This window comes from Rhinolophus sinicus, chromosome 3, assembly GCF_057876585.1.
Source record: "Rhinolophus sinicus isolate RSI-liver-muscle chromosome 3, RSI-T2T, whole genome shotgun sequence".
In the NCBI taxonomy this organism is placed as follows: Eukaryota; Metazoa; Chordata; class Mammalia; order Chiroptera; family Rhinolophidae; genus Rhinolophus; species Rhinolophus sinicus.
Window position 1 is genome coordinate 94014200 of NC_142503.1, and position 121896 is coordinate 94136095.

Consider the following 121896-nt stretch of genomic DNA (forward strand, 5'->3'; position numbering starts at 1 on the left):
CAAAAATCACCAGATCACTTGCTATTTAAAAGCAGTCAACAAGGCTGTAAGCTCAGTCTGTGTGAAGATGCATTTGATTTGGTGGAAGAGCTCGCACTTGGTTTAAATCCATCACTAGCCTGGCATAGGCCCGTTTGACTTGGTTTCTGTTTCCCAAATATACAATAGAAAGAAGGTATCATATTATATGGACACTCGTCTGCAGGATTGTATACGCTAGGTTAAACATCAACTAGAGAAATATTTGACATATTTGACATAAATAACGTGCAAGATTCTGCCAACTGTTGGCCTCTGCACTTATGTCTTAAGTGACAATGAGTGAAGAGCTGCAAATTTGCTTTTACTGTAATCTCAGTCTTGGTATACATATTATTATGTTGAATGTGATTCTAAGCAAAGTAGATTGAGTGTGATTTAAACAAAGGAGGATTCCATATTATACAATTCCTAAACACAAATCAATGATTTTTTTTCTTTCATCTGTTGCTCAACCCAAAAGACATCAGTTCGATCCTATGTGGGAAAAATAATTGGCTGTGCTGAGAGATGGTTTCCAAAGTGGCTTATAATTATGATCACAATTGACAAACAGCCTGTATCAATGAGGTAACGGAGAAATTGGCTAATGAATACCAACAAGTGCACCAATAATGGCCAAGGTAGTGAGTCAGGCATTAGGGAAGACTGAAAAAGCATGACATTTGTGACTATAGACATAAATTTGAGGGTTACACCCGTTAATAGCAGTACACTGAGAAAAAGGCTTGGCCTCCACATGCGTTCACAACACACACCGTTCCATATTGTCCCAAAAGGGCCAGCTTTCTGTCTAGAGGTAATTCAAAGCCAGCTAAAATTTTAAGAACTGCTTTAGGATTTAACAGTTTTAGGAACTGCTTCAACATCAAAGAAGTTGGAGTTGTTCATGAAGCAGCAAAATTCCACTCTGAAGCGTTAAACAAATTCATGGAAGCAGAGGACTATTGCCCAAATATTTAATGATAACATGGGTAATCTTGACTAAATGAACTTTTGTCTTAAAAACTCACTTTCTAACACACTCTCAATGCTTTGCCCAGCGTCTCCACGCTGTAGACACTCCCGCCCATTAGTCACTTAGTCGCCGTCTCCGTTATCAGATCGACTGTCTGGGTATCACAGTGCTTGTGTTCAAGTCACCCTTTTTTTTTACTTAATAATGGCCCCAAAGCGCAAGAGCAGTGATGCTGGCAATTCAGATATGCCAAAGAGGAGCCGTAAAGTGCTTCCTTTAAGTGAAAAGGTGAAAATTCTTGACTTAATAAGGAAAGAAAAAAAATCCTATGCTGAAGTTGCTAAGATCTACAGTAAGAACGAATCTTCTATCCGTGAAATTGTGAAGAAGGAAAAGGAAATTCGTGCTAGTTTTGCTGTGGCACCTCAAACTGCAAAAGTGACGGCCACAGTGCGTGATCAGTGCTTAGTTAAGATGGAAAAGGCATTAAGTTTGTGGGTGGAAGACATGAACAGAAAACGTGTTCCGGTTGACAGCACGGTGTTGCGCCAGAAAGCACTGAGCCTGTATGAAGACTTCAGTAAGGGATCCTCTGAAAGGACTGACACCAAACCATTTACTGCAAGTAAGGGATGGTTACACAGATTCAGGAATAGGTTTGGACTGAGAAATGTAAAAATTACTGCAGAGGCTGCGTCTGCTGATGAAGAAGCTGCTGTCACATTTCCGGCAGAGTTGAAGTTGATTAAGGAGGAAGGTATGTATGCATAGGAAAAACCAGTGTATATAGTATTTGGTACTATCTGTGATTTTAGATATCCACTGGGGGTCTTGAAACATATTTCCCGCGGATAAGGGGGGACTACTATACATCAAAAGACTGGCTGTTTGGAAAGTTTTCTTGCCAGCAACAAAGGCTAGAAAAGGCGATGTGGTCGCCACCTACCGAGGAGGAGGAGGGGGAGGGGGAGGTTGGCCGCCCTGGCTGTAATCTCCGGTGGGGAGGAAAAAAATCACAAATGCACTCGATCTTGTGCTTTACATAAATATCTAAAAATTCTGGGCAGGAGTTTTTTTTTTTTAACTTTTGAGTTTAACTTAGGTGAACAGTAATGCCTCATCGTTTTCGAAATTCACGAACTAATGAAAGTTGAGAAGCAAAAAATAATGGGGGGGGGATGGGTTTGAGTATAATTGCTTAGCGGTTGTTAGAACAAAACGGGCTACAAATCAGGTTTTCTGCTCCCACTCCATGGTTTTTCCTCCTCAACTTTCTTTCTAAATGTCGAGTGTGAGCAAAACCTCAGGGGGGTAAATAAAAATGAGTCCCCTCCCCTTCCTCGTCCAAAGTTGGGGCAACAGTCTTTACAGGCAAGCTTTCAAAACTAACAGGAGTTCTTTGTGTCCCGGAGGGTGGTGCAGGGCGGAGGAAATCCCTTGGCGGAACACGGAGGCCAGTAGGCCGACCAACCGGCCGGCCTGGGGCTCCCTGGACTTTGTCATGTTCCAGCCTCACATTTGCAAGGAATCTCGGGTGCAAGAGTAAGTGCGAGTCTTGGACCGCGGCTGAGGCCGGCTGGACCGCCACCGGCCTAGATTTTCACCCCTGCACCCCAGGTCCCCTCCCCCACCCGGGCAGCCGCGCAGGCCCCAGGTGCAGCCATGTTCTCGATCCCACCACCCGCGCCTCCATTGACAGTCCTTGCCCGAGAGGGCCGGGCGCCGCGCTCTCCGCGTCCCCCCGGCTTGGGGTTCGCAGGCGCGACGCTTCCTGGGAGTCGTAGTCCGCGGCCCCCGCCATCACGTTGATGGGGACGAATCAGAAACTACAACTCCCGCTGGGCGGCGCTGCCGGTGCGCACGCGCAGCAAGTCTTCGAGGAACAAAAAAAAAAAAAAGAGGAGGAGGAGGGTGAGAGAGAAGCTCGGAGAGCAGAGAAAAGGGGCCACCGATCGCCCCCCCGCTTCCCTGCACACACTCTCTAGCCGTGGCCGCCCGACTGCCTCGGTTACCCCGGCCTCTCTCTCGGTCCCCTGTGATTGGATCTAGGCTCTGAGCGAGGCCCTGCCAGGGCGGCCATGCGGCGGTGACAGGAGCTCGGCCGAGACGCACGGGCCCTCGCCCTCTCACCTCCTACCCGCTAATCGGCTCGCCTCAGCCCGAGGCTGCTTCACCGCGGCCGCAGCTCACGCACGGCCCACACGCGCCTCTCTTCTGCACCCCCGATCCCGGCGCTGCCTGGAGGCGGCTGCACTCGGGTGAGTCCCTGTCGCCTCATCCCCCGTCCCCCGCCCCAGTTGCCATCGCGAGCAGGGCCTTTATTTGAGGACCCCCCCTCCGGGGCCTGCACGGGCAAGAGTTTGGGGACTGTCGGCAGCCGTGTGGGGGTACCCCAGCCCCCCCACCCCGGGCCGCCGGCGTTGGGGGTGGGGCAGGCGCAGATGTGGTCGCGGGGGACGACAGTTGCACGCGCGCGCCTGGGTACGCATGGGGGAGGGGCGCGCGCGCGCCTGCGCCGCGTGGGGGGGGTCTCACGCGTGAGGCCCGCGCGCGAGCGAGCTTGTGGCTGCGCATACCCGGCCGCTGATTGGCCGGCTCGGGTGGTGCGGGTGCGCGCGCGGTGCCAGGCCCGAACGGTGGGGTCGCGCTCAGCCTGGTGTCTCCGGGGCTCGTGCGCCCAGGCAGCAGACGTTCTGGATTGGCCGGCGGGCAACGGGGGCGGTGCCGCGCTGCTTGGTAACTGCGGCTGGCAGGCGGGCGGGCCGGGGAGCGTCGCCCCTCCCCGTCCCCACCCCTGCCCTTCCCAGCCTGCGCCCAGGTGGAGCCCCGAGTGGGCTTTGTCCCGGCCGGCGGGCGCGCCTGCCCCGCTGTGCCTGTTCTTTGGGGGAAATCAACACAATGACCGGAAGGAAAACCTCAGCCTTCGGGCCACGAAAATAAGCCGTCTGGATTGGGCCAGCACCCAGTCGGCGTTTCAGGGGAGGAAGAAGACAAAAAACTGTCCTCGTTCCCCTTCCAACCCCCTCCGCTTTTGCTTGTCCGAGTTTTGCCTTTATTAAAGCGAGGTTTTTTGTTTTTTTTGTTTTTTAGTGTTATGGTTTTGCGCTAATTTGCGGCTGAGAGTGTTCAGATGTCGGGTCCTGTGCAAGTAGTGCTCACTCCTGCGAATGCGGGGTCCCGTGCAGACTTCTCACCCTCTGCATTCAACTTTGCTGCAGACAATGGCTTGATAGGCCATAGTGCCTGAGGGTAGTCTCTGGGTGTTGAGGAAATAAAAAGGGGAAGTTAGTTTGCAGATGAGAATGTGCAGTGGAGTGCCCTGAAGAGGCAGGGTATTTCCCCCAGGAGATGACTGATTTTATTTTCTAGTACAGTAGACCCCCTCCTTATCCGCGGTTTCACTTCCTGCAGTTGCAGTTGAGGTCAGAAAATATTAAATGGAAAATTCCAGAAATAAATTCATAAGTTTTAAATTTCTCGCGCCGTCCTGAGTAGCGTGATGAGGTCCTGCTCTGTCCCGCCCGGGATGTGAATCATCCCTTTGTCCAGCGTATCCACGCTGTGTACGCTACAAGCCGCTCCTCACTTAGTAGCCATCTCGGTTTGGTATTGCAGTGCTTGTGTTCAAGTAACACTTAATTTTCTTTAACAATGACCCCAAAACGCAAGAGCAGTGATGCTGGCAATTCAGATATGCCAAAGAGGAGCCGTAAAGTGCTTCCTTTAAGTGAAAAGGTGAAAATTCTTGACTTAATAAGGAAAGAAAAAAAATCCTATGCTGAAGTTGCTAAGATCTACAGTAAGAACGAATCTTCTATCCGTGAAATTGTGAAGAAGGAAAAAGAAATTCGTGCTAGTTTTGCTGTGGCACCTCAAACTGCAAAAGTGACGGCCACGGTGCGTGATAAGTGCTTAGTTAAGATGGAAAAGGCATTAAGTTTGTGGGTGGAAGACATGACCAGAAAACGTGTTCCGGTTGATGGCAGCATGTTGCGCCAGAAAGCACTGAGCCTGTATGAAGACTTCAGCAAGGGATCCTCTGAAAGGACTGACACCAAGCCATTTACTGCAAGTAAGGGATGGTTACACAGATTCAGGAATAGGTTTGGACTGAGAAATGTAAAAATTACTGCAGAGGCTGCGTCTGCTGATGAAGGAGCTGCTGTCACATTTCCGGCAGAGTTGGAGTTGGTTAAGGAGGAAGGTATGTATGCATAGGAAAAACCAGTGTATGTAGGGTTCAGTACTCTCCAAGGTTTCAGGCATCCACTGAGGGTCTTGGAATGGACCCCCTGCGCATAGGAGGGAACTACTGTACACATTTTAGCTTTGTCCATTCTTAAGCCACTGTGGTTTGCTGCCTTGTGCTTTTCTTTGGCCTGCTTCTTGGTTGGCTTCTTGGCTCACACACCTGTGGGTTAGGATGACTTTCTTTTCAGCCTTATATGCTTATATGTAATCACTCCTTTAAAGCTTTCTCAGAATTTGCTGTTTCTTCTTACATTATCCCCGTCAACTGTTTGCCCCTCCTAGGAGGGCATCTTTTTTTCCTCGAGGAGTGGGTTTGGTTCTGCCTTGTTGTACATGTACCTGGTCTAGTCACTAGGTATTAAACTCCTCTGTGGGTAGGGATTAAGAGCCTTTTCTGCCTTTGTTTCTCATCTGCCAGTCTACAACTGTCAAAGTACTTTGCATATTGTAATAACAGCTAACATTTCAGTATTTGTTATGCGCCTGGCATCGCTCTTAAGCCCTTAACATATGTTTTCTTATTTAATCTTCAGAACAATTCTGTAATTCCATTTTATAGATGAGGAACAAGCCTAGAGAAGCTGGATAATTTACTCTTGAATTACCCAGCAAGTAAACCTTGACTCCAAGATTTGAATCTAGGCAATGTGACTCTTAACCCTTAAGCCAGTGGTTCTCAAACTAGTGAGCATCAGCATCCCCTGGAAAGTTTGTTGAAACGCAGTTGCTAGGCCCCACCCCAGACCTGATGCTGCAGGTCTGGGGTGGGGCCCCATAATTTATATTTCTAACTACTTACCCATGTAAGTAGTTCTGTTGCCAAGTAAGGTTCTGATGCTTGAGAACCATTCACCATGGTGTAAATTAAATTTTAAGTGAGGAAGATTTATTGTAAATGTTTGCTTTTCATCACTTTAAAACTAGATCTTGAAGAACTAAAATTAATTCAAACTGTTTACTGTAGATTGTTTGGGAAACTGAGAGTTGGTTTATTAGCCATGAGTACAAAACTAAAAGTTTAAAAACAAAAAAGTCTCCAGTTTAAAAAAGAGCTGTGAATTTTTAAGAATAAAATTAAGAACCTAATAATCTTGGCCTTTTCCCCCCACTCATTCATTTATTAATTCATGACACAGGCATTTATCTCCTTCCAGAGATGCCTAAAGCATCCCATCCCCACCTCTGAGTATAAAGTCTAGGAACCCGGGACAGGTGAGGTGATAGCGCCTGAGCTTGGCACTGAGATAGGTTGGGCCGGGCGGGGGCTGGCCGAGCAAGCCAGAGTTCCAACCTCCTCCCCTGCTCCCCTTTCCCCAGCCCTTTGCACCTCCAAGAATTTCGCTTTTAAGATGACTACAGCGATTTTGTTATTAAAATGTAGGCTTTTAGGTTCTTTTTCTTGGGGCACAAGTCTTGTTGAGAAAGATTTTTAGTCTTTCTTAATTGTAATGGATTTCTTAATAGTAAATTAGGTAGTAGGAATGGGATTAATTTACGATTCCATTCTATAATTTTTGATGATCCATAGATTGATGTTTTGTTCCAAAACATAAAATATAAAAGACAAGGCCCCTATCTAGGTGGTTGTGATCTATAGGAGCAGTAAATAAAACACTGACAACTTACTAAACACTGAACCTTTATTGTTATTACTGGTGAGTAGCCTATATGCATTGCATCCCCGATTCAGTTCTACCGTGGTTTCATTCTTCATTGAAACTGAGTTTTTAAATATTGCAATCTTCTGAACGGTTGTGGTTATAATTGACCTGAAATTGTCTTAACCTTTGGGTTAAACAAATGATAAGTGATTTTTATGTATGTCTAGGGGAAAGCATTGTTTGAAGAGTAGTTTAAGAAGTAATACTGAGGATGGTATTTCACTTTTCCGAAATGCGTTAGAGGCAATTTACCTGAAAGATAATTGCTAAGAATTTTAGTAGCAGTCTACTAACGCTCATTCATAGAATTTTTCTTCAAAAGCTGTATACATTTATTTGGGTTAAGCTTATTCATTGTTACTAACTGAAAGTAGAAAATGCAATTAATCGGTTCATTGTAATTGTAGAGTTGAGATGTATTGTAATCAATGGGCTTAAAATGGCAGCATAGCAATATGAAGGCTAGTATTCGGTTAACCAAAGTGTAGTTGAGGCTTCCTGCCGGCGGGAATAAAATTAAGAATAAGTATTTTAGAGGATGTATACTTTATGTATACTGGAAAAATTACGGATAAATCAGAAGTGTTGAGGGTATTGTCTTGATAGTCTTCATTTTCCATTTTTTCCTCTTTCTGCCTTTACCGTTTTTCTTTTGTCCTTTACTGGAACTCTCACGACTGCAGTTTCCCTTTTTATGTTTTTGTTTTTCTCTTTTCCTCTTTGTTTCTACAATTCTTGTTTTAGTATTCCTTGCTTGTTTCTGGCAGTACTACTCTGCTGTTTCCCACTTGGGTCTCGTGGGAAAGTAAGAGTTCGATATAGTCATGGATTGTCAGTTGATGGAGGATTTGGTTGTAACTTGGTTAAATGTTATAGAGGATTTTTAAAGAATTAATTTATTTAGAAAGTGTAACAAGTGTCAAAATGAATTTATAATTGAGAGCTGGAGTATCGCTTAGTAGATATAGACAGGTTCTGAAATCAGACTGCTTGGATTCAAATCCTGGCTCTTGCCACTTCCTAGTTGTGTCACCTTGAGCATTCACTTCACATCTTTGTGTCACAGTTTCCCTATTTTAAAACAAAGAAGGATGATGATAATAGAACCTCTTTCTTTTTTACGGTTGTTATGAAGATAGAATGAGTTAAAGTGCTTAGGTTGGTACCTGGTGTACAGTAAGCATTCAATAAATATTAGCCATAAAAAGACTATTTTTAACACTTTTGAGAAATTGATTTTCTAAGGAAATAAAAATTTTACTAGTAATACTGACTACAAGGTTAATCTCCAGAGATTCTGCAGACGAAGTCTGTGAAGGCAAGGACTTGTTCTTCCTGGAAATTCCCTCTTGTGACTGTTAAAGTGTTTTTGTTTTTGTAGTATGGCAAGGGAAATAATGTTTTCCCCCCTTAAAAAGTACTGTGTATGATTGTATTATGGTATAATTGTAGAAGCAGAGAGTAGTGAAGAGTTTGGTCCTATTTAGGGTATCTGGTTAAAATGAGCCCTGGATAGTGGACACAACCTATACATTTATTTTTTATTTTTTATTTTTTATTTTTATTTTTTAAGTGTGTTTTTCCAGGACCCATCGGCTCCAAGTCAAATAGTTGTTTCAATCTAGTTGTGGAGGGCGCAGCTCACAATGGCCCATGTGGGGATCGAACTGGCAACCTTGTTGTGAAGAGCACCGTGCTCTTAACCAACTGAGCTAACCGTCCCCCATATACATTTCTAATATATATGTATAATGTATTATGGAGATTGATGTCTACCTGCAAGTAGTGAATTTATAATTGAAATAGCCTCTGGAACTGGTTACCCAACAGATAAATTAATCTATTTCTATCTTCAACTATTGTAAGTTTTAGAGATAGTGCCTTGCCCCCCCCCCGTCCCCCCCCCCCCCCCCCCCGTCCCCCGCCCCGCCCCGCACTGGGGATGTTGTATATTTGAGATAGAAACTAGTAAAGGAGTTGAAGAGTAGTTGCAATTTCTTTGCTTTTATAGGGCAATTAAAGGCAATAAGAAAAACTTAGCTGTCTTATTTGTGGCCAGCCCCACTCAGATGTTTTTACTAGAAATTCACAGTTCGATTGATGAAAGCTGCTTCTGTATTGTTATAATTTGTTATATTTAGATAAAGCTCTTATTATTGCTACAGTATAAATGTGAATAGACTTTTGTCTAGATTGTATTTTCAGACCAAAATTGGTTTAAAGGAAATGAGGTATTGTAACTGAACTAAAGTTAATAAATGGTCTTGACCTCAGACTTTAAAACACTTAGGTTACATTATTTTAGTTGTGAAATGATAGTTTGACAAAGGAGGATGACAGCATGTATTATGCCTCCTTTATACATGAGGAAAGAACAGAGAAACCGATCCTAGAACCTGACCCAATTAGTTTAAAATTAGCTAAAGGGGTAAAAGGAGATCCATTAGCTCCACTTTCCCCTTTTGTTCTTTTTCTTATTTGCCATTTTAAGCATCTTGAAGCATTTTTAATTCAGTGGCATTACATTCAGTGTTGTTAAAACCATCAGCACTACTACAATCTCATCATTCCAAATAGAAACTCTGTAACTCTGTACCCATTAAGCAATAACTCTCCATTCCTTCCTCCCCCCCATCCCTGGTAACCTCTAGTCTACTTTCTGTCACTATGAATTTGTCTAGTCTAGATATTTTATGTAAGTGAATCATACAATATTTGTCATTTTGTGTCTGCCTTATTTTACTTAGTATATTGTTTTCAAGGTTCATCTGTGTTTTAGCATGTATTGGAACTTCATCCCTTTTTATGGGTGAATAAGTTTTCTTTGTATGCTATACCACATTTTTATTCATCTGTTGATGGACATTTAGGTTGTTTTTATCTTTTGGCTGTTATGAATATTGCAGCTGTGAACATTGGTGTAGGGTATAATTGAATCCTTGTTTTCAGATCTTTTGTGTGTAGTATACTTAGGAGTGGAATTGCTGGGTCGTTTTTTTTTAAACTTTATTTAAAATTTATTTTTTAAGTGTTCTTCCAGGACCCATCAGCTCCAAGTCAAGTAGTTGTTTCAATCTAGTTGTGGAGGGCACAGCTCACGGTGGCCCATGTGGGGATTGAATTAGGTGACCCTGGTGCTATGAGCACTGCGCTGTGACCAACTGAGCTAACCCGCTGCCACATGTTTTTTTCTTTTTCTTTTTCTTTTTTTTTTTTTTAAAGATTTTATTGGGGAAGGGGAACAGGAATTTATTGGGGAACAGTGTGTACTTCAGGACTTTTTTCCAAGTCAAGTTGTTGTCCTTTCAGTCTTAGTTGTGGAGGACGCAGCTCAGCTCCAGGTCCAGTTGCCGTTGCTAGTTGCAGGGGGCAGAGCCCACCATCCCTTGCGGGACTCAAGTAATCGAATCGGCAACCTTGTGGTTGAGAGCCCACTGGCCCATGTGGGAATCGAACCGGCAGCCTTTGGAGTTAGGAGCATGGAGCTCTAACCGCCTGAGCCACCGGGTTGGCCCTGTTTTTTTCTTTTTAATGCTTGCTTGGGGCAGAAGAATTTGGATGGGTCAGAACAAATCTCTCAATAGTATAGAAAATCTGTGTAAAATGAGTTTGTCCTTTTGTGAATATTAAATTTGTGTCTGCCATTTCTACCATGAATACGTACTTCTCTGAAGAGGTTCTTTATAGTGATTTTTAAAAAAATTGTGGCAAAATATACATAACATAAACCTTACTATTTTAATAATTTTAAGTGTACAGTTCAGTGGCATTAAGCACACTCACATTGTTGTACAACCATCACACCACCCATCTGCAAAACTTCTTCTTCCTAAACTGAAACTGCCCATTAAACATTAATCTCCTCTCGCCCCTCCACCTGCTCCCCAGCATCCACCATTTTACTTCCTGTCTATGAATTTGACTATTTTAGGTACTTCATATAAGTGGAATTATACAGTGTTTGTTCTTTTGTGATGTCTCTTTCACTTAGCATAATGTCCTTAAGGTTCATCCATGTTGTAGGATGTGTCAGAATTTCCTTTTTAATCCTCAGAGTGATTTTTTTTGGAAGTTTTTGTTTTTATAGTATGGCAAAGGAAATAATTTTTAAAAAAACTACTGTATAAGATTACATTATAATTGTAGAAGCAGAGAATAGTGAAGAGTTGGTTAAAATGAGCCCCGGTTAGACAGAGCCTGTGAAGATTTCTGATTGTATAGGTCTGGTATTTTGAGAATGACTGTGTTTTGATTGCATTAACATTCATGGTCCTTAGAGATAGTATTTTTTATAGTAAGTTGAAAATTGTTTTGTGATTATGTATTCTTGTCATGTTGATTGCTCCTGTAAAGCTTTTGGAGTAATTTTGTAGGGTATGTTGTAAAACAGCGGGGTAGTCACTTTACCCAACTAGATACTCACTTTTTGAGTTATTTCATATTTTTTCCCTTTTTTGTAGCTTTAAGTGTATGAAAAATAGCAAAACTGAGTGTTTGAGCCGTTGTTCACCTTTTATACTTTAAGCTTTGGAAAAGAACAGCTTTTTTTCTTACGTTTGGAAAAGTACTCATTTATCCCCTTACTTACCCAACATATTGAGGGCCTTTGGTGTGGGGAGATAGGTATTCTCTGAGGCTCCAGAATACAATCTGTTGAAAATAATGCTATGGGCAAATTATATTATTTGTTGAGAGCTTCAGGATAAAGACTCTTTAGTTTGTATATTCAGTCTAATTTACTTTTTTAGATATTTGGAGTAAGGTGACTTTAACTTAAATTTTAAAACAGTCTTTGAGGAGTACATTAAATGTAAGCAAGCTTTCACGCTTGCACATGCATGCTTTAAAAGGTGCACATACTTTATTTCAAAACAGTGATTTATTGTATACCTTAAATTTAATACAATGTTATGTGTCAATTATATCTCAATGAAGTTGGGAAAAATAAGTAAAAATAAATACATAAAAACCCCAGTGATTTATTTTAACATTTTTCTGATTAGTTTTCCTGCCCAACAGAAAATAGGTTATTTTACTTAGCAGTTAGTTGGGAAGTTTTCGTTTTATCAAACTTGGATTTGGAGAGTTTATATGTAAACAAATAAGCACATATGCATGTATTTTTAAAATAACTCATTATTTTAATAACATTTAAATTTCTAAATGCTTACTCAATTTACTGAATGCTTGTGTGAAGCACTCTGTCAGATACTTAATAGATTCTGATAACAACCTTGAGGTAAGTATACATATTATTGTCTTTTTCCAGACTAGTAAATTTAGGATTGAACAATCCCAAGGTCAGCCATATTTAATTGCTGATAGAACTTGAATTCAGAACTTGGACCTAATTCCAAAGTTGGTGATCATAATAGCTTTGCTCTGTTGCCTGCCTTCTGGGAATAGTACATTAAAAAAAAAAATAAAGATGGACTTTTAGATCATAATTACTTGATTTTCATTTCTTCTTCCAATTTATAAAGTTGGAAAGTTAGAAAAAGAACAAGTGATCCAGCTTTTTCCCCAATACCAAGTGATTTTTAAATTTGGAGTAAGGTCAAAGGGACTTGTTCTTTGTGTATTGGCAGGGCAAGCTGCTGCTTAAAAATCTGGACTATCAATTTAAAAATATAACTTATGTATTTGTGAAAATTTTCTCTTGAACTGTAGTGCCAAGAAAAGTTGTGGGTGTTCTTGAATAGCTAATTTTTTTATTGTTTGTTTTTCAAGGACATTGTTTTGGCTACTGTGGAACTCAGAATTGAACTTGTGGTTCACTGATTGGGCAGATCTTCTTTCCCTGGCTTCGTTTTATTGTTCTGTCATTCTTCCCTTCACCAGGCTTAAAAAAAAGAAAATTAGCTAATTTTGTTCGTTCTCTCAACATTTTTACGGAAATGGGGTGGAGAAGGGTATAAAGTTTTAAGTATAAATGTAACACAGTTGAAGATAATGTCGAATCTGAATCCTGCAAATGTATTTTGTTTCTTCTTGAGTGATCACTTGGTTTTTAGTGATGTAATTACCAGCTTTATTTCAGCAGATAGAAATTAAGAATATAGTGTCTTAAAATGTAAGCATAACTTGCTGTAAAGACTTAGAAGCCTTGACCTCAAAATCAATCTTGATTAAAGTTTTGTCTTAGGGATTTCTTATTTTATTTTTAAGCACTTGCCTTTTTATATAGAAAGTTAAATGAATTAAAATGAGCTATCTGACTCTATTTTTCCTGTTTGCTGAAGTGTATATGTGAAATATATATGTTAACATAATTAACATATTAATATAAATTGTGATGCTTTATATTCTGTTATTGAAGATTTATAAAATGGAACATCTGAGTGAAAAGCCAACCTAATTGGATCCCCTTTGGAAAATACTATGATTTACTGGTTAATGTGTAGTCTGTAGAGTTTTACTTGATAATCTCTAGATTGTTTATACTTTTGGTCATATTTACCTTTATGAATTTCCAAGCACTCCCTCCTTACAACGCAAGAAGAAAGAAAAACAGCCCATTTCCAGTTTTATTTAGCTAACAGAGACAAATTGTAATCAGTAATTTACTATTTAATGTCCTTTTCTCTTTTCCTAATTCTGACATTCTGAACACCTGTAACAGCAAAAGCAGCAAGAGAGTTAAACACCTACGAGAAAAGACAAAAGTTGAAGAAATTTTAATTTGCTTTAAAAGTTATTTTGGAATGCTGTTATTTAAATTCACAAAATACACTTGGCTCATGAATAACATGGTGGTTAGGGACGTGCCAACCCTGGCAGTTGAAAATCTGCTTATAACTTTTGACTCTTCACCAAAACTTGACTAATAGCCTGACCAGAAGCCTTACTGACATCATAAGCAGTTGATTAACAGGTATTTTGTATGTTACATATATTATATACTGTATTCTTACAATAAAGTAAGCTAGAGAAAAGGAAATGTTACTAAGAAAATTATAAGGAAGAGAAAATACATTTTTACGGTACTGTATGTATTTATTGAAAAAAATCTGCATGTAAGTGGACCCAAGCCGTTCAAATCTGTGTTGTCAAAGGATCAACTGTAGATTTAAGAACAGTCAGCAAACAAAATATCCCACGTAGAAACCCCATTCAGTTTTGCCAAATGTCACTTTATAGCAGAAGCGTCTAATTCAGGATCATATTTTCACCCAGTTGCCTTGTCTCCAATATACTTCACTGTAGAACAGTTCCTCAGTCTTTGAGTTTCATGTCCTTGATCTTTTTGAAGATTACTGGGCAGTCATTTTATAGAATGTCTCTCAACTCAGATTTGTCCAAGTTGGGCTAGAGTATAACAGTGTTCTCATTGTTCTGTTGTGTTGAACGTGAATGTTGATCACTTGGTTAAGATGGTATATACCGTGTTTTCCGTTGTTAGTGTTTTGTGTGTCAATACTTTGGCATAATGAAAATACCTTTATTTTTTATTTTTAGTTTTTTTTTAGAATTGAGGAACTCTATTTTTTTTCTCTTAAGGCTGGGAATATTTATATTTTTATTTTTTAGAGATGAAGGTTAGTGCACAGACTTAAAAATTCTGTTAGTGTTGTTGTCTAAGTCATTGAAAAGGTAATGTTTTTCTGAGATTTAGATACTGTGAAAAATGTTAAAAATTGGATTAAATTTTTACATTGTATGATGTGGTTTGAAAGAACGGGGAATTAAGAGCAGTCAGCTCTTGATTAGATTCTATTTAATAATTCTGTGATCTTGGGCAGTTTACCTTGTTTTTTACCAAGTTACCAGCTTTTTTTCTTTCTTTTTCTTTTTATTGGGAATATTGGGGAACTGTGTTTTTCCAGGACCCATCAGCTCCAAGTCAAGGCGTTGTTTCAATCTAGTTGTGGAGGGCGCAGTTCACTGGCCCATGTGGGGTTCTAACCGGCGACCTTGGTGTTGTGAGTACTGCGCTCTAACCAGTAGAGCCAACTAGCTGCCTTATCAGCTGTTTTTACGTTTAATAAAGATCTGCTTTGTACAATGTGTCAGGCAGATGTTATCCTTTTATAATAAACACACCAAGATACTAAATTAATTTCATGGTATCATTCAGAAGACAAACTGATAGGGTCAATGAGTAACTGTAAACATTTTCTATAGAAGCTACTAAGTGGACATAATTAGAAAAAATGGCAGTATGTTGAAAAAAATTAAAGACACTTATAAATTCTGTGTTCAAAATCTGAACTGATTGTACTAAATGTATACTGACATTTTAGGGATGAATAAGGTTCCTTTCCTGAAAAACAGATTCATTAGTACTTAGTAATTACAGGTTGAACACGGAGGTATTTAAGTACTATAAAGTTTAGAGGTGGAAAAACTTAGGCACCCTAAAAGATTGCCATAATACAGTATTACATGATAGTTTGAATAATTTTAATGCGACTGAGTCTCGTTCAAAATGAAGTCAGCTGATTCAACTCTTAGATCCTTTCCATTTATTTTAGGTACCATCTTAGGACAAAATGTGTAACATTTTAGATAATGAATTTTAACTGTTTCTTAGTACTCATGATTTTGAAGAAATTTCTTTTATAAATAAGAATTTATGTATTTTAGAAGTTTGAGATCCCATTTTCAATTAGAACTCAGTGATACTTGACGTTATTTTATACTTCTCACTGAAGATTTTTCTGTTAGTGTATATATTTAAGATTATGATGTTTTTAGTCATTAATTTTGTTGAAACTTGGCTTTACTGGCTCTTAATGAATTGGTAAATTTGAGTTTTACCTCATATACAAAAAATAACCTGAGACTAGATCTTAAAGAATGGAGACAACTGGAAGACTGAAAAACCAAGGAGGAGATAGCTTATCTTAAAATCTGGCCTAGAAGCAGAACATCCACAGCACAGGAAAATCACACTGCAGTTTCTGGTATTGCCGTCAAAACTTAAATTCGGGTGGAAGATATTCCTGGTAAAAGTATTCCCAACACCTCCCACCCTCCCTTTCAGCCTGTTTAATAATTATAGAATTGAATACCATTACCTGTCCTTAATACTTCTGTAGCCTTCCATGGATAGTATCTTAGTGGTAGGTATTTTAGCTTATTTTGAAGATTTTGTCAGTTTTAATTGATCCATGTATCTGTGGTGTAGTAATTACAGCACTAATACAAAACCTGAGTTAGGAAAGTTACTGATTTTTGTAATTTTGAATTTTATTTCACTGTACTTAAGTAAATATACAGGGTAGATCTTAATTGCTTATTAGAAGTAACTGAGATAACCTTAATAGTCTGCAGAAAATTGTGAACATAAGTTTTTTTCACAATAAAATAAAATGATTCTGGTGTCTGGATCAATATAAATCCATTTCCTCTTCGTTGAGAGTAGGTCTTGGGTCTTGGATTTTAAGTTTTGCTAATTTAATGATATGTTTAAGTGCCTGTCAGCAGTGTGTTGTGACATACGTGTTCATCTAGACAATTGTTCTGTAACACATTCATGTTTTTCTTTGAACCAAATCCTTTCTTTTCTTTTTAGAATGTGACTGATGTTGATATATAAACTATTCCTTAATGTCAATCATAATCTTTGCTTCATGGACAAAAAAAGATACAGTTTTGTCTTAGTTTATTTATGATGAGTGGCAGTTAATTTACTGCCTCATAAAACTGCCTGGTGTTACAGTTCTGATCACAATATAATTACTTTGGGTTTTTTTTTTAACCTGCTTTTCTTTGATTATTATTGTGATAATAATCACGATAAGCATGAAACAGGTAACTTGGAATTTGGAGATACGGATTCTAGTTCCTTGTTATAAAATTAATTGTATGACTTTAGCAAAATGGCTAATCTTTCTGGGATGGGTTTCTCATTTATAAAATAATAGAACAAAGTGGTTGCACTAAAATATCTTGAGTTTTCTTCTTGATCTAAGTTTGTATGTTGTATGACTGAAATGGAAAGATATTTGTTGAAAATAACATAATAGCACAAGAAAGAAAGTGCATAAATGTAATTAAAAAAACATGATCAGTGTTATGGTACCTCCTCCACTTACCAGTCTGACCTAAAACTTAACTTGAAGTGGAAATATGTTGAAAATTTAGTAATATTTTAGGGATCAGCATAATAAAAAATGTTAAGAACATCAGTTTGTTTGTTTGTTTAATTTCTTTTTATTGAGGAATATTGGGGGAACAGGGCCCATCAGCGCCAAGTCGTTGTCCTTCAGTCTCAAGTCCAGTCGCCGTTTTCAATCTTAGTTGCAGGGGGCGCAGCCCACAATCCCATGCGGGAATTGAACTGGGAACTTTGTTGTTAAAAGCCCCCCCTCTAACCAACCGAGCCATCCATCCCTGCTGAGCATCAGTTTTTATTCTTTGTTAAGAGTGATGATGGTGTGTGTGAAAATCGTCAAGAGCTCTCTGACTCGCTATAATTTTTATTTTGCATTTAACAGCAGGATCAGTAAATTAAAAGCAGAAGTGTGGTCAAATGAAAAAATTTATATGGAATTAATTATTGGCATATTTTGAGGTAGAACAGATCAGAACAGTAAGAACACAGATAAACCTAATCCCTGAAATGGATCTCCAACAAGAAACACAAGAAGATTTTAAAGAATGGCTGGAGTCTGTTTTCAGAGAGATAAAAGAAGACCATCGCATCTATTAAACAATAGCCAACTGACCAGGATTAAAGATAAGGAAATCAAACAGGAGCAGGCCAACTAGTTCATATTTGAAACTCATAAAGGAGAATTAAAATTAAATCAGGAACACAAAAGATAAAAGAAACACACAGCATGGAAGAATTAAATTGAAAAAAATGAGAAAGAAGATATAGCAGCCTCAGGTAGTTGTTAATGTTTTGTGTTGGTGGCATACTTTTTCATTCCATTTTCTCCTGCTGACAGTGTCCTGCTTTGCCTTTTGTTTGAGTAGCTGCTAGCTACACTGCTAATCACAGTGTGTCCCAGGTAATCTTTTTATGACTAGACACAGTAATTGGGCTTGGGATAGGATAAGCTGGTGACACAAACCCCTAGAACTGTTGTGCAAACAGTAGCAGGAAGATGTGATACAGGTAACCCCCGCATAACACGGCACTTCTATAATACAGTTTCGCTCTGACACGGTTTGAGATTTGGGGGAAACCCTCGCACAACACGGCATCCTAGAACACTGTTTCACTCTAACATGGTTTGAGAATTAGAGAAATCCCCTAAAAACATGGAGCATAATAAGAGCTTTTAAGAGCAAAAAATATCTCATTCGAAATTAGGGAAATCCCCGAACAACACGGAACGTAATAAAAGCTTAGTAGTGATGACGAAGAAAACATTTAATACATGTTAATATGTTGTACTTTTGGTGAAAATTGCTTCAGTAAATATATTTCTCAATTATAAAAATGTATTATGTTTTTTAAGTTTTTGGAGCATAATCCCCTTTTTTGTACTAGTTCTTTGTTTCATACAACACGGATTCATGAAACGCGGCATTTTTTAGAAACCTAACAACCGTGTTATACAGGGTTACCTGTAGTCTGTTGCCTCTGGGTTATAGTATACTATAGGTATGTGTAAACTTAAAGATGCATGTGGCTGTCATCTCTGTTTTAGGGAAAAACCAAATCCATCTGCTCAAGAAATGTGGCAGGCCCACAGGGAGAGAATAGAGAGAACTCAAAATACATGTCTTGTGTTCCTGGATCTAGCTGTGTGTGGAGTCGTGCAATCTTTTAGATTGAATAATTAAAAAAAGACAATAAAATTTCCCTTTACTTGAGGTGGCTTGAATTGGGAATTTGTAACCTTGTAATCAAATAGTTCTGGCTAATTCGTAAATTGTTCTTGAAAGTAAAGAATATTGTAAGGTGTGGTTCCTGGAGTTGGTGGAACTAATAAGAATGTTCTAAAATTACAAAGCAAAATATTTATAAAAATATCAAAAAGTTGATAAGATTGAAAGGCATTTTGAAGGGGTAATGTGAAAAGCCTTAATATTAAAAGGAAAATGGAACTCAGATAACAGAAGTCAGAATCACCTTTGTCCTAGGGCATTTGCCAATTTCATCATATGAACTTGAGTTTTGAAAACCTTGTGAGATGAGAGGCTCAGAAATCAAAGTCCACAAGTTGCCCAAAATTCAGAGGTCAAATAGGAGACCCGTCTCCTCAGAAGCTGAGACTGCAAATTGGATTAGGGTGATGGAGAAGTAAAACAGCCTACATCCCTGTTTGTGGTCTGGCTTAACATGTCCTGGGCGATCCAAGGAAACTGAATCCTTGGACGGGGATTGTGGTGACCCCAGGTAGGTAGTATGCCCAGACACCTGGAAAAAGCTGCCTTCATCATAGACCTCGAATTTAAAATAATTTTTTAATATAAAGTTACCAGGGCACAGTAAAAGATAATCAAGCATTCATGGGATCAAGTACCATGAATATGAGCAAGAACCACCAGGAACAACAAAGATAACACCTGCTAAACCTTGAGATTTTTGAATTAACCAGAAACTGTAACACAATTCTATTATGTTTAAAGAAATACGTCAAGCTTGAAAATCTTTAAGAATTAGGAAATTATGAAATGTGACATAGCAATAAATAGGAATTCTAGATACGAAAATGGTAAAATAAAAAATCCATTTATTCTGTGCTTATTAACAGAATAAGCACAGATGAAGACAGAATTAGTGAAATGGAAGATAAGTTAGAATAGACTTTAGTTCAGAGAGAAAAACATGAGAAAAATATACAAGAGGGTAAGAGATTTAAGGACTAACATACATTTAATGGATCTCAGTAGGATAGGAGATGAGAGAGTGAGGTGAGACAGTAGCTGAAGAGATAATAGCTGAGAATTTGCCACAACTGAAGGATGGCAGTCCTAAATCGAGAAGCCCAGTGAATGACACACATGATGGATGAAAAGAAATCTACATCTAGACACACAGTAAAACTGTAGAACACCAAAGACAAAGAAAACATCTTAAAAACAGCAGGGGTGGACTACCGATGACTTCTGAATAGCAACAGTGGAAGCCAAAAGATAATGAAATAGCCTCAGTGTGCTGAAAGAAAGTAATTGTTTTTGATTTCTATTTCAGTGAAAATAGCTTTCAAAAATAAAGGAAATTTATTGAAAAATAAATTTCAAAAGTTTGCCATGAGGAAGACATTCTAAGGGATTAAATTCAAGCAGAACGAAACAGACGTACAAAAGAATGTGGTTAAATCAAAATGAAAATTAAATTGAAACAAAAATAATAGATTTTAAAATACAGAATTAAAAATAAACATACAAAAGCTGAATAATTAAGGACCTACCTCCAAGTAATAATTATCAAGATTAAAAGAACGACTGGGATAAAGGATTATTGACTATTTATGCAAATACGTAGTCATTATCAGACATCATTGTAGTGATGGCGGAGGGCCTAAGTAGGTGAGATGATGAGTCACCCAAGAATACGAAAACCATGAAAAGTATTTCTTTAGTAAGCAAAGAAATTCATCTATTTTAGTGATAAGGAGGCTTTCATGGTAATAGGTCATATCTCTCCAAAATGTTTGTGAGACTGATAAATGTAGTATACCGTGTTTTCCCAAAAAGAAGAGCTAGCCACACCATCAGCTCTAATGCGTCTTTTGGAGCAAAAATTAATATAAAATTATAGTAAAATAAGACCAGGTCCTTAATAATATAATATATATAATATAATAAAATAATATAATACCGAGTCTTACATAAGACCGGGTCTTATATTAATTTTTGCTCCAAAAGATGCATTAGAGCTGATTGTCCAGCTAGGTCTTATTTTCGGGGAAACACGGTATATAAACATTTCTGGTAGCAATGTAAAAAATTTGGCATTATGTATCAAGAGCTATAAAGATGTTCATGCTATTTTTTCAGTATTAAGAATTTTAAAATGGAAATAAAAAGGCAAAAGCTGACTTGACAAAGATGTTAAGAAAAATTGTGTGATTCCATTTCAATGCCAGTTGATCATTGAGGCAAGGTCACTGTACACATAGTGGGTCAGGCTCTTGGGAATTTCATTAATGTATCCTGAGAATCAGTGTCCCAGTGTTTCACATGCGTTTGAACCATAGCATATCATAAGACTGTACGTCTGTGTTCCTTTTCTCGGGGAATACACCTCGCTCTCCTGTCCTGGGAGTGCCCTTGTACAGGTCATCCTTGGAAGTGGGAGATTGAAGAGTGCTCGCATGAGGGTGGGGTGGACCTTTGTACACTGGCTCATGTACCCTACGTTTTCTTTTCCCTTGGTTAACTCATTTTTTTACTATAGCTACCCCCAGGGTGGCTCAAGGCGTCCTGCGAATTTAAATAAGTTGACTCAAATAGTTTAACCTCTGTAGCAGTATAGGCGTGTCTGTGATGATGAAAATGTTTATCTATGATTTTCAGTATAGTAGCCACATGTGGCTGCTGAGCGCAAGAAATGTGCTAGTGCTACTGAGGAACTGAATTTTAAATTTTATTTAATCTTACTTAATTTAGATTTAAATAGCTACATGCGGCTGTTATCTAGAGGGACACCCTTCCTGTTGTTCCCTGACTACTGCTTTTTGGCCTTGGCTGGTTGCCTTCTTCTAAAGAGATCACCTGTTCTCCCCATACCACTGTCCTTTTAGCAAGACAGCATCAGAGACACACTGTGGGGAGGGAGCAAGCGCTTGATGTTACAAACCCAGAAACAAAGTGGTTTTCTTGTCTGACATTTTACCCTATGAATTGTCTCAGTTCAATTTGTCTTCCATTTCTGTATTTTAAATGACTCAAAGGGATCATTTATCCTTTTTGTATTTAATGTTTTATGGAGTACATGACCATTTTGGTCATTTTTCTTTTTGTTCCAAAGAACTCATCAAGTTCAGAAGTACATATTATGCCTATTTGCATTCCTTATGATTACAGAGCTAACTGTCCCGTTTCAGTTGCTTTCACTTTTTTGTTTCATGGCATGGCCTCTCTTATTAGGAGACTTCTGAGTCTTGACATGATACGATTGATCATATCCTGTTCATTTTGTTGTTCATTTCTAATGAGACACACACACACACCATTAAAACTTTAAAAAGACTGCATTGGTCCTGCTCCAGGGCTTAGGGAGCATTATCTGTGTTCCAGGCTCCCTGGATATTTCCGTTTTGCTTTTCTGCTCTTACTCTTTCTCCCTCACATAGTCTTCGTCAGTACTAAAAAGATGGCCAGTAAAGCACTGTAGGTATATTCAAGAGTTGTTTGTTTCTTTTTTGTCTATCCAACTCTTATTTTAAAATGAGGGGGCTCATAAAAGATCAGAGGTAAAAGGAACGTTCATGGCAAGTGATTGATTTGATTTCTCTGAAGTGATATGATTTCTCTGTTCATACCGTGTTTCCCTGAAAACAAGACCGTGTCTTATATTAAGGTTTGCTCCAAAAGATGCATTAGGGCTTATGTTCAGGGGATGTCATCCTAAAAAATCATGCTAGGGCTTATTTTCCGGTTAGGTCTTATTTTCAGGGAAACACGGTAGAAGAGGAGCCTGGCGCAGGCCACTGGGGGCGTGGATTTGGTTAGTGGTCTGTGCAGCTCACACCCTGGCTGTCTGGGCTGCTGTTTCTGTGAGGACCGGGCTGCCAGCTCCACACGCTTGAGTCCTAACCTGGCCTAGTGTGTCCTCTGGTGTTTGTCGTTAACACCACTGCTGTGGAGGCAATTTCTTCCTGGGAAAGGGAGGGAGGAGATAGGCAGCAGTCACTGAATAAGAGGGACTGGAATGTTCCCTGAATAGTTTTGACTAAAGACTGCGCAGGGAAACGACCGCTTGGAACTGGCAAAGAACAGCTCAGCCAATTTCTGTTGTAATCCAGATTCACCCATTTCTAGAGAGCAGAAAGCTCCCAACAAAATACATCCTTCCCCATTAAGTCTGATTGGACTCAGTCACCGCCAAGGTTCTCTCCTTTGAAAAATTCTGTCATGCTTCCTGAAAAGTTCTGGAAATGAAATAGGACCTTTCATTGCCTCTGTGGCAGTGAGAGACCTCTGTGGCATCTCTGTGGGGCTGTTGGTGTGGCATCTGTCTCCTATTTCTTAACATTGAGTGTGAGTGACATCATCAGATTTATGGCAATTTAAGTTGAGAAGTGGAAATAGCAGTAGGCAGAAAAGTGTCCTAGTGTTGTATTCTGGCTCTGAGAGGGGCTCCATGACTTTGACAAATCATTGCATTTGTAAAATGAGAACACATCTCCTTTTCCTTGTGCTGGAGAATTAAAGGAAAAGTGAGATTATTAAGAAATATGAAATATAATGACAGTATATTCTAAGTGAATGTTCTGATTACGGAAAAATAATACACTTTAGTTGTCCATTTTGACTGGGCCACATTTTAATATGTATTTACTTAAACTTATTCATCCAAGAGAAAAAAATTAGGGAACATAATTTCTGTGATTTTAATCATTCTCTTGCTTGATGCCTTTCCTTAGTCTCCATTTAGGATAGAGATCTCGTTTTGGGAAACAAAATTGACGTTATTTGTTCAGAGATATATGGAAATATGTGTCAGTTGTTTTTATTATTGGTTATTATTATCAAGTTTTATTTCCTCAGTATGTGTACTTTATTACTTGCTGATATCTAAATCTAGCCTAGCAGTTAATTCACGTGGTAACAGATGGGAAATAGATCACAGTTTTTAGTGTTAGGGAAATAGATTATCCTCTTTAATAAATAGGAAGAAACTTAGGTACATTTTCAGCCAAAATGATTTTCATGCTAACAGCTCTGTGTTCTCTGGAATATTGGGGCTTCAGTTAAGGGATACCCAGGTATTCAGTAAATTTATTATATATTTAGGTGTGTTTTTAGAATTCCCATTCATGCTTCCAGTCCATAATTTCTTAATCATCCTTTCATATTATGTTCATTTGATTATTTGATCTCTTGCTAAAACTAGAGTTAATTCAACTAAATTGAAAGAGATTACTTTTAACAGGTATCTAATTAGCATACTGTTGATGAAAAAATAATATTTTAGTATTATAATTTCTAAAATTTTGCTTTAGATTTTACATTAGAGTGTTTTTATGTGGTATATGTTTGCTTTTTAATTTTGATAAAATATTCATAATACTTACCATTTTAACCATTTTTAAAAGTGCAGTTCCCTGGCATTAAGTGCATTCTCGCTGTTGTGTGACCATCACCACTAGTGATCTTCAGAACGTTTTCATCAGCGCAAACTAAAACTCTATGTGTATTAAACATAACTCCCTATTATTCCCTCCCCCTAGGCCCTGGCTACTGCCATTCTGCTTTCTGTCTCAATGAATTTAACTAGTATAGGTAACTCGGGAGTGGTGTCCTACAGTATTTGTCCTTTTGTTTCTGGCTTAGTTCGCTTAGATTAATATTTTCAAGGTTCGTATACGTTGTAGCGTGTATTAGAAGTTCATGCCTTGTTAAGGCTGAAATATATATATATATATATATATATATATATATATATATATCACATTTTGCTTATCCGTTCATCTGACAATGGACATTGGGTGTCCCCACCTTTTGGCTATTGTGACTAATGCTGTTGTGAACATGGGTGTGCAGCTATCTGTTCAAGTTCCTGCTTTCAGTTCTTTTGGGAAGTGGGATTGCTGCAGCATGGGAATTCTGTGTAATATATTGAGGAACTGCCAAATGTTTTTCTACAGTAGCGGCACCATTTTACATTCCTAACAGCAATGTGCAGGGTTCCAGTTTTTCCACTTCCTTGCCAACACTTAATATTTAATGTTTATGTGTTGTATTTTTCTAGTGCTTGAAATTCAGCTGAGGCTTTTTGCTGATAGCAAAGTATGAGAACATGTTTTCTAAAGAGAATAATATGCTGTTATAAAGGAATCTTAGATGTTACTTGTCCAGTAACCTGTTTCCTTTTTAGTAAGAAAGGAGACATTCTCTTCACCCAACCTTAGTCTGCTTTACCCACTTTTTTCTATAGTCAATGGGAGAAAGGGAACTTTGCATGTTTCCTATGTTGGATTATGATAAACTGCTAGGTTCTGAAGTGCATCACCTCTTCCTCTCACTTGAGAGAAATTTTAACTGGTTCTGGGTGACATCAGAATTTATTTTGGGATTATGCTGACCTAATTTTATGGGTATAAAATTAGATGGAAAGTGAGGGAATAGATATTCTATCTTAAAAGATAGGTGTTTGGGGCAAATAGTAGTTGGTTTCTGAGCCTTATTTTTGTCTTATGCAAGAAAACTGTAAATTAGGCAGTTTGTGGAGGACCCTCACAGCTATAAGCTTGTGTTTAGCAGGACACTGGGTTTCACTTTCTTCTTTCTTCTCTTGCACAGGGATCATGGCCCAAGTAGCAATGTCTACTCTGCCAGTGGAAGATGAGGAGTCTTCAGAGAGCAGGATGGTGGTGACATTCCTCATGTCTGCTCTCGAGTCCATGGTGAGGCGGGCTACAGTTCTGTAAAACGTCCCCTCGTTGGATGCGATTGGGCTTGTGGATGAGCTGGATTTGTTTTTATAAAACATAGGTTTTTTTGGTCTATTAATAACAATAATTTTTTTGCTTGAATAATAGTTACAGATTTAAGCCTTCCAAATCAAATTTTAATACCATGTTTCAGAATATTCTTAACTTATTTAAAAGTTTAATATTTTAGCATTTCATTTAATTTAACATTTAACATTTAATTTTACATTTAATTTTAACTTTTTCCCTACCAATATTTCGGCAATCCCTTGTTTTGCAAACATTCACTCTGAATTTATGTGTAATATTTGAAGTTTCCCAGAATGAGCTGGGATATTATAGTGTGGTGCTGGTATTTTATTGTATCTGTACAAAGAACAGTACCAGAATTTTGGGCCACAAGAGCATGGTGACTATTTTATATCTATTCTTTGTTTTATTGTGGTATGCATTCACAGTTGTCCTTACTCTGCCACCTATTGCTAAATAGGTAATGTGTTAGCTCTTCATTTTTAAAAGACCTTATATGTAATTACAGCGAAGTATTAAATATTCTTTGGCTGTATTTTTTTGTATTTCTGTGATGGTAGTAATACAATTTGCTTATCATATTTTTATGGACATGTAGCTGGAAATCTAGTATTTGAGTTCATAGATTTAAAAAGCATCAGACTTGGGTATATTTTGACACAATGAAATTATTCTAAGTAGGAGGAGGCTATGTGTTTTCTGTGTTGTGTTGACTAGTATTAGATAGTGTTTAACCTCACAGGTCTCAGTATGACATAGTTTGCAGATTCTTTTTTGTTTTTCCAGTAGGGCAATTCTTTCTTTTTTTCTATTTAAGAATTTAAAAAAAATTATCTCCTTAAATAAATTTTAGAATGGTTAGTGGCTATTTACTGTTTTATTTTCTCAATGTCACTCATTTCTGCATCATGATCATAAAACCAGTCAAAATTTGTGGCTAAAATGTTAAATGATAATTTAGAGATTAAATCCTACTCTGTTGATAATTAAAATATGTTTTTTTACTACTGATCTCTACATAAAATAACATGTGGTCACATAGGACCTGTTCTCTTCCTTAGAATGTCTCTATAGTTTTATCACCTTGGCAGTCACTTTATTATTCTCAGCTTTTATTTGCTCCTCACCAGCAGGAGTAAGAGTAGCTCTCCTCAGGCTCCGAGTTGTATATTACGAAGTATAATTACAAGTGTGTAGGTCGCTTTGTCCTTCCTTTGGCCCAGAGATTTCTTTGATCTAATCCTTGGACAGTCCCTGAATCTTGCTTTGATGTTTCATAGATACTGCCTTTGGTGACAGGGTTGTCCAACTAAGGGGGTGGATGGTGCCCCGAGATTGCACTCTCATTTGTCACAAGGTTAGTAAATGTAATTTTACAGGTGAGCAGCCACTGCATCTCATATAAATGCAGTATAACAAAAGTATATCTCCTACAGCATGATGGCTCACCTCTAGGTCAGAAGTTCTCTATTATGGTTCAAAAGATTTCTAATCATTGCAGTAGGTATAACGTTATTTATTCAAGATAACGTTTAAAACAATGTTATGCAAGTAATTTCCATTTAAGAAATTAAAAAGTGGTTATTGTACAAATAAAAAACAAATGGAGGAAAGCTGTAGTTTTCAACAAATGGTACTGTGAGAAAATAGACTATTATGCAAAAAAAAATTTTTTTTTCAAGTGTTTATCATGTACCAAGTTAAAGTCTAGATGAGTAAAACTAAAAAAGTTATGTTAAGACAAATTTAAAAACTAAAAAAATTATAATTGTATGTTTAATTCCATAAGTAGCTTTCCTATGCCTAAAATCAATGAGGTATTTTTATGCATCAGTGGGGAAACGCAACTAAACATAGTAGAAAAATAAGCAAAGGATATGCTGATTTACAGAAATATTTCTCAGGTACGATATTCTTTCATTTTAATAACAATCAATGGATTATTGAGTATACTAGGCACCCTTTTAAAATGTTTCTGGAAAAGTTGCACAGTAACATTTGTTAGGATATCATGAGATACGTCTTCTAGAAGTGCAGCTGGGAGTGTGAGCTGATAGAGCCTTCTTTAGAAAACAATTTGCAGTAGATTTTGAAAACTTTTAAAGTATTTACTTTCATAGTCAAAATTTTTTTTGACTCTTGTTTCATGTTCCTGACTCTCTTCTGAGAAAGTCATTCAAGATACACAAAAATATTTTGTTTCCAGATTATTTCAGTGTTATTTTTAGGAGTGATAATTGGAATCACCAACATTTTCAATAAGATCAGCGTGAAATGAATTATTATATATCCATAAAATGGAATCTTACATACTCTTTAAGATTTTAAATACTTAATCTCAGAAATATACTTAAAGTCTACTCACCTGAATGTGATTCCTGCTGTGTATGCGCATGAAGATATTTCTGGAGGTAGAATTATATAATGGTTGTTGTGCTGTGGCTTCCAGACCTCACGTTAGGATTGGTGGCACTGATCGTCCCAGCTGCTGTGTGTCATAGAGGCACCCTTGCCCAGGGTCTCCTCTCCCTCTCCTTGGGGAGGGCTGTTCCAGCTCAGAGCTGTCCTTATGCAGGTGCATCAGCTTTCAACTCCCCGGAGCTCTGCTGTTCAGTTCTCTCTTGGCTGAATCCCGCGCCCCTCACACCCCACAGGTGTTATGGAGAGGACTCTCCAGTAAGCGCGTGTGCAAATCTGAGTCTGTTTCTTGGGAATTTGACCTATAACAGATTACAAGGGATTTCTACCTTTTTTTCTTATAAATTCTGTTTCCTTCTGTTTAAAATCAAGGTTAAACACCATTTAGAAAGAGAGGTACCTTAAAAAAAACGGGGGCTTTTTTTGTATATGACAACTTAAATCCGGAAAATAGGAACTTTATCTGTTTCCAGGTTATGTATTAAGACAGTTTAAGTGATAAGATTTTTTTATTCAGCCAGCAAGCAAAAATGGTGCTTTTAAATTACATCTGTATATCACATACGGTTTGCTGTTTGTATTTCAGTGTAAAGAACTGGCTAAGTCCAAGGCAGAAGTGGCCTGCATCGCAGTGTATGAAACAGACGTGTTTGTTGTTGGAACTGAGAGAGGACGCGCTTTTGTCAACACCAGAAAGGATTTTCAGAAAGATTTCGTGAAATACTGTAAGTATTGTATTTTTATCTTTTGTATTTTATAAGTATTAAATCTAAATATTTATGCTTAACATGTATTTTATTCTAAAGCAGAATGAAATTTATACTAAAAAATACTTTCTGAAATGTCCATGGAGACATTCAAAGTGCTCAGAAGAATCACTGACATGGTAATATGTAAGAGTAAATACTGAAGGATTTAAGAAAATTGTAAATGTTTATTGTGCTCTGCTTTGTGCTTGGCATTACTCTGGGTTGGTGAAACACATTAGAGAAGATAGAGAAATTTTGAACTGATTAAAAGTTCTTATTCAGATAAGCAGTTCTTTTCTTGATAGATGTTAGATGTGTTGAAAACAAGCCGTTCTCTGTGCGGTACATTTTTGTAAGCATGATGCAAAATTAAGCAGGTCTCTCCGACTCCCTCAGTGGAGTCAACTTGTCAGAACCTTAGTGAGTTTTGGGGTCCTCCAGTCTATTGTAGGGTGTTAACACTATGGCCTTCCACAGTCTGACAGTTTCGTATCTATGTTTAACCCGACACTGTCAGTAGGTTTCATAGTAACTTGGTGATACAGCATATTCTTAAACATGGACAGAGAACAAAAAAGGGGATAGTGATAGGCATATAATAGAATAGTCTTTAAGATCCAAGCTTAAATTTCCATTATCAAGTTGGATCCAATTCATGATAAATAGAGCAGATCATGGGTAAGTAAAAATAGATTTCTTAATTCATTAATTTCAATTCTTAATTGTATTTTCAGTCCTTTTAAAAAAACATCTCTTCTCCATTGTTTGCCTTCCTTCCCACCTGGCTCTGATCTTTTAAACTTCATGGTAGTAATCTATTAAAATTTTTTCATCATTTCTTATCATTTTGAGAATTTTTAAGGCTTTGAGGATGTTTGTGTTTAAATTTATGCTGATAATGTTGCTTTATATTTTTATCAGCTGCCATCTGTCTGTCTCATGAATACTATAATCTCCCGCTGGCATCTGTGTTTATATTCCTGTTCCTTATACCACCGTGCTATGGTTCTCCAGTGGTTAGAACTAAGCATTAGGGGATTGTCCTCAGTTGCAAATTGTAGTCCCTGCCTATTAATAGTCATACTTTCTTTCTATTGCCAATAATTTGATGTCATGGAAAATAATCTTTCGATAGAATCCTTTTTTTTCTTTTTTTTTTTTTAAGAGAAGTAATCCTTTATTTTCTTGTTTCACAAATTAAGCTGGCTGTGCTGGTTGTTTGGATAGAATTCTTCTTCTTCTTTTTTTTTTTTTTTTTAAGATTTTATTGGGGAAGGAGAACAGGACTTTATTGGGGAACAGTGTGTACTTCCAGGACTTTTTTTTTCCAAGTCAAGTTGTTGTCCTTTCAATCTTAGTTGTGGAGGGTGCCATTCAGCTTCAAGTTATTGTCCTTTCAGTCTTAGTTGTGGAGGGCGCAGCTCAGCTCCAGGTCCAGTTGCCGTTGCTAGTTGCAGGGGGCAGAGCCCACCATCCCTTGCGGGACTCGAGGAGTTGAACCAGCAACCTTGTGGTTGAGAGCCCATTGGCCCATGTGGGAATCGAACCAGCAGCCTTTAGAGTTAGGAGCACGGAGCTCTAACTGCCTGAGCCACCGGGTCAGCCCCTGGATAGAATTCTTAAGTAACTAATATTTGTATAAATTACTTTGTAGATAGGGATCAATAGTGGTCTTCTGAAGCCTAATCAATAGGTTTGTAAGTCAGTTTTAGAAATTTTGGGGGAGAATTATAAGCTCTTTTGCAGGATTTAGAAAAGCACTACCCAATAGAAATAATGTGAATCACTCATATAATTTGAAATTTTCTAATTATGACATTGACAAAAAGTAAGGGGAAAGAAGTAAAATTCATTTTAGTGCTTATATTTTAACTTGATACGTCTAAAATATTCAAGTAATCAATATAAAAAATTATTAATGGGGTTTTTTGCATATTGTTTTGGTACTAAGTCTTCAAAGCCCAGTGTATATTGCAGACTTACAAGACGTCTTAATTTGGACTGTTGCATTTCAAGTGCTCAGTGGCCATAGGTATCTAGTGGCTATCGTGTCAGACTTTGCAAGCCTAGAATATTTTTTGTGGTGATAATCTTCCTATATTTAAGTTTGTAGCTGATAAATTACTCTTAAGGAAATTTTTCTTTTGAAACTACTAGTAGCTAATTTGTAGGCTTTTTAGTTATAGCTACACTTATTTCAGAGGTGATCACCTGCTCTTGTTATTTTCATTCAAGTCATCTATATCTTTTAGGTTTTTCTAGTTAAAATTCCTTGTCTTCCTTTTCCTTTCTATTTTTATATAACACACAATAAATGTTAAAACACAGGGACAAATATTCTTACTAAAAGCCAGATACTAAGCTAATGGATGCAGGCTTTTCATGTCATTAATATGTTATAGGTGTTGAAGAAGAAGAAAAGGCCGCAGAGATGCATAAAATGAAATCTACAACCCAGGCGAATCGGATGAGTGTAGATGCTGTAGAGATTGAAACACTCAGAAAAACAGTTGAGGACTATTTCTGCTTTTGCTATGGTAGGTTATACACTTGAATTTTCCAAAAGATATGAAATTGAGTTTTCTAAAGGGTAGATTTAATATATAACACTCTCACAAATTGAATGCACTAATTTCCAAATATTGGGTTTAACGTTAGGAAAAATCTTACTATTTCCTGTTTGAAGGAACCCAGAAATAGATATAGATATTAGTGCTGTTTTGTTTTGTTGTTGTTTTTTAAAAAGCAGTTTTAGAGTCACAGCAAATTTAAGAGGAAGGTACCGAGGTTTCCCATGGAACACGTATCGCCCTACATGCATAGCCCTTCACTGTCAGTATCCCTCACCACAGGGGGTGGGGGATACACCCCCTATCCATCGCCACATCATAATCACAAAGAAAGGTGTTTATTTTTGACATGTGCGCCAATTCCCCGAAAAACGACATTTCGTGAATCCAATTATGTGGTAAACAAAGGGGGAGGGTACAGGTCATGCTGTGAGGTTGGAGGTGAAATTCACCTCTGGGAAATGAGGTTTATAGCAGGTGCGGGCTCACTGCGTGGGACACACCGACAGGTTGACAGCATACCATCACTTGTGAATGTAGGTTTTGTTTATCTAATAAGTTTTTATGAGACTATTAACCAAAAATTGCCTGATATTTTATGATAACAGTTGGATTTGTCAGGCTTCCATGTTCTGAGGCTGAATAGTATATGAGAAGATCGTGTTATACCAGCTGGGGCCATTGTGAAGAAAGAGAATAGTGCAAGAAATCACCCATTGTTCCTTTCCTTTCTGTAGGTTTTATTTTATATAAATATCTTACATACTTTCCATTTGGGCCCTTTAGATCCATTTCAGGTTTACAACTTCTGCTAACGTGAGAGAAGGGACCTATAGTATTTCAGATTAGTTTTGAAATCACATATTACAGGAAAGCATGAATACCGTTCACTGAGCCATGATAAACTGATGATGGTTTAGTTTTTGAACCTTAACCATTTAGTGATGTTTATCTTCTTTCCACCTCACCCCTGTCCCTCACCCCCAGGGAAAGCTTTAGGCAAATCAACAGTGGTGCCTGTTCCTTACGAGAAGATGTTGCGAGACCAGTCAGCTGTGGTAGTGCAGGGGCTTCCAGAAGGAGTTGCCTTTAAACACCCAGAGAACTATGATCTTACAACTCTGAAATGGATTTTGGAGAACAAAGCAGGGATTTCATTTATCATTAAGAGGTAAAGTACTTTCTCCCTCTCTCATATAAAGTTGAATATTTAGCTTATTTTTAAAATTCATGCTTGTTGTAGAAGTCACTTAAATGTATGCTTTATAGTAATTTTGTTTTGTGTACTCATGTATAGTTTTTTGTTTTGTTTTAATGCAGACCTTTCCTAGAGCCAAAGAAGCACCTAGGTAAGTGATTGCTTTGCTTACGTGATAGTTGGATGGGTTCCTAAACCTGTTTTGCCAAATTTAATACGTTTTAATGATTTCTCTTTTACTTTCTTTGAGAATATGATTTAAGATTCTTTGGAGTGGGGTATTGTGATGTTTATATAAACCAATGAAAATCATTGAGCTGAAAAAGTAGAGACTTCTTTTTTTTAAAAGATTTTTTTTCTTTAATTGGAGAAGGGGAACGGGACTTTATTGGGGAACAGTATGTACTTCCAAGACTTTTTCCCAAGTCAAGTTGTTGTCCTTTCAATCTTAGTTGTGGAGGGTGCAGCTCAGCTCTAGGTCCAGTTGCTGTTGTTAGTTGCAGGGGGCGCAGCCCACCATCCCTTGCGGGAGTCAAACCGGCAACCTTGTGGTAGAGATGACATGCTCTAACCAACTGAGCCATCTGGGAGCTCAGCGGCAGCTCAGCTCAAGGTGCTGTGTTCAATCTTAGTTGCAGGGGGCACTGCCCACCATCCCTTGCAGGAGTTGAGGAATAGAACTGGCAACCTTGTGGTTGAGAGCCCACTGGCGCATGTGGGAATTCAACTGGCAGCCTTCGGCATTAGGAGCACGGAGCTCCAACCGCCTGAGCCACCGGGTCGGCCCGAGACTTGTTTTTTGTTAGCTCTGCTACTTGCTTTATGATGTATTCAAGGTTTTATGTTGGCTGCATGTAAGGTCATTTACTAGATCTGCCCTCATTTCCCAGAATTATGGATGTGATTTAATTTCCCTAATGTTCATTGAACAGGCATGGAATTATTGGTCACAAGATTGGGTGGGAGAGGATACACAACTATGTATAAGCATTAAAGCTTTTAGGTGCTGGTGGTCTAACGGAAGAGATTAAAAGCCCACAAAGTTACTACAGCAAGAGCACGACGTACACAGTGCAGGAATGGTTAGAGAAAGTACTTTGGAAGTTCATTGGAGGAATGATTCTTTTATAGCCCAGGAAGGCTTTCATGAGGAAGAGGGCATTAAGATGGGTCCTTTTGAAGAATGAGGAGGATTTCAACAGGACTTTCTTTTGGAAGTCGAGCCATTCCACTTGAAAGAAAAAGTGACATTTATAAAACTGGTACCCTTGGAACAAGGTTTATTTGAGACTTTTGACAGTAAATAACCATTATCATTGATAACCTCTTAACCAATGTAAGGATGAAAGAACAATACCATATACACATTGAAACATATTTTGTTTTAAATATCCTTTGTTTTGTTCTCACCATGATGAAAAGATTGATTTTTTTAGAAGCTTTATTGAGGTATAATTGATATGCCATAAAATTCACCAGCTTTAAGTATGTAATTCAGTGATTTTTGGTAAATGTACAGTTAAAAAACTAAACAGTTTTACAGCCATTGCCACAATCTATAATTTTGTAATATTTTCATCATCCCCTCTGTTATTGCAGGAATGTTATATAAGTGAAATAATACAGTATATATCCTTTTGAAATTAGCTTTTTTCACTCGGCATAATTCAGTTGAGATTCAACCCAGTTGTTGAGTATATCAATAGTTTTTTCCTTTTAATTACTGAGTAGTAACTACTCGTTATATGAACATAACCATTTATTCATCAGTCAATAGACATTTAGATCATTTCCCCTTGGGTATTAATAATGCCACTATGAACATAGATAGTTTTTTTCTGGCTATATACTTTAATTTCTCTTGGATATATATGCCTTGGAGTGGAATTGCTGGGTCAGAGGGCAATTTTACATTTGACTAAGAAGCTGCCAAACTGTTCTCCAAAGTGGCTGCACCATTATATGATCCTACAAGCGTCACCTGAGGGTTCAAGTTTCTCCACATCCCTGTCAGCATTTGTTAGTAGTATCTTTTTGGTTTCTGCCATCCTAAATGTGTGAAATGGTATTTCCTTGTGGTTTTGATTTGCATATCAGTAATTACTAATGTTGACTGTCTTTTCACGTGCTTATTGGCCATTCATGTATATTCTTTGGAGAAATGTCTATTAAGATATTTCCATGAATTTTAATTGTGTTATTTGTATTTTTATTGAGTTCTTCAGATAATCTTGCTGTAAATATTTTCTCCAGTTTTACAAGTTGTCTTTTCACTTGTTTGATGATGTCTTTTGAGAAACATAAGTTTTTAATTTTTGTGAAGTCCACTTGTGCTTTGGACATCGTTATCTAAGAAACTGTTGCCTAACCCAAGGTCATGTTTTGTCATGTTTTCATTTATAAGTTTTATAGCTTTAGTTCTTACATTTAGATCTACGATCAATTTTGAGTTAATTTTTGTATATGGTACACGGTAAGGGTATAAATTCATCTTCCAGTTGTGCCACAATTTGTTGAAAAAACGATCCTTTCTTCTGGAATTGCTTTGGATCTTTGTTAAAAGTTAGTTGACCCTGACTATTTCTGGGCTTTCTACATGGTGTGAATTATATTTTGTGTGAATCAAGACAGTTTATCTCTTTGCAGTCTGAATGATTCTTATTTCTTAATCCTGTTGGTAAGGCTAGAACATGCAATACAGTATTGAATAGAAGTGGGGAAGGCAGACGTAGCCTTGTTCTCAATATTCCCTTGAAGGCATTCAAGCTTTTTACCATTATGATGTTAGCTGTTGGTTTTTTGTATATGTTCTTTTCAAGACTGAGAAAGAAAAGATTCTTTGTCATGTTTAAGTTAAAATTCGGACTTTTTCATGATCAGTATCTTTTTCCCCTAAAGTTTTCTAGAATAGCTTTTGTCTGCCATTTGTATTTTGTGAAATCTTTTATTCTAGAAACTTATTTTGAAACATTGGGGCCTGATCGTTAATTAATGAATATTTCCATAGGGTATTTATAATGAGTGGTTTGTATGACTCAGTTTCTTTGCCATATTATTGTCAAAGTAATTGAAATGTTCTGATTTTAATGGGATTATTTAAAAATTTTTTAACAGTTTTATTGAGATATAATTTACATACAGTAAAGTATACATATTTAAAATGTACAGTTTGATAAGTTTTGACACATGCATATCCTGAAAACCATTACAATCAAAATAGTGAACACATCTTTCACCCGCAAGTTTCCTTACACCCCTTAGTAATTCTTTCCTCTGTTCTTTTCGGCCTTTGTCCCCAGGTAACTACTGAGCTTGCTGTCACTGTAGATATGTTTATATTTTCTAGATTTTTTTTATATAAATGGAGTCATTTAGTATGTACTTTTTTTGTTTGACTTCTTTGGAGACTTATGTTGTTTCATGTGTCTGTAGTTCATTGTTTTTTTCTTTTCTGAGTAGTATTCCATTGTATAAATATACTACAATTTGTTTACTCATTCACCTGTCTGTGAAAATTTGTGTTTTTGTTTCTTGGCTATTTTAAAGAAAATGGTATGAATATTTGAGTGCAAGTCTTCATGTGGGCATATATTTTCATTTCTCTTCAGTAAATAACCTAAAGTTGGAATGGTTAGATCATATAGTAGTTATATATTTAACTTTTTAAGAAACTGCCAAACTGGTTTTTTACATGACTGTTCCATTCCCACTAGCAGTGTATGATAGTTGTGCTACATCTTTAGCAGCATTTGGTGGGGTCAGTCATTTTCTCTTTTCCATTCTTTTTTTTTTCATACATAAAATTCACAATGTTGACGTGGACAATTCAGTGGGTTTTAGTATATTTACGAGATGTACAACTATCACTACTTCTAATTCCAGAACACTTCCCTCACCCTAAAAAGAAACCTTATACCTATTAGCAGTCACTGCTTTCCAGTTCTTTAGAGCCAGGTCTACTCTAATAGAAATCTTTGTCATCATTTATACATCAGTAAAGTCTTACTCTACATTACTAGAGTAATAGTATATTGTGGTATTTGTTTCACTGATAAAAATAAGAGCTTTTTCATTAAAGGAAGGGTGCTGGTGAGTAAGGGGATGAGAACTATTAGATGATTGTCATCCCTAGTTATCTTCCTTACAAGGGAGAACAAAGGATGCTTTTATAAACTAATGCAATACTCATTCTAGTATGACCCAAGCTGTGAACTCCCTCTCTCCCAATCCATTCTATATTTAGGACCTTTGGGAATATTCGTCATATTTGAAGTGTTGGAAGAGCTAAGTCTAATTTTTTTTTTTGTTCATAGGTGGTCGTGTGGTGGTAACAGATGCTGAAAGGTCAATGCTATCTCCAGGTGGAAGGTAAAACATATTTCATTAGTACTAATAAACTTCCACACCTCACCACATTTAAGTTTTTAGATTATTGAGGTATTAGAATATTAAAAAGGCCAAGTGTCACACATCTTGAAGTTTAATATGCAGTTGAATTGTTTGGGGATCCTGTGAAATTCCAGACTTACTAGTTCTGAATGGTAGTAGTTCCTGGTGAAACTGATGTGATTGTCTGATGGTCACATTGTAGATAGGAAGACTTTGTTGTAAAGTGGAATTAGAAAGTTAATATGCTACTTTTATTATTTTGTTACACTTTCCTTAAAAAAGGTTTGATTGGAATGAAAGTAGTCAATTCAATTGACAAGTCATTTATGCAAGAAATAAATGTGTAAATTTTAAACTTGACTGAGTTTTGCATGCAGCTTGGTCAGGTGGATGGTTTTGTACTGAGGCCCAGTGCGTTTGAATAGCGGCCCTCACCAATGCATCGCCATCATCAGGGTTTCCTTTTTCTTTCAGTTGTGGCCCCGTCAAAGTGAAAACTGAACCCACAGAAGAGTCTGGTACGTACTAGTGCTTTTAGTATTAATTACGAAATTTAAATAACGAGGCCTTTTTCTTAATGTAGGTTATATTTTGACTCATTACTTATTATATTATTTTGATGAGAAGTGGACAGATTTATGCCAGTGGGTGACATTATTTGTTAATGCTATTATATTGTACAAAACCAAAAAAATAATTTGTTTGATAAATGGTAGCTAGAAGTATGTTGATAATTGCACATTTCTAGACAAAATTTAATAGCCTTTTCCCAGTTATACAGGAATAATAGTGTAAAATGTCAGCTAGTTCTACAGTGCTTTTTACAAAAATCAATATAATACCCTCTTAGTCTCTTTCTCCCTTTGCACTCCCATTTTCTACTCTCCAAGAAAACTTTTTAGGTCTAAGCTTTTTTTGCTATATAATTCCTTATTTTTAAATATTAGGTTCATTTTATACAGTTATTTCTTAGAGATTTTTTTGGATAGTTTTATTGAGATATAATTTATATGCTACAGAATTTACCTGTCTTAAGTGTATAACTCAGTGATGCTTTTAGTAAGTATACAGGGTTTTGCAGAGGTCACGTCACCACAGTCTGATTTTAGAACATTTCCATCACCCCAGATAGAAGCCTGGTTCCCCTTTGCACTCACTCCCTGTATCCACCACTGAGTCGGCTTGTATAGACATTTAATACAAGTAGAATCATACAGTACATGATGTTTTGCATTTTCTTCTTTCACTCAGCATCGTGTTTTGAGGTCCATCTTCTAAAAAACTTGCAGCGTGTCTAAGTTCATAGTGGAATGTTTTCCATTGTACAGATATACTACCTTTTCTTTATTCACTGTTTGGTAGGCATCTAAGTTGTTCCCACTTTTTGGTTGTTTTGAATACCACTGCTGTGAGCACTGACATATGTGTCTGTGTGGAAATGTCTTCATTTCTTTTGGGTAGACACCTAGGAGTGAGCTACTGCTTTTATGGTAACGCTGTGCTTACCTTTTAGCTACTGCCATACTGTTTTCCCACGTGGCTGTAACATTTTAATGTTCTTAGCAGCAGTGTATGAGGGTTTCAGTTTCTCCCTGTTTTGGCCAGCACTTGTTATTGTCTGTCTTTTTTGATTACAACTTTTCTAGTGGGTGTTTCTTTCTCTTTTTGCTTTTAAATAGACATTTTATTTTTAGAGCAGTTTTAGTCAGCAAAAGTGGGCAGAAAGTACAGAGTGTTCCCATATACCTTCTATACCCCTGCATATGCACAGCCTCCCCTGCTACGAACATCCGACAGTCTATTCAAACGGATGAGCCAACCTTGACACATGGTCACCCAAAGTCTGTAGATTACATTAGGATTCAGTCTTGTACATTCTGTGGGTTTTGACAAATGTGTAATGACATCTATCCACCATTATAGTATCACACAGAGTAGTTTCACTGTCCTAAAAATTCTCTGTGCGCTGCCTGTTCATATCTCTCCCCCTCACACCTGGCCACCACTGATGTTTTCATTGTCTCCATCGTTTTGTCTTTTCTAGAGTGTCATATAATTGTGGTTTTAATTGCTTTTTTCTAACAATGTCGAACATCGTTTTGTGTGCTCATAAACCCTTCACATATCATCTTTGATGAAATATCTATTTAAATTTTTTGCCCATTTTTTAATTGGGTTGTTTTCTTGCCTTTTTTTGGAGTTGGATGAGTTCTTTATATAGTCTGGGTACAAGTCTTTTATCAGAACTAAGTTTTTGTAAAATATATTTTTCTAGTCTGTGGCATGTTTTTCTCATTTTCTTAATGGTGTCCTTTGAAGCCTAACAAAGTTTTAAATTTTGATGCAATCCAATTTTCCAAGTGTTGTGGTTCCCCCCCCCCTTGTGCTTTTAGTTTACATTAGAAAAACTGCCCACCTAAAGTCATAAAGATTTTACACACATGTTTTCTCCTTGAGTTTAATAGTTTAGCTCTTATGCTTAGGTCTAAGATCCATTTTGAGTTAATTTTTGTGCATGTTGTGAAGTAAGGGACTAAATTCATCATTTTGCAGGTGGATATACTATTGTGCCAGCACCATTTTTTGAAAAGATATCCTTTCTCCTTGGATTGCCTCAGCACCTTTGTCAAAAATCAATTGACCAAGTTTACTTCTGCACTTTCGTTTCTATTCCCTTGAACTCTAATGCCAATTTTAATACCATGCCACACTGTATTCATGTAGTGTTAAGGTTTGGTTTTATTTGTTACCTATTAACATATGGAAAATGAGAATATTATTTTACACTTGCTTTCAGTACGTCTTTCCTTTTCCAACGTTTACTATATAGTTAAATCGATTTTTACTGCTCAACTTCTTTCAGATCTGAGTGTGATCTTGGACATTTTACTTAATGTTTGTTTTCTTGCCATGTTCCATTTCTAGGGCACAAGTGTGTTAGCTTATTTAAGGAGCATACAGCTCTTCCTGACTTAATTACAATTTTGTTATAATTTTTTATTATCCTGATTTCTATGATGCAACTTTATCTTTTAAAAATAACATAATTTTAAAAGATTATTGTATTATTATTAGGAATATCCGGAGAGTACCAAAAAAACGTATACACATTTTAAAAAAGGAAAAAAAAGCTGTATTAAAATTGCAATACTCAATATATATTGATAACAAAAGATGAATGCAAGTCATGTGTATACATTTTTTTGGCACCCCTGATATTTTATAATTAGCCTTAGTGATTGGCAAAGGAAAATGGATATTTACAGTATTTTCTTAGTAAAGGAATATATAAACCACATAACCTGAGCATAGACTATAGGTGGGGTCCAAAAATTTCAGTTGTGTAAAACGCAGCTTCGTACTATAAAATAATGACATCTCCAGTTTGCCCTATTGCAGAGGATGGGGGTCAATTGATAGTTGTGTTCCACCTGAATGCTCGCTGTGGCAGAGCCCGTCATTGTGGGCTTTTACTGTGCTCTCAAAGTAGTTAAAAATTTGTCTTATGCAGTGAATTTGAGATTTAGGATTCATCGAGGAATACAAGGATGATTTTATTAGAAAATCTTTTTAATTTACTTTTGTTTTTTTTAATTGGGGAATATTAGGGAACACTGTGTTTCTCCAGGGCCCATCAGCTCCAAGTCGTTGTCCTTCAATCTAGTTGTGGAGGGCGCAGCTCAGCGCCAAGTCCAGTTTCCGTTTTCAATCTTTAGTTTCAGGGGACACAGCCCACCATCCCATGTGGGAATTGAACCAGCAACCTTGTTGTTGAGAGCTCTCACTCTAACCAACTGAGCCATTCGGCTGCCCCTCTGGAAGCTCAGCTACAGCTCGTTGTCGTCAATCTAGTTGTGGAGGGCGCAGCTCACTGGCCCATGTGGGAATCAAACCAGCAACCCTGCTGTTCAGAGCCCGCGCTCTAACCAACTGAGCCATCTGGCCTCGCTTTAATTCACTTTCTTATGTTATTGACCTAATTAGAAATTATATATCATCTGGGTAGATGATGAAAAAGCAGCAGAAATCCTAACATGATTGGTTGAAATATATAATTGTAAATGCCAACCCATCATTCTGTTTAATTGTGAACTGCTAGAAGCACTCCTCATAAGAAAAAGAAGCACATTTTTACCAGTTTTTACCAGTGTTCTAGATGTACAAACCAGTACAGATATCAGGTATAAGTAATTAGGAAATAGAGGGCACCATTAACTTTTACAGATGATAATGGTTATGTACATAGAACACCAAAGAGAATCAACTACACTGCCACTGAAAACAAAATATAATCTGATTTTGACTTCAAGTGTTAAACATTCCAGATATAATAAAAGTTTAGGTTAAAAGCACTTGAAAAAAATTAATAACCCTTTGCATGCTTTCTAAGCAATAAATTTGACTAAAGAAAAATCTGAAAGTTTAGTATGGCAAAAATCAGCCAAAATGCATCAAGGGCATGTAAGATGGAATGGCTATTGACAAAGTTTTATTTGACTAATAAAGAGCTAATCCAAAATATAATGACCAAAGATTCAAGAAACAACAGAACATGCTGTCTAGTTAAAGATATGAAGATAAAATCCAAGAAAGATAAGTTTTGTACCCAGCAGATGGGCAAACATTAAATTCTGCCCATACCCACGCTCAGTAAAGGGTATGGAGAAACAGCAGCTGTAGAAATTCTTGCTGTGTGTATAAATTGTTATCTTATGGGCGATACTTTGACATTTTTTAAATCATTTTAAGATGTACATGTTCTTTGCACCATTACTGCCTTGCAAAAATGGCAGCTAACATACAACTTCATCAGGGGAATTCTGCGTTGCCAGTAAACATGGTAAGATGAGATAGATTATAATACTATTCGTAAGACAGTTTCCTAGTTAATTGGAGAGCTACATGTGAAAGAGATGAATAGTATTGTAAAATTTTTATTTAAAAATGTTGCATTTTGAAATTATTGCAAGCTACTAAAAACCTGCAGTATAGTGTGAGGCACTTTTTCTATGATAATAAACTCATATGATAATAAGTTGCCAATATGATGCCCTGTCACGTTTTTTTTTTTTTTGTTTGTTTGTTTTTTTGTTTTAAGATTTTGTTGGGGAAGGGGAACAGGACTTTATTAGGGAACAGTGTGTACTTCCAGGACTTTCTTCCAAGTCAAGTTGTTGTCCTTTCAATCTTAGTCGTGGAGGGTGCCGTTCAGCTTCAAGTTGTTGTTCTTTCAGTCTTAGTTGTGGAGGGCGCAGTTCAGCTCAAAGTCCATTCGCTGTTTTCAGTCTTAGTTGTAGGGGGCGCAGCCCACCATCCCATATGAGAATTGAACCGTCAATCTTGTTGTTGAGAGCTCCTGCTCTAATCAACTGAGCCATCAGGCCACCCCATTTTTGTGTTTTTCAAGAATAATAACAATAGGAATTTTTTATACTTTAAAGTAATCATTTATCTTATAAAATGTAACACCTTAACTGTATTTACATTTAAAAATATAAATACTGTAATTATTGTCTGTGGATTTTTGACACATTTTGGAGAACAAACTTGAAATCAACTCAGTGAAAAGGTTAAGTTCATCATAGGACTGGTATGATTGTGGTTGAAGATTTTAGTCTGAAATGTGTAGACACTCATTTGTTCATTTCTTAAACTTGTCTGAGAGTATTATCTACTCCTGCAATCATATGATGAAATCAGCATCTTATTTTCGAGAGACCCCTGCCGTCTAATGTATTAGATTGCCCAGCAAGGGATATTTATGTTTAAACAATATATGGGAAATATATATTTAATAAGAATTTATTAAAGAATTTAAGAGTCTTTTTTTCCCTAAAACTTTTAATTGAAGCATAATGCAAAGTATGTAAAGTATAATTATATAGCTCAATCAATAAAAAGTATACATACCTCTGTAACCTTTTCACACCGTACATGAATAACACCCCAAAGAGGCCCTCTGCTGTCCCCCTCTTGTTAGTCTTTTCTCAAAGTCAACCACTTGATTCAGCATTTTTTTAACCAGAGGTTTATGCATTTTATTTTATTTTTTTCAGCTTTATTGAGGTATAATTGACATTACTTGTGTTTTAATAACAGATTTCTTTTCCCTAATTTTGACCTTCCAATATGTGGAATTGTACAACATGCTGTCTTTTATATCTGGCCACAAAGGACTACTTCAAATTGTCTATCCTAACTGTGGGCAAAGGATTATGTAGAAAAGTGTGCTTGTACCCTTGTTAACACAGAAATTTTTTAGGAAAAAAAAGAAATCAATGTATCATTATTAAAATAGGTGAAAATTATACCATCTGGAATAATTGAGTTATTACTCTGGAATATTGAGTTATTAAAACAGGTTTACATGTGATTTTCAGTGGTTGCTAAAAGTATTTTTGATACTAAGTGAATAGAGTATGACTAATATTCTCCAATTCCAAAGATAAGAATTTGTCAGAGAAAAAAATTAGCAACAAATAATCCCAGAATATTACTAGTGGTTAAAACTTTGTCTAGGTTGGATTTTTGGTGGTTTTTGCCACTTGGCTACCTAGTGTAATTTTGTCCTTTCACAGTCTTTAAAATACATATGCATTATGCTACATTATTAGAAGGGCAGAAGGGATTTCCCTGCACCATTTAACTGAATGCCCTGAAGTATAATTAATAATTTTATTTGCTTTTACAGGTATTTCCTTGGAAATGGCAGCTGTGACAGTAAAGGAAGAATCAGAGGATCCTGATTACTATCAATATAACATTCAAGGTAATACTAGTAATACAATTTTTCTTTCCAAAAATTATTAGTGGTTAAAATTAATCAATTGCCTGAGTTCCTTAAATACTTTTTACTGATTGTTGCTTGAACAATGTATACTTATGTGTGTATGTATGCTTATAATTTATCACTAGAATAAAATAGATTTGAAAAACGGGGCAGTACAATAAACTCAATTACAGGGGAAATGTAAAATAGCCATTTATACATATATAATATATATATATATAATATATATCATATATATATATTATATATATATGTATTTGGTTTTTAAAATACAGCCATTAACATTCTTAAAAGAACAAGCAAAAGTGGCACACAGAATTTTAATTCCAGTTTCTTATGTTACTTGCAAGGCATGAGAGGTCTTCTGCACTTTTAATAGCTCTATTAGTGCAGCCATAATAACTGTTCAAATATAATCATTATCTTAAAAACTTATAAAAGGTAAGACATTAATAAAATTTACCTATTATTTTTTATTTTGTTACATATCTTTTTGATGATGAGGGAGAAATTAGGTTATAATTTCACAATGCATTTTGTTTTTTATGCATCCAGTGGGTTAGTTTAGAGGAATGTTTTCTATATTTAATAGTAAGTTTAATTTTTATAGATGCATAAAGTACATTAAAACATTTAAGTAATAAAATCTGATTTTTTATGTATATGCTTATAAAACCACCTTCACTGCAGTGAAGATAATGAAATGTCCATAACGTCCAAGTTTCCTTGTGTCCCTTTGTCATTCACTGTCTTGCCCAGCCAATTACTGATCTATTTTCTATCATTTTAGATTAGTTTCCATTTTTTAAAAGTTTATATAAATGGAATCATAATAAAGTATGTACTGTTCTCTTGGGGTGGGGTGCTGTGACTTGCTTCATTATACATAATGGTTTTAAAATTCATTCATAGTGTTGCATACATACATCAATATGTAATTCCATTTTATTGCTGAGGATCACTCCATTCTATGGCTGTACTACAATTTGTTTATCTCCTTGTCTTTTGATGGACATTTTGGTTGTTTCCAGTTTGGGACTATTAAAAAATGAAGCTGCTGTCAACTTTTGTATATAAACTTTTGTGTGGAAATATACCTTCATTTCTTTTGAGTAGATTCGTAGAAATGGAATAGCTGGGACATATGGTAGGTATTTAACTTTTTAAGAAACTGCCAAACTGTTGTGCACAGTGCTTGTACTGTTTTACATTTCCTTCACCAGTGTTCCATAGTTCTAGCTGCTCCACAGCCTTGTCAACACTTGAACAACACTTGTCTTGTTCTTTTTAGCTACTTTTTGTCTGATGATACCTCATTTTGGTTTTAATATGTGTTTGCCTAATAGGTTTAGTTCATTTAAAAAGATAAGCCTTTGTCGCTTCTGGAGCATTATAAAAGTGTTATGAGGGCCGCCCCAGTGGCTCAGGTGGTTGGAGCGCTGTGCTCCCGACTGCGTGCTCCCAACACTGAGGTCATTGGTTCGATTCCCACATGGGCTAGTGAGCTGCGCCCTCTACAGCTAAGATTGTGAACAACAGCTCTCCCTGGAGCTGGGCTGCCGTGAGCAGCCAGAGGTTGGTGTAAGCTGCTGTGTGCTGCCGTGAGTGGCCGGCAGCCAGAATGAGCTGCCGTGAGCTGCTGTGTGCTGCCTTGAGAGGCTGGCAGCCAGCGTGAGCTGGTGACCAGCAGCTGGCTAGAGCTATTGTGAGCGGCAGACCATCGACTTGTGACCCACTGCCTCAGCCAGCAGCCGGGGGAGCGCAAGGCTCATAATACCAGCATGGGCCAGGGAGCTGTCCTACAGAACTAAACTGAGAAACAGCAGCTTGAACCCGGAGTGGGGAGTGGGGAGTGGGGAGTGGGGAGTGGGGGTGGGGGGTGGGGGGTGGGGGGTAGGGGATCGGGGGTGGGGGGGTCGGGAGGCGGAAGAAGGGGGAAATATAAAAGTGTTATGAATAAATTTATTCTGGTTTGTTACCATGTGAATACATACATTTATTAAACAGTTTCATGGTGAATTTCATGATCTTTATCTGTTTTGAAAAACTTATTGCTTGTGACATTAGGAATTGCATGACTAAAAGCTTGAGATAATTTTTAATTAAGCTTTGAGAGGATTTTTAATTAAGAAGGTAAAATTTTGGAAAATATTTAGCCTTTATAGCAGTTGTTGGTACCTGATTAACATGTATGCATAAATTTAATAAATACTGTTTAATAAAATACTCTCTTTTTTTACACAGATTATGTTTAATTTTTAAAATAAAAAGTTTGCCTTTGTTTTTGGTATTGTCTTTTTGCATTGCTGTAATCATTAGCCATGATATTAGAAGGAAGCCTTTTTGTACCCTTTTGAAATTGGAAGTGTGAGTGATTTTAAGGGGATGACTGTGTAATAAGAGTTGGAAACCCAGATGTTTGGAGAGAGTCAAGATGGCCAGAAATGATAGTATCCTTAGTGCAGTTGAAGAAGGTGGGAGAGACAACTAGTTTTTCATGTAGCAAGCTGAGAGATACAGTCCATGCAGTTTGGATATTTTTCTTTTTCTTTTTCTTTTTTATTTTTATTGGGGAACAGTGTGTTTTTCCACGACCCATCAGCTCCAAGTCAGGTTGTTGTTTTCAATCTAGTTGTGGAGGGCGCAGCTCCCTGGCCCATGTGGGAATCGAACCGGCGACCTTGGTGTTATGAGTACTGCACTCTAACCAACTGAGCCAACTGGCCGCCTTGGATATTTTTCTTGATAATTGAATTTTGACAGTTCTTTGTATATTCTGAATAAAAGTCCTTTGTGGTGTGATTTGCCAATAGTTTAATTTGATGAAGTTGAATTCTTGGGTTTTTTTCCTTGTATGGATTGTACATAAGTATCGTAGCTAAGAAATTTTAGCAGAGATTTCCTTCTGTGTTTCCTAAAATTTTTTACGTTTAGGTCTGTGATCGATGTAGACTTAGTTTTTGTATAGTGTGCAAGATACTGAGTTGGAGTTTAGGCATATTGAGTTTTTCCAGTACTATCTGTTGAAAAGGCCGTTCTTCCATTGCATTACATTTACATCTCTGTCAGTTTCTTGAGTATATTCTTTTACACTGATCTCAGTGTCTATCATTTTGCCAAAATTATGTTGTCTTGAGTACTGTAGTTTACAATGTCTTAAAATCAAATTATTCTTTTTTGAACTTTTTTTGCCTGTTTTAACTCCTTATCTTCTCTCATATAAATTTTTAAAATAAGCTTGATTGGTTCAAAAACATCAATGATGGTGATTGTACTGAATCTATAGACTAATTTGAGTTGATATCTTGATACTGAACCTTCTGATTCTTGAGCATGGTATGTATGTATCTTATCTATTTAGCACTTCCTTGGTTTCTTTCATCAGTGCTTTGTTTTCAGCATACAGATCTTGTACAGACTTTGTAAAATTTACACCTAAGTAGTTAATGTTTTTTGGTGTTACCATAAATGGTAGTATTTTTTTATATTTCAGCTTCTGTTTATTGCTGATATATAGAACTACAATAGATGTTTACATGCTGACCTTGTATCTTGTGACCTAGTTAAAATTCGCTTAGTAGTTTTAGCAACTGTTTGGAAAAATCTTTGGGATTTTAATTTTTTCCCTTTTATTTTTCTTGTGTTAATTTCACTGGCTAGGATCATCTAGCTTCTGTTGAAAGGGAGTAGTGAGAGTAGACCTCCCTGCTTTGTTCACAGTTTTAGAAGGAAATCTTTCAGTATGACAGCTCTGGGTTTTTTGTTGATGCCCTTCATCAGTTTCAGGAAGTTCCCTTGTGTCAGAGTTTGTGAAGAGATTTTATGGTGATTGGGTGTTAAATTTGTGAAAAGTCTCTTCTGCACCTTTTGAGGTGATTATATGGTGTTTCTTGTTTAGTCTGTTCAAATGGTAATGACATTAATTTTCAAATATTGAACCAGCCAAGTATCCCTGGGATAATAAACCCTACTTGGTTATGAAGTATTGTTCTTTTTATATATTGTTGAATGTTCTTAAGAGATATTGTTTTTAATTTCATTTAATAGCTATAGGACTGTTCAATTTATGTATTCTTGATTGATTTGACAGTTTCTTTTAAGGAATTTGTTTACTTTGTCTTAGCTTTCCTCTTTTTATATTAATGTCTATTTGCAAGGTCTGTCATGACGTCTTATTGTCAATTTTGTAATTTGTGTCATTCCTTTTTTCGTGGTTGATCTAGCTCAGGCTTTGGCAATACTGACATTTAGATAACACAATTCATTGCTGTGGGCAGCTGTCATATGCTGTGCATTTTAGGATGTTTAGTCGTCTCCATGACCTCTAACCACTAGGTATCAGTAGCATCTTCCTAGTTGTGATAATCAAAATGTCTCTAGACATTGCCGTGTCCCTTAGGGGATGGTATCACTCTCAGTAGAGAACCGTTGGTCCAGATCTAGAGTTTTCTCAAAAAAAATTTTTTTCCTCAAAGATTTGTTACTTTCAGGGATTTACTCTTGTTTCTTTTTTTCTGCTTGCTTTAATTTTAATGTTTTTGTTTGATGTTTCTTAAGGTAGAAGCTTAAATCATTGATTTGAGATTTTTTTTCCAATATAAACATTTAATGCCGTATACATCTTAAGTATTTGTTTAGCTGCACCGCATAAACTTCCGTTTGTGTTTATTTTTATTCAGTTCAAAACATTTTCTAATTTCCCTTGTGATTTCCCCTTTGTCCTGTGGTTTATGTAGAAATGTGTAGTTTTAATTTTCATACACTTGTGGACTTTTCATATATCTTTCCGTTACTGATTTTCAGTTTCATTACGTTTGGAGAATATTTTTTGTATAATTCCAGTTATTTTAACTTTGTTAAGGTTGGTTGACAGAGTGGTACAGGTCTGCTGTATCCTTACTGATATTTCTGTCTACTTGTTCTATCAATTGTAGGAGTACTGAAATGTCTTACTGCCTCTGTGGGTTTATCTGTTTCTCCTTTCAGTTCTGTCAGTTGTGCTTCATTAGTTCCGAAGGTCTGTTGTTAGGTGTCAGTATCCCAGTATCCTTTCCCCTGGGCTCGTTTCCAGGCAACTCCCTTCTAGCGGTAACCCTTGTCCTGACTTGTTGCAACATAGATTAGTTTTGTCTGCTTTGGTATTTCATATAAATAGAATCCTTCCGCATGTACTCTTTGTTTCAGGCTTCTTTTGTAAAATATAATTTGTGAGACATTGTTGGGTGTACTTCATTTATTTGCATTGCTATATTGTGTTTCTAAGTTGCTTTTTAAAATGAAATGTTTAAAATCTACATCCATAATGTACATCTGCTCAGGTTTACTGCGTCTTAATATTTTGTTGTCCCCCATCGCCCACATGATGTAACATGTTAAATGTGTAATTGACACCCTTCTCTGAGCTCTTTCGGATTTACACTTTTTCACCTATTGCTTCTGAGTTAACCATTTTCTTGAAATTGAGGGTTGTCTTTCCTGATAATGATTTTATACTTTTACTGTGTATATATTCCCATGGAAGTGTCTGTATATATATCCATCCACACACATATATTTTATGTATAGTATTTTCTCAGTTTTTAAGCTTGTCACAAATGTTATCATACTGTATATGTTTTATATATGTTTTTGTGTGTCGATCGTTCAGTATACGTTTTCAAAATGTATGTATTTTGTTACATGTGGATTTAATACTTTCATTGTGGTAATTACATTATGTGATCATTTGTTCATTCTTCTATATAAGGACATTTATGTTTTCTTTCAAAACTTTTGGTGTTCCCAAATAGTCTTGGACACATCTTTCTTTAAGATGGTGGTGCTCAGATGTGAGCGTTGATAAAGTTTGATTTTCACAATGACTGGTAGACACTATTAGCATTTTGAGTGTGAGGGTCAAATATGCTGCCTATCATATGAATAAAATCCAAATAAGTGCTGTTAAAACATATATTGCTAAAATTCAACATCATTGATAATCACTTGAAAGTATAATGATCTGTGAAGGTATGCTGAGCAAATATTAACCAAAAGAAATCAAGTTGCGCAATATTAATTTGAGGCCAAAAAAAAAAAAAAAGGAAAAAGTGTATAGAGTAAGACTACATAATATATATAGTAATAAGTCACTAAGTTGATAAAGCAATCATTAGTTTTATATACCTAACAATGTAGCCTCAAAATAAAACTAGAAATAAAGAATTGACATAATTATGACATATTGATAGATCTAGTCACGTGGGAAATTTTAACAGAAACAAATGAAGAGTACTTATAAATGATAAATAGAATATTTTAACTCTACAGTTTACAAACATAAGCTAATTGATGTATATCCAGAATTCTATACCCAGCAAATAAATGTTTACTTATAGAGCATGGATCTTTTACAGAAATTGACTTTATAGTCATTCACAGATAGTCTTAAAAAATTTCTTGAACATAACGTAATGTAGAACTCAGGTTATTTAAAATAGAAATCCTATTCACTGGAATCCTAAGAAATATATTTGACTTAAAGAGGATCTCTTTAAAAAAATTTAGGACAGAACAATATTGAAAATGCCATATAGCTAAACTTGTGAAAAAGCAGTTAACACAGTATTTAGAAGTCAATACCCTTAGCTATCATTTAATTATTTTTTTTCTGTATATTTTTACCCAGGATCACATCATTAGGAAGCAGTGAATCTGGCATTTGAATTCAGGTCTCTTTCATTCAGTGGCTTGCTCTTAGTTGAGATTCCAAATACATAAAATTTTTGTATTTTGTATGAAAATTGTTTTCCTCCATGATGTGTCCTTTGCTCATAATGTGTAGTTTTGTGCCTTTTTGTGAAATTTCTCATGCATTAGCGAGACTTTCAAAAGTCCTAGGATATTTTCCGAATAATATTCAGAGATAGTTAGTGAAGAGGTTTGTATTCCTATTCATGTAAGAGCATGTTTTATGTTAAGTAGCCATTGGAAACACGCTTTTTCTCTTTTAAATCTTTTTCTTTCATCACTTAAATGCTTGAATAATACACATACCTGCAAATGTGTTACCATAATCTCATAATAGCATTTTGGGAAGGTTTAATTAACCCAAAATACTTCATATATTAATGATTAGAAAGAATCATGTTATTAAAAACAGTTCTCAATGGATCTGCAGGAAAGGGGGATTCTGAATTAACTATTAGTTTGTCATGTTTCTATTTCAGTGGAGATTCACGCTTACTGATAGTTTAATTACATGATTTTAGAGATTCTAAGAAAGGTATAACAATTTGATTCTGCGTTTTTCTTCAGTATGACAAAAAATTAAGCAAGTATTTGTCAAGGAAGGAACAAATACACCCTGTAAAATAAACCTGCACTTACAATCTGTATAACATAAAAGTGGCAGTTTGCTCTTATGAATCTTCTACTGTTCTAAAAAACCCATACTCACCATTTTAGACATACCATTCCCATCCAATCCATACTGTAGTCATTTTCAAAATTTCTTTTGACTGTCTATGTACGAATTTACCTGAGCACACTTTTTTCATTCATCAAGACCATAAATTGACACCACTCATTTTCAGTCATTTTTTTTTTAATTTTTCCTTTTTTGTTCATGAAAAGGCTGTATTATTCCATATCTTTCACCCAGATTTCTTTACTAAAGTGACCCAAAAATATTTTTGGGATTACTTTTGAAGTATTATCTTTGTATTCCAAAGCAGGCCCTTCTGAAACTGATGATGTTGATGACAAAGTCCCCCTTTCGAAGTCTTTGCAAGGTATAACTTTTTCACTTCCATTTTCCCACATACTGTTTATATTTAATGTTTCTTTATATTGGACAGACTGTGTTTTAGTATTTATATCTGTATTATTACTTTTCTAAATGGAAAAGGAAAAAAATGTTTTGGCCTTTTTTTAAAAAAAAACATATAAATGAACTTCACAAGCAACAATTTTTCAAAACCAATTTTCCCTTTTGTGAATCTAGTAATGAATCTCGAAATGGGTACATGACACACTTTCATATTTAAGGTAAAGTACACATTTATACCTTATATCAGAATAGTCAGAAGTAAGGTTTTTATTGTATAGTTAGTAATGTAAATATCGATACTAAGGTCATGTTGATACTTAGTTTATTGAAAGATTGTAAATATCACTTGTAAATCCCTAAGTTTATTAATTGAATATCTTTTTGGGAATTTTTGTATGGTGCTCCCTAATTAGGCTATTTGTGGTGGCTTTTACTTCTCTCTCTCCTGGCTTTGAGCACATAAGATTTATTTTCTTTAGCTTTACTGTTAATATAAATGTGATTGCTTATTTCAGATTTTAAAAGAACCAAAAGGCACATAGAATCACTGTTTCCATGCACTCTTGTAATGTGGAGGTGGGAACAACCTGACGTGTTCTTCTCCTTTACTCAGTCTTTCCTTTTTAAGTATTGGTCTCTTCTCCATTCTCTCTCATTCCTTTGACCACACATCTTTGTTTTTTTTCGACATTAGAGTCAAAGAATCTAATGTTCCATAAATTCAAATGATAAGATTTTAAAAAAGGAGGGAAGGGACTGTGTATTGAGAAAGAGTATTTAAAAAGTTAAAGAATAATTCAGTGCTCTAGATTTATGGATTTACCTAGCATTTTGAGCTCAGGTGAATTTTCATAATCTGAAGTAAGTGGAAAAGAATCCCAAGATAATTATGGCATGATAAAGCTAGACATGGAAAATAAAAAATATTTGACCTTAGTATGGCATTTTAAATTCAAAAATGTTAGACACTAAATGACAGTTTCTGAAACTGTAATCAATGCTCTTTAAAAATAAAAATAAAATATATTTAAAACCTATGTCTGAGTGTTGTACATTTAGTACAGTTTCTGAAATTAGGTGACAAAATGAGATTTGATTTTGCTTCCCTTTCCCCCATGTGATTTATTCTTACTCTTAGGTAATACATGTATACACAGAGGCAGTGATTTTCAACCTTTTTCATGTTAGTAGCTCAGATATTTAGGGACAGAGGTGAATATTTTGGGGCAGTTTGGGTACGTAATCCTAAGTGGCTCTCTAATGTTTTAGATTACTTCTTTCCTATTTATGAGTAAAGCTTCTGCTCTAGTAGGATGAGCCTGTTTACCTTGTGACTGCCTAACCTGATACATTGCTTTATGTTCCAGTTTTTAGAAGCAGGCAGATTATATTACCTGAATTAAAATGCTTTTGAGACTAAAGGTAGTATCTTAAATTTTAACTTACAAATTTCCTTTAAGTACAACTTTGAATAAATAATGGGGATTGAGTTTCCATAGCTTCCACCATAGTAAAAATGGAAAGCAGGAAACATTTCACAGCAAAACCTACCCTTGTTTATTTAATTTAGACTTACTAGAGTCTATGAGCAAAGAACGAATTTATTCTGATTTGTGTTTTTTGTGTGTGCGTCATTGACAGATGAGCATGGTACTTTGAAACATAATTGTTCTATTTCTCAAATTCTAATATCTATGAGTAATTATATTGTGTAGTTACAGTAACTAACTTTAAATCCCCAAACCTACTTAGGTTTACTCTATGTTTACATTTTTAAATAATTTTTTGAGTTTTCAAATAGAGGTCTTAAATATTTTCTGAATTAGATCACATTGTTTGAAGTGACTGCTAAGGAGTTAAAAGAATCAATTTGTGTATGTTTTGTTATGTTTTAAATTGTTTGCATTGTTACCTAGTTTCTCTTCTTTCAATGTAATTTTTTATTGGTTTATTATATATGATTTATTTTCTTTTTAGGAAGCCACCACTCTTCAGAGAGCAATGAAGGAACAGAAATGGAAGTGCCAGCAGAAGGTTAGAAATAAAGGAATTTTGATTTTGCTGTATTTGTGTTATGTTTGTTCTGTATCATAGAGAATATTATCCTTAAAACACCTTATTTGGAAATAAAAAGGTGATTGTTTTGGTATGTCTTCTTAGCCAACAGGTTTTCTTTTTTTGAATCCTAAAATGTAATATACCTCTTTTACTGTACTGAATAATAAAGCATATGGGGATGAAAACTTAAGTGGTAAGTAAAACTCTTCCTGATGCAAAATCTTCCCCCTTTTTTCTGGTCATCTTGTGCCATGTTAAATTATTTTACAGAAAGAATGACTTCAGTATTTTAGAATTATAATTATTACTGGCTCTTCATATTTCATTTTTAAACATACTACTTAATGGTGCCATTTTTTAAAGTAGGGTAATATATTCTACAGAAGATGAATAAAAGAGAGCTTTCCTCTCTGCTTATTTTTATACCCATAACTACCTCCTGAACTACTCTGTCCGTTTAGCAGCCGTCTTCCTTTGTTCTCATGATTGAATGACTATTTACTTGTGGTACCGCTTTTTTAATTACTGGAATCTTGAGTTAAAGTGTTACGTAGAATGGCTTCCTATTTCTAAGTGGTTTGTATAGTTTCAAAAGAATTTTTATAGATTGCTCCCAAGGAAAATGACTGGTAAGGTAACTTAATCTTGTTTTAGATTTTTTGTTTCTCTCGTAAACTGGTCATGTTGTACCTTATTTTCTAGGATGAGAATGGAGTCTATTCTGTAACTTTATTCCTTATATTTGCTTTTTCATTTTATTTTTAAAAATCATTAATTTGATCTTTTACCCTCTTTGAGTGGAGGGAGTTCTTAAGGTCCTTGGAATGTTGTGTAATCTTACCAAATGCAATTTTAGAATTAGGGTTTCTAACTGGAATACATTTCTTGCAGAAATATTGAGATGTTCATTTTAAACAATATTTTACATTTCTTTTTGACATCTTTTTTATAGAAGATAATGTGGATGAATATTTTTAATGTTTTACTATGTGGAGGTAATTAGATGTTCCTCTATTTTGAATAGGTGGTATTTACAACAAAATACCTGTATACAAGACACACAGTACAGGGTTCATCAGGCAATATGAATTACTCCACAGTTTATAATTCTGTCATTAGATACTAGGCTTGGAAGTACTTTATTTTTGAGGATATTTTTAAATTGTCATATTGCAGTGTTAATAGGGTTGAATCAAACCTGGGTTCTGGTCTTTATTCCTTTACTAACCAATAAGCATAATCTTTGGCAAATCAATTAATCTCTCAACCTTTGCAAAATGAGAGTTGATGAAGATACTTTCTAGCTGAACTTCTAGCACTAACATTCTGATGTACATTTATTTGTTTTGTGTAGTAACACAAATATTAATAAAATACTTAATTTTTAAAAGTATCTTGCATATAAAGTTAGGGGATCTAGTCTCGTATGCATTTGTTATAGTCATTGTCTTGATCCAAAGGTCCCCACTGCAAAGAATTTTTTTATTTAGCAGTATAAACCACTCCTAGGATTTCTGAAAGCAGAGGAGCAATAGTGAAGGAAAACAAAGACTTAGAAAGCCTTTGTTTTTATTCTATCATTTTTTAGTTACAGCAGGAAAATAATTGTGACTTCATTATAACTTTATTCCTCTAAAAATACAAGTTTTTTTGAGTCCATTAATGCAGGTAACTTGGTATTATTTAATAGTTTTCCAGAGTTTTTTTTCTTTTTGTTTTTTCTTATCCCTATTTATAATTAAAAGGGTCAGATACTTTAATAAATATGAGATGAATTAAAATGCCAGTAAAATTTTATAGTAGGCTGCTTTTGGAGTATCAGATCAATAAAATGTTGGAACATATAGAAAGTGCTTTATAATGAATGTCATTTAGAATTTTATTTTTTTCAAGATTCTACTCAACATGTCCCTTCAGAAACAAGTGAGGACCCCGAAGTTGAGGTGACTATTGAAGGTTAGTTATTGAAAAGCCTTGATTCCAACAGTTTACTTCTGGTCATAAAAACACTTGTCACATTCACATTTCTAAGTATGCATTTCATTCATTCTTAACGGAAACTTGTGATAAAAAGTGAAGCATATATGTGTATGTGTGACCAAAGCAGCCCACTTCCCAGCAGTGTACCCAGTGCTTTGGGAGATTCAGACAACAGAAATAAGCCGTGAAAATGAGCGGTGGACCAAGCTATACTTTCTATCATTGGGAATCGAGAACAAAAAACGAAAACTATGACCAGACTGGATGCACACAGAACCAGATTCTGTAACCTGTTAATGGGTTGTGATAAGAGAGACCTAATCAGTATCAATAACCCCTGATATCTACTTGAGTAAAGTGGAGGAGAAAGTATTGATTAGCTTAGTCAATTTTTAAAGAGAGTTTTCCCCCTAAAGTACTATTAGAGGCTAACATATAACGTGTTCTTAAAAACTTTTTGAATCAATAGCTACAGATATATTCTAAATTAATCTCTATAGCTAAAGTTGCTTCAAGCCTAGTTTTTTCTTTAAAGATAATGCATGAATGCGGATGAGCCAATTTGTCCTGAATTACTTAAAAATTCAGCAAATACAGTTATTAGCAGTGTCACATTTCATATTTTAACAATTATTAAATACATATTGATTTTTTATTTTTAAATTAATGTCTCACACTACTCCTCTATAAATTTTTTCCCTAAATTCTTTCCTAAGATAAAACATTGAAACAGTACTACAAATTGCACTGTGTAAAGTTTTACTTATCCCTGCCCTGCTCTAAAGTCCCTATACGCAGTTTATTATGTATACATCAAAAAATAATTTGATGTATATATGATTCATTTTATGAAAATATATATATGCTTTCAGCATACATTATAATAAATATTAAAATACACATATATCACATTTCCCATAGGTTTTTTTCCATAACCACACATCTTGGTACTTCATCATTTTTTTTTTAAACTGCTGCATAACCCTTCTTGGTCTCTCTCTCTCTCTCTCTCTCTCTCTCTCTCTCTCTCTCTCTCTCTCTCTCTCTCATTATGTCTTCTGTAGGTGTCACTTGGTTATTTAGTATTCGGCTATTTCCAGCTACTCAAAATGTTTGTCTTCATTGCTTCTAAAATATAAGTTGATTGGTAGTTGTTACCTAATGAGAATTTTTCTCATACTTTATACTCATATCTCTCTAATATATAGATTTCTTTTATCATTAATATAATTTTACTAACCTAAAAGCAATTCTGAATTGTTTATAGTGTATTATTAAATAATTGTCATAATTGTTTTTTAGTTAGAAACTTTATTATCAGAGAAGAAAAATCTGAAGTGTGTATAAATATCATAAGCACTTAGAATTTTGTCCTTTCTATACAGATAGGAAAAATTGAGGTGCCTATTAAAATTATTTGGGCAAAATTTTTAAATAGGAAAAATAAAGTTGTTTTTATCAAATGTTAAAGCAGATAAAGGCTGCATTAAAATTCTGTAGAAAGTAAATACATGCTTTTATAACATAAGGCCTTTAATGATAATAACAAAATAAATGGCTCGTGAACCTGATACGTCAATCTTTTCAATTTTAACTCTTTGGAGGGAGTGATAAACTTTATTTTCTTAAACTTAAACATACTACAAGAAGCTTGATTTATCATCCAAATTCATCAACAAGTAGTAGAATTTTGCTATATAGGTGACTTATGTGTGTTCAGAAGACCAGTGAAATACCAGGTCTGTGTAAGTAATTACTTCACAAAGTAGCATTTTCCGCGGCGTGTATGTTCATGAAACAAACTGTATTACCAGCCTTAAAGAGGGTATAGTTTAAATCTGTGATGTTAACCAGGAAGGTCAAATGAGAACTTGCACATTTGTTTGATAAGTATATTGTTTATTTTCTCTGGAAAGATGATTGCAAAATGGTAGAAACTAGTTAAGTATCTATAGTTAGAAAATTAAGTTTTGGTATATCATAATAGAAAAAAATCACTGAAACAGTGAGGTTTTAAAAATGTAAGTGATCCAAAAAAAGAACCCTAAAGTTATTTAGAGAATAATGTTAGATTTGCTTAAATGCTGGAAGATGATAAATGAAGATAATCCTGCATGCCTGTGGATGACTTTTATTTTCTCCTGTTGTATCTTTCTGCATTTTCCAGTTTATAGAAAAGATTAAAAAAAAAAGAGAGAGAGAGAACTTTTTCATCAAGTAAGTTTGTCAGAGTTTCCACAGTACTTTAAGTTTGATATCTTTATTGGACATTATATGGAGTGTTAATGAAGGGGCTGATTGACGTCGATATAAACGCATTACCTCTGTCGCGTCATGTTCACTCGCTGCCAGTGCTGTGCTCTTCCATTTGTGGTGATCCACTTGAGCTCGAAGTCAGTGGTACACTTTTATAACTTGTGGGACTTAGGTTTGAGAAATAGTCCTTAGAATAATAATACAGCTGTGTAAAACTTAATTTTGTAAATATCACACCTACATTTTGGGGTAAAATTAAACTGCTGTCACGTCTTTGATAAGTGCAAAGAAAATATTACCTCAGAATTGTTTGAAGTCTAGCTGTTTTGGGCAAGCTACGGTATTTTGCCACGTATAATGCGTTCCCGTGTATAATGTGCACCCACGTTTTTGGCCCAAACTTTTAGGGAAAAAAAATCTTTCATTTTAATTTTTTAATTCAAAATTTTTTTTTTTTACATTTAGGTACTTGTTTTTTGTATTATAAATGAATTTTAGCATTTTTTAACATATTGTGGTACAAGAAATTTTATGTACCAGTAACAAATTTACGATATTTGCTCATCAGAGAAGGCCTGCATTAAGTATAACTTTATAATAACTTTAGGGGTCTTCTTTTGATCACTTAACATTTTTCATTATTGCAAGTTCATCGTAAGTTCAACAAAACCGATTATCATATTCCAGGGTATTATTTTGCATACAGATATCATTACTGATTTCTAGAGTTATACATTTAACTCATAAGCATAAATAAAAGAATTAAGAAAATTTATATAGAGAATTAGTATATACTAATGCACATCCTTATTTTTTCCTCACAAATTTGGGCAAAAGAAAAATGTACATTATACACGGCAAAATACGATAATAATGGGAAGATTTTTGCTTTAAAAGAGGTTTCCTATCATGTGATTGGTTCTCTTCTAGGACATTGTTTTCCAAACCAGAGCCATTCACGTATGTTCGTTCTGCTGTGGCCTAACCTTACCCTGTTCATTTCTTAAGTTTTTTCTTTAAATTGATTTTAATTAGATTCATTTAAAAACTAATTTTGCATCTTCCAAAATAAAACTGTCTTTGAAATTTTTAATTTTATTTCTCATATACAGGAATGCAGTACTGCATATAGTTTGTTCATATTACCACATATGGCACATGGACTACAATTTAGATAAACTGTTTTAGACCTTCAGTCTTTGCACTACCTGTCATCTTCTGTTGGTTATACTTTTTTGTGAAATGCATGCTTAGGACCTTGGTAAATATTCGGCTGCTGCATATATTTAAGGACTACCCTATTCAAATGTTCACTTCATCATTCTGCAAACACCACACACCTTGTATGTGCTGGTGTCTGTACTAGGTGTCAAGGGTTTAGGAGTGAACAAGATAGGCAAGGCCATTGGAGGATTTTGGACAAAGCGCCATGTTCCGTCCTTACCACTTGGAAGAAACAAGGCTGCTGTGTTGCAAGAGACTGAGAGCAGACCATAGGGAAAGCTATTGCCGTTATCTAGGACAGAGACCATAGTGCTTTAGAGCAGGATGGGCTCAGGGGACGTAAGAAGTTGAATTCTGGGTATGTTCTGAAGATAGAGCCAGTAGGCTTTGCTGTTTGTTTGTCACTGTTTAAAATGTGCGTGTCTTATAAATGTTACTGGAGAGTTCATAGAATCTATGTAATCTGGTAGGTTAGCATTGGAAGATTTTGTGTTTTTAGTTTTATAGTTGCTGAAGTCACTTAACATCCAGTTATTATGTAAAAATTAGAATTTTAGAGGAGTCGTGACCTGGATCCATGGGTAAAAAGACCATTTATTAATTTGAAATGTGTAGGGTAATTAATGGCTCTGAGTAATTAATTTCAAAAGAGATACAGTGCCTGGTTTTTGTTTGCCTGGTTAATTTTTGTTTGTTTAGTTTGAATAGGTGTCAGATTGTATGATATAATATTAAACAATTTGACTATGTTGAAAATAAGGTTATCAGAAAATTTGTTTCATATTCTATTAATGCATTCACCATTGAGAATGCAGTAATAAATTTTAGCTCTGAAGCCTAAATACGATTTGTAAATATGATGCTAAAAGGAAAATAGGTTTTTTTCTAAATAAAAATTTTGAGTTGCTGCCCTTTTTTGAGGTGTGGGGCTACTTGTGTTAGTACTGCTAGAATAACTATATATATATATATATATATATATTCCTGAGTATCAGCTTTTACACGTTAAAATATTTTGAAATTCATCTAATAAGCTTTTAGTTTTGATGCTATAAACATTTTTAGTTTGGGCTTGATTTTGAAGCATCCTCAAATATGTGTCATCTTATCCAAAAGTGGTTGTTTACAATGTTGCAACACTATGATAATTAGAAAACAGTGCTATCTGCTGGACCTAATTATTAGAAGTAAATTCTTGGAGCTTTATTTCGTTTTCTACTACGGAGAAATAATTTTGACCCTTTATGAAAAGTATTTTGAGGTCAAGTAACATTTTCTCATACTTTCTCAATACCAATTATAGTTCTTTTCAGCAAAAAGTGGAGAAAAAAAATGGAAGATGTGGCTGAGTTCATAGCTATTCATATGATCTAATTCCATGTTTCATATGATTTAAATGGATGACTCTTAATAGAATGTGTGGTGTGTGACATTTTATCACACAAATTCATCTTTATCAAATTTATCAAATAATTAAATTCATCTTTTTGTATTCACATTTGATAGATTAAACTACATTGTCCTTGAGAAATGTGATATCACTTACTTTTTTTTAAATCACTTTTTAATATTTTATAATCTTTGTTAAATTGTTGTATTGTTAAAAAATTTCCCCCCAGATTTATCTTTTTTTCTGTTTATGGTCAGCGAGGTTACTTTTATAAAATACGTTTATTACTATTAAAGCTTTTGTGTTCTGTAACAGGTTAGACTGATTGAAGAAGTGAGATCTTAATGCTGAAAAAAGCTCTCTTGGCCTTTTTACCTTGGCATCATTTTCAGTTCAGATTATAATAGCTGCATTTCTTTATTATCATCTTCTAGTCGTATTTTCTTTTTCATTTTATACTTTGAGTTTTTATTTTATGTAATTCAGTTAACAAGCAGTTTAAATGATGATCTATAGATATATTTAGGTGACATTAGCCTATAGGGAAAATACTTCTGTTTTAAATTTTATTGCTTAATGTTTGGGAAGAAATATTAATATTAAGCATTTAAAATACTTTGATAACATTCATAGGTGAAACTTGTGTATTTTGTTTTATCCTTTGGCAACTAGCATAAAAATACTCTTAGGCTTCTACAAATCAGGAAGTTGGAAAAGACAGGTTTGTTCCCCACCGCCCCAGCGTGTTTTCAGAATTGAAGTCCAAACATATTAACGATATTTAATGTGTTTTCCAAAATGTATCTCCTTGGGATTGAATATAATCACTTAATAATTTATTGTAGGTCTCTTGACCATTTAAAATCCTTATACTAATTTAATAATTGTAAGTCCTGGTGACATAGTCAAGTTTTATTTTACTAGTAGCTTGTCATTTTAAAGTAGCTTTCTACCGTAGGGTTTTTTTTTTTTTCTGAATTTGAGCATGGATTTCTACAGTGGCATCTAACACATGAAAGTTTTATAGTGTCGTAACTTGCTTAGAAGATAATGTTTGCCTGAAATAGTATCTCCAAAATTAGCATTTTTGTCTTTCCCAGCACATACTTGGGTCCTAATGTAACTTTATCTGGTCTTGGTGACATTGGGGTACCTTTTTCTCCTATTGGTTAGAATAGTCAGTAAATGATTTCAGATGACCAGAGTGTCTGTTGGCATTATTGATAGAACCCAAAGTCAGGGCACCAGTGTGCCCATGTCTGGTTGTGTCCTCTGATGCTATGATAACAATGAGGTATCAAGCATTTTATGCTTCAGTCAGATTTGTACACAAAGTATATAAATTTATATACGATTTATATACAAAGTACGTAATAGTTATCCATTGCTGTCCCAGGCAACATTTTGTATTAGGCTGAATTTGGATTTCTTGGTATCTGTTTGAAAATTAACCTGTTGGTTTAGTGGAAAGAGTTTTAACCTTAATCAAATCTCAGCTGTACTATCTAGTGATGTGACATGGTTAAGTCATATAATAGTCTCCGAGCTTGTTTCTTTAGCTATAAAATGAGAACGAAAATTACACTGATCAAAAAGGTAACTTGTATTTGAATGGTATCTTGGTGTTATTGCTAGTGTCTTTAACACAGTACTTATTTTATCCTCTATCACATATTTTTAAGTACAGATGTCTTTAAACGATATTTTCCATAATGTACACGTGATGTTTGAGCAGACATCTTAATAGTGGGCCACCTGACATTTTCAGGGACTATGAGAAGATGACAGTGATAACTTTTTTATTTGAGCCAAATGTCCTTAATTCTAGCATTAGACATAGTGAAGTATCATAGAGTTGAGCTGCATAGCCATGAAAAAATTAGCATGAACCCCTACTACAAATGTCTTGAGAAGTCTGTATTCTGTGCTTAAATATCTGATGCTTATTTCTATGTAGGTTTTGTATTGACTGAATCAACACTACCTGTTTCACAAATAATGTATCTCTATTTAATTCTATAAATTCTGTTTGTTAAAAGTGTTTGGCATGTGGTATCCAACCTCTCTTGTTTATATATGCTTGAATTTTATTTAAGTTTAAATTTGTTTCCATTCAAGCTATATTTTCTCTCCCCTTTCTTACGTGTTTTTATAATTGTAGGTCGCTGTCTCCATTAAAACCTTTTTCTTGAAAGACTTAAAATAGACTGTAATGCTCGGCAGCTTTCGCAGAAGTTACGACAAGAAGGGGACATTTATAATGATTTAATTCAAATTAAGCAAAGTAAAAAAAAAAAGAAGCAAGACAGGGAAAATGAGGAATACTCACTTGAGCATTCCCCAAAAGAGTAGGAAAGCTCCAAAGGTAACTGGGGGGAAACATGCTGAAAATGACAATACAGAAATAATGATTTGATATTCCAAACAGCTTTAAAACTCCCCACATCTTTTGAATATTGAGAATTTTACAGGTGGTGGCTATTAACTCATTTAGTCTGTTCCTCCAGTGATGACAGTTTTCTTTTTCAAGATGATGATTATTCTCCACCTACCAAGAGACCAAAGAGTAACGAGCCACCCCAGCCGCCAGTCACGGAACCTGCCAATGCCGGGAAACGGAAAGTGAGGGAGTTCAACTTTGGTGAGTGCTTCACTAAATACAGGCCCCTTTTCTTTGATGCTGAACTCTGTGTGTAACTGATAAAAGTTACAGCTTTCTTTAGGGGGATGCTTTAAAATGTATTACCACCTTATAATCTAATCTAAGGGAAACCAGGGACAGTTTGAAGTAACTTGACAAACATTGTTTAAACATAGTTTGGGTTTTACCAAAGCATAAGACATTGGATGTTAATTACAATTAGTAGACTTTAAATCAGAGTTAATGACTTAGTAATTAAATTATTTTTCTTAGCTTGAAAATCTTCTTAAGATATATTTCATACCTTGAGTTTTCTTGTCCTCTGTAAATGCCAGCAGCTAATCTATGCAAACCCTCAGTGGATGATGTAGCTTTTTGAAGGGACAAAATAAAATATTAGTGGCAAATTGTGTTTGTGACCTGTGTTTTAAATAGATAAAATAGATTTAACTTACATACATTTTTAAAAATAACATTTTAATACTTTAACTTGTTATAGTCACAATTACTGGATATAAATTGAATATATATATATATATATATATATATATATATATATATAGAGAGAGAGAGAGAGAGAGAGAGAGAGAGAGAGAGAGAGAGAGAGAGAGCAAGCTTACATATACTTATATTGTTTTAACACTGGATTGTAAATTGCAGCTATATATAAAGTCTTATTTCCATACACAATAGACATGATTTAGAAAGTTTCCTGAGTGACCTCGGAGACCTCCGTCCTTTTTTTTCTCGATTTTGTAGTGTTTTAGTCTACTGAACTTGACTGCCCTCCCACTTGTCAGAAATTATAGGGCTAAAAAGAGGTACTTGGTTTGAAGTGTTTCAAAAATAAACTTGAAAACATCCTCTATAATGTCTTACTGAACCAATTCTAAGAACCACAAAAAAGGAAAAAGTTCTTAGGAAAGCAGTAAAATTATAAAGATGGAAATGGATAATTAAAAATTAGGATGTGTTATGTAGAAAATAAAACATTAGATATTGGATCATCTTAAAAATTTATTAGTGCACTAAACAGGGATTTATTACTGAGATTTAACTTTTCTCTCATTTTTCAGAGAAATGGAATGCTCGAATTACTGATCTACGTAAACAAGTTGAAGAGTTGTTTGAAAGAAAATATGGTAAGTCTAAACTCAAGAATTCTTGTGATATTTTGTTCATAAGCTCTCTAACAATGGGCGTTACTGTTCATCTAATGTGAGCAAGTCCATCTCTGCCAGTGGGTTGTGCCTTATTATACATCTGTCTCCGCAAAGGTCATTGGGTAGCGTCTGTCCAAATGTTAGAAGCTTTCTAGCTTACTACAAAGTTGAGGTAAAGTTTGTTTTCCTCCTTTAAGTCTCAATTAGCATTTCTTTTAAATTTTCAGCGTGCATATGTGGGAATTTATTTATATGTTTGTTGCAAACTCCTGGATCTTGGAGATTTAACTGAAGATTATTTTCTTAGTTTTTCTTAATCTGTTATGTTAAACCGAGTATTCATTTAGATGCCCGTATTTTATCATGATATGTAATTGAGTTTAAGTTAGAGCTCAAATTCCCTTTTATTTTACTATTCTATCCTTTATGTAGTGGTCAAAGAAGCAATTTATTATCATCTGATGGTGTATTTCAAATGCTCACCCAGAAATAGCAATAATCATTTAAAAATCTCTGTTTTACTGGTTTTTTATTGATGTTATTTGGAGGATTCTTTGCAATCAACTGTAAAATTGTATAATACATTGAATTTTAACTTGAAAATTAATCTGTACTGCTGTCTTGTATCACTGAATTTTTCTAAGTGAAATTTTTAAATGATAAACTACATTGGCATTGTTTACTTTAATAAACTTGAAATGCCTATTTCTCTCTTTATCATGGATGATAACCTACCTCTCAAGGAAGATTTAGGATTAAATTTAATAATGAATTCAGTAACTTTTCCTTAATATTTTCAGTTATTTCTTAAGGTTTTCTTAGTGTTTATCCTTCTTTTCAATAGTCAGAGCCTTTTGCCATTGATTTTAATTGTTCCATTTCAAAGCAAAAACTCGTAACATACTCTGTGTGGGAAGCACTATAACATGGTGATTGCCTTAGGAGAAGCTGTTATTGTTAGATGTGAATATGATTTTCAGATGTAGTATAAGAATGTTAAATCTCACTAATGTGTAATATGGGACACTTGAAATTTTAGTACAAATATTAATGTTTAGCAAATAGACTTTTACATAAAATGCCAGCAACAAAGTGGAGCTGTTCAGATGGCCGTTTCTAGGGGAGGAGAGATGGGGGGGAGGCCATAGGAGTCATTTTGGCTTTGGAACCTTTTGGGCAGTGTCAGTAGCACCTCTGCTGTTCTTTCAGCTTACTAGAAAGCATTTTAGTAAGCATTTAGGTAACAGCTGTGTGAATTTAAATGTAATGGAAGCCTTTGTAAGAATACTGGTATCTATCTGCAGTCATAGAAGATTTGGCGTTGCTTTACTTAGTGTCAAAAGGCTGACCTGTGAAATTGTTAATGCTAACTATAAATGTGTCTGTGTTATAGATGAACATAACTGATACTTTTTAGTACCTTTTTATTATGAAAAGTTCCAAACAAAAACAAAAGTAAAGAATACAAAGACTCTCAAGTATCCATCACCCAAGTTCAACAACCTTTAACATTTTACAGTATTTCCTTTCGTGTCCTCTCCTGTCCCATCTCTTTTTGATGCAAGAATATTTTAAAACTCCAATGTCCTAGACATTATGTCATTTCACCTCTCAAAAGTCTGCATTTCAAACGGAGAGTTGGGTGAGAAGAAGGCATCTTAATCTCACATCTGAAAACGTTATCACATCTAAAAACATTTAATACCCAGTGATATTTCAATGTCCCCTATTGACCCTTTATACTTTGTTTAATAAAATCAATGTCTGTTCATTACAATTGATTCTTTTTTAAATTATAGTTGCACACATTATTATATTAGTTTCAGGTGTACAACATATAATGGTTTGACCTTTATGTCTTACGAAGTGATCGCCGTGATCTGTCACCGCACAAAGATATTACAATATTCACTATATTGATTCACTCCCCATGCTTTGTGACTTTTGTAGCTGTTGCACTATTTTACTCTTGAGTATATAAATCTTAGCACAATTTTTATAGTTAAATCTTCTGCGTCAGTTATATTTTTAAAAATCAGTTTTATACTGTTTTAAAAACACTACTTCTCTTCCATTGCACACTGTATGTATTAGCTAATATTAACTGGTATGTTTTTCTGTGTTCACTTGTGGTTCAGATTTCAACAGAAAGTCTGGCTGTGCCTACATTACCTCAAAATAATACATTGGTTCACTGCAGATTTGGTTAAATAGAGCATTGGCATCTTTGGTGTTTCCTTTTAGTTTTTTGGTACTGTTTTTCTTCTGATTGGATTATAATTAACATAAGTAAAGATAAAGTTACAAAAGTTAAGAGCAATACATAGTCAACTATTATATTCTTTTCTGCAAACTGTGCTTAATCTTTGTCATTTAATATTTTTCTTTTTCCTCTTTTTATCCTTGAAGCTCAAGCTATAAAAGCCAAAGGTCCTGTGACGATCCCATACCCTCTTTTCCAGTCACATGTTGAAGATCTTTATGTAGAAGGACTTCCGGAAGGAATTCCTTTCAGGAGGCCATCTACTTACGGAATTCCTCGCCTCGAAAGGATATTACTTGCAAAGGAAAGGATTCGTTTTGTGATTAAGAAGTAAGATTCTTTGGCTCTTTTCTGTGCTCCTGATTGGTGCACCTTTTTTTTTTTTTTTTATTGTTGACAAATAATTCATTAACCATCAGCGCTATATTTAAATTAAGTGTGAATTATTATATATTGTTTTATTTTCCACTTTTCAGTGTGTCTGTGTGTAAGATTTTGTCAGTCATGCCAGAGTTGGCTTTTGGAATACGAGCATCTAATTTAATTATACTCAAGGGTCCAGATTGTCTTTTCTTTTTAAACTGATCTTGATGACTGAATATTAATAAGTACTACTAGTTACCACTTTTGCTCAATATTACCTTGTTAATATTTAGAACTTTTTTTCACATTTCAGACATGAACTTCTCAATTCAACACGTGAAGACTTACAGCTTGATAAACCAGCTTCAGGAGGTCAGTCTCCAGTCTTGTGTCAAATCAAAAGGTTACATATAAGAAACTTACAATGTCAGAATATTGTCCAGTACTCTAGAAGAATAAACTCATTTTCTTCTTAATAACCCATTATAAATAAGTACCAGCATCACATTTCCGGGTGAACTAAAAGAAGCCTGTCCTACTTCTGAGATGCAAACTTTATCTGGTATAATGTATTGAACAATTTATTACCCAAGCTGAATAATCCATTCAGCTGAATTGAATAATCATTCACCATTATACCCAGGACATAAAAAGATTTACTTCTTAAAGCATATCTAGCCAGTGGTATCATCACGTGTTTGTTAGATGTGTTTTGAAGCAAATTGTGATTTGTTCTCTTGCTTTTGTTCTGGACTGGAGTGGGGTATAAAATGGAAGACGTGTCACTTGGATTTTGTATAATGCAAAGATTGCCAGCAGTCTTATGTACCTAAATCTATCATTGCAAAAATCATCTTCTAGCTGTTCTTAAGTAAATTGAATGAACACAATATGAAATCATAGAAGTAATTTTAGTCAAAACAAAAATAGTACTGCCTAATTTATAATTATAATATATTAATGCTATCAAATTGAGGAAATTTGTATATTTGTTATTCTTACAGTAAAGGAAGAGTGGTATGCCAGAATCACTAAATTACGAAAGATGGTAGATCAGCTTTTCTGCAAAAAATTTGGTAAGTCTAACTTGACCCCCCAGCTAAAGTATATTAAGACTGTAAATACGATAAATATGAGTCACTCCCAGTTTTCTTCTGTTGTTTTCAAATATGTAATTATTATGAAGTTTCAAACCTGTACAGAAGGGGAGAGAACAGTACTCTTCACTGAGTACTGTTTATACAGTGTAGGTTTTTCAGCACAGCGACCTTACCGGTGTTTAGTGTGCAGCTCTGGACCAAGGAGGTCGTCCAGGCAGTGGTCACGGGAGTGCTGGGAAGGGCAGCATGGTTACCAGGAAACGCAGCAGGCCCACACTGTCGTGCCGATCCCGTGCGCTGTGCCTGCTGTGTTGTGTCCCTGAATACTTAGCACACTTAAGTGTGGGTTATCACTGCAGCCTGTTGGTCACCAGAGTCACTCTGTCCCCTGCTTATCCTACTTCTCAGCAGCTTTCAACACGGTCGTCTTTCTTCTTCTTTTTCTTTTTAAAACTATTTTAAACTATTTTTATGGAAAATTTCAAACCTTATTGATGCTTGGTTTCTTCCTGTCTCATTGGCTGTCATTCTCATTCTCTTGATGTCACCTCCCTTTTGTTCATTTTTAAAATTTGGGGAGTGGTTCTCTGCAGCTCAATCCCGAGCCCCCTTTCTCTTTTCTTGTTGTGCCTTCTCTATAGGTGATCAGACTTTGTCTCATGTGTTAAAAATAATACATGGTCTATATGTGATGACTTTTTTTTTTTTTTGGTTTATGCAACTTTACTGAAGAAAAATAAGTCAGCTACTAGCAGAACTATTAGTTGATCAGTCATCCATTGACAACTTGCATCATTTATTCAGTGCTATACTAAACAGTGTGTTGGAAGATAGCTGAATTAATAGCTCCAAGCCTAACAATTTAAATGAAAAGTACAAAATGTTTGAGACCCCATTTTGGAATACCAAGTGTGTTTGGCTTGCAATTTCCAGTCTTTATAGAATAAGAACAGGTCGTCCCTTTACTGACATGCATAAAATGCATCATATTTTCTGTTCTGCAGATGCTATGAATTCAGTACCAATTCTTCAGCCACATCAGTTATGAGCGTTAAGTATATCATATAACCTCATCTCTAACAGTGGGCGGTTTAAACAGGATGGATGCTGCTAGAATAACGTGCTTCCTTTGATGTGACAAGTGCATGTCCATCTCCCTCCCCCTCAGATAATGTCTTCAGCATGTTAGAGCAGTGAAGAATGAAGTTTTAGTCTCATAACCCAGTGAGAGTGAAGACGTTGGCCACATCATACACATGCTCCATTTTTTAAAAGATTCTGAATCTTGGGCAGCTGTTGTCTTATAACTACTTTACAGTTTCCAAAAGCAGTTCATTGTCCAACAGTGGAAGAACTTAAGTCTTGTCAGATGAGCATGTGAATGAATGGAGGGAGGTAAATAAAAAATAAAATTAAAAAATATGAGGTCTGACAGGGGAGCAGCCAGATACGAAAACCAATAAAAGGAACAGTAATTTAAAATATAGTCCAGCTGTAGTGCGGGTTATCCTGACTCTCTGGTAGTATATGTGGTACACTTCCGAGCCCATTCCCAAGATACTCCGTTTGACTTACCGCTTTCTGTTTTACAGGTCCATGCAGTTTCTGGCACTAGGGGGTCACCTGGGTTTAGATCACATAGCTGTGAACAACTAGATAAAACACCATTTGAAATAGTTGGAATAAGAGACCACTGTGATCTTAGAATAACGAGACAAATGCTGCCATTACTGTTAATAATTGGATGATAAATCCTTGTTGTAAATGCAGTCTTATGTGGTTTGAAGGGGTAGTCTGTAGGAAAATGAATTGTCAAAAGAATACACCGCTTTGAGATGGGCTGTCATTAGGACCCACAATTGTGCTTGCTATTGAAACATATCACCCCCAACTGGACCCTCAGACCATTGTGCTGGAGGGTCCCGGGCCAAATTACTAATTTCCTTATTAAATCTGGCTCCTCACTATTTCAGTGTCAGCTCGAAGGTCCGTCAAAACTCTTGGTTATCCCAGTGGCAGGGAAGGATTGTCTCTTAGTCTCACACCTGCTTTGCCAGACACAGGCACTGAGGCCGGGGACCCCTCAAGCAGTGGCCTTGGCTTGCTCCCCACGCAGCGGCTGGTGCCTCTCCAGCCCTGTAGGGCTCACGTGCACGACACAGCCACAGACCTATATTCTGATGACTTTCAAATTTTAGTTTCTAGCCCTAAAAATTTCCCTTAACCCCAGACATTTATACTCACCCACCTGTTTAATACCTTTTCAGACTTCACAGGTTCTAGATAGAGCCCTCGATTTCCCTTCTGCAACACGTTCCTTTCCCAGGCTGCCCAGCAGCACACACTACGCGTTTGTCCAAGCCAAACCCCTTAGGAGTTACCCTTGATCTTTTTTCATTTTCAAAGGCCTCCTGCTGACTGTACGTTTAAAGCATACCCCAAATCTGTACCCTTTTCTTCATCACTGCTATCTATCACTGTAGTCAAAGCCAGTGACACAAAGCAGCCAGATTTTAATCTCATTAAAAATGTAAAATGGAGCTTATCACTTTCCTGCTTTCTAATCTTCGGTTTCCTTTCGTACTTGGAGTAAACTCCACAGTCCCTGGTCATGGCCACCTGCCTTTCTTCTAATATCACCTCATCCTCTATCCCACTTGCTAGACTGACCACGTACTTGTTTTCTTTTTCTCTAAGGTCATACCCTCCTTGAGACTGTTGCATTGGAATGCTCTTACCTCAGGTCTTTTTGTGCCTCTCCTTTTATTTACATCTCAGTTTAAATGTGACCACATTGGAAAGGTCTTCACTGAGTACCCGTCGGACATAAACCACTGAGCCCGCTACAGCTCAGCACTCTTTGGTTTTCCTCAGGGCACTACTGGTTGTCTATTTCCTTGTGCTGTAACACAGTGGATGACAGCCCAGAGCTTGTGTCTTCTTGATGGCTAGAACTGTGCCTGGTCAGATGTGCAGCGAATACGTACTGTATGGATGAGTGTCCTCAGTGCCTTCTAAAGCCCTCAGATACCAGGGCGCCTTCCATTCACATAGTGTGCCTTGGGCCTTATTAAATTATTAGGTTGGTGCAAAAGTAATTGCAGTTTTTGCAATTATTTTCTTTTCAACTGCAATTACTTATGCACCAACCTAATAGAACACTGAGAAGACCATAGGAAGTGCAGGAGTGCCACAGCTGGCATGGGCACAGAAGGCTGCAGTGCAGGGCAGTGTTTGTGGTTGGACCACTGGGTTATCCCGGTGGCAGGGAAGGATTGGCTCTGTGTCACACTTCTGCCAGGCACTGGCACTGGGGCCTCCCCTCCCTGTTCTCACTGTTTCATGAAGGAAACCATTTGAGTTTCACCACAAAAAATGAGAATTCGTGTTTGTCCTATGGTTTCTAAGAGGAGTGCATGGCACTGGGTTTTACAAGTCCCAGTAAACCAGTTTTTAGGTGCAACTCAAGTGGCAGCTACAAACTGAGGTCACTAATTATGTGTTGTTTGCAGAACCCATGTACTTTGACTTACACGGTTTAACTCCCTCAGAATGTAGTGCATCAGGAAAAAGTCAGAAGTTTAAGGTTTTCCTAGTCTTTAATATCCTTGACTACCCAGCACAAATGTAAGACCTTAGTGATAATTTATCTCCTCTTAATGTGGCCAGAAATCAGCTAATGAACAATAAAGAATCTCCACCACTTAAAAAAATCATTATATTTCCAAGACATTAATAGAATAAATCCGATGATGAACATTGTTTATCATTTGAGATGCCACCATAGTGTCATTGTAATTCAGGAGTAGGTGATAGGGTAACGCGTGTCTGCGTGAACAGGCTTAACCTTTGTCCTCACCTTTAGTTCTGGAAGTTGAGCCGGTAAAAGAAGCAGCCAAACCTGTTAACGTCACCCACGCTTGCCAAGCAAGCTGACTTGTGCCTCATGAAAAGATGGAGGCTGGTGACGAGTTAGTGTTCTTAACAGAAACTGGCCAGTGGAAAATTATTTGGCCTTGCATATCAGAGCTGAGAAAATAGGTGCGAGTTCTGGATTGTTGCATACGGACAACCACCTTTCTCTTTTGCTAGTGGCCTTAGGGGCGTCTAGGACTAGAGCAACTTAGAGAGAGATGCCAGCAGGATTGTGGCTTTAAGTTAAGCTTCCTGAAATGGAAAGACGAAAACTTAGATTCTCTACAACTGTCAAACACTACACGTCTTGAAATTTACATTGAAGAAATTCACACAGAAGGCCTTTAAATCTGGGAGGAAAGTCAATCTAACAGTCAAAGAAATGCAAATTAATTCTTCAGGGAGTTACTCTTAAACTATCAGATTGTAGAATATCTAAATGGTACCATACAGAATACAAGGGCAACCTATTTACTGGGGATGCCAAAAAAAATGGATGCCAAAAATATGTATATACGTGATTTGTATTCATCTTTTGTTATCGGTATATATTGACTATTACAATTTTAATACCGTTTTTTCCTGTCTTAAAATGTGGGTACATTTTTTGACACCGTCTGTATATGCTGATATTGTGTAAATTGAATCCTTATTAAAGCTCTGTTTTGATGTGGTTTCAGAGCAAGGATTAGTAATTTCACTTTTACATGTTAAAATTTCAATTGTACTCCTGTTCAAAAGTAGAAAAATAGTACAGTGAATTCTGTATACCCACTTTCGCATTCAGTGATCGTTAAGATTTTTCCACATTTGTTTTGTCGTTTCCTCTTTTTTCCCTTTGTAGGAATATTATAAAGCAAATCATAGGTGTCGTGTCATTTTATTTGCTCAGTGTGCATCCACGAACAGTGTTGACATTTCCTTACACAAGCATGGTGTCATTTATTACACCTCACAGAAGTAACTATTTCTTTGTATCCACTCTTCTCCAGTTCTTCATTGAGTTTCCTCATTCAGCTGGAAAGTATCTTTAAAATTTTTGGTTTGAATATGGATCTAAACAAAGTTCATGCATTTACTTTGGTCGATACGTTTCTTTTCATCTAAATCAGTCTTTGCTTACTATTTTGTTTCCCATTCTATGAATTTTTTTTTTTTTTTAATTTTTATTGGGGAATATTGGGACACAGTGTGCTTCTCCAGGGCCCATCAGTTCCAAGTCATTGTTCTTCAATCTAGTTGTGGAGGGCGCAGCTCAGCTCCAAGTCCAGTCACCGTTTTCAATCTTTAGTTGCAGCCCACCATCCCATGTGGGAATTGAACCAGCAACCTTGTTGTTGAGAGCTCATGCTCTAACCGACTGAGCCATCCGGCTGCCCCTCCGGGAAGCTCAGTGGCAGCTTGTCTTCAATCTAGTTGCAGAGGGTGCAGCTCACTGGCCCATGTGGGAATCAAACCGGCAACCGTGTTGCTCAGAGCTTGTGCTCTAACCAACTGAGCCATCCGGCTGCCATTTTATGAATTTTTTTGAAGAAAGTTATTTCCTTTTAAAATGGGACCCTCATGATATTTAAGGGGAAAAGAAAGTTAATCTCATGGTTGCAGTCAAAATAAAGGTATAGCCGGACGCACGTTCGTGCGCAGGAGTCAATAAAAGGGGATTACCACATTCAGAAAACATGTAGTAGCAAAAATCTGCCTTCATATATTTGAGAAAGTAGTGTTTAAGTTGTGTTTTTTATTGTGTCATGGTTTTCTTTTATTTCTTCCTAAAGATATCAGAAAAATATTTTTAAGGCCTTAGAGCTATTGCGATGGTCTTAGAATCTGGAGAGCTCAGTCTACCACAAGTGACCCTTGACCGGGGGAGGGGGGCTTTACACTTGCACTGGCTGCAGTAACTCTGCTTCAGTAGTTAGTGTATATGTTTCCAGAGTATACTTGGCTTTTTAAAAGTTGATGTGTACCTTGCTTTGGATTGTACCAAACTACGATTTCAACAGAAACTTAGTCTCCTGAATTGTTTCTTTTGCAAAGCTGAAGCCTTGGGGAGCACTGAAGCCAAGGCCGTGCCTTACCAGAAATTCGAGGCACATCCAAATGATCTGTACGTGGAAGGACTGCCAGAAAACATTCCTTTTAGAAGCCCCTCGTGGTACGGGATCCCGAGGCTGGAAAAAATCATTCAAGTGGGCAATCGAATTAAGTTTGTCATTAAAAGGTAAGATTATAATCTGCAGAAACACATTTAATATTGTCTTTAAGAAAAGATTAATTTCATAAAAGTGGGCCTTCTGTTCCCCTCTCAGTGGGACTTACTCTTGCATTTAGAATTAAGGTATTACATTTATATTCGTTTGTTGAGCAAATGTCCATTTAGTACCCAGCACCACCAGATATACATAATGGGGTCCCATAATACCCCTGTCTCTGGGAGGCTTATCGCAGCAGGAAAGTGTCACGGGGCACTTTTGGGGAGACGAGGATAGCATGTAGATTGATCAGTTGCACATAGAGAATGGAGGAAAGGTGTTTGGAGTAAAAGAAATATAATGAGAGGGGGCCGGAAGGTGTCAGAGGTACTTGAATGTTTACCTGAGCACACCTTTCTATGTGGAATGAGTGAGACCTCTTGTGGGCATGGTGTGATTGACAGACTGAGGGTGGCGTGATTGACAGACTGAGGGGGACACCTACACGACCAGTGGAGTAATTATAAGGTTTTAAAGTTGATTTCCCTGAAAATAATTCGGATTTGCATTTTTACAATGTAATTTTGGCTTGAGTTTGAAGGACAGCAGAATGGGTCATTTGGGAGCGGGCAGTGTGAACCCAAAGGCCTGTTGTTAGTAAAGAAGGATTATGGGCGGTGGACTCCAGTACTCGCTTACTGTTTGTATATGTTTGTCAGGACTAACTGTATAAGGGACAGGCAGCTTGAGGATGGCATCGCTAGGTACGTCTAGCTGCATGTGGCACAGTTCATCTGGGGTTTAGAAGCAGAAGGCTGAACTGGTTGGGGGAAAGGTGACTGTTTTGTACAGTTAAGCTTAAACTGCCTTTGAGGACATACAAGCGGTCTCACCAAATCTGTGAAAATTCCTACTTTCAAAATAATCTTGAGTCACCAAAATGGTAATTTTCACTGCAGAAAAAGGCAGAACGAACTGTATTGCAAATCATTGGCAATGCGCAGCTGTGTGGGAAGGTCTTTGAAAAAGGCCTTCCGAGTGCTCTGTTAATCAGCCGTGTTTTTACAGACCGGAGCTTCTGACTCACAGTACTACTGAAGTTACTCAGCCAAGAACGAATACTCCAGGTAAAATAATTGTGAACTTGTGTTTAAAACCTTATCAGATCAGTGTTTTTAAAATGACGGAATTCCTTTTCCTTCCCCACAAAATACCTTGTGGATGCTCAATCCACGCACTTCTTGATTTATCAATGTGAACATAAGTAGTTTTGGGAAAATTAGACCAATAGTGTTCAATTGAAATATAATGTGTGTCACAAAACGTTTGTCATTTTAAATTTTCTAGTAGTCAAATCTATGTTTCAACCTGTAATCAATACAAATACATACATACATGATGAAGGAGTTTACATTTTTCATTTCATTTATTTACATTCTTTATTTGAAACTTCTGTGTGTATTTTACAGTCTCTCAATCCAACTAGCTGTTTCTTTCAAGTGCTCAGTGGCCACATGTGGCTAATGTGTCAGACTATGCAGATTTAGACCTTAATCTTTATTCACACAGACTCTTTTTTAAATGACAAATACTGTAATTCCGGGAGCTACACTGATATCACTGCCCAATAGAAAAGAACTATGAAGTCTCAGTCTCAGTTGTGTAAATAGTTTTATTTTCTTTATTTGAGCTACAAGTCTGCTTCTATTTGTTCCCCCTCTTTTTGTTTATTGTTGCATAATGTCAGAAAAGGGACCACAACTTGTAGATCTTCTACAACCTTAGGAACTTTTGTTGCCAAGAACCAGTGGTTGTTTCTGAATTTGTGTAGTTAATCATTCTTGTAAATACTAAGGTGAACTGTTACACAAGAGGGGGTTATTTGTCTGTACTAAAATACCGATCCTTTAGCTCTTAGGGTACCTGGGGCACCGGGTAAAGGTCAGCCAGTATGCCGGATAGGTTATATAATCTTGTGTTTATCGTGGCATGAAAAGCGGTTGAGAAATACTGAAGTAAGAAAACGAAATTATCCGGTGCCAGGAATCCTGCAGAGAAGGTATAATCAATGGTTAGCTCAGGCTGAGCGTCAGAATTAGCACAGCAACCTCCTCAACACATTTTTGTTTAGGCAGAGAAAATATTGGTGATGACACAGTATTGGTGAAAGTATTGGTGAACATTGGAGATGACACAGACTTGGCTAAGGGAAGGAATGGAAAGAAATATTCCCAAAGACAGAGCTTTATTGTTTATTAGCCGGAACATGCCCAAAGTCTACGTGTGAGTCTTTATTTCTCAAGACACCTCAAATTCAAGGTTGTGATTAATGTGATCATTGCCTTCATTAGGGGCAACTCCAGTAAGTGGCTGCAAACTAAGAATGTGAAACATTTGTCATTGACAAGATATACAGGCACCGTACATGTTACTCCAAGGACTGAGTAATAGCATTTTCAGCAGTATTTGTCTGCTGTCTTCTAGCGTAGATAATTTACAGGCCTGTTGTCAAAAGAAGAATTTCGATACTCTGAATCAGTAACAGTATTTGGCCTTCTATCATTCATAGAAGACTTTGGAAAGAATTCAGGTTATCACTTTTCATTCCAACAAAATGTTTGCTTAGCCTACCAGTGAACCAGACGTTGGTTAGTCTTTTGCTGGGCAAACTGAACTCATAGACTACACGACAGGAGAATTTTGTTAGTCACTATTGCCATCAGCGATGTCTACTTAATTCTTGGCATGACAGTTGTATGCTTAAATACACTGTGTGTACACTTTGCCCTCCATTTGGTCAAAGATATAGGTCTTGTGTGAGGAAGTTGTAGAGCTAGCCGGGTAATTGAGCTTCGAAGGGGGAGAACCAGGGAGGTGTTACTTGGCTCTCGTGAGGAGTAATGCAGAAATCTTTTGTATTAGAGTAGCAGATGCTGGTGAAGAAAGTGTAGGGTGAGGCAGAAGGGTGACTGAGCAACAGGTTAACAGAAGCTCTTTACCTTGGATGAGGAGAGTCTAGATATCGTCATAGTAATAATTCAGATTGGGTTTATACCAGAGGTACTCTGGCTGAATGAATGGTTGAGCTACCATGTTAAATCCTTGAAATGCTAGGTTTTCTTTTAAAGTAAAAGTTGTAAAGTACTTTTACGGGAAAAGCAAAGTAAAAGAAATACGTAAAAAAGATTTCTGAGGCCACCAACTTTTAGCAATATTTTCAGAACTTCTCCAACATTTCCCACTGCCTTTGCCAGCAAACATAGTGGCTTCCACACTTGGTGTCATTCTTGCACTCTCTGCCCTCCCCCCTTTCCTTACCCAATACCTCCATCATCCTCCATGTCCCCAAAGTTGGTGCTCTCCACTCTCAATTTCACCAAACAGGCCCTGATTATCTGTCCAAGGAAGTGACATCCTACACAGCCTTTATAATAGTTTTTTTTCCTTTATTTTAAAGTTACATTTCAAAGGGGATGGCTGTCTTATAAGTAAGGGGTAAGGAAATAAACCAGTCTGTAGACTTGAGTGATGTTAAGTGACAACTCCTAATCCCTTTACCATTTATTTCTTGCTGTGATTAGTGAAGTGTTGCTTTGGGTGGATTTCTAGGCATGTACCTGTTTGATAAAACAAGCAATGCTTGTATAGAAAGCAGATACAAGTGAAGTGTTGTGGCTGAACCTGGTGTAGAAGGCTGGAGCCTTAGACAGCTGGTCTCCCCAGCCCCACACGATTCTCTCATGTGACTCCAGGGAGGAATGTTTGAAAACCACTCATTTAGAGCACTCTCATGAACAAGTTCTTGTTTATTTACAATGTGAACTTCAATTTGAATTCTGTCTCCCTCCGTTCTGGTATTTGACAAGTGCAGGAAATCATTCTCTTCCTTAAGACCCAAAGTTTTGTTCTTAAACAAAATCGATTTTGTGCATCAGTGTTTTAAGTGCATCCCTGGATTGTACACCTAAAACTAATATAGTGTTATTATGTCGATTACATTTAGAATTTTAAAAAAAGAGCATCACTGGAAAGAACATCTGATCTAATTTTGTGTTAACACCAGTAAGGAGCATTATTAATTACATTTATTTTTGCTTTCTAGTAAAAGAAGATTGGAATGTCAGAATTACCAAGCTACGGAAGCAAGTGGAAGAGATTTTTAATTTGAAATTTGGTAAGTAAAACACAGTGGTTATGTCTTTATTTAAAAATAAATGAAAGGCAGTGTTGTGAATGAAGTATAGCAGTTCAGGACCTAAAGAAGGAAAGTCTCAGAAACTGGGTTTCAGTTTACTTCTGCTACTGAATTGGCTACTTAAACCAAGCAAGTTAATTTGGTTTCTCTTGGATTCAATTTTCTCATGTGTCAAAATGGGAGAGGAAGGGAGGAGTTGGGGTAAATCTCAGTTCCACTGTCTGTACTTCTCATCTGGCTAACACCATATGGCAAATAGGTTTCACCATTTGTTTCAACTTAGATTTGTTGACAGCGGTTTCCTGGAGCGCTGTCTTGAGAAGGATTCTGAGGAGGCTCAGCAAGAGTGTTTCAGTTGATTGGGTGTGTCTGTCATGGAGAAGGAAGTAAGGAGTGGGAGTGATAGCAGTATTCCCCGGGGTGTTTCCATCTGTCATTTAATACCTGGTATTGACATTTGTGTCCTAGATCAGGAAACTTAAATACTCTGCCTTTCATCTTTCTAACGTGATGAGTTCTGCTTAGCTACATCATATGCAACTCTTATTTTTTCAATAGCAAACTTGCGTCTAGATGACCACATAGGCTGGGTAGGTGCCATTTCAGTGTGGAATGGCTGTTGTTCGTTTCTGCCCAGAGCACAGAGATAATTTTGGCTAATAATAGAATTATCCTTTTGATTGGAAGTGTTAAAATGTTCCTGTTAAAAGTACTTATGTTTTAGGCTTATTCTTCAGTTTGGTGCAATATACTAAGCAAAATGCCTTCATATAAGTGGATGTTACTAGATTGTAGGGAACTTTTACATAACATATTTGAGAATGCCTGGATGTTAACTAGACTTTATGGTGATAATTTTGCAATATATACAAATACTGAATCATTATATTGTACTCCAGAAATTAATATAATGTCATATGTCAATTACACATAAATAAAAAATAATAAAAAGATTATGCTGTCAAACAAAAATAAAAGATTGTAAAATTTTACCTTCCATAAGTTATGTTTTCTTACAATTTCAGCTCAAGCTCTTGGACTCACCGAGGCAGTAAAAGTACCATACCCTGTGTTTGAATCAAATCCTGAGTTCCTTTATGTTGAAGGCCTGCCAGAAGGAATTCCCTTTCGAAGCCCTACCTGGTTTGGAATTCCACGACTTGAAAGGATTGTCCGTGGCAGTAATAAAATCAAGTTTGTTGTTAAAAAGTAAGTTCTATTTGCCAACGTAGTCATTTCTGGAATTAGAATGGCAAAGTTATATTTCTATGTAAATTATTTTCTAGCTACACATGTCAGCTAAGGCCCTGACATCAAACGCGTAGCTCTGAGCTGGAGTCCCGGTGTCATCCATGGCCTTCGCAAATGAATTCTGTCCCCTGTACTGATGGTTCTTTGTTAGTACAGCGAGAATTGTACCACCTGCCTCACGGTGGTGGGGGGAAGTCGGTGAGAGACACTGACGTCTCCTAGTGTTCCAAAATACTTGAAAGGAGGGTGAAAATGCTGATTTTTGACTTCTTAATTATTCTTGGTTAAACTTGTGGGCAACTGAATTTCAGTGATTAAGTTCCTTATTTACAAGTCTCCAGAATTTCAGGAGTTGAAGACATTAGTGTTAATTTTCATTTTCAATAAAGAAGTTATGTACTCTTCCTAAAATCATTTAGCAGATAGGTATGGATAGGAAAAGGGAGGGTTTTTTGGTTTTGTTTTTTGTCCAGAAACATAGACATTATTGTTGCATTACAGAATGATTCTGTGATCGCCTTTATAAAAAACACTGGTTAAGATCATTTTTACTTGCTGTGAAGGCCACTATTGTACTGGTTACTGTAATGATTCTTGGTTTTCCTTCTAGACCTGAACTAGTTATTTCCTACTTGCCTCCTGGAATGGCTAGTAAAATAAACACTAAAGGTAAGAAATTATATATACTCTTAATTATACTTCAGTACATTAAACATTCTTTATCAACGTTACCTAAATCATACTGAATCATTGGCCAATATTTTTAAGATATTTTACTTAATGGACTTTATTTTTCAAACATTTCATTGAAAATTTCATGTTTGCAATCCTCCTTCATTCATGTTTCCACAGCTTTGTTGAGACTCATGTGGAGGATTACACTACCAGTTTAATTCTTCAGGTTTCTTTGAAAAGAGCCAAACTGTATGAATTTTAATACTCTGCTCTTATAAAGCATCCCCTTCTGTTTTGTTTTGTTTTTACAATATGCAAAAGTAATTGTGTGCTTACTTTGCAGCCTTGCAGTCCCCAAAAAGACCACGAAGTCCTGGGAGTAATTCAAAAGTTCCTGAAATCGAGGTCACTGTGGAAGGTAAGGCCCCTCTGTGGCGTGCTTCTGTTGATGCTCCAATTCACGAGTTCTTCAGATTACTATTTATATTTTTATGCAAATGAGTTTTTATAAAACAGGTTTTAGATGTGAATAAGCTACCTGTGATTAAAGCTAAATTTCTGAATGTTTCTAATTGAAATTTTCAAAAAGGTTAACATGATGTTCATTGAGCATACTGTAAACTGCTTGCAAGAAAATTCCTAAAATGCTTTTCTTTCCTAATAATAAAGTAAGGATACAGACAGGAATGTGTGGAATTTTTTTTTTTTTTTGGTCTCCTTTTTTAATATTCTTTTCAGGAGAGAAAATTCAGGGATGGTTTAAATAGCAGTACCTTGTATTAAACTAGTTCCTTCTGTGTCCTCAGGTTCACTTTCTCTCCATTCCCACTAGATCTGTGGGATTCTTACCTTTTCAGGTGCACAGTATTAAAATGTACAATATTCTAGACAATCCTCAGTCTGCTCTTGGGTGTGGCTGTTTCTGTCTCTTCACTGATGCAAAAGCAAAGGATAACTTCATTAGGATTGTGCTTTGTTGTCACATAACCTCAAGTTTTGTATTAAGTTTTCATGTTGATACTAAGTGGAACCTTAGCCCATCCCCATTTAGTTTTCTTGTATACCCAACAGAACCTACTCTCTCACAGAAAGGCATCAAAAATCCTTGGACAATTTATGGCTGTCATGCACCTGTTTAATCATTTCTGTTAAAAATTGCCAAGAATTTAATTAAAAATGTACTCAATCCTTTACTTTCTTCCTTTTGAAGAAGATCTCTCTAGTGCACACGTTTTCCATCCTTTCCTGAAAAACCTCATAAGTAAAAAAGTAAGATACTTGTGGTGTTACTTTTAGTGGAAAGACACAGATGCTGAGGAACCAGAGAAACATGGGCCTGAAACCGTAGATTTCAGCAACACGGTTGGAAGCTTCACAGGGAAGGTTACATTTAACTTGGGTTTGCTGCAAGAGTAGACTATCTCCAGGCAGAGACATGGGGATGCCGCCCCTGAGAGAGCATAGCGCGAGCCCTGGTGCTGATTTCAATACAGTGATTTGAGTGATGACAAGTGATCTCATATTCTAGGGAGCGTAGTTCTGTCTCTCGTTCCGATTGGACTTATCTCAGGAAGCTTTTAAGGTATCAGTGTCCAGAAGAAGTCCTGGAACCAGCTGATTCTAGGGTCATAGCAGTTGTATTCTTGAAATGATTGATCTGTGCTGTCTTCATTTGATAGATTGATGAGTAAAGCCACGGTCCCCAAACTCCATTAGAGTTGCCAGGTTAGAGATCACAAAGAAGAGAGAGTAAGTTCAGAAGGAAAGGGGGGCGGTGAGATGGCAAGCAGTCATGAAGTTGAATAACACACACTTAGGTTAAGAGGTAAAGAAGGTATTTTACAATATAACAATATATTCTGGGATAGGAGTAGGGTTGACCTAAGAAAACAGTACGTACCTCAAAAAAAGGAGAGACTCCTGTGTCAAAGAAACCTGGGAGAGCTACAAACTCTTGTTTTAAAACATTCTGGACATTTAGAAAGGCTTAAGACCTTCTATACACAGAGGACAACATCTAGAAAAAGTCACTATAACTTCTAAACTTTTTTCCCTCCTTTTTGACTAGTACAAAGTTACATTGTGTATACGATGTCCTGATCTCAGATAAATTGGTCTGTGGATGTTAAATATTAAAATCGGGTAAAAAAAAGAAACAACCAGTTAATACACATCATTTTTATAGACACTGTATACTGTAGAGTATTAGAAACAGCATGTTTCTCAAAAATAGATTAATTCATAATTGTCAGTTGGCACACTAGAGATACACTTCTGGAAGTTATTACTCTTGTACTTTTAAACTTTTTATCCATTGAGCTTGTTAAAGTGAAGCTTACTAAGTATTATAAATAAACTCCTGTTTATCAGTTAGATGTCAGGAAACTAGAAAAATGAAGCGTTAATGTCATGCGATAAAATGGGCCTATAGAAGTAAGGTTACCAAGTATAAATTTAGCATTGCATTCTATTGCAATCAACAGTGATTTTACACATAGGAGATGCCTGTTTTTCTCACATAGAAAAACATTCTGAAGGTAGGTTACCTTCATTCAGTAGCTCAAAAATTATGAGACTGGCTTCTGTGTTTCGTCTCGGCCCTTCCTCGTGGGTACAAGATGACCAGTTGAGCTTCAGCCATCATGTCTGCATTCATGGCAAGACACGGTAGAGGAGATGCAGCGTCAGCCCTGCCTGGACCCACTGTTAGGAAAAGCAGGACGCCTTTCTAGAATCCCCTAGCAGATTTTGGTGAAGAAAGAAAATGTTTTTATTTCATAAATAAAATGAAGCACAGTTTCTGAGGCTAGTGCGTTTAGATTTAAATTTTGGCACCACCACTTAGGCAAACCACTAAAATCTCTGTTTCAGTTAGTTCATCTGTAAAATGGCAACAAGAATAGTAGTTAACTCATGCTGTTTTTAAATTGAGATCTAAATCACGTAATAAAATCACAATTGAGTAGTTTTTAGTATATTCATAAGGTTGTGCAGCCATGATCAGTACTGTCTAATTCCAGAAGGTTTTTACCGCCTAAGGAGAAGCAAAACCTGTACTCACCCGCAGTTGCTCCCCACCTCCAACCACTAACCTCCTCTTCTGTCTCCATGGATGTGCCTATTCTGGACATTTCATATGCGTGTAATCATAATACGTGGTTCTTGGTGACGGGCTTCTTTCATTTAGCGCAGCAGTTTCCAGGTCCATCTCTGTTGTAGCAGGTAACCGTACTCTGATCCTTCCCCCTCCCACTTTTTAAATATTGCGGTTAAGTGTATGGAATACAGCTGTGTATGTTCTTTTTATGGTTGGCTTCTTTTGCTCAGCATAATGTTTTTAAATTTATACTTGTTGCCTATTGCAGTATTTCTTTTTTGTTGCAGAGTGTTACTCCATCGGATGGATTCCCCACATTTTGTTTATACATTTGTCAGTGGACATTTGGGTTTATTTCCAGTCTTTGTCTAATAAAAATGCTGTGAATATTTGTGTATCAAATGTGTCATATGCTTTCCTTCTTTTGAGTAGATATTTAGCAGTGGAGTTGCTGGGTTTTTACCTTTCTAAGAAACTGCTCAACAGTTTATTTATTAATGTGGTTGTATTATTTTACACTCCTGCCAGGAATGGATGGGAATTCTAGTTGCTACTTATCTTCCCAGTACTTGGTATTGTCATTCTTTTTAATTTAGCTATTCTACTGGGTGTATAGTGCTATTTCACTTAAATATAAACAAGAAGGCCAGTTTATTGATTTAGAACATGAACTAGATATTTCAGTCAAATCAACTCTGTCAGTTGATCACAGGTTTCCTCCAGTCTTGTCCTGTTGTTACCAAGAGGTTGCTTTAAGAGCCTGGAGTTTAAGCGGAGATGTTAGTTGGATGACCTTAGTAGCTTGTTACAGAACTGATTAATGGAATGTACTCATTTCTTCTGGATTACTGTATGTGCAGGTAAACCAGGTGGCTAGGGCCAGGTAGTCTAGAAACACTTTGCTTTCATCACTATACTGACTAAGGAAGCTGTGGTTTTTGTTCCGGAGTTCTGAGAGGCTTAAAGACTCGAATGTTGAATCTTGATTTTTTTTTTTAGGGACTGACAGATAAATTTCATCTGCATTCCCCATTCTTATGAGACACCTCTAATACTCTTACGGATTCTGAGGCCATATCCAGGCTAAGACGGAAGATAGGAGTGACCGTATGTGTGCTGTGGGTTTGCCATCCATCACTTAGATCTAGGAAATGATCCAGGAAAATTTTGTCTGCAGTATGTCGGGGAGATAGTGTAGTGGTGAAGGCTGAGGAGCCAGACTCTGAAGGTTGGTACCCCAGTCCACCCCTGACCAGCCGTGCAATCGACTGTAAGTTACATAGCCCCCATGACTCAGTTTCTCCATCGGTAAAGTGGAAATGGTAACAATGCCTGGGAACTAAATTAGTTAATACATTAGTAATATGTTTGGATGTTACTTTGGCTTTCTAAAAAATTGTTGTCTTCAGATTAAGATAAGTTTATTCTTTAAGCATTAGAAGAATAGCATTAGAACCCTTCTCCATAAAGAAGAGTTAGGGCCTGGTGTTTATAAGGATAACTGAAACTAACACTCACTTTCATTTAATGGAAAACAACTGATTCTTACCTGTAGCATGGTTTCTGAGTTGTACTAAGAATTCAAAGAAACGGAATGTCAGTCAGCTAGATAATCCAAAGGAAAGCTTCATAGTGGAGAGAATTGTACCTAAAGTTGTGCTTATGTTCAAGGGTTGAAAGGGAAACATATAAGCAAACATAGGCAACTGAAAGTTACATGGCTCCCAGAGGGCACGATGAAACCTTAAGTAAATTGAAAGTACCTCAGATGAGCCAGAAAGCTCATTGTTTTGGGGGAGAATGCCTGATTGTAGAGACGGAAGTAAAGAGAGAAATGAATGGAGGTCTGTGGAACTAGCTACAGTGCTTGTTTTCATTGCAGGGTGCTGTTTGAACTTAACTTTGTTTTCCAGCGCATGCTCAGCTTCAATACGAATCATTAAATATGTGGTTGATTATATTGTTCTTTAATTCTTCAGGCCCTAATAACAACAACCCTCAGACCTCAGCTGTGCGAACCCCTACCCAGACCAATGGTTCTAATGTTCCTTTTAAGCCTCGAGGGAGAGAGTTTTCCTTTGGTAAATATGTATTTTATTTTTCTTGATTTCATCGTTTTAAATAAAAAGAATTAATAAAAATTCTTTACTAAGTGAATTGCTTTTTATTTTGTAAGTCAATATGTATTAGCAATTAAAGGCACAGGCTGTAGCGTCAGACTGCTTGAGTTCCAGTCTGGTGCCAACACTGTAATTCTGTGATGTTGGGTGAGCTGCTTAACCTTTCTGGGCCCATTTCCTCGTGTGTAAATGGGGACCACATTGCTTCCTGCTTCATAGCGTTATTATGAGGATTATAAATATTAAACCATTTAAAAGGTAGGACTATACCTGGCACATAGTAGGTACTATAATTGTCTTTTGGGAGATTTTTTGGCCTTATTTATTTATTTGCTTTAGCGCATGTCATTTATTTGTAACCAACGTATTCGTAATATAATAATATAATAAAAACAGTTTAATATGTGTCAGGATTAGAGTAGTTGTCAAGACATGACTGTTAAAAACCTATGTATTTTCTTTGTACTTCCTAAAGATATACATTAAAATAAGATGAAAAATCCTGATCATAGATGTATATTGATAAATATTACTAGCAGCTTAACTACCTTGTTTTTTTAATGCAGAGGCTTGGAATGCCAAAATCACAGACCTAAAACAGAAAGTTGAAAATCTTTTCAATGAAAAATGTGGTAAGTTTATTTTGAAACATTTTAAAAATAGAAGTTAGTGTTTTTTTAGATAGAATGTGAGCGGAGTGAAAATGTTCACATTGAAATTCAATTATCATTGGAAGTAAATGGGTTTTGTAGGCATGAATTTCATCATTTCTTCCACTCTTCTGAGCACCAAGAAATTTAAGAAAATGTTTTAAAATTAATGTGATTTTTTAAAAGAATGTAATTTTAGTAGCCTCAAAATATAATTTAAAATGCATTTTTGAAAAAGGTTTAAGTTTTTTAAAAGTTGTAAATGTTAGAAATGTGTGTATGTGTTTTGTAGGTGAAGCTCTCGGCCTTAAACAAGCTGTGAAAGTGCCATTTGCATTATTCGAGTCTTTTCCAGAAGACTTTTATGTGGAAGGCTTACCTGAGGGTGTGCCATTCCGACGACCATCTACTTTTGGCATTCCAAGGCTGGAGAAGATACTCAGAAACAAAGCCAAAATTAAGTTCATTATTAAAAAGTAAGGAAATTAGATGAAATGAGGTTGGCCATGAGTTAGTAACTGTTTGACACTGGGAGACGGGTTCATGGATTCACTTTTGGGGCAGGGCCAAATTAGCCCCCGTGTCAAAAACGCTCTTTAAGCTGTACTTTTGTGTACGTTTAAAATTTTCCATAATTGGTTAAAAGAGGAAAGGAGGGCTCTCGCTTGCCAGAGGGATAACAACTTGATGTTGTTAAACCTACCCACAGTTGTATTTTTAATGGTTGATGGTGCTGGAATCTAAGCAGTGGTTTGGTTTTATAAAACCCTTTTATTTCTCCAACTTAACACAATATTTTAAATTTCTTTCCTATTTGCTTGGAAATCTATGGATTAAGCCAACACAATTAAAATAAATAGGAATAGTTAGAATTAGAAAATACATATTAATACTCAAGAATTATTTGAAGTTGGGAGAAGGTCCAAGATGGCGGATTAGAAAAAGAATGAAAAGTCAAGCCACACTGTCATGCAGGGTCTCAGCACACAAGAACGCTCCCCACATAAGAACGCAGGAGATGGTGAGGCCAAAAGGGAACACCCACGGATCCATAGATAGGGGAGTCATACCTCCATATTCTCGCTGGCGGCTGGGTTGGAGATACACGAAACAGGATCCACACAATCTGCAACCTTCCGTCCACTTCTCTGCCAACCAACCAACCCCACTTGCTAGCTGCAATCCGCCCTGCTAACTGCAATCCGCCGTGCTAACTGCAATCCACACTTGCCAGCTCAGCCCCCATCTTGCCAGCCTCCATTTGCTGCTAGCATAGCCACTGCAGTTATATTAGTGGCCAATGGCTCACTGGTTACAGCTGACGGCCAACTAGCCACAGCTGGTTGCCATCCAGTCACAGTTGATGGCCATTTACTACCTGAGCCAGCACCTTTCTATGTGAGGCCGAGAGCCTGGAACTGCACTCCTGGCTCTGTTCCCCCCCCCCCCCCCCACACACACACAAAAGAATTATTTGAAATTAATTTTAGGTTTTTTTTTTTATTAACACTTTTGCATCACCCAGAGATGCTGTCAAATCATCAAAGCTGACATTGCCAAGCATAGTGGCCACCTTTTGTGCTTTTGTCCAGGTGTGGCCTCTGCTTCCCCTTCCTAATAGAGAAAGAAAGATTCTTTTGCTCAAGAACTGAATTTTTCCAGGATATCTTGAAACCATGGGAAGAAGGAACTATTTAAATTAGATAAAGCTGGGGTGGATGTTGTAATCACAAGAATAATTAGTCTTTTTGTATGTGTTCCTTTAGGTAAACCTTGCTTTTCTTTCTTTTTTTTGTTCTTCCATTACTAAGAATCTAATGTATACTTAGAATTACTGATCTTTAAAATCTTTTACTTGTTTAATTTTTAATCTTTTACTGTTTAAATTTCTCTCCTGCCTCTTGGAGATCTTTGAATTAAGCCAACACAATTGAAATCGATGGGAATAGTTAGAATTAGAAAATACATATCTATGCTCTAAAGTAATTTGAAATTAATTAACACACGTTTTCTCTTTTCTTGTTTTTAGGCCTGAAATGTTTGAGACAGCAATTAAGGAGAGCACCTCTTCCTCTAAGAGCCCTCCAAGTAAGTGTTTTTGCTACAGAAGACATGCTGTTAGACATTTATTTTGCAGCAGTGGTTTAAAAATTGTTTAAAGACCAGCTGTTGAGATTAAAAACAGGAAACCTCATTCAAAATTGGGGTTGTGACTAGTTTACAATTTTCAGTTCTTTAATGATTGAGAATCTCTGTGTCTGATGCTATTCCAAGCATCAGAAGGAAGAAAAAAGAAATAACTTTTTCAGGAAGCTTAGTGTTGGGGAATGACAAAACATTCCATGAAAAGGAACAAACCTGGAATAAAAGTTGGGTTAAAATACTATGTTGTGCAATCTGAATTGTAAGCACGTGAGGGCGAGAGAGAAGATTTAATTACATTTTGTATATGTGGTAATCTTAAGTTTCTATTTTAAGGAAAAATAAATTCATCGCCCAATGTTAATACTACTGCATCAGGTGTGGAAGATCTTAACATCATTCAGGTGACAATTCCAGGTAAGATTGCTCTGCCTGAATCATAGCTGGTGGGGTGTATTCCTCTTCAGTTTTTCACTTTCATGATGCGATTACTGAGATTGGCTCTGTTCATGCAGGGATGCTCTCCTTCCCACCCCCCTGCAGAGATTGTTAACCCAGTTGTCAATTGATTTCTAATAGCTCTAGGCAGTTACTGGACTTGGCATGAGCTAAAACCCGTTGACCACCCAGATGCCTGGTGTTGTTTTAAAAATCTGTATAAAACAGCAGGTAAAGCTCTTTATAACAAGAATAAAGTTGTAGCATTTTCAATTTTTTAATTTTTTTTTATTGGGGAACAATGTGTGCCTCCAGGGCCCATCAGCTCCAAGTCGTCCTTCAATCTAGTAGTGGAGGGCGCAGCTCAGCTCTAGGTCCAGTCGCCATTTTCAATCTTAGTTGCTGAGGGCACAGCCCACCATCCCATGCGGGAATTGAACCGACAACCTTGTTGTTGAGAGCTCGCGCTTTAACCGACTGAGCCATCTGGCTGCCCCCTGTAGCATTTTCAATTTAATATTATTGTTAAATCAGGTTAAATCATTTCAGTCTTGATTAGTTTAAAATACATATTCCAAAAACAAAGTGAGTTACACAGAGCACCTAAAAATTTACTTGAAATTAAAATTATGTTATTAAGTCATGAATTTTCTCTGAACTTTTTTAGATGATGATAATGAGAGACTGTCAAAAGTTGAAAAAGCTAGACAGCTAAGAGAGCAAGTCAATGACCTCTTCAGTCGAAAATTTGGTAAGTTTTTCAATTGCGTAGGGCAGCTTGAAATAAGCAAGAAAATTTTGTTTCAATGAAACTTAACAGTAAATTATGCTCGGATAGTTATAATCTTTCTATTATAAAAGGAAATAAAGTTATAAAATAAGTGTTTTGGTTTTCCTAAAGTTCTTTAGTAAGAAAACATTAAATGTGTTATACTATTGATAATGGTCAGTATCAAAGTAAATAAAATTAAGGTTTATATGTAAGGTTGTTTCAAGTGTACAAAGACATTAGTTAGCAGTGGGGGCAGTCTTTAAAATAAATGTTGGTCATGTGCTTTTTAAACATTCCTTAAGTTGATGGGTTAATCTATGTATTCATCCTGTGTGTCTCATTGTAGGTGAAGCTATTGGTATGGGTTTCCCTGTGAAAGTTCCCTACAGGAAAATCACGATTAACCCTGGCTGTGTGGTGGTTGATGGCATGCCTCCTGGAGTGTCATTCAAAGCACCTAGTTACCTGGAAATCAGCTCCATGAGAAGGATTTTAGATTCTGCTGAGTTCATTAAATTCACAGTCATTAGGTAAGTGAAGAGTTCTCTGCTTGGTTATAAGAATGAATCTGCAGATCATGACACTAAGTCACCTTCCAAAATGTAGTCACATGTAGTAATAGAAACAAGTTTACCATGTAATGAAACGAACAATTAAAATACTTTAGTTATTGTACTATTAGAGTCTCTCCTCCGTGGGCCGACTCTTAATTCTCTGGTTTTTAAGGTAAGGTGTTAGCAAACCATTCAGATCCAGCCTGTCTCCTGTTTTTATAAAGTCTTATTCAAACAGTCATCTGTTTGTTCACACATTATCCATGGCTGCTTTCATGCTACAGTGGTAAACTTTAGATTCACTGTGACAGAGACACTATATAGTCTGCAAAGCCTCGAATATTTACTATCTGGCCCTTTACAGAAAGGTTTTGTCTTTGGCATGTCAGGGATTTGATCCCAAGTCAGCCAAGTCACTTCTGTTTCCTTGTCCATACAATGAGATTGTAATTGTTCCCTTTGAGAACATCAGCTCTTTATCCACAGAGTAGGAATGATGATTATACCTACCCTCTAACAGCATTATGAGAATTACATTATTGATAGGTGCTTATCACAGTATGTGTTCATTCAACACGTCTTCTTTTCCATCCACCTAAGCAGAAGTCCCAAGGTGGCTTCACTCTTCTCTTCCAACTCACAAAAACTTGACTATCTAAATCTTCCCCAGTCAGTTCATTGTCAAGTTCCCACCCTCTCTAGTATACATCCCTTAGGACTGGCATTCAGAAATAGCTAATGCATTACCCTTCCAAGGCCTTTTCTCATCCGCTCCCATCTTCTCTCAATACCCTTTCCCTAAAAATCCCATATTTTTGCCCCACTTAACCAGTGTTCATTTTCCGTGCCATTCTCTAGGGGTCTGGGAAAAAAAGCCTTCTTCCATTATATCATTTCACTAAAATTACTCTGTTTCCTTTTCTTTGTTCCTATTTTTTGTTTTCCCCACCATCTTTAATGTAACGTTTTCTAGAAGTGTTCCATATTAGTTATTCATTTATCTATGTATCTATCGATCGATTAAAAAATATAAGATTAAAACAGTATTAGATATCATTTCTCATTTTCGCACATAAGTGACATAGGTTAAATACTAGTTGTATAAACTGAATATACCTGTAAATTCTTGTAGAGTAAAAATAAACTGTTACATAATTTGTTTCTTTCTTTAGACCATTTCCAGGCCTTGTGATTAATAACCGTGAGTATTTCATGAAGTCTTTGGATTTTTGTTTTTTCCAGAATGTGAGAGGGATTTTTGTTTTTTCCAGAATTAGCTCAGTGTAAAATTTCACTTCATGTACAGCAATAACCATGCAGTCAGCATTACTTTGCCCTTAGTGTTAAAGCACCATGCACTTTGTAGATGTAAAATTGGGCAAGTTGCTTAACTTTTTAAAATCTGTTTATTCATCATAAAGTGGTAATGATATTAGTACCCACATGGGGCGTTTTAGAGCATTTTAAATGACTCATATGTCAAGCATCTAAAGGGTTAGCAAGCTCCTGCCCATGTTTGTGAATAAAGTTTTATTAAAACACTGCCAAGCCAGTTTGCTCATGGCAGAGGTAAGAAGTTGCCACAGAGCGTTCGTGACCTGCAGAGCCTAAAATATTTACTAACTGGCTCTTTATGAAAAAGTTTGTCTACCCATAACCTAGAGCAATGCCTGTCCTCATAGTACGTTCTCAGTGACTACAATCTATATTTGTCATTATTACTGTTACTACTTTTACTATTGTTATGTAATTGCTATGCTAGAATAAGTAACTTATATTATTAAGCATAATGTCTGGTAGACACTGGGCTCTCAAATATTGTTGCATGAACAAATATAAGTTCTTCCAGTTCCCTGATGTTCATAGCATTTTAAATAGTGCTTTTAGCAAAACACTTGTGTAGTATGTTTATGTTCTTTTAACTTTTTATTTAAAACATTTTAAATGAGAATGATCCTTTTCTAATACCGTTGGTATTTCAGTCTTTTTTTCCAATTGGTATTATTATTCTAGCTCTTTGAAATCCATCTATATTGAGTATTCAGTTCTATAAGTTTTTCATTGAGAAGGTGTAAGTCTCTTCAGTTTCATGTTCAGGGGTTTTCAGTGGCCACTGAGCAGCAGAGCCTTGTGAGTTGATCCCCTCACCCCCACCCCAACTGAGTTACGTGCTGTCATCACACCCGTTCCCTGTCATTATGTACTGCTTCACACTTGACCCTGTTCTCTGGCCTTCACTTTTCAGGGTCATGGATTGTATTTTAAGCTTTTCTGGCCCCTTGCAAAATGTTCAGTTTTGTTCTCATCCCTGTGCAATAGTCTGTAATAGAATTTTGTGGTAATTGCTATGGATTAGTTATTTTGAGGGAACATGCCAGAACTTTTAATGTTTGTTCTCTTCTCGTCATAAAGAAAAGAGTGACTGTTATGGTAAAATTGGAGCACCAAAATAGAGAATGTATGTAAAAATGCTTTCCAGATGCCACAGCATGTCATTAAATTATTAAATGAATTGTTTTATTTTCAGAGTTGGTTGATCAGAATGAGTCAGAAGGTCCAGTGATCCAAGGTAAATTAAGCAGGGTAAAACATAGAAATATTCCTCCTTTTTCGGTAAAATAGATCAGACAGAATTGTTTGGCAGCACATGCTTACCTTTGCCTCACTTTTAGGAGTCAGTTACACATACCATACACGTGTGCACACACCCTTAGACTTTCTTTGACTAAAGGCTGTATAAGCTCAGTCTATAGGTCCTGACTGACATCTGTGGACCACATGCTATTTGACCCACTGTACCAGGTCAGGTAAAGGTCACGAACCCTAAGACCAGTGCGTAGACTGCAGTTTTTTGGGTGAGAAGGTTGTCTTTTTAACTTTACTCTGTATGGCACTTGTGTCTAATGGTAGTTGTAAGCCAAATTGTGTTGGGTGGAAATGCGTGTGTTGTGGTTTTAAAAATTCCTTAAGACCAAGTGGTCAGGCCTACTGCTGTGATTCATTGAAAGTAATGAAAGGCTTTTATTAAAAGGGAACTCACAAAAGAAAGGGGGAGAGGACATAAAGCAGGAACTTCTTCCTTTCATGTTAGAGCTGTGCTAATTTATGTTGTTATTTAATTATACTTTGGTTGTGTAAGCTAATTTAACACAATTCAGAAAAGTAGAAATTTGAAAGTCTAGTTGAGTAATTGTGTGTTTAATCTCAAGAATCTGTGGCTATTATTTCATCCTAAACTTGTGGTTTGTGTACACAGACTGGAGAGCTTTCTCTCCTTCTTCTGGACTCTAAATAATTGAAAGCCACTTTTGAAACAATAATTACAGTAAATCTTCATGTGTTTCTCTTCAGAATCAGCTGAGCCAAGCCAGTTGGAGGTTCCCACAACAGAAGGTAAACAGGGTCATCAAAAACTGGAGTTCCTTAAGACTTTTATTAGGACAAAGGATTAACTGTGTTTTTACAGCTTTTAAACTAGAACTGTGGGTGTTTTGTTCTTTTGTTTCTGGGTGAATTGGATTTGTAGTCTATGTCCAGAAACATTGTGTTCAGAGATGACTCATGGGTTTTTTTGCTCCATTTCCCCTAGTGATTCTTAATGACTCTGAAGCAGCGGAGTGGCTGCTGTAGAGCCTGGGTAGTGCTGGTCCTTTACAGACATAAGTAATGAGATGTTTATTACTTTGAAAACATAAGTAGCAACATTTAGAACTTACTGTTAGAGAAACTATTGTCTCCGAAAATGTTATTTTTAGTATCGTATTATTCCTGTTAAATCATGTTAGTAGATATTTTGGCATGAGCGGATTTATAATTGAGCAGGTTTGCATTAATAGTGGAATGAAACGGTTCTCTTTTGTTTTTCTTGGTAGAAGTAAAGGAGGCTGATGGAAACTCTCAGATCAAGCAAGAACCAGACCCTACGTGGTAGACCTCTTCCTCCTAGGGTAACTCAGCCTCTGTGTCCCGGGTGCCATGTAGCGTCCGTCACATCCACAAGCTAATGTGTTTTCCCTGCTTCAGCCATAAATGCCCCACCTTCAGGGCATGTAAGGTCCAATTGTAAGCCATAACCACATGGCTTGAGCTAGAAGATTCAAGCAGAGGTTTTCCCTTGGATCAGTATATGTCAGTCAAAAGTGTAAATGCATTTTTGCCTTAAAAGAAAACGATTTTAATCGACAGGGTAAATCTTGTCTCACCAGTGGAGTTCACTGCGTCACTGTCCCTACACTGACTTTCCCCTGATCATAGCGACAGTATTTGCAGTCTGGTTGAGCTGCACAGTGTGCGTCTTGCATACTTAAGTTACAAGCCTGGCCCTAGCATTCCAGACTTCTTAAACTTGGCCAGTTAGTAACAGGAGGGGCAGCTCTAGAACAGGAGTCAGCAGAACCTGGTTCTCATGTCTGCTGAACCTCATTAGGCCTGAGCTGCTGCATGTTTAGCTGATGGCTAATAGGACACAGCTTGACAGGACCGATCTGTACTTGATGCTGCATTTTTTATAGACTTTTTTTGTCATGGAATTTGCCATGTACTATCAATTCATGGGTTGACGTGCTAACTAAGTTGTGATAAGTGTGACTGTTTAATTCCTATAATCAGATTAACCTGTTTTCTTGCTTGTTTGTTTTCTCTCCTATTTTAGCTTAAAGTATCAGTGGGTGAGAAGAGCTTTTCGGACCTGTTACTGCCCCAAGCTGTGTAATATACTTGTATAACAGAAATACCTTCTATACAAACCTTTTTTTCTACTTTTAGATAGAAATGTCTACTTTTTCAGCAGTTCTGTGAATTGAATTAAAGAGCAGAGTGACTGTAGATTTGGAATGGCTGGTTTACTTTGGAATGTATTATAAGGATTTTACAGCAATGCTGGAAAAATGACAGGGAAAATGACAGGGATGAATCGCACCAGATTTTTTTTACGGATTCAGCAGAGCCTTCAGCTATGGTGTTTATTTTCCAATCAAGTGAAGATATCTCCTACTGAACATCTCAGCTTCTGCAGTGAAGAAAACACCTGTGATAGTTTAGTTCTTTAGTTTTTCTATCTGAAAAATCATTTAAATGATCCTTTTGTTCACGGCTCTCCTTAATGACTGAGTGAACAGTTAGTATCTGTATATTTGACTAAACCTTTTCCTAAGCTATCTATCATGGTTCATACGTTTTTTTTATCCTAATTAAAAAACAACCATCTGGATTACCTAGTAGCCAGTAAGAGGTCAGAGTCTCTGCGTGTGGCTTATAGGTGGGATACCTTATAGGAGAACCTCTTCCACATTTACTTGTCATCCAAATAAAATGCATGGTGTGCCAGAAGTTTAAGATCAGGTATGAGTGTTTGGGCAAGCGAAATGACACTAAAGCCTCACTGTCATGTAACCTATTGTGGTGTGGATTTCTTTGGAACACTGTTCCAGCTTGGATCAATCTCAAGGGGTTTTCATTGCCTTCATTATTTTATAATTCTACTTGTAACATTGAGGCTCCAGTGTGGGGAGTGAGGGGTCATAAACCATTCTGCACCCACTGCTGTTCTGCGCCATTTCTAGGAGAATCTGACATGTGTTGAGATTTCACAGACAATAAGAGTTGTAAAATCCCAGCTATATGAAAAGCTAGAGTATGTGATGGCATAGAGTGTTCATTAGCTTTATCACAATATTCACAATGGAGAATTATATTACATGGTAGCAGAAATAGGCATTTTTATGTGTTGCTTATATTTTACCTCAAATTAAAATGTAGATATAGGGTAATAAATAAAATCCATCCATGCCTTTCACACACTAATTTATTTCTTTCTAAGGTGTTTTCATGATTATATCTGGGGAAACTCGTGGGTGGTTCGGTGGTAGGTGGAATGCAAAATGAGGGTTAGTTGGCACTGTTCAGAGTGCAGGTCCTCGCGAGGACGCCACGATGCTTCTGAGACCACTGTGCATCTGCCCTTAAACGTGGGGGCTGGGGCCCCAGCCTTTCATCTGTAACATGCCAGCTGTATGCAGCTGAGGTACGATTTTGAGGTCAGAACCCCTCCCCAGACAGAGCACATACATTAGCGCCTCCCACATAAAAATCACACTGACTCCAGTTACTTTCTGTTCTCAGCACAGCCCTCGGCCTCTCCTGTGCCCTACAATCGGTGCTCAGGAAAACTAGCTTGTTATTAACCTACCAACAGACATTAGGAGGAGACGGCTCCTACAGTAGAATGTCACGGTCCCATTAAAGTGTTCTCAGAAAATGTACAAAACCACACTGTCCTCACCCACACGTACGTCCCAACATGGAGAATCGTGCCCATGCGAAGGCTGCTTGTAAAGGGAGTTAAGCTCCTATGCTTAAGTCTCTTTTTAACAAAAATTTTGTGGTACCACAGACTTACCAAGGAGGTTTGTTGTCCTATCCAGTATAGGTATATTCAGTATAAAAATTCTGTATATATGTATGCACATTTTTTGTTTTCATACGTACTGTTAGAAAGCATTTTTTAAATAGTGTTCTCGTCCCTGCCAAGTAGAACGGAGTTTGCACTCTGGACAAGCCCCCAGTCTACTACCTACAGCCTCTTGACAGCTTCTAAAAGGTTTAAGGAATGCTCTCCTGCCCCATTCCGTCTCATCTAAACAAAACAGGCTCAGGTCCTTCAAGAAATGTTGAACCTCAGGCAGTGGGTGCTGTGGCTCCGGCTTGTCTTCCACTGGAAGCGTGAGGCGGTGGAATAAACCGTTCCTGCTGACTCACTGTCTCCTGAATCTCAGCATGTCTCAGTCTCTGCCTCCTGCAGTCGGGTGCCTCAGGAAAGCTTCCCTTAGAACAGCATTGATTTCTGGCAAGGTGACTACCTTACCAAATTGCCTTTTTACCTGCAATGGCAAAATTAGCCCTGGTTTCAGGCCCTGGGCTTGTTTAAAGATGGATGGCAGTGCCACCCTGGCCTGCTAATGCAGAGCCCAGCAAGTCTGTAAGATGAAGCCTCCAGCTGCCTGTATTAATGAATAGGCCAGTGCAGCCATAAATGAGACAATTGATACATAGCCTGACTTCGTTGGCAGTGGGGATTAAACTCGTCCACCAAGATCTTTATGAGATCAGTAAGAACCAGACAAAATCAAGAAATTTCAGTGTGCTTAGTGTTTCTGAAACAAGATCCTGAATCCATAATAGTTCAAGGATAAACATTATTTTGCCAGAGAATGTAGTAGAATGACTGGGAACAGACTTGATGACAAAATCCGAGCTTCTAGACAGCTGTTCTCTTGAGCAAATTTCCATCTGACCATAAAACCAAAGAAATGTGTACATGGTACAAATTAAATCCTGTCAGTGGAGTTGGGCTAAATGCCAATATCCCCCCATCCCAAGCTCTGGACCTGCAGTAGCGGGAAAGCAAAGCTTTGTTTGTGGAGCAGCCTCTGCCCTTACGTGGGGGCACAGAGCAGCTGGGAGGCAGTCTGCCCACCTAGACTTGAATTCTACTCAGTGCACACAAGCTTACCCTTCCCAGCAGTTAGCCTATCATAGGAGACCTTCACCTTCAGGGGTCTAAGTCACCCATCGTGCATGAAGTGAGATGAGGTGTACTGACTGCGCCCACTGCTGGCCAAGGTGGCTTTGGGACTTCAGAGATGACGTCAAGGCAGAAGCAAGCAGTTGCCCTGGTCTTGCTTGGAGATGGGGCCAGGACTTCAGGCCAGGTCTGCAGCCCGCAGCCCTCCTACAATGCTGTGACGTGCAGCAGGTGGCCCGCTCCCTTTGGAAGTAGGTTGGTTATTCTGCGCATTCTTCCTGCCTCCGTTTCTGCTTTCTTTCACCCCCCAAGACCAAAAGGTCCGTCGGAGGAAGATTGAGGGACGGGCCTTTCCACTTAACACCCTAGCCCTGGTCTAAAATTCAAGGGACTTGCTTGGCATCCCCACTAGTGGGCATCTGCTGTACTGCCCAGTACTCATCTTCCTCAGTGGGAGCCCAGTTTCTGCACTGGTATGTGTTTGGAACGTATGTTCTCCCAGGGATGCCTCGGTTTCCTTGTGGTGGGGGAGGAAAAGGAGGCAGGGTTTTAGGAATTCAGATGACCTGTAGCCCACTTTAGTTACCAGCTCTCCCTGTGAGTGGTGTGAGGAGTACAGATGGGGCTCCCATCTTGTTTAGACCCCCAAAAGAGTTGCTTTCCCCAGCCTGCGCAGTTAGGATTCTGTCTTACTCCAATATGTGATAAGAGGTCATTAGCTTTCTGTATTTCACCTCATAGCTACCAACCTTGGCTCAAAGAACACAAAGCAAATTGCAGCTGGTTGTAGAAATCATGGGTCCCTAGGTACCTGGTGGCCTGTTGACAAAAACTGAACCTAGCCTAGCCCGGCTGGTTCAGAGGGTCTGCCTCACTCCTGGAACTGGGTTTGTTTAGCTCACAGTTTTCCCAGCTTCCCTATTCTGGTCAACAGTGGTGTGTGTGTCGCCTTACCTCTCCCTCCTGACCTGTCTCACCCCCAACCACATACCTTGTGGTTTTATTTTGAGGAAGTGTCAAGCAAGCTATGATACAATACCTATTTGTAAAGGTGTTTCCTGCCGGATTTCCTTCTCAGAAGCAAGAGTAGATGGTTGACAGGCATTTTGTAACATCAACTTCATGCATGGTCTCAAGGTTGCTCATTGAAAGCCTACAGTGTCAAGTTCTATAAAGCAGTTATGACCCTTAGTAAAGAGCATGCCCTTGGCAGTGCCTGAGGACCTGGTGAGGGTTGTTCCCTCTCATTTCAGTAAAACATTGGGGGTGGACTCACCCAGAGGCAGCAAAGGGAGGAAGGCCACCTCCTAGGCTATGAGAAGATCTAGATAAATCCTGAAAGGATCTATTGAATTCATGCTCTGCAATTTTGTCTAAAATTGTCCTTCCCGTAAGAGGACCAGTCTAGATCCTCTAGGAAAAATCCTTGATGAAAGACGGCAAGTGCAGGTTTCCACAAAGGCAAGGATGGAGCAGGCAACCCATGGTGTATGGCCATAAAGCTCTAGCAAGTGTTTACTTTTCGGTCTTTAGGAGACGAGCTGCAGCCCCACAGGTAGCATCATTTTGGTCTTGGTGCTTGATGCAAGGTGGCATGACCAGCCACTTCACACCATTGTAAACCACCTGTCTGCAGGGGACCCACCCCTTCATTCCTTTGTTCCCTTGGAATTGGCAGAGGTGCTGGGCCCTTGGTAAGGCCCAGCCTGACTTCATGCTTCCAGCTGACTTGCCTGCACTCTGTCTCTGAGCTGGAAAGCAACAGAAATGGCCGCCCAGCCCTGGTGACTGGATCCCAAGGCATGATTTTCTCATTACTGGAAATAGTTTCAAGTTCAAACATCATCACAAAACTTCCTGTGGTCACAGCTGGCTGCTGGATTTAGCCTTGATGTTTGGATGATGAGCTTCAGATAACTTGCACCGCATGACACATCTGGGCCCCCTCAGCAAGGAGGTGGGTCTGGAGGGGGGCGGGCACAGGCCTGGCACTGGGGGCCCCTGGCTTTGGAGTGGGCCTGGCTCACAGAGCCCCCATGCATTAGGTTATTTGCCAAGGGCCATGTTGGTGTTGAGCTCTGCCAGACGCTGCAGGGCAGTGGGACACATAGCCCTGCCCCAAGTACTCCCAGGCTCTGTCCGTGGCCTTGCTGTCTGCAGCCCAGCCTGGTCTGGGAAAACCTCCATCCTTCCCCCGGGCTCTGCCTTCAGCTCCACCCCTGGGCAGAGCAAAGGCTGAGCTCTTTCAGCTCTAGACCAGAGTTGCACCCCACACTCCCACCAATCTCCCCACTGACAGTTCCCACAGAGAACACAAGCCTGCCCCGTGGTCTGAGCCTTGCACAGGTGGTCCCAGCAACCTGGAGTGTCTGCTCTCATGGAACACAATGGCCCAAGGAATAGGTACACTTAGTGCCATTTTACAGATGAAAACCAGGCTTAAACTTGAGTTAACTTGCCAAGGGACACACAACTAGAAATGGGAGTCAGAGTTACCAGTAGGTCCATGAGTCAGGCCACCGTGTGCACAGCCAGCGGTCAATGTGCACGTCTTCCCGTGTGCCTAGGCCAAGGAGGAAGGAATTACCAGGGTGTGTGGTTCCCAGAGTGTGTGGCTCAGGTGTGTTCTCAGCCTGTCTCCCGAGTGCAGGCACCTGGTTCCCTTCTGATGAGGCCTCAAGGTCTGTCACTGATCTGGCCAGAGCCCATTCATGGTCTGATTTTGCTGAGAAAGGAAGACTCAGGGTCCCTTGGGAAACAGATGGTGAGTGGCCTGCCTTTCTGCAGAGACACCTGCTTGTGAGACCCTCAGCCCCGCATAGCCAGCATCCCACCAAGTGGCCCCTCCGCCTACCAGTCACCAGGCAAGAAGTGGTCCTGTGGTATGGCCCGGGAGGCTTCTTCATGGAGCCTGGAATGGGGATCCAGGCTGCTCTCGGCTGCTCTCGCTTGAGAAGGGGCAGGAGGACTTGAAGTGCTTAGATGGGAAAGGACTGTACCATAGCGAGGGCTGATTTGTTCCAACCCTGGAAAGCCCTAGATTCCCTCTCCTGACAGAAGGTCCCAGAGGGCACTGCCGGGGTGCTGGTGGCAAACCCCTCTCCATACAACCTATCTCCATGGCCCAGCCTTGGGGATTTCCTTGTTGAGGAACTGGCCAGCCCAGCCCATCTGGGGAAGGGCCAGGCTGGCCAGTTCCTCAACTGGAGAGAAGCCGAGATTCTTGAGGCTAGTCTGGGAATTCCTGCCTCCCCTCCAGTCCGGCCTGATATGACCATCTCCCTCTTGGGGCGTTCATGCAGGCTGGCTCCTCATGAACCCCCAGTCACCCTTCATTCACATATTGTTCAAAAACAAGGTAGAGAAGCCCAGTGCTTAAGAGCATGGGCCTGGGATCCAGACTGCCTGGGTTCAAGTCCCAGCTCCTGCCTTACCAGTGTGGCAATCTGTGTACCTCTCTGTGCCTCAGTTTTCCCATCTATAAAGTGGGGGTGATATAGTACCTACCTGACAGCCTCATTGTGAGGACAAGATGTGATCATAGATACAAAGCGCTCCTGATGCAGGGTAAGTCCTTGGCCAGCTCTCCATGGGAAGTGGGGGATTCTGGAGGCTCGGTGTCATCATACCAGCTGATGTGTAAGTACTTATAATAACCAAAATTTTATAAGAATTAGTTAAATTGTACATTGTCCTGCAATTTTCTTTTGAAAGTTTTACAACTTTAAAAAGTTTGTATTTTGTGCCCCCAATCTTATATTTATTCATTACCTCCTTCCTTCATTTTTGTTTATTCCTTTTCTTTTAATCATTTGGTCACTCACTTGTGTCATCCATGCATTGAAGTAAATCCTATCTCTTCCTGACAAGGCTGTGAGCCTGCTCCCAGAGGTAAAACATGAGTTTTTAATCACTTCATGCTTTGGACACCTCTCTGCCGGATGCCATGTGGAGGCAAGGCAGCCCATGGGGAGGCCACAGGAGGGAAGTGGAAAGATAGCAGCTGATGGCTGGGGCCACTGTGGCTGGTGTTCACAGGACAGGGCAGCCAGGCCAGGCAGTTATGCAAGACTGGAAAGAGCAGTGGGGGGAAAGGAAGGAAGTGCTGAGGGCCACAGTCCTCGCACCCAGAAGGAGGTCTTGCTTGCAGCATGACCCGCCGGCGACTTCCTCTGCCTTTCCGCTCACCAGGCCCATGAGCAATGCTGGGAGTCTGGTGTCCGTGCAGGGACCTCGAGGACGCAGCATGTGGGACAGGGAAGGCCAGAGACAAGCTGTGTCCATCAGGGAGGAGGAATCCATGGACAGCCGCTCAGCAGTGAGCCCAGTGCTGTGCTGCCAGGGGCCGCCCTCCCGACAGGAAGCTGAGTGAGGACAGGACCCATCATATGACCCCACTCCAACCATTCTTTGTCTTCAACTTTTTGTTGAAGCAAAACAGAGCCATGGAACAGATCTGTCTACCAATCTTCTGGGCCTGGAGCGAGATTAATTTTCAAAAGTGAGCACTCTTGTGGAACTAGCACCCTTATCAAAAGAAGGCCCATCCCCTGCCACCTGCGGCTCCCCTGCAGTCACTACTGGCCTCCCACCGCCGCCCCAGGTCACCCTGGCTTCCGACACCATAGACTGACTTGGGCAGTTTTGAATGCTCTGCAGAAGGTGTGCTTTGCATCTGCCTTCTCCCGACCACATTGTGTCTGGAAGGTTTCTCTTTGTGTGTAGCTGTCCCTTTTCATTGCTGAGTAGTGTACCTTCTGTGTGGGAAGATCCTAAATACGTAAATAGAAATGACCAGAGAAAGGACTTACAAGGCTGGTCATACCCAGTGATGAGACAAGTAAAGAGTTAACAGGAGCAGACCTGTGAGCTGGCAGGATGGGACAGGCAAAGAGTTAACAGGAGTGAGCTTGTGGGCTAACAGGAACAGCTAAACATTAACCACTTGGCTCTCACTCCCCTGGTTAGCACTGCACCTGCAAGCTGACAAGCACCCTACATCCTTGGAAAAATATGAAACCCAAGCACTGCAAGTTTAGTACCTATGTTTTCTTCTATGCAGTTTATTGTTTCAGGTTTTATGTTTAGGTCTTTGATCCATTTTGAGTTAATTTTGGCACATGGTGACAGATAGCATTGGTTTCATTCTTTTGCACGTGGCTATCCAATTCTCCCAGCACCATTTATTGAAGAGGCTGTCTTTTCTCCATTGTATGTTTTTGGCTCCTTTGGTGAAAAATTACCTGCCCATATTTCTGTGGCTTTATTTCTGGGTTTTCAATTCTTTTCCCCTTTTTACTTTCAATAAATATTTTCTTAGTCTTGTAGAGTCTCGTAAATTCATTTACATTCTGCGAATGACCAGGGGTTAATTCTATGCCAAAACACCCAGGGCTGGTGACCTCCAGGTGGGGTGGGAGGGGCAGCAGTGATTGAAGGGGCGCTGCCAAGCAAATCATTCTGAATCAGATGCCAACCCTTGCCCCTAGTAGTTCAGGGGGACCCACGGCTCTGAGTGCCTTTGCCATGTCTCTCAATCTTGCAATCTGCCCATCTGAACTACAAACTGGCCCCGCCCACCCGAGCCTGCAGCCTGACTGTCTGGGTCTGAGACACCTGCTGTGTGACCTTGGACCAGCTCTATAACCTCTGAGCCTCCCAGGCCTGCATCTGCCTGGCCCTAGGGCTCCAGGCTTTAGTGAGAGAGGCCCAGCCTCTCTTCCAGCATGCTGCTTCCCTCTTCAACTGTCCCTCCCAAATCCCCTTCTGGGCAGATATAGTGATCCCATTTCACTCAGGAGGAAACAGAGTCAGCTCTGATTCATTCTTTGATCAGGTCAGAAAGTCTGTCGCAGCTGCCCTGGCCCTCAGGCAGGCTGACACACCGCGGATGTGCACCTAACGCTTGCACACACTCCCACGGGGGCCTTGCGTTCACTCGGTGAACCCTGCAGTCACTATGCGAACATTTATGGAGGGCCCACTGGGTGACCAAACAGGCCAAGCCCGTGCTCTTAAACGGGCTCACACTCTGGTAAGGAGAGACATTAAAAAAATAAAATAGGTACTATGCCAGTTATGATACCTGCTCTGAATAAAAAACAGAAAAGGGGCACGGGGAGGCACAACGTTTCGCTATGTTATGTGTGGTTATCATGGAAGGCTTCTCAGGGGAGGTGCCATTTGAGCAGAAACCTGGAGAAAGTGAGGGAGGAAGTTGGGGATCTGTGGGAGAAGATGGCCTAAGTGGAGCCAGACGCCAAAGGCCCTGAGGTGGGGCAGCAGAGAGGCCAGTGGTGGGAGAGGGAGCCATGAGGCGAGGGGTGACAGATGGGCCTTGTAGGCCACGGGGAGGACGAGGGTAAGCACGTCCTCGCACACATGTGTGCCTGCGGCTGCCCACACGCACGCTGTGGATGCCTAGTGAGTCCCAGAAACTGAAAGAAGGAAGCCCTTTCTGGGCCCTTCTGACCCCTCCTGCGCCCAGCCCGGCCGCAACAGCAGTGACTTCCTCTTCCTAGCCCTTTTAAGGCCCAGCTGGGAGCTCCCAGAGAAGTGAAGCCGCGCACAGCCCCACCATGGGGGACACCTTCATCCGCCACATCGCCCTCCTGGGCTTTGAGAAACGCTTCGTCCCCAGCCAGCACTACGTGAGTAGCGGAGCGGCCTGCCAGCGCGGGCGCCACACGACGCCGTTCTCTCGCCGCCCCCAGGACCTCCGCCTGAGACACGGTCTCCCTGGACGGCTGATCGTGGAGGGGCGGGATCGTGGGCAAATGGTTCCCGGTCTCTGGGCCTCAGTCGGCCGATCCAGTGGGTGCGCAGTAGGTGCGCGCCCCCGCGCCCGGGCCCGCCAGCCACCTCGCGCCCCAGCCAGGAGCCCCTCTGCGCGCCCTGGGCCCTTCCCCGCAGGCAGCCAGCCCTCACGTGCAGGGCGCGCTCCTCCGGTAGCACCCCGACCACCCCAGCTCCCAGGGAGCGGTCCTCCCGGAGCGCGGGCGGGCGGCGGGCTCTCTGTTCCCGCAGCTGCCCGTTGGGTCAGTTACGTGAGAGTCGTATCCCCTCCAGTAGGGTGCCACCCCACGGGGCCAAAAAAGTCCGCCACCTGCACATGGGGGGCTGGGGAACTGTCTGCCCAGACATAGCCACCCCACCATATATTTCTCTCTCTCTCTCTTTCTCTCCGCCCCCCACCCCTTTTTCTCTCTGAATATAAATTTTCTGAAACATTGGAGAGTAAGTTGGAGGCATTGTGTGTCTTAATCTCTAAATACTTTGGTGCGTATTTCTTAAAATCAAGGACATTCTCTTACATAACCACAATGTGAATGTGTCAAAATCAGTAAAGTAACATTGATAAAACACTGTTACCCAACCCAGACTTTATGCAGATCTCACCCGCCGTCCTCCCTGTCCTCTGCAGTAAGAGCTTTTCAGGTCCAGGGTCCAATTCCAGATCACTTGTTGCATTCCGTTGTCTTGTCTCTTCAGCCTTCCTTCATCCACATCAACCTTAATGAGTCTTTCTTTGTCCTTCTCAAGTTTGACATTTTGAAGAGATGGGGCCAGTTATTTTGTAGAACGTCCCTCGATTTGGATGTGTCTGCGACTTCCTTAGATGCAGGTTGTGCATGGGTGGCAGGAACACCCCAGAAAGTGACACCGCGTTCTTCTCACTGAGCCTATCAGGTGGCAGGCGACGCGCACCGTATGCTGGGCATGACCTCCGAGTTTCTTTACTGTAAAGTTACTATTTTCACCTTTCTAATTTACCACCAACCTGTGGGGAGATTATTTGAAGCTCTGTGAATATCCTGTTCCTTACAGTACATTGATGGCTCTTGCCTGAATCAAATTACTATAATGATTGCCAAATAGTGATTTTTAAACTCTATCATTCCTTCTGCATTTATTAGTTAACATTTCGCCATAAGGGTCTTTCCTTCCCATTTATTTATTTATTTATTTATTTATTTATTTATTTATTTATTTCTGTAGATATGGATTCTGATTTTATTCAATGGGTGCTAATCCATTACTATCATTACTTATTTTGATGCTCAGATTGTCCCAGGTTTGGCCAATGGGAGCTCCTTCAAGCTGCCTTCTGTGCCTGTCATTCTTTGAGTACTTTCTTACTTCTGGCACAAGATGGCCCAGGCTTACTCTCCCAGCCCCAGCCGTTGACTCAACCATTTCACGAAGGACCCCTGGTTCTTGTTAGTGGGGAGTGATATTAGAACCTGAGATCTGGAAGCTTGGTGTGCTCGTTGCCACGGAGATGTCATTGCTCATGTCCTTTCAGTGGACAGACTGGAGAAAATAGCCGTTGCACATCATTCTTGCCTTTCACCATTTTCTATTTGTAGCTCCTTTCTCTCACTATGAGAAGCCTGGCTCCCAACAAAATCCATATATTTACTCCTTTGCTCAATTCTACAATATACGTAAAGTTGTTTCAGAATTACTACCCTCGCACCACTATCAATACATCTACTAACCTAGTAAGTCAAATTGAAGGTTTTTTTGCAGTTATTTTGGTCCTTTTATCTTTAGACTGAGGAGAGTGAAAGTACTGTAGCTAGAAGTTACTTGGATTCTTTTCCGTTTTTCTTTAACATGGTTGTTACTCATTTGATTCAGTTAAGTTTATTTGTTTCTGTTTGTTTTTAACTTTGAAGTTAAGAAAAAACAAAACCTTGCTGATGTAACCCTTGGCATTTTAATGATGTGTCTTGGTGTGGGTCTGTTTGCGCTCATCTTGTTTGGCTTCTTTCCTGGACCTGGATGTCTGTTTCCTTCACCAGGTTGGGGAAGTTTTTAACCATTATTTCTTTAAATGGGTTCCTGTCCCGTTCTCTCTCTCTTCTCCTTCTGGGGCCCCTGTGATTCAAATGTTAGAATGTCCCAGTGGCCCCTTAAACGATCTTCATTTTTTAAAATTATTTTTTCTTTTTACTGTTTCGATTGGGTGATTTCCACTCCTCATCTTCCAGTTTTCTGATTATTCTGCATCTACTAATCTAGTGTTGATTCCCTCTAGTGTATTCTTCATTTCTGACTGGTTCGCTCTTATAGTTTTTGCCTGTTAAAGTTCTCACTGAGTTCATCTAGTCTTCTCCTGAGTTCATTGGGCAGCCTTCTAACCAGTATTTTGAACTGTTTATCTGAAAGATTGTTTGTCTCTATTTCATTTAGTTCTTTATCTGGGTTTTTGTCCTGATTTTTCGTTTGGAACATGTTTGTCTGTCTGCTCATGTTGGCTGTCTTTCTCTTTCTATGAATTAGGCAAAACAGTAACCTGTCTGGGTCTTGAAGGAGTGGCCTTGTGTAGGATCTACCCCTTTGTAGACTGCATCTGCTGGGTGTCTGGCAGGCCAGCTGGAGCTGGAGCTGGAGCTTGTGGGCCAAAGGGAGCTCCTGGAACAAGCTTCAGAGGGGCCTGGAGCTGTGCTGGAATGGGTACCAGCCAAGGGAAGTTCCGGGGGCGAGCTGCTCCTGGACCGCCGTGGCAGGCCGGTTGGAGTTGTCGCTGGAGCAGGCTCAGGCTTCAGGTAGTCCTGGGGGCAGGCCCTACCGGGGCCTGGAGCTGGAGGGGCATGGTCTGTAGGAAGGCCTGGGGACAAGCCGCACCTGGGCGGGCACTGCAGCTGGGGCAGGTGTGAAGCTGAGGAGAGTCCCTGGGCTGCAGCACTGGGCTGCCCTGGCAGGCCAGCTGGAAGCTGGAGCTGGAGCAGGCCGAGGAGGAGTCCCAGCAGCAAGCGGTGGGCAGCCATGGGCCTGCGATGCACTGGGACAGCTTTGGCCTACGCGGCTAGAGCCCCTGCTCAAGCTGCTGCCCTTGCCATCAAGGGAGAGGGGGAGGGCTGCAAATGGCGCCACTCTGGTGCCTCCAACTCTGGAGAAAGTTCACACAGCTCCTCTCCCACTTGGCAGATGCTCTTAGGCTTGGGTTAGTAAATGGATTTCCCTCCTGTACAGCCTAGGGGTCTTTTAAACAACTGATTTTCCCGCTGTGCCCCAGGGTAGGTGAGTCCACTCTGGCTGCAAGGTGCCCTGGGGTGGGGTGCCCACGGTGCCGTGTTTTCAGCTGTCCTACCTGTTTCTGTGTGGCCTCTTGTTTGTTGTGCAGAAGCTGTTCAGTCAGCCCTGGGTTCCTCTTCAGGTGGAATTGCTCTGTCTGTAGGTGTAAATTCTATGTGCTCCTGGGAGGAGGTGAGTTCAGTGTGTTCCTACACTGCCATCTTGGACGGGAAACCCCTCCTTGTTGATTTAAGTTTATTTTTAAATATATAAAATATTCACACATGATCAGATATCAAAACTTTATAAAAAATATACTCAAAGACTCATTCTTGCTCATCTTTTCTGTATTTCTCTTTGCAAAAATAAGTATATATGTGTATATATATATATATGAATGTTTTCTTATTACTCCTTCTTTACTACACACAGATAACAAACCAGGTGACATATTATATGTGCTTTTTTTCATTTTCCTATAATATCCTGGAGTTCCCTCCAAATTAATTCACTGTCTCTCTTTTTTTCCATCTTCTTTGTAATATATCTTTATAATATTCCATTGTGTGACTATGCCATTGTTTCTTTAAATAACTATTTAGATTGTTTTCAGTAATTTGCAATTACCTAATCATCCTGTATTTGTGAATAAAGTTGAACACCTCTTTGTATGTTTAAGGGTTACATATATATGTGTTTGTAATGAAGTGTCTGTTCATGCCTTTCTTTCATTTTTCTATCAGATTTTTTGTCTTTTTCCCTTCAAAGTTTAAAAAAGTTTCTCATATATATAAATGGAGCATTAACCTTGTATCTGTGATATGTATTACAAATAATTTCTCCTAGTTTATCATTTGTGTTTTGGCTTTGCTTATGGTTTTATGTCCAAAAGTTTGAAAAAAACATAATGTCTTTGAAATAGCAATGTCTTATTGCCTTTTGGTTCTGAGTCAGTTAGAACATCTTCCCACATATCCATGTTTCCTTCTTGTGTGACTGACCAAAGTTGGTGGGTCCTTTGCCTGTCACATACAGAGCGGCCAGATTCTGAAGCAACAGGTTTTCCTCAGAGAAAATCAGGGTTTATTCCTGAGGCAGCTGGATGAGGAGACAGGAAGAAAGCCCAAATCCATCTCCCCAAATAGATTTGAAGCAAATTTAAAGAATAAGGAGAGGGGTAGCCATGCATATTCACTAATTCTAATTCAGGGGGTCTGAATGGATAGTCCTGGAACTAAGCGATCCAAGGTAAGGAATGTGAAAGAGGGCATGACAGAACAAAGTAATTTCAATCTGGCAGAGTTTTAGTCAGTCCTTTTATGTGTCCATATTTGATCTAGGCACAGGATCTTCCTTATTGATGGACCTCTCACTTCTTAAAGGGTTCCAGGTGGCAAACAGCAGCACCTCCATTCCTTGAGTTCCAAGAACCTTGTTCTGTTATGCTCCTGAGGTCAGCTTAGGCTCACAGGCGGCTCACTGCATCTGCTCAAGCCTCTGGGCCCATTTTGATCCAGTTAGGTCTAGCACTGATGTTATCTGCTGAAAAACACTGAAGGAAAAACAAAACAAAACAAACAAAACCTATCGTGATCTGGTTTCAGTGTTAGATCCATCAGGGGCCACCTGGTTTCAGTGTTCAGACCCAGTTTCACTTGCTGTTACATGGTTTTGATTTTTTCATTTAGATCTCTGATCCAATTGGAGTTTATAGTGCTGTGTGGTGTGAGAAACCAATCCAATTTTATCTTTTCCTAAAAGGCTAGAAAGTTGTCCCAACACCAATTATTTATTTATTTATTTATTTATTTATTTATTTATTTATTATTTGGGGAAGGGGAACAGGACTTTATTGGGAAACAGTGTGTACTTCCAGGACTCTTTCCAAAAGTCAAGTTGTTGTCCTTTCAATCTTAGCTGCAGGGGGCAGAGCCCACCATCCCTTGCGGGATTTGGGAATCGAGGACTCGAACCTGGCAACCTTGTGGGTGAGAGCCCGGGCTCCAACCAACTGAACCATCTGGCACTGGCCCATGTGGGAATCAAACCAGCAGCCTTCGGCGGAAGGAGCATGGAGCTCCAACCACTGGCCGGCCCAACACCAGCTGGCCCAACACCAATTTTTTAAAAGTCCACTTTTACTTCTGTGATTTGAGACGCCACTTTTATCATATCCTAAATTTGTACTTGATCTAATATGTACTTGATCTATTTCTAGATTTTCTATTTTGTACCACTGTTTTTTTTAATAGTACCACACTGCTGTTTTTTTAAATTATTGCGATAAAATATACATAATGCAATTTACCATCTTAACCATTTTTAAGTGTAAGCTCAGTAGAATTAAGCACACTCACATTGTTGTGCACCCATCGCGACCATCCATTTCCAGATCTCCATCATCCCAAACTGAAACTCTGTACCTAAACACTAACTCCCCATAAGCCCCACCCACGTCCCTGGTAACCACCATTCCATTTTCTGTCTTTGAATTTGACTGTTTTAGGTATGTCATATTTATGAAATCATACATTTATGCTTTTGTGTCTGCCTTACTTAGCATACTGTTTTCAAGTTTCATCCATATTGTAGCATCTGTCAGAATTTCCTTCCTTTTGAAGGCTGAATAAATTCCATTGTATGTGGAGACCACATTGTGTTTCTCCACTCATCTGCGGATGGACACTTGGGTTACTTCCACCTTTTAGTTATTGTGAGTAATGCTGCTGTGAACACGGGTGTGCAAATATCTCTTCAAGACCCTGTTTCCAATTATTTTAGGTGTGTACCCAGAAATGGAATTGCTGGATTATCTGATATATGTTTAATTTTTTTGAGGAACTGCCATATTGTTTTCCATAGCCACTGCCCCATTTTACATTTCTAATAGCAATGCACAAGTGTTCCCATTTCTCCACATCTTTGACAGCATTTGTTTTTTCTGTTTTCTGTGTTTTTAAATAATAGCTAACCAGTGTGAAGCACACTGTTTTTAATTATAAAGGTTTTATGGTCTGTTTTACTATCTGATAGGGATAGTCTCCCACATACTTCTTTTTTAGGGGTTTCCTAGCTATTATTTTCTCCCCATGCTTATTTATTTACATATTGTCTATGGTTGTTTTTATGCTAAAATGATAGAGTTGGGTTGTAAGGACAAAGACTAGAGAGCCTGCAGAGCCTGAAGTATTTACTTTCTGGCACCAGAATAAGTTTGTTGACCCCCTTGGTCTGAGATCTGAATTAGAATATTCATGTCTAATCATTAATATTAGAATCATGTAGTGTATTATGAAAGCTGCCTGAAGTTCATCATATTCTTTCTTTTAAACAGCTTTATTGACATAATTTACACACCAAATACATCACCCACTTAACGTGCAAGATGATTTTTGGTATATTTACCAAGTTGTCTAACTATCACCACAACCTAATTTTTAGAACATTTTTATCATCCTCAAAGAAACCTTGTATCCATTAGTAACTGTTCTTTTTATTTCCCAAGGTTTTATTTTGAAAATTTTCAAACACAGAGTTACAACAAAGTTGAAAGAATATTACAAACAAAACAAAACAACTCCCCCCAAACCAACCACTCATATACCCGCTATCGAGAGTCTACTATTAACATTTTCCTACACTTGCTTGATCACGTATCTATCTATCCATCTACCAATCTGTCTTAATTTTGGTGCATTTTAAAGCACATTGCAAAACTCAGTACACTTTGCCCTAGTGCTTCAGCGTGCATATCATTAACTAGAGTTTAGTATTTGTTCATAGTTTTTTCTCTTTTAATGTAAAATTTACATGAAATGAAATCTGCAAATCTTAGAGATACGTTTGCTGAGTTTTGATGGTGCATGTCTCCACGTCGCCACAACCCTCATCAAGATAGAGAGCATTACTACCATCGCTCCAGAACATTCCCTCACACCCCTCATTCCTCCCCTATCCCCCATAGGCAACCACTGTTCTGATTTTTTCCCACCTTAAGTTAGTTGCACTTTCTGTAGAATGTCATGGATATGGAATCATACACTGTATGGCCTTTGGTGTTTGACTTCTTTCATTAATGCTTTTGAGATTCATCCATGTTGTTGGATATAACAGCACTTTGTTCCTTTTCGTGGCTGAGTAGTATTCTCCTAGCTATTTTGCAGGTTTATTTTTCTTTACTGAGTTCTTTTTTTAAAACAAAAATAATAATGGCTTTATTGAGATATAATTCTCATACCTTACAGTTCACCTATGTAAGTGTACAATTCAGTGGTGTTTAGAATATTCAGAGTTCTACAATCAATTTTAGAAGATTTCATCAGTCGAAAAGAGACCCTGTACCACTAATGATTATTCCTCATTCCCCATCCCAACTCCAACCCCAGTTCCTGGTAACCACTAATCTCCTTTCTGTCTCTACAGACTTGTCTATACTGGACATTTCACATAAACGGAACCATACAATACTTTACTGAGTTCTTGTCTGAGCCTAGCCCTTTCTGTATCTTATCTCCTGTAACTCTCATACTAGCCCTAGGGTGAGGTCCTACTTCTATCTCCAACTGAGGAATTTGAATTAATATGAGAGAAGCCAATTATCTTGCCTTGGGTCCAAAAGCTGGAGAGTGACCACTCTGGGTCCATTAAGTTCGCGCCATTTCCATGGCCCAGGTTGCCCCAAAAAAGTGCTCTCCGCCCCCCCCCCCCCAGTCCTTCAGGCTTCCACCAGGCGTGGGGGGCTGCCCAGGTGCATGGCAAGGCCCCCTTGGAAACTAATGAGGTCCTCTCTCCCTGGCTGCCCCCCAGGTGTACATGTTCCTGGTGAAGTGGCAGGACCTGTCTGAGAAGGTGGTCTACCGGCGGTTCACCGAGATCTATGAGTTTCACGTGAGTGCCCAGTGGGGTGGGGGTCAGGGAGGGGACGCCACACCCAGTTCTGCCTTTTGGGGAGGAGAGTGCCCCAGGGGCTGTCTGGGAGCTGAGGCACCTGGAGTCTCCCCCCACCAGCCGACAGTTAAGGGGGCATTTTTAACTTTAAAAATCATTTTACTTAATGTATTTTTTATTGTGGTAAAATATGCATAATGTAAATTTACCATTTTAAGTGTGTAACTCAGTGACATTAAGTACATTCACAAGGTCATGTGATGCTCACCGCCGCCCGCCTCTGAAGCATGTTCACCTTCTCACAGAAACTCTGTCCATTCAACGCCAACTCAAAGGGGCGTTCCTTAGGGACACACTTGTTCTGTCCCCGCAGGGGCAGCCGAGCCAGTGTCACCACCATGGTCATCCTAGGAGCTTGATGGTCACTGGCCTGATGAGGGCCGCTGGTGGATCAGAAGGAGGGTTGACAATCCTGACACCCAATAAATCAGGTCCTTTCCTTTGTGGGTGCCTGCTGTCACCAAGGTTGACATGAGCAAATCCTGCAGGCCCTAAAATCCCATAGGGTCCCCACACCAGCGACTGATTAGAGAATTGAGGGTGGTCACTGGTGGGGGGATCAGGGGGGTCGTGGTGTGTAGAGCTTGGCTGTTGATTCCAGGGTCAGGTGGATGGAGGGTCCACAAAAGCCAAATGGGCCCTCCTTAACCAGGGAGGGCATCTTGGACTGTGAGACTTCCTGAGTTTCTCTTGTGTGAGAAATTTAAAGCGAAATGCAGATAAATGCAAAGAAGAGTCTAACCAGCCCTGCACACCCAACACCTGGGATCACAGCTGATGTCACTGGGCCATTTGCTACAAGTGCTTTTTAAGGGAAATAAAACATTACAAAAGAAGTGGAAATCTCCCTTCACCTCACACCCTGTCCCAGCTTCTACCCTGGGCGACTGCACACACACACACACACACACACACACACACACGCACGAACAATATGCACTAGTGTTACGTGTGCATTTTACGTGGTCTATATAAAAGCCATCAGTGTGCCACTGGCTTCCTTCTCTGTCTTATTACCGTCACTAGGCTACGTTTCTGAGACCTGTCCTTGCTGATAGGTGTGTGGCTCCTTCTCACCACTTTAAACTATTCTGGGTTATTCCATTGTAGGATTAGCCCGTTTTATCAATTGGTGGACTCATTCATTCAACAACTATTTATTGAGCACCAATTAAGTACCAGGCACGTTCTATTTGGTGAGCAGGAAACAATGCTGAAGGTGATGAGGACACAGACAACAGATACAAATCCTTGCCCGCCCTTGTAGACCTTACGTTCTAGTGGAGGAGTCAGGATAATAGACCAAAAAAAAGTAATTGATAGATGTGTTACGTGGTCATTAGAACTATGGAGAAAAATAAAGCAGCGGAGGGAGGAGAGGACTGAGTGAGGATGGGCAACTGTCAGGGAGACGCCTTCACTGACGGGGTGATATCTGAGCAAAGATTTGAAGAAAGGGAAAGAGAAAGCGACATGTGGGGGAGGAATGGGAGAAGCAAGTGCAAAGGCTCTGAGGCAGCAGCAGGCCTGCCATGGTGAAGGGTGGCTAGAGCAGAGGGAACAGGGAGAGTCGCGGTGGAGGGTGAGTGAGATGGCAGAGGCATGTTTTGTGGGGCCTTGCAGACCAACGTGAGGCCTTTGGCTTCCACTCGGAGAGAGTCGAGAGGCAGGGAGGGTTCTGAGCAGACGAAGGACAGAATCCAACTGAGGTTTTAAGAGCATCCCTCTGGGTGCTGGATTGAGGACAGGAAATAGTGGAAGGGGGAGCGCCAGAAAAAGGTTGTAAAATCCAGGCCTTGTGGAAGCTCAGACCCGGATGGTGGCAGTGGGGGTACTGAGAAGGGTCAGGTTATGGGAGGTATTGGCAGGAGAACCAAAAGGATTTGCTGGTGGCTTAGATGTGAGGTGGGAGAGAAAGAAAGGAATCACGGATTCCACCATAAGTTTCTATCCCAAGCAATTAGAAGGATATTTAGGTCATTCCCAATTTTGTGTTTTTACGGTGTTGTAATAAAGAATATTCTTTCATGTCTCCTTTCCTGTCTAGAAAACCTTAAAGGAACTGTTTCCTATCGAGGCAGGAGACATCAGCTCAGAGAGCAGGATCATCCCCCACCTGCCAGGTGAGAGGCTGCATCACCTGGGCCAGGTCACCTGGCCTGGCTCCCCACACTTGCCCCCCACGCTGTCCCCTTCACCCCCACTCCTTCTTGGACTTGACCTGGAGAATGTGCTCACTGGTGCTTTGGTGCCCCTCCCCGGTCCCGTCAGCGCCGCGGTGGTTTGACGGGCAGCGGGCAGCCGAGAGCCGCCAGGGCACGCTCACCGAGTACTGCAATGCACTCATGGGCCTGCCGGTCAAGATCTCCCGCTGCCCGCACGTCCTGGACTTCTTCAAGGTGCGGCCAGACGACCTCAAGCTCCCCACGGACAGCCAGTGAGTGGCCCCCTCCTCCCGCTCCCAGGCAGGCAGGAGAGGAAATGGGCTGGGGAGGCGGGCGGGGGGCGGGGCTTTCCCCTTGTTACAGATGAGACTGAAGCTCAGAGGCGGGAAACAAGGATTCCAACGCGGCCCATATGACCTAGAACCACCCGGCATCCTTCCAAGTCTCCACCTGGACCCCTCTGAGCCTCATGGTGCCAGGGAAGGCACTCTAGGCAGGCGCTCCGAAAGCCTTCTGAAAGCAGTTTGCCCATGTGTGATGGGGTGGTGAGGGCCAGTGCAGGCCTGGGTGCCGTGCAGAGTGTAGAGAGCACTGACAGACAGTGAAGTGCGAGTCCCCAAGAGGGTGTGGAGGTCGGCGGCCCCTGTTGACTGCTGAGCACATCTCAGGCCCCTGACTCCCTTTTGTCACCTCATTCTCTGCCTGTCCCTGCCCCATGGGTCTGCTGTCCTCAGGGCCCTGTGTGGAAGACATCTGAGAGGCTGAGTGAGATCTCAGGGGCGCGGCCTGAGACACTCACTCTCTGTCCCTCTCTGGTCACTGAGTGTGGGGGAGACCTGAAGACAGGGCTTCTATAGGCACAGCATCACCCAGCCAGTCCTTATTGACCCCTGAACGCACTCCTGCTGCAGGGAAGGGCAGCTCCCATTGGCTAGGGTGGCGGGGTGCCCACTCCCCGTTGGCTGCTCTTTCCAGGCACCAGAAGAAGGGAGCTGGCCCAGGAGCTGACAGGAGCCTTGCCCAGGCCCACTGCTTCACTCTATCCAGCTGGGGGAGGAGGCCCTTGCTCTCTTCAACAGCTGGCACCTTCTCATTGGGGTCTGCAGGAGGCATAGCCCCTTCTCGGGCTGGCTGAGCTGCCGCCCTGTCACCCCCAATTCCCTTTCCTTGCTAGTGGCCCCCATTTCCCACACTCCTTTTCCTGCGGGGAGTCCTTCTGTAGGTCCACTAGGAGTGTCCCGTTCCCCAGTGGGAAGCCGAGCATCTAACCCAAACTTCTCTCCTGCAGGGTGAAAAAGCCGGAGACATACCTGGTGCCTAAAGATGGCAAGAGTAACGCTGCGGGTGAGAGCCAGGGGCAGCCAGTGCTGGTCACCCTAAGGGACTGTGACGTGATCAGGGACCCGAGCACGGGGTGTGCGGGGTGTTGGTGGCCATACTAAAGAGTTGGGATCTTTGAGTGTCACTGGACAGTGAAGGGAACTCCTAGGAGATGAAGGCACTTCCCTGGTCTCCACGGCTGCAGAGCCCAACACAGACCCTGGAGGCTGCTGTGACTCACTGAACAAACAGGTTTAGGGGCAGCGGTGGCCTTCAGGGGTGCCACAGGGGCACGGCAGTATCTCATCTTTATTGCACAATAACTGTTCATAATACTACCTAACACTTACCAAGCGCTTACTCTGTGCCAGGCACTATGTTAAATGTTTTCCATGTATTAACTCACATAATCATCTTTATAACAATATGAAATAGGTACTATTGTGCTATGATCCCCATTTTACAGCTGGACACATTGAGGTTTGATTTAAGCTGAGACTCTCACCAAGGGTCACATGGCTACTAAATGTGGAGCAGGATTTCAACCAGTCAGTGGGATGCCCAGGAGAGTACTCTGGATCGCTCAAAGTGTGGTCCAGGGACCAGCAGTATCTTAGCCAGCTTGGGCTTCCATAACAAATACCACAGGCTGGGCGGCTTAAACAACAGACATTTATTTCTCACATTCTAGAGGCTGGGAGTCTGAGATCAAGGTGTGGCAGGGCTGCTTTCTGCCGAGGCCTCTCATCTTGATTTACAGATGCTGCCTTCTTGCTGTGTCCTCACTTGGCCTTTCCTCTGTGCACACACAGCCCTGGTGTCTCTCCCTCTTCTTATAAGGACCCCAGTCCTGGTGGATCAGGCCCCACCCTTATGACCTCATTTAACCTTAATCATCTCCTTAAATGCTCTATCTCACAAGACAGTCAGATTCTAAGGTACTGAGTGTTAGGGCTTCAATGTATGAATTCTGGGGGGTGGGGGTGGGGAGGGATACAATTCAGCCCATAATACACAGCAGCAGTAGCATCACCTGGGGACTGGTTGGAAATGCAGATACTTGGGTCCCACCGATAGAATTAGAACCTCGTTTCTGCATGATTTCCTGGGTGATTTGTGTGCACATTGATTAATATTGAGGAGGCCTGCTCGCTAACCCCTTCAAATGAGAAAGAGAATGTGTGACACTAGGCGCTCACTAAACGCACGGCTGCAAAGACTAGCTTGTCTCTGCTGCTTTCCAGCTTGCAGTCCATCTGTGGCTGGGTGGGGTCGGGATGCCACTGCCAGTTCCGGTGGCCCCACAGGGGACCACAGGGTGGCGGCCCATTCCCGCAGTCCACTTACCCTGCCCTCCCTCTGCCCAGACATCACGGGCCCCATCATCCTGCAGACATACCGGGCCGTTGCTGACTACGAGAAGAGCTCGCGCACGGAGATGACTCTGGCCACAGGCGACGTGGTGGACGTCGTGGAGAAGAGCGAGAGTGGTTAGCCTCCTGCCCTGCCAGGACCTTCCTTCCTTGCTGCCTGGCTCACGGCCACAAGCCCCCACCAAGGCTCTGTCCCTCAGGCGGCTGGCCCAGTGGGGCCCTGACTGTCCTCCCACATTGTGGGTCACCCTGTGTCTGAGCATGTACCCCGGGGTGGCTGCGTGTATTTGCACGTAATTGCCTGCTTCACTGCGCATGTCTGGGGGTCCTATTCGGGTGGGCAGGCCAACTCTTCATCATGTGTGTGAAGTGGGTTCCGAACTGTGATTCTGTGACTGTGTTTGTGGGTGTATGTGACTTTGGTGTGGAGTGGAGTGAAGACGACATTTCCGAATCCGAGTGTCGGATGTCTGTGGGTCTGTGTCCCAGTGCCCTCACCACCCTGATGGTTGAGGGAGGCTGCCAGGCCCGACCTGACTTGTCGCCCCACACCCCTGACACAGGTTGGTGGTTCTGTCAAATGAAGACAAAGCGCGGCTGGGTCCCGGCGTCCTACTTGGAGCCCCTGGACAGTCCTGACGAGGTGGAGGACCCAGAACCCAACTATGCAGGTGTGCTCCGCCCTCCATGGCTGTAGAGGTGTGGGGGGAAGGGTCGGAGGGGCCCAGGGATATTGAAAAGCCTCAAGTTAGACATGACGGGGGCTTGGCAGAGGCGTGTCAGGGCTGACTGACTGGCTTGGGGGCCCTGGTAGGAGGTGGTGCCCTTGGTCAGGGCAGGGCACCAGGAGGTAGGATAGAGGTGGGGAGTGATGAGGTCAGCCTGGGGCCAGGTCCAGTAGAAAGCTGAATGGTTAGCAGACCTGAGGCTCAAGAAGGAGGGCTGCCTGGAGGAGGGAGCATCATCACTGATTAGAAACGGAAAACTGGCAGCCTCCAGGTTGGTTGGGGTCCTTGTGGAGTTTGAAAAAATTAGAATTGGTTACCCATATTTTAAAATGGGGAGGTTTCACAATTTTATGTGGATTTATGGCTCCTCTTTAAAAACTGGAAAGGTGTGTTCAGCCCCACATGCCAACAGTTGGCTGGACTCGAGTGGCTCAGGTGCCACAGAGACGGGTGCTACACTGCCACATTTCCCACCCAGCCACTCCTTTATTTAGGTGCCTGACCCGGTCTCTGCAGCCATGGGAGCTTCTGGCGGCTAGTGTGGATGGTGGTGGGTGGGAGTGGGCAAATTCCCCTGGGTTAAATGGGTAAAGGGCAGAACTCCAGGGTGCCCCCACAATTGGCTGGGAGGAACCTGCAGAAAGGAACCAAGAAGGACCAGCTAGAGGAAGCCCCAGGCCCGGAGGAGAGGAGGGGTGGCAAGACTCGTGCTGGGCAGACCCTCACACAATGCCCCTCCCCCCACCTCGGACCAGGTGAGCCCTATGTCACCATCAAAACCTACACTGCCATATTGGAGGACGAGGTGTCCTTGAAGCAGGGTGAAACCATTGAGGTCATTCATAAGCTCCTGGACGGCTGGTGGGTCATCAGGTAGGAGAGCACCCCTCCTCACCTCTTGGATTCAGTGTCCTTGTCAGAGTGGGTACATTTTTCCTTTGTGACTTGGGGTCACTTCCCCTGACCAGTCCATCTATTCCTTCTCCAGCAATGCAACTAATTGTTGTGTTAACTATGTTTGATAACTTGTAGAACAGACCCGTCATCCCTTATTCTTTTAAATCTTTCATTGCAATTCCCCTCTGTTTATTCCTCCAAATGAATTTAGGAATACTAATTCCGCCCCTTCGTCGTCCCCCAGTTTTGGGGAAAGTAGAATCCCAGGGATTGTAGAGCCGTTTACCTGGAGCCACCAGGCCTCCCCAGGTCCTTGCACATGCTTTCAGAGTCTTGGGTCACAGGGCCAGCCCATGACCCAAGCAAACTTGTGGCCGCAACACCTATCCTCAGCATGGCCCTGGGCTGGAGGCTTTGAGACAGTTTCTCAGCCTTTTAGATTGACACTCAGTTAATCCCCGTCATGCACCCCTGAAAATATTCTTGTGATTCTCCCACCAGGCAAGAAGAATCAGTTTTACTGAATGAAGTTTGTATTATGCAACATTTTTGTTCACTCCCAGATATAATAGTGAGAATGAAAAACTTCAACAAATGATGTTGGAACAAATGATATTCCTTATGGAGATCCATAAGGAAAAAAAAAAATCTAGACCCCTACCTCACACCATACACATTTATTTGGGATGGATCACAGGTTTTACCAAGCACAAAACCAAAAACTAAAAAGCTTTTGGGAGAAAGCATAGATCTTGGTGATGTGAAGTTGGGCAAAGATTTCTTAGGCCACACAAGGCAATCACCATAAAAGAAAAACGGACAAATATAATACTGCAGATGTTGTACAGCAAACACGTCTCTGGAGGAGATCTGGCTCTGCTAATTTCCTTGCCTTCCCAGCTGTGAAGCTGGGAGGGCCTGTGTGTTGCACTGACGAGGAAACTGAGGCCCAGAGGGGCAGGGTCTGGTGTTGGCCATCCCAGGTGTCTGCAACCTCCCAGCTGCCTTGACCCCGGTCAAGGGAGCCCTGATCTCCCCACTGCGCCCTGATCTCCCCACTGCCGGGGCTTCTGTCGCTGTTGCAGGAAAGAAGATGTCACAGGCTACTTCCCGTCCATGTACCTGCAGAAGGCAGGGGAGGACATAGCCCAGGCCCAACGCCAGATCAAGAGCCGAGGGGCACCACCCCGCAGGTGAGCGAATCCTTGGGGATGGGGGACTGGGCGGGGCTGAGGAGGGTGTACCACGGGTTCCCTCTGTCAGTCCTGGATTGGCAGGGCTGGGGCAGGGGAGACAGGGCCGGGGCTCCGAGCCTGGCTGGGGAGTCAGCACCCTCACCGGATCAAGAGTCTGAGTCTGGACATGCCTACCCCCTGTCCCCCGCCGCGCCATGGCGCTGGCACCCGGGCGGTAGGAAAGCAGGAGTGTGAGGTGGAGGTGAAGGCGCTTGATGCCCTAAGTCCTTGCGGGTGGGTCCCTGTGGTAGTCCGGAGGGCCTCCTGGGTAGGGGCCGGCTGAAGTCTGGCGAGGGGGTGGGAAATGGACCTGGGCTTTGCGGCGCGGCAGGGATCCGCGTCTGTGAAGGACAGCCGCATTCAGGCAGTGCTTCCCCTCTCCCACCTCCCCCTGCCTCTCTCCACTTCCTCGGGCCAGTCGTTGGCCCCCAGGGGTGGCCATGCGAGTCTCGGCGGGCAGGGACGCGGCTGCGCGGGGGCAGCGGGGATACCCGGGTGATGACCCAAGTCCCCGCCCCTCCCGGCTGTGCCCAGGTCGTCCATCAGCAATGCGCACAGCATCCACCAGCGATCACGGAAGCGCATCAGCCAGGACACCTATCGGCGCAATAGCGTCCGCTTTTTGCAGCAGCGCCGCCGCCAGACGCGGTCGGAGCAGCAGGGTGCAAGGAGCCCGCTGAGTGAGTGCGGGGCGGGGCCTGGGGGCAGGGCGGGGCCAAGAGGGTGATTAGAGGCGGGGCCTCTCACTGGGCCGCGCCGTCTGCCAGCAGAGGAGCAGCCGCAGACCGAGCGCCCGAAGCCGCAGCCGGCAGTGCCCCCACGGCCCAGCGCAGACCTCATCCTGAACCGCTGCAGCGAGAGCACCAAGCGGAAGCTGGCGTCGGCTGTCTGAGGCCCCGGCACAGACCACAGATGGCGCCCTGGCTCCTGCGCCCCCTCCCGACCGATCCCTGTATATGTGTATAGAACCTGAGGTCTGGACGCCGAGGGCAGTCCCGGGCCCCGCCCCACCTAGCTATACGCCACCCTCAATAAATGTTGCTTGGAGTGGACAGAGGCTCTGCAGAGACGCCGTTGGGGGCAGGGTTGGGGGTTCCTGGGCTTCGTCCTTGTGGGTATTTCTAGAATCGGGACTGCGGGATGTTTGCTTTGCTGGGGGGGAAGTTGCCAAGAGCCGAGGTCCGGTTGCATACTGCGCTGGCCTTGGTCAAGATCAAGTTTGCTCAAGGCCAGAATGCAAGAGGAACTCCCGACCCCGCTTGCCGTTTGTCTGGACAGAAACCGCCTGCTCGAACTCTGGCCCCACTGCAGAACACTCCTGAAGAAGGGTGGACATAGTGCGTGGTCAGGGGGTCGGGTGGTGTGACTTTGTCTGTGTACCTTAGTTAGTTGGCAAAAAAATTATTTAGATGTAGGGAGGAGGCGCTTTTGCTTCTTCGGAGAACCTGCTTAGTTAGGAGTTTGTACCAGAAAGCAAAAAGATCCTCACCACTTACCCCAGCATTACTGCCAGCCCATGGACTCAAAGGCATTGCTGGTGGGTCTTTCTCAAAATGCAAAGACACTAAGGTGCACACGACCTGCAAATCTTGCAAAAGGTGCAGGTTGTCAGGAAGGCCATGGATGGCATGGACAGCTGTTCCTCCTGTGAGGGAAATGGCTACATCAGGATAGGCAAGGTCAGAGAAAATCTGCAAGGGGAGAGATACTTCTCAAGAGAATAATTGACCATCAAATGATTGAGAGAGGCCTTGAGAAAACCACTGGGCCCTTAATTCCTTTTGCAGAACCCTATTTGCTGGAAAAGTTAAGCATCAAGGACTGTCATACAAAGCTGTGGAAAAATTAACCACAGGTGACCCCAACCTCATTGCTTGTTCA

General features: G+C 39.3%; 2 protein-coding genes and 1 long non-coding RNA gene across 16 annotated transcripts; all 3 read left to right on the forward strand.

Moving 5' to 3' along the window:
• Nucleotides 1-1314: 1314 nt before the first annotated feature.
• On the forward strand, nucleotides 1315-95599 carry GTF2I (general transcription factor IIi). 13 transcript variants are annotated; one of them, XM_074328438.2, is made up of 36 exons: nucleotides 2905-3255; nucleotides 4088-5201; nucleotides 25285-25388; nucleotides 28450-28588; nucleotides 31015-31149; nucleotides 32170-32353; nucleotides 32503-32531; nucleotides 36694-36748; nucleotides 37244-37287; nucleotides 43461-43538; nucleotides 51269-51328; nucleotides 53344-53400; nucleotides 55318-55380; nucleotides 62805-62915; nucleotides 63992-64057; nucleotides 66488-66671; nucleotides 67018-67076; nucleotides 67709-67780; nucleotides 73757-73940; nucleotides 74980-75038; nucleotides 78014-78085; nucleotides 79132-79315; nucleotides 79968-80026; nucleotides 80376-80450; nucleotides 85109-85210; nucleotides 85816-85881; nucleotides 86192-86375; nucleotides 87929-87987; nucleotides 88378-88458; nucleotides 89147-89230; nucleotides 89598-89781; nucleotides 90978-91006; nucleotides 92333-92374; nucleotides 93157-93198; nucleotides 93678-93752; nucleotides 94457-95599. In XM_074328438.2, exons 2-35 carry the CDS (start codon nucleotides 4649-4651, stop codon nucleotides 93734-93736), a joined length of 3558 nt encoding a protein of 1185 aa, XP_074184539.1. In that variant the 5' UTR covers nucleotides 2905-3255; nucleotides 4088-4648; the 3' UTR covers nucleotides 93737-93752; nucleotides 94457-95599. The 13 variants fall into 13 exon arrangements, with proteins under 13 accessions (XP_074184540.1, XP_074184546.1, XP_019610506.1 ...); XM_074328440.2 differs by having other exon boundaries at nucleotides 51272-51328; XM_074328439.2 differs by lacking the exons at nucleotides 2905-3255; nucleotides 4088-5201 and adding an exon at nucleotides 1315-1754.
• Nucleotides 95600-103784: 8185 nt separating this feature from the next.
• On the forward strand, nucleotides 103785-121067 carry NCF1 (neutrophil cytosolic factor 1). Of its 2 annotated transcripts, none has more exons than XM_019754950.3 (11): nucleotides 103785-103977; nucleotides 112157-112237; nucleotides 114345-114420; nucleotides 114569-114734; nucleotides 115751-115806; nucleotides 117150-117272; nucleotides 117719-117826; nucleotides 118639-118756; nucleotides 119866-119973; nucleotides 120550-120695; nucleotides 120783-121067. In XM_019754950.3, exons 1-11 carry the CDS (start codon nucleotides 103906-103908, stop codon nucleotides 120905-120907), a joined length of 1179 nt encoding a protein of 392 aa, XP_019610509.3. In that variant the 5' UTR covers nucleotides 103785-103905; the 3' UTR covers nucleotides 120908-121067. The 2 variants fall into 2 exon arrangements, with proteins under 2 accessions (XP_019610509.3, XP_019610510.3); XM_019754951.3 differs by having other exon boundaries at nucleotides 103788-103977; nucleotides 120786-121067.
• Nucleotides 106743-109401, forward strand: LOC109459987 (uncharacterized). Its single transcript, XR_002139466.2, has 3 exons — nucleotides 106743-106881; nucleotides 107460-107542; nucleotides 109268-109401. It is a non-coding gene; the product is annotated as an uncharacterized LOC109459987 (long non-coding RNA).
• Nucleotides 121068-121896: the final 829 nt, after the last annotated feature.

Coding starts and splice junctions, on each gene's coding strand:
- NCF1 (XM_019754950.3), top strand. CDS start 103,906: ATGGGGGACACCTTCATCCGCCACATCGCCCTCCTGGGCTTTGAGAAA. Junction 103,978..112,156: donor TCGTCCCCAGCCAGCACTAC/GTGAGTAGCGGA, acceptor GCTGCCCCCCAG/GTGTACATGTTCCTGGTGAA. Junction 120,696..120,782: donor GGGTGCAAGGAGCCCGCTGA/GTGAGTGCGGGG, acceptor GCCGTCTGCCAG/CAGAGGAGCAGCCGCAGACC.
- GTF2I (XM_074328438.2), top strand. CDS start 4,649: ATGACCCCAAAACGCAAGAGCAGTGATGCTGGCAATTCAGATATGCCA. Junction 37,288..43,460: donor TGAACCCACAGAAGAGTCTG/GTACGTACTAGT, acceptor TTGCTTTTACAG/GTATTTCCTTGGAAATGGCA. Junction 78,086..79,131: donor GATTTTTAATTTGAAATTTG/GTAAGTAAAACA, acceptor TTACAATTTCAG/CTCAAGCTCTTGGACTCACC.